Raw genomic sequence first — 137,071 nt, forward strand, 5'->3', positions numbered from 1 at the left:
TACTTGGTTTTGTCCACTGTTACTTGTTTTCTTCCAGTGTTGTAACTTTAAGATGTCAAATTTTAGTTTGAGGTTTGATCTTGCAGCATGACTGTCAAGCACACAGTTTTACAATAGAAGACTCACCACACATAGCAGAGACACCAAGCTTTATAACAGCCCCATGTTTTAGGTTTGACAGTCCAGGGTCCAGCTTGAATGCTGTGGTCCAAGTAACTCAGAAAAAGTAACATCTGCTGCTCCCAAGATTTTTCCACACCCTTCACTTGACAAATAAGGAAAAACCCATGATTTTTCTCACATCATCCAGCTCCAGCAACACCAAAGATATAACTAAACCATGACTTTAATGATTCCTTTGTACAATTACATTGCCCAACATGAGATACCTATACAGCCACTGAATTGTATCACAGTGTGTGAACAAGGGTTCTGTTTCGCAGCTGCTGCACGTATTCCTTTGCTTGGTCAAAGCCAGTCCTCGGTGGCTCTGGGGGAGGAGGAGGACCTTCCACCAGCTTCACAAAGTAGTGGCACCTGCTGATTTTCATCATGCCAAACATGCCCTTGCCGTGGTAGCGCAGCCGCTTCACGTAACGGCCCCTGCCCGTCTGCGACTCCGCTGCAGGAGAAAGGACAGGGGAGATTATTCAGGCAAGAACAAACTGCTACAGCTGCAATAAAACACCTGTCTTGTCAGGGTGTTTTTCATGGCTGCTTCTAGGAAGTTAATTCTACTTGGGGTTCTCCCCTCCATCTTTCTTCTGTTACATTTAGCAGGTCGCTGCTGCAGAGGAACCCGTGAGCTGCATTAACGCTCTTCAGGAGTGCCAAAAAGGGGAATTTAGAAAGCAGGCACATGAAGATAAATATGTGGTGAAGGACAAATCACACTGAGCACTTACTAGATTATACAGCTCTTCTGAAGGTGGTATTCGTTTCACTGCCTTTCAGTAGTTTGTCTCATGAATTCCTGCAAAGTCTTACAGACTTCATTTTCCCTCCTTTCTCCCTTTATTGCATTCATCACAGGTATTTTCATTATCTGCACATCCAGTCCTGCACTACAGCTGAGCCTTCTTGTGGCAGAGGCCTGGAAGGCTCCAAAGAATTCTAATCAAATCTCTCTACAGTCCAGGTGACTTTAAGCTTATGAGGTCAGTTGAGTAAAATTTATCCCCTATTAGACAAAATGGGATTTTTTATTTTGGTCCTCAAAACACCTAAGAGTAAACATTTCTCTAATATTTTCTAGGCTAAAAAGCACTTTAGTTATTACAAGCTAATCCTGAAAATCATCTACAGACAAGCCTTTTTATTAAGAAGTTTACTGTCATTACCCATTTACTTTTTATCCTGTGTCTGATGGAAGTTTAACTTTGATCCTGCAAATCAAATTGCACCAGCCACAGACAAAGCTTCCAGCATCTCTGACTGGCAACATTAATAACTAGAAACTCTTTGCTTCTTGTTGTCCAATCTTTCACATTTTTGTCAGGCATCTTCCTTTGTTAAACAGGGAGCAGAAATTCCATTCTCAGATGGATACATCCATCTTAAAAATGCTGCAAACATGTGCCTTTCATGTTTTTGTAAAGTTAAGCTTAGCAGAAACTGTCCTCTATTCACTTCTGGTGATTTTAAGCATCAAAACCTTATTAAATATAATGCATTTTCACAGGGTAGGAGTAGGATGACATTTTTCTAATGCACTAAATTAAAAAAATGTACCTATGTGTAAGTTTGATTTGAATTCCACATTGTGCTTTCTTACAGCCATTTCCTGTGCTTCTAACAGAACCTGTAACAAAAGGTAAAGAAATGGAAATACTGAGGAATTTAAGCAATGCTATTTCTTATCTCTAGATAACATGAAAGAAATTGCAAGTTTAAGTCAGTTATAGAAAAAGTATTTTATGAAGATAAAAACTGTTAAAAGACAAGCATCTTTTACATGAAGATGTTCCTTGCATAGAATGAAAAAGCCTCAGGACAATTTTATTACATTTTTGGGGAGGAAAGGGAGTGGAAAAGATGGTTTCCACCAGCATTTGTCAGCCTCCCCTCCACAGACCTTTGAGTAATCAGACATCTGACTAGAAATAAATTCCAAGGTGGGCAAAATGAACTTGGTCCATTCAGTCTTTTCAGCTGATACAGGGCATTTCTTTGCCATAATTATACCAGAAGTCAATGCTTCAGCCAAGAAAATGAGTAATTTGAGAATCCAAACTACCACAGTGTATTCAAAGCTTTTGTGCCTTTACAGAACTCAGTCCTCTCCTTAACAACGTCCCTCATCTCTTACAGTTTAAGAACCAAAGCACACAGATGTGGCAGCCATTAGTGACCAGGATTCTGCACCTTTTACCTGAACTTAGCACCAAGCACTGCTAGAGAGGACACCCACATGGAATTTATCACCACGTCAAGTTAGAACAGACAGCAAAAGTGACCCCAACATATTCATAAGTCACAACATTACATGACTGCAACAAAAATACATTGTTAGAATGTGCTCCCAACAGGATTACTTGAAACACAAAAACTCACAGAAGTAGAAACACCTCCAAACTTCTGGTGACAGCTATTGATTTTCAAGTTTTCTGGAAACCAGGAGTGTTAAAGAATACTGCTGTTTACCTCTTTGATCACCTTTGCTCCCTTTTTGTCACTGAATTCCAGCTGAGCGAGAGCCTGATCAATGGACATTCCTTTTATCTGCAATCAAAGTGTTAAAATTAACTTCTGCATTTACAAGTATTTCCTTTCTCTTATTCAGAAGACAACATTTAAATTATACTGGTATTATAAAAACAAAAATTCTGTCATTTCCTTAATTACCATTTCATCAATTTAATACCTTGCAGCTAAACCAAACTACAAGCAGCCATTCCCTGTCCAGATCCATGCTCATCCCCAGCACTCTGCTATAAAGGTGCTCATTAAACTGTGATTGAATGAGGCTCTTAAGACAAATACAGCAATGAAATTCTGCATTCTCTCAAGTACAGTACAAAGTACTCTTTGCTTACCAGTTTTGCCAGATACCACATCTTATCTTTGCTGTATTTTATTTCCCTCCGACAGTGATATATTTCCTAAGGGCAAAAAGGAGTTAAAGGATGAGAAATTTTGCTGTGAAAACAGGAATGGAGCATCCATGTCTGCTGCACAATCTATGTTCTTACTAGGAATAAAATAAAAATGGCTCTGCCTACTCTGAGAACAGCACATCAGGCATAGCTTTGACATTTGAAACTGAAAGCACTAAAAAAAAAGTGCTGGCACACAGGAAATTTTAACTTAATCTTATGAAACTTATTTATAAGCAGAAGTCCCTGAAAAAGATAATCAGAAGGTTTATCACCATCTTTTCCTCTCATTCTCCCCACTTTAGAAGGAAAGATTGACCTGCCCATTCAGCCTTAAGAATATTACCCTGCTTTCAACTCCACTCACTGGGAGAGCAAATAAACAATATTACCAGAACGAACTTAATTAGCCCTCGAGAAGTGAAGAGGGTTTCAGGTTTGATTGGCACAAGGAGCTGCCTCCACAGACCCATCTAACATTATTGCTAACAGGGACCAGCACCAGCTGCTAGAATCTAACATCAATACAGATTTGAAAGAGATGGAACTCTTGATAAACAGGGAAAACACTGATTTAATAAGCCCTTCTGTCAATAGCTGCATTTTCACACACACTGCACCAGTCAGCACAGTCCACAGCAGGGATTTCCATGTCCTAGGCCACAATGTTCACAAAAGCAATCAATAAATGCTCATGGCCCACAAAATACATGCCTAAAGAAGCCCATTTCTTTTCAATTTAATACTTTTACTTTGCTCAGCAGGGTGTCTAACAGAAGTCACAACACATCAATTCCTAATGAAGAAAAATGCTAACAATGGAATTCCAGAACATCAGTTCTTGACAGTACAGCTTCTACCTCCTTGTAGAAACTTCTACAAACAGAGGATGGGCCCTTACAGCTTGAACCAGACCCTGAGTGGGTGAGCAGCTCCCAGTAACTCTAGGCTCCAACATAATTTAGAGATGGAAATCATTCCAAGTGATATCAACTTCTACAATAAATCCAAACTGAACAAAATCCTAAATAATGAGCAAACAAGCTTTCAGACTAGAGCCTTGGGCAGTCACCCTGTGCAGACAGTGACAATCTGTCCAGAAATTGCTAAACATTCTCAGGTGAGGACATCCCAGGTGCATCCTTACAGCTGGTCTGCGAGGCTCTCCAGGCAGCTGGGGAGGGTAAACAATCCTGTTCTTCTTCTCCCACTTCCCAATTTTCTGCAGAGATGTGCTGGTGTGGATGCAGGACAGAGGAAAAAGGCTCCCAGATGGCAGAAACCTGCAAGGCAAGGCCACAGCCTCAGCTGCTGAACACAAGAGTTCTTTGTCCCTGCCCAGTTCATCTGGAAAATTGTGAACTTGCTGTCTTGAGAAAGAGAAGCAGCACATTTGTACACAAAAAAAACCCAAACTGATGAATCCTTTATAGTTATGCTGAAAGGGCTTTTTAACTCATCAAGACTCAAATTTCATAAATCAAGCCATGAAGTTGGTATGAGTGTCCACATTAAGTGTCCTCAGACTGTCACACAAAGCCACAGCCACTCTGTTTGATGCTCTTGTGGGGTTCAGGATTCACACAAACCATTTGTACCTTCCCCAAGCTACTTTCCATGCTTATTTAACTTTTACCAACACATTTAGCAGTGAAAATTTCTAGTTTTTCAAGGGGCTGAGTATCTCAGAGCATTGGAGGTTTATAAACATTGTGAAATTTGAGAAGAGAGGTGTTCTAAACCACTTCCAAAACACAATCAGGTCAATCCAAAACCCAGTCAGCTGAGAGCAATAAATCAATTTTCAGGCAGTTTGCTCACCTCAGATTCTGAAAAAACAGATTCTGCCTGGATAAAGCAGCAGTGGGCAGCCACTGGTGACTACAATGAACAGATGAGTTCAAGACCAAATATTGTGAGTTTTCCTGAGCCTTGAACACCTTTGTGTGTGTGGCCAACCCATGCAAAGCATCTTAAAAACAACAGGCAGAGAGAGCGTGCCAAAAGGGCATTGTTCACACTGTTCACAACAAAATGTGAGCAGAGATCAGCATGGCACACATGTTTCAATGTCATGGGACATTTTCTCAGGCATTTGCAGGGGCACAGCTGGCAGCTCCAGTGCTCCTACAGCACAGCTCTGGGATTCCTCCAGAAGGAGGGGAAACTTCAGCAAGTCAAGAAAGCAGTGACTGGGGACAGCACAGACACCACATTTGTGTGACCTGTCAGAGACAACATGGGTGTGCAACAGAAAGAAGTGAGGAGAGAGACACCTCCATGATGGCACGAGCTGTGAACACTCAGAAGGGGGCAGAGAGTGACCAGAGCTCCAGGGAGGGGCAGATGGCCAAGGCAGGGCAGCCAGAGCCCAGCCCCGGGTGGCCAAGAGGGCAGTGCCTGTGCCACCACCAGGGCAGGGGTGACAGGGACAGACTCACCTCTCTGGCCGTGCCCAGCTGAGGAGACCCCGAGCCCAGGCAGCACCTGAAGGGATGGAAAAGTGAGGGAGGCATGAACAGAATGGGAAAACCACAGCATGCTTTGGGATGGAAGGGGTTGGGACTGAAGACCACCCAGCCCCACCCTCAGCCATGGCCAGAACACCTCCCACCATCCCGGGCTGCTCCCAGCCCGTCCAGCCTGGCCTTGGACACTGCAGGGATCCAGGGGCAGCCACAGCTGCTCTGGGAAACCTGTGTCAGGGCCTGCCCACCCTCACAGGGAAGGATTTTGTCATAATATGTAACCTAAACCTACTGGCTGCCAGTTTGAAGCCATTCCCCTCATCCTGTCACTCCAGGCGCCTGTAAACACTCCCACCCCATCATTCCCGGCCGCTCCCTTCAGGCACTGGAAAGCGGCACCTTGGTCACCCTGACGCCTCTTCTCTCCAGGCTGAACAACCCCAATTCTCCCAGCCTTTCCTCGTAGGGGAGCTGTCCCACCCCTCCGGTCACCTCGGTGGCTCTCCCCTCCAGCCAGACCCTCCCGGAGCAGCGCCGCGTCCCCTCAGCCTCGCCCGGGTCCCCTCAGCCTCGCCCGGGCCCCCTCAGCCTCGCCCGGGTCCCCTCAGCCTCGCCCGGGCCCCCTCAGCCTCGCCCGGGTCCCCCCAGCCTCGCCCACGTCCCACTCAGCCTCGCCCGGGTCCCCTCAGCCTCGCCCGGGCCCCCTCAGCCTCACCCGCGCTCAGCGCCCAGCGCGCCGCCATCTTCCCGGCCTCGCTTTGCGGCGGTGCGCGGTTTGCGACAGTTTGCGGCGGCGTGCGCGGCGCTCGGCGGCAGCGCGTGGGGGGAGCCGGGGCGATGGCGGCGGGGCCGGGGATGGAGACGGGGACGGGAACGGGGATGGGAACGGGAATGGGGGTGCGGGCGCTGCCCGCCTCCCCCAACTGGTACAGCAGCCGCTGCAGCGATGCCAGCAGCGACGGCCGCCTCTTCGGCTTCGCGGCGAGGCACCGCGTCTGCCTGCTGGATGTCGCCGCCGGCGCGCCCACGTTCTACGGTACGGTCACAGCCTTCCCCGGCCCGGGCGGGGCCTGCGGGGCCACGGCGGGATGCGGGGGACGTGACGGTGTCTGTCTGTCTGGCTGCAGGGGAGCTCCTCGGGCACACGGACCGCATCTCCGCCTTCGCCTTCTGCCACTGCCCCGGGCACGGCGGGCGCTGCGCCAGCAGCTCGGACGATGGGAGCGTCAGAGTGTGGGACAGCGGGACCCTGTCCCCTGTGCTGGAGTACAGCCTGCACCAGGTGGGGCACGGGCACGGGCACGGGGGGTTTGGGCTCGCTCACGGGGCACGGCGAGGTGCTCTGCCCTGAGGCGAGTTCCAGGCCCGCTGTGGTGGGCGCTGCTCGTCCCGGCTGCTGGCAGCGAGCAGCACCGAGCCCGCGGCTTGGGCTCGCTGCTGCTCAGCCCAGCTCGCCTGAAATGACCTCAGCACATTGCTGTGGCCGCAGGGCAGGCTGAATGCGTGTTTAAGGAGTTGCTGCGGCTCAGGAGTGCGCATCAGCAGCTCCACCCGTCCTCTAAAGCCTGAAGGAGCAGAGGCACTCGGGGACAATCCACAGCGCTGCTGGGTGTTGCTGTAGGACACGAAATAACAGCGTGGACACGCTGCTCTCTTGGAGTAAAAAAAGGCGTTTTTAATTTCTGACTAACATTTATAGATTTCTAAAAGTGACAGTGGATTGGAGGGTGACGGTAGTACCTCTCCAATGACAGTGGACAAACCAGCAATTATCAAATTTCTCTTCTATAAAAGAATTCAAAACAATAATTTATTTACATAAAGTATTTGAGAAAATTCATTACAAAAATATAAACATCAAAAAGCTTTAAAAAATCAAAACAACAGCTGGGCACTGCTCAGAGATGATTTCCTGCCTGTTGCTCTGTGTTAGGTGGCAGTAAAACAGCTGAAACCTTTCCAATGCTCTCTCTTCAGAATGCCATCTCAGCACTGCACTGGTCCCCTCTTGTGAAAGATCTGATTGTGACTGGTGATGAGAAAGGTGTCATTGTTTGTTACTGGCACAACAGAAATGACAGCCAGCAGTTCTTCCCAGAGCCCAGGACAGTTTTCTGCCTCACCTGTTCTCCTCACCATGAAAACCTGGTGGCCATTGGGTAAATGCTCTTTACTTCATGTTTTGTTTTCCTTATGTTTTGTTTTCCACTCTTCATCTGCAAGAATTTAATTGTGAGGTTTTGCTACATGGTTGAAAAATAAATTTCAAGAGGTCTTGGTGGCTGTTCTTTTAGTTTTGGAGTAAAACAAAGTAGAAATAACATTTAGATTTGATAAACCTGCAAAGGCAAAGAAATCTGTTAAAGTGTAATGGTCCAGCCTGGCTTCTCTCTAATAGGGTGATAGTGACCCTGGAAAGAGCTTGTAAATCACCTTGGATATTATTCCACAAGCATCCAAGGGTGCCTTCATTAATTTAAATCTCTGCTTTCAGCTACAAGGATGGCATGGTGGTGATAATTGATATCAGCAGGAAGAGAGAAGTTGTGCACAGGCTGAGAGGCCACGAGGATGAAATCCATTGTCTGGCCTGGTGCCCTGTGCCTGGGGAAGAAAGGTTACCTGCTTGGCAGGATGAGCTCCAGGGTAGGTGAACACGATTAACAACTTGTGGAGTAACTTTTAGTTCGTGTAAATGTCCTTCCAGAGGACTGAATTTTTTACAGAAGGTAAGTAATTAGCTAAGCAACTGATCAGTTCAACAAAATATGTTCTGATACAAACCAGTATAATTTTCAGCTCATTTTTATGAAGCTTTGATTTTTAAAGCATAATAACATGACTTCAATGGTGTTCAGCAGCTCCTTCAGAAGAAGGCAGAGTTTCAAACGGGGAGCTGACCCAGGACACAGCCACAAGGAAGGGTTGTTACCTGGCCTCTGGAAGCAAGGATCAAACCATACGGATATGGAGCTGTACCAGAGGCAGGAGTAAGTAAGAGAGAAACAGTAACAAGGTGAAATAACTCCTGAATGGCAAATTGTCTTTGTGTGCTGAAAGCATGGGGAATGTAATTAAAGCTGCAGATTCACAGGACTCCTCTATCTGTTTGTGTGGGTTTGAAAAGAGAGGTGTCCTCTGAGAAAGGCAGGAGCCTCCCTTGAAATGGAAAATGCAAAGCCCCTCCCTCTGAATTGTTATAATTTTGAAATTAGGGGGCTCTCAGGAAAATATATGGGAGTAGGAATAACAGTTCTTTAATAGGAAAAAAGTTAAAATGCAGCAATGCAAAACACTGGCAGAGTCAGAGTAGGACCTGGCACCCTGTGGGTCAGGGTGGTGGCACAGTCCCATTCCATGGTGGCTCAGCCCTCCTGCAGTGCCAGCTGTGCTGCTGGAGCAGGGATCCTGGACAAGGGGGGAGTTTTCCTCTGAAGGTCCAGGGGTGCTGTAGATGGGCCTGGTCTTCTTCTGGGAATCCAGTCGGAAGAGGCTGCTGTGGTCTTCCAAGCCTCAGATTGTATCCAGGTAGGAATGCTTGGCTCCTCCCCCTGGGCGGAGCATCTCCCAGTGGGATGATGGAATTTTATCAGACGTGCAGGAACACTGTGCACGTGACTGTGCAGTGACACTGTGCATGAACAGAAGATATTTTCCAGAGGGAGGATGGGTTGTGGAGGGGATAAAGAAAAGTGCCCAGTTAACAGAGGATAACTGACAGATGGCAATAGAACACACACTCAGCCACATCTTGCATTTCCAACCTGAGACCCTGAGAGTTTCCATGTGTGAGGTGCAGTGATGCCTCCTGCTCCCTCAGGTGTGATGACTCTGAAGCTGCCGCCCACCAAGAGGCGAGGAGGGGCCGTGGACCCGGCGGTCAAGGAGCGCATCTGGCTGACTGTCCTGTGGCCTGCTGGCCACCCCTCAGACATCATCTCCAGTGCCTTCGGGTAAGTGGGACAGCCAGCAGCAGCTGCAGAGCCATTTGTTCATGCTGAAGGAAATGCTGAGTAGAAAAGACCCCCCCTTCTTCCTTTCTTTCCAGTGTTACAGGAGAAAACAAGCCTAGAGTTAGAGTTCAGACGTGGAAAAAATTACTGTTTGTCCAACAATCTGAGTATTGACTGCTGATAGCACTAATTGTGGTTTTGCCAATCTACTGGGAAAAAAAGGCAGTTTTCAGGTGGAGTTTGAGTGTGTAGCTTTTTACAGATGTCTATTACTATTGTCTATAACTAATCTATTACTCCTGTATGCTTGCTGTATATTTGTCATATGGTCGATATAGGGCCTGTGTTGTTCTTCTGAAGTGAAACATTTAAATTAATTTCAATTTTGCAGAGGAGAACTGCTCCTTTGGAATTTGACCCAGCCTGGCAAACGCAAGTGGACTCTTCTGGGATCTTCAGAAGGACAAAACCACTCCCGAATTGTGTTCAATCTCAGTTCTGTGAAGCACCAAGACAGAGAGCTCCTTTTTTCCATTTCAATGGACAGAGATGTAAGAACCATTTAAAAAATTAGCATAGGAATGCCTGTACAATGCAGTTTGACTGAGACTAATCCTTTTAGGCCACAGTTTTTCTCCAGAAGTGGGTTTATTTTAGCATTTTATGACATCACTTCCTACCATTTGTTCTGAGCACAGGTTGTGTATGTTTCTGTTAGTTTATAAGCTCAATCTCTTACCATGGTGGAGTGAATGCTTATGACATTCTGGAGTTGAATAGTAAGCATTTAATGAAAGGTGTTTTTCACTTCTTTTCCTCTATAGTTCACTTTTAAAAAGCCTGATTTTCCTTCTTAAAATAATGTACTTGTAGAAACTAAGGCATCTATTTTTTATAGGTCTTTTTTCAATCTTTGGTCTTTTACAGGCAGCGGAGTGTCTCCTGTTTTGAAATTGGGAGAAAAACTTAGTAAAATAAATTCATTATGTCCATTCCAGTCTTGCAGCTCTACTGCAGCCCTGTCTGTGACAGGGAATCCTCTGGGTGCAGATCTCATCCTGCCACGCCTTGCATTTGACCCTTTGATTCTTCACTTCACTTCTGCTTTGTTTTTTCTTGTCCTGTCAATCACTCTGTATTTAACCATTCCTTGTCCCTCAAATATTCTTCAGGTGAAATGCTGGGATCTGTCAACTCTGGAGTGCAGCTGGACCTTGCCCTCCCTTGGAGGGTTTGTCTACAGCCTTGCCTTCTCCCCCGTGGACACAGGCTGCCTCGCCATCGGGGTCGGGGACAGCATGATCCGAGTGTGGAACACTCTGTCCATCAACAACGTTTATGATGTTAAAACCTTCTGGCAAAGCATAAAGTCCAAGGTTACAGCAGTAAGTGTGCTTTGGATTCCTTTTGTTCCCCCCAATATATCTTCTTTTCACTCAATTTTTTTTAAGGATGTTCTTCTGTCTCTTGCATTCTGAAGGTTTGTCCCAACTAAAATGAGATAAAGCCTTGTTCATTTTATACTCAATTCTTTCTGTATACTGTAAATTTTAGAATCTGGCAACAAATTTTTAGACCTATTTATAATCTTAGAAGCTTGCATTTACATCTACTGGAAATAAGCTGAAGTCCTGCTGGCTGTTGTGTTACTTTTTCACTTTTATCCTCCTTCATGATTCTTCCTTGCTTCACCTGTGGTTGTCCTTGCTCTGCTAGGAAGCTTGAGAGATACAAAAAAAACAATACAGCCAACACAGGTGTCTTCAGTTGGGGTTTAACTGGTTGGTCAAAAGCTACTGCCTGGTTAAATAGCTGGCAGCTATTTCTGTTTTGCAATGTAGGTCTCAAATAACATTTTAATGACTTTAGTCCCTTGCATCTTATCCCATCATAACTGGAAGGGAGAAAGCCTTTGATACTCAGAGCAGAGTGATCAAATCAAGTGGCTGTGGTTGGAAGGGGGGATATAAGGTCCTTGCACATCAGTTTCAGCATTTTCCTTTTTTTATTATTTAGCAATAAAGTGTTTGTAACTTAGATAATTTTGTGTCTCTTTACATTTTTCTTGCAGTTATCCTGGCATCCAACTAAGGAAGGCTCCTTGGCTTTTGGAACAGATGATGGAAAAGTTGGGATATTTGACACCTTGTCCAGCAGGTAAAAAAGTAGCTTTCAAATTCATTAGTGTCACATCCTGCTGGTGTGCTACCAGTCAGGGCTGGTGTGGTCTTTCCTGAGGGATACCTTTGCTGTTAGATGAGTGAGATTAAATGCAAATTAGTGAAACAGGTGGATTTTCAGTACATTTTTCATTTGTATTACGTTTGCAAGCTTGTAAAGTGAACTTGCTTTAAGGTAAATTGAATGGCATGACCAGAGATCACCTGTGGGAGGGCATCACTTCAGGAAGACTTGACCCAGAAAGACATTTTCAGGGAAGGAGGAGCAGCAGGGAGGGGAAGGTCACCAGGACAATTGTGTTACAATTTAGTAGTGTCCTACAGGAGATGTTAAAGAAAGCTTGGTTGAGCCATGGCTTTAGAATGTTAGAGCACCTGGTGTCTCAAATATGTTGCTTTCATTTTACCTTCTTTTAATTTCCATTTGCTGAAATCTGACTGCCCCTGCTTCCTTATCTTCCTGCCCAGTGCTAAGAACAAGCCACCTCAGATCTCCAGCACTTACCACAAGAAGACAGTGTACACATTAGCCTGGGGTCCTCCAACTCCTCCTCTGGTTTCTGGTGAGTCTTCCAGCACCTTGTGACAAAGCAGAATGTCCATGCAGAGCACACAGATGCCAGGAAGCTGCCATTCCCTCCTTCCTTAGGAGAAGGAGCCCCATTTGCATGGTGGCAATCCTTTGGAGCAACTAAGAATGTGTTCTGTTTGAGGAACTTTGAACAGTTTTGCAAGGCTACAACTCTTGTCATTTGTGAATTCTGGTACCTTCAGGAAATAGGATTGAGTAGAGCCCCACACCTCTGGGCTTGCTTCAGGGTGTTACAGGCCAGGAACTTCACAGGCTTCCTGCAGCAATTGCCTCAAATCAAATACAGCTTCCAGAGTTTCTGCCATTTGAACTTTAGCCCTTCTTACACAATTTGGATTTTTTTCTTTTAGGGACCAAAATTTAAAGGGAATTTTACTGTTTCTGTGCTATGAGGGATCTGTTGTTAGAAATGAGAGCCCCTTCTAGAGGGTTGTACTGTGAGAATTTCCTGGTGCTGGACCACAGGCAATTGAAGGATGGGTATTGCTTTTGGAAAGAATGCTTTGATATATAGTGGCAGAGATTAGCTCTGTGAAGAGTGATGAAGAACAGAGTGTAATTAGCTCTTTTTCTCTGTTGGATAGGAGATGAAAATGAACAGCCCTCTGTAACTTTATATAGTTGTGCTGGAGAAGGAATTGTTTTTCAACACAATCCCTGGAAGCTTAACGGAGAAGCAAATGACATCAACAAAGTCATCAGAGACACCAATTCAATCAAAGTGAGTGTGAATTTGAGGGGTTTTATGGATTCATAGTAACCATGCCAGAGTTTCCATGGCCCTGTAGTTGTTTCTGATTTTGCCTTTTTGATGTATCTGTAACAAAAAACTTGAACCCCTCAGTCTCCACAGATGAACTTCTGTGACACTGACTCAAACTATTTAAAGAGTTTATATATTTGTGTCTGAAGAGGGTGGTTGGTATTTGTTTTATCCTGGTGTCAACATGGCACATCTTTTTCTGGCTTCAATTGCTTCATTTTCTACACTATGATTTACATGGGAAAGGTAAATGGGTGATAAAGTTTGAGTTTAAAACTGTGTGTGGCTGTTTAAAATACTAGATTTCCAGATTCAAAGCACTTGAAGTGATAATCCTGAATATATCTTGGCTTAGTGGTGGGCATGCATGAGTTATTCACACCAACTCCTTTAATTCCCTTGCTTCAACCATGAACTTTTTAAAACAAATTTTTCATTAAAAGCAATCATGATTTAGCAGGAGGCTGTTGCCATTTATGCTGCAGCCAGTGCAGAGTGGCTGGTGGTCACTGAGTATCTTCTGTGATCAGTCATTTCTAAATTGAAAGTATAAAATAAATGAAGTGGGCTGGATCTTCAGATCTTTCAAGTCAATTAGAGTCAGTCCAGGGGTATTGATTTGTATCAGGTGGGTTTTGGCTTCTTCCTTGAGTAAAGACTCAGGGGGTTAAGAGAGTAATGTCAGAGGCATTGGAATGATCATATTAAGTATCTGAGTTGTAAATTGTAAGTAGCTTTTTTTTCTGAATTCAGATGAATAGGGATAACTAAAAGTAAACTTGGTTTCTTTTGAAGTGTGAAAGAATTTGCTTGCAATGTCTGGTGCTTTCCAGGTAGTGTAAGGATATGAAACACCAATGTCCTACTGGAATCCAGACAAAACTTCAAAATATTTCTCAGAACTAAACAACAATAAACACCAATCATTGGTTCTTACATCAGTAATTTCAGTCTTAATTGCTCAGGTTTATGTCACTGCTACAAAAGCAGTGGACATTGTTATGACTTCTCATTCTGCAGACTAATTTCAGCTCTGTCCAGCTGCCAGCCTTGCTCTCTTGAATGTATGTGAGAGAGATTTAAGAGTTTTTGGCAATAATTGTATCTTCTTTCTGCAGCACAAGCTGCCTGCACGTACAGAGGTCAGCTGGAAACCAGATGGCAAACTCCTGGCTCTTGGCAATGAGGATGGGTATGTCCCACCTGGGGGTTAAGGTGATGTCAGTGCTGATCTTGACTGCAATCACTGTGGTGGAGCAAAAGTACTTTTTGTTGCCCTGGTTTGTCTTTGATCTTTGAATTATGATAATACAGCATTTTCTGCTGTTGTTTGTTGTAGCTGCTCTTGGCAGCTATGGAGGATCCTCATTATCACATTAAATTCTGTTTTAAGGATCCACTCATGGTAGAAATGCACTTTTGCTGATCAGTGAAACCAGCGTTTGAGTTGACTCCAGAAAGCACAAACTCAATTACTCTAATTCACATGCTGCAATTCTGCTCGTGCAATAGAACAAAAAAGTTCCCTTTTTCCCCAACTACTGAAATTCTTACACTGTTGCTCTTACATTTCAGCTCAATTGAAATATTTCAGGCACCCAACTTGAAGTTGCTCTGCACGATCCAGCAGCATCACAAGCTGATCAATGCCATTCGCTGGCACCACGAGCACGGCACCCAGCCCGAGCTGAGTTACTTGATTGCTTCAGGCTCCGTCAATGCCACCATTTATGTCCATAATCTGAAGAGTGTTGTAGGTAACAGTTTGCAGATTATATTCCAAATCTTGGCATCTTTTTTTTTTTTTTTTGCTTATTTCTGTTTTGTCTTTCTGGCCTTCCTTAATAGTTTTTCTTTTTTCTTTCAGAGAACTCTTCAGAAAATCCTTTGACAATAACAGAGCCTTTTCGCACTCTGGCTGGGCACACAGCTAAAATCACAAGTCTTTCTTGGAGTCCTCACCACGAGGGAAGATTGGTGTCTGCTTGCTATGATGGCACTGCACAGGTATGGTCCAAAGCACCTCAGAATTGTATTTTAAATCATCCATTCCACATCTATCAAAGAGCAAAACTTGTTTTTGTGAGATAAACTATTGAAATACTGCAAGTTTACCTTTGCTAACCATCTGCTGGTTCTGGATACGTGATATGCAGATTATGTTGTGATTTGTGAATTGATTTATAAGTCCAGTCATTAAGGTTTTCATATTAGCATTTTTGGATCCTTAGAAAAGAAAAATATTGTGCAGCTGTATCAGTGCAAACAAAGGAAGCCCTGCATTTTCTCTATGTGCATGTTGGTGTTTGAAAAATCCCAAAAGAGAAATTCCTACCTGTACAAATGATGAGAAAATGCAGAGTATTAGGTGCAGAAGTGACTTTGAATAATTGGATTTCTTTCTTGTTGCCAAGGTGTGGGATGTGATGAAGGAAGAGCCACTCTGCAACTACCGAGGGCACCAGGGCCGCCTGCTGAGTGTGCAGTGGTCACCAGTGGATGCAGATTGTGTTTACACAGGAGCAGATGATTTCTCTGTTCACAAATGGCACATCTCCAAGCAGGAGCACACACGGCCTCCTCAAGGTGAGTGTATTCAAACAGATCTTCCCTGAAGGTGATGTTGGAGCTGAGAATTGGGGAGGTGCCATGTTGAAATGATGCAAATTCTTGTGCTGAGTTCCAAATCTGCCTCTTCCTCTTCAGGAATAAACTGTGTCTAGGTTTGAATTGAGTGTCCTTTCTTGGAAAGTAAATGTTGATCCTGAGATGTGGGCTATACACTAAAATAAATACACTAAAATTTGCACCTTTTACAGGCAAAAAGAGTATAGAATTAGAGAAGAAAAGAAGTATACAGCCAAAAGTTAAAGCCAAGAAGAAGAAAAAGCCTGTAGGCAAGAGTCCAGGCAAGGAGGATGCAAATGATGCCATGAATGGAGATGACAGCATGAAGGAAATGCTGCTGGAGGAAAATGGAGTGTCAGACCATGAAGGAGAAAAAGAAGCTCAGGAGGCAGAGTTGGCTGATAAAGTCTCTGTGACTGGTAATAATCAAATCCTCTTACTTCAATGTTTCCTATCCCTCAGAGCATCACCAAGTGTAATTTTCATGCAGATTTTCTCATTGTTTTGTTTTATTGAAATTGTCTACTTGAAGGAAAAAGGCTCTGGAATGCCTTTTATAATTTTCTAAACTAGATTGGTACTTAACTGTCTTTAGATAACAAGATTCTGGCCTCATGGACAGAGTTACTGCATTGAAACAATGTCATTTTTGATCAGCATTGGTAATTCTTATAATACTGATGGATCTTCATTGTGTCTCTTGACATCTCATTTAGCCTTCTGACAGTTCTCTTATTTTCTTGGTATTTCCTTTCTCTCAAAAGCTGTTAAGTTCTATGGCAAAGCAAAGCTTGGTTTCTGTCTATTTCAAAATTAATGTAACAGAATGTGAATATGTGAATTATTTTGTGTGCATTTCCATTCATTGCTTTTCCTTTTTTTAAATCACTTGACTCCACAGTGTCCAGGGATACATCTTCACCTGCATGTGATTATTCTTCATTCAGCTTGCCAAAGCCTTCTGTGACCCAGAAAGCTGCTCCTGTGAAAAAGGATCCACCTAAAGAGAAACCAAGTTAGTATGTTTCAGGGATTTTTAACAGTCCTGTATCAAGGCAGAATTCCCTATTCTAGACTTGTTTGACTGCAGCTTCCCTTCCTAATGTGACACCAAATTAATGCCAGAGAAAGAAAAAGGTGCTTTTGAAATAAATTGAGGAGTTCTGCTGTAACTTCAGCAGCAGTGACTAAAATGTGTCTGATTTTTCAGCTCCTGATGCCTCTCTGAAGAAGAGGAAGCCTCGTTCTATTCTGCCCTTCAGCACATTAATGGATCACAGATCAAAGGAAGAATTGCATCAGGACTGCTTGAGGCTGGCTGCATGTCTGAAAACTAAAGGTACCAATATAAAATACTTGGAGGGTAGGTGCTCTCAGGTACTCAAAATCAAGTGTTCAGGGTCTTGACTTCAACCACAGCACATGTTTTTAAATCCTCACCTTTATCAAAGAGTGTGACTTGGTGTGATATCAAACTTAGATCTGAGTGTTGACCAGCAAATTATTAAATCTGCTGTTCAGAAAAGAAAGTAGAGGACAGAAGTATTTGCCAGCACTTGAGGGGTACTGTGGCTTGGCACATTGCTGTCCCCAGCTTTGTGTTAAATCCTAAATATTCATTCTTCTTACCTGGTTTAGATAATAATGAAGATGTGTCCCCTGACCTCAAGGATTCCATCCACTTGGGGCTGTTCACAGACAGGGATTCTCTGCACAAGATGATTGATATGGAAGGTAAGTGGCATAAAGAATGTGTCTACTGTAACTGTTATATTCAAGTAGAAAACAAATTGGGAAAAATGCTTGAGTTTTCTTTACTGTGGATTACAGTCTAGGATTAAAATGAAGCTATGTGTGAGAAGAATATACATCTTTTTCCCAGATAGTTTTTACATCTTTCAGATGTAAACCTGCCCTATCTTGAGGTTGAATGATTTCCCTTTTGCCAAGCTATTTTACTGTGACAAATGCTGCTGTTGCACTCGTGCTGATGGGAAGTGTGTTTGCTTCCAACAGGAAAGCACCACTTGGAGAATGGGCATGCAGAGCTCTTCCAGCAGCTCATGCTGTGGAAAGGAGACATGAAGGGTGTCCTCCAGGCAGCTGCTGAGAGGGGACAGCTGACAGACCAGCTCGTAGCCATGTCACCCATGGGTATGTTTGCTCTGGCACCACATGAACTGGTGGAATTGGCTGCCAAGGGTCCTCTCATTCTGGTGGTTCTGGACAGAAACTCAGGATTTAGTCCTTTGTGATATGATGAGCAGTCCTTACAGCTTGCTGCTGGTTTAAATATGCTTTTAAGTTACTTCACTGGCAGTGAAGTCCTGCAGTCATGTTGAAGCCTTAGTTTTGCCCTGCTTCATTGACTTGTGTTAGGGTGGCTAAGAAGTAGAGACTGACCTGGGGCAGAGAAGAGGTGGATATTGAAGAAACCAGTGATGGTGTCACCCAGGAATTCTTCCAGCCATAAAACTGCCACCAATGGTGTTGCCTTCTCTTTTGCAGTTGGGTACCAGGCCTGGGTTTGGACAGTGGAAGCCTTTGCCAAGCAGCTGTGTTTTCAGGAGCAATATGTGAAGGCTGCCTCCCATCTCCTGTCCATCCACAAAGTCTATGAGGCTATCGAGCTCCTGAAAGTGAACAATTTTTACAGGTTGCTGTCTGTTTATGTTTAGCACTTTATCTTGGGGGGTTTTTGTGGGGTAGATTGAGCGTTTTGGTTTTGCTCTTTGCACACAGATGAACTCTTCTGTCTGGTTTCCCTTGTGTGCATTAGGGAAGCAATTGTGATGGCCAAGGCCAGGCTGCGACCAGAAGATCCAGTGCTGAAGGACCTCTACACCAGCTGGGCAGCTCTGCTGGAGAAAGATGGTCATTATTCCATGGCTGCCAAATGGTGAGTGCTACTGGGGAGAAGGCAGAATTGGTTCCATGCCTCAAACAAAGAAGGTTCTTGGTTTTGTGTCAGCTGAAATCTGTTAATTTGTCTGGTCGTTGGTTGTCTGAGGTGCTTTCTGAGCCTGATCTCACTCAATTTCCTCTAATGTAGGTGGGAAGAGAAGCTCCAGAGAGCAGTTCAGAGCAGAAAGTCCAAATGCCACATTCAAGTAGAGCCATCTCTTTGCACAGACATTACTGGAAGTTTTTGAAAACTAATCTAGCAAGGCTAAGGTTAGGTTGTCTACAGAAAGACCATGTGAGATTTCCAAAGTTTCCATTGGAAACATTCAGTGCAGCAGTTCACCTTGAGTTTTTTGAAGCCTTAGCTAATATCCTGGTCATTGGGTTATCCTGCTCCAGCTGGAGTGTTTTAACTTTGTGACTACCAAAATTACTAATACCCCTTGGAATATTTTGGCTGAAGTCGTGTCCTCTGCTTGATGCTGATTTCAGTTCTGGCATTTTTGTGGGTATCACACTTGTGAAAGGATTTGTACAAAATGCAGTAGGGACAAAGAGCTGCATATAACCTTTATTTCCTGAATCTGTTTAGTTTTATTGCTCATCCAAGCCATGTGTGGCATGCAGACCACCAGAGATTTCAGTCTTGACTTTAAGGCTGTGTGACGTCCTTTTGTGGTTGTGCATCAGATTGTTCACCTTATGTCTGTAGTAAACTTTGTTGAGAACCTGTGGAAAATCCAGGGTCATCTTCATTTGTGTATTTGTGCTACTGTGTTGCAACACAACTTTAAAACTATTAGTACCAATCAACTTGTTTTGCTCTTATCTTTTTCAGTTATTTGGGAGCTTCCTCACCCTATGATGCAGTTAAAGTCTTGTCAAAAAAGGGGGACGTGGCATCTCTTAAAACTGCTGCTGAGCTTGCTCTGATATCTGGGGAGGAGGAGTTGTCAACAACTTTGTCTCTGAGATGTGCCCAAGACTTGCTGTTATCCAGGAACTGGGTGGGAGCTCAGGAAGTCCTTCAGCAGCATCAAACTTTATTTGTGAGTCTGGTCCTTTCCTTTCCACCTTCTTCAGAGTTGTCTCTCCAGATTGACATAACTTGGCACCAGTTCTCATTTTTCAATAGTCCACAGGTGGTCCTTTGGACTGGTTTTGCTTCAAAATATTCTAGGAGTATATTGGAATGACCCTATGCAATGGTCATGGTGGGGAAGTGTGTAGACCCTGTGCTTGTTGTTATATGAGAGGTTGTAGAGAAAAGTGGGATTCTTTTAAGTGTAATACTGATCATGAAAAGAAAGAAGTGAAGTATTTGCTGTTCACATTATAGGAACAAATGAGCCAACTGGAAGTCCAGCTGCTGGAGGCTTAGATTTGAAATGTTTTTGTGGACTGAGAAGCAGGTGGCTACCTTGGCTTGCTCTGAGGTTTCCTTCTGACTTCCCTTAGGCTCTGTCACCAAGACCAGGCATGATGTTCTGAAGTCACTCTGGCTGCTGTGGTCAGCAAGGGCTTGTTTTTATGGTTGCAACAGCTCAGTGGTTTTTTTTTCCCCTCCTTGCTAAAGGGACACAGACTGGTTTTCTGCCTGAACGAGCTGCTCTGCAGCTGCCTCAGTGAGAGGAATCCCTGTGAGCGGAAGAGCCTCGTGCCCCCCTGTTACCACAGCTGGGAGCTGAACAGAGAGGCCCCGTTTTTTGACATGGTGACACAAGTGTGGCAGAATGTGCTGGGCATGGACACCACTGAAAAAGCCACCTGTGCACAGGAGCAGCTTCGCAGGATTGAGCATCCTCCTTCAACCAGCAACACTCACCCAAAGCAGGTAAATGGATTTTGATCTGTGCAGGCACAAATCCTTGCTTGGGGATGGGCAGTAAACCCAGCCACTCTGTGGAGTTGCAGCAGCCATTCCCAGGGAGCTGATGTCTGCACCCTTCTGCAGGATGGGGTTTTAGTCTGGGGGAGAGATGATCAGCTGCTGGGACAGCTTTGTGTAGCCATCAGTTTGTTTCTGTGCAGGGTAGGAACTGACATGGGGTGTGGGGATCAGCAGTGAGGTCACTGAGATGTGCTGGGTGGGAGTCATTGACAGAGCTGAGTAGTCTCAGCACTGATTCAGGAGTTTGTATTGGACTGCTGGGGAGGTAGGGCTGCTTGTTGTCAAAACAGTTTGCAAGGTCTGTCCATAGACTGGTGCTCCTGCAGCTCTTCTCTGACCCCAGTGAATCACTGCTCCCCCTTCTCATCTGTTTACTAAGACACAGGCAAGCACAGTGGCTGATTTTACAGCTCCAGGTGAAGTAGAAATGCTCTATCTCCTGCATGAAGCAGACTGTGTAAATTGCATTGTCACTAAACTATTAACTGTGCTCTCTGGTCTTCCTTTAGGTGCTTTTCCATATCTCCCATGACCTGACCCTCGCAGCCCTGAGCTGTCACTTGGGTGTGTGGGATGAGGCAGTGAAGAGTATTCTTGGGGCTGTGACCCGCAGTTTTGATGCTGGGAATTTCACTCTGATGCAGGAGATTTGCAGTATCATCCTTCCTGAGGGTGAGTCTCTCCTTGTGTCTCTTCTGTCACTGACAGGGCTCCTTCCTGCCAGCACAACTGTGTCCAGTAATGTTCCTAGGCTAAATAATGTTTGTAAGCAGCAAGACATAGGCATGTCTGTGGAAACTTGTGGAGTTTGGCTAGTGCAAAGGCCACTGGGCAGTGAAAATTCCTGACTCTGGAAGGAAGCTCAGCTGTGTCACTTGGTGTGAGTGATGTAGGAAAATGAGTGAATTCTCTTCTGTGAGGGATACATTAGAATGCTGTGTTTAGTTCACAGCAATACATACTCCAAGTTTTCCTCCATTTTCTTTAGGTTATGCAGTGCATTTAGTTTGTGGCTTGTGATTATGTGACTCTTGTGTTTTGCAGCTTGAGACAAAGGAAATTTGCTGTAGCTGATAAGAACATTTTAGCTAGAACAGAGTATTGTGTTCACAAAGACGCCAGAGATGTTTTTGCTTTCATAGTTCGTGTACTGCTTGCCAGCATCTGAGTAAATCCCTGATTTGGGTTTCCAGGGTTTCCTGGTTCATTTACCAGATCTGCTTATTGTCTTTGGAAAGTTCCACGAACTATTTGTAATCCTTTTCTCATTATCATCTTTAGGCTGTGATGAGCTGAGAGACAAACTGGACAGCACAAATTCTCAGAGCATGGATGCCTGCAGGAGTCTGGAGGGCTTTGTGGCTTACAGACTGCTCTATGAGCTGTGGTGGAACCCACCCAAAGAGTCCCTTGGCTTGCAGAAGGCTGTGCTGGGTCCCAGTGAGCAAACAGCTCTTGAGAAGAGCTGTGTTTCAGGTGACCCATCCCCTGAGGAAGCAGTTCAAACTGCAGCTGAGATGGGTGAAAACCTCTGCAGTACAACTGAAGTTTCCAAGGGTGAGACACAGAGCGACTCAAGAACTGATTCAGCTGACGTGGCAGACAGACAGTCAAAACTGAAGGGTTGCCAAGTGCTCCTTTCAGAAGAGATGGCTGCCTTGCAGAACACCCAGAGGGACATAGCTGAGGTCCAGGAGACTTTAGCAGAAATGATCCGCCAGCATCAGCAGCAGAGGAACAATCTCCAGAACACAAATGGAAACACCCAGGGAGGCAACCTGGAACAGAGTGCAGAGACTGAATCAGACACGCCAAGCTCTGACAGCAACCAGATGAATGGGTAAGACTCAGCACAGGGATGGGTGTTGAAAAGTGTTGCTTTTTTGTGTGTTTGTGCAGGAAATTTCTTGTTTTGCCTAGACTGCCTCTAATCTCCAGCCCATCACCCAGGAACACTTGAATATACAGCTCAGAAATCCTGCATTTCCCCTGGGCTCAACCACCACATGCATAAGCTCAGTGCAGCTGAACAGTTTTGTGATGCATGAGGTGTTGTTACAGTGAATAAATGGGGCAGCTTGAAAAAGGGAGGATAATGAAAAGGCTAAGCATGATACAAGGGTTCTGTTTCTTTGTTGAATGTTGGTTTGGGACTTTGGCAGGAGTGAGCTAGAGCATAAAACACTTGGCCAGTTCTCTCCTGTGCTCCTTGTCCAGGAGGGAGGCTACACAGTCACCTAACAAAGGAGTTACTCATGACACCTGCTCTTCTCTTGACAGCAAAGATGAAGTAAAGGAACCAGTTACACTCCCTGAGCTCACAAAGCAGCTTCTGAAAGCAAAGCAGAAATTAGCTGAATTCCCAGACAATTTAAAGGTAAGTTTTCAGAAGAGCCATTGCAGTTTTGAAAAAAGTCATTCTGTAAGGGCAGCCTTATCACAGAATCTCTTTCATACAGAAAGGAGCAGTGCCATTCCTTGTGGTCCTGTGGCACTTTTGAGAGAACTGACACATGGCAGCAGGGTGGTGCTTTTCTTTCAAGAATAATTTTGCCCATGCAGTTGGAAAGCATAGCTAAAGCTACTGTGTGGGGGAACTCAATGAGATCTCCTGTATGGATCATGCCATGCATTTTGAGTAATCTGTTGCTGCTTATGTATGAAAGAAGTTTATAAACAACGAAATCAAAAATTTAAACTATAAAATGGCCTTTATGAATTAGGAACTATAGAAAGTACACAGCACACATTCAAAAACATGTAACCATGGTGATTGGGCAAGAAGGGGCAAACCTGGATAAATGTGAACAGAAAATGCATCTGTGACTGGCTGTTCTGAGAGTGCTACAAAGCAGTGTCTTTGGAGAGCTGCCTGATTATGTTGAACAACTGTAATATAAACTGTAGACATCACCTCGTGGTCCTTTTTCTGCAGGTCTTCCCCTTCCCTGACGTGCTGGAGTGCTGCCTGGTGCTCCTTCACCTTGGATCCCAGTGTCCTGCTGAGCTGCAGGAAGAGGCTCTGGCTCTCCTTAGGAAACACGGTGCTGCTGGTGTTTACCAAAAGGCTGGCAGGAGCTTCTTGACATGACAGGTGGGGACCAAACTGTCTCCCCTGAGCTGCCTCCAGCTGCTGAACACTAGGGCTGCTCTTTCTTCAAGTGAAGGCTTCTCTTGATGGCTGTGGCTGTTACTGATACAAAATGCCAGGTTTATACACATCCACTTGTGCTCATCCACTGCTACTTATTTAAGGAGACTGTTAGAAAACTGAAAAGCAGTAGAGTGAACTGTTATAACTGATTTTTGTATTTTTTTTATTTGTTGGACACTATGCTAATGAAAGCTCTTGCTATTTAAATGCAAGAGAAAGTTTTGTGCAGCTGTGTAGTCTTTCAGCAGAGGAGGAAGAGTAGCTGCCCTCAGGAAAATCAATGGTTTCTGTAAGCAAACTGACCCTTAGGCCAGTATTGTTCTTAAAAGCTTTGTGAGTTTATTTTCTCTCCTTTAAATAAAGTCTTCTATCACCATGAATTGGTATTTCATTTGATGTGTAGAAATAAATTCTCTAAAATGGTGCTATTCTAGAAAGTACCAAAACCAATTCTGGATTTTGCAGCCTTGAACATGCAGTATTTTAACCAGTCTTACAGCTTACTTAGAGGTTTTGTTAGAAAAAGTAATTTCTATGAAAAGCACAAGGCATAAGCCTTAGTGAACACAGCATCTGTCTTAGTCATTTTTAGAAGCAAGGTTTTAAATGCAGCAAAAAAAGTTGATGGGGGAAAGTGTGCATCATGAATTTAGAAAGTTTCAAGTACAGTAAAGAATTAAAAGGAATGATGAATTTTTAGATCAAAAGCTGTTCCAGATTTTTCCAGCCAAAATACAAACTTAATCTTGACAGATTTCCTGCTTCAAGCTGAGTAAAGCCTCAGAACAACTTCAAGAGCAGCAGGTAAAAGCCAGGGTTAGACTGAAACAAGATCACTGATTGAACACATTACAGAGGAAGTGTTGCCACCAATTGGAATTTGCTAAATTCTGCACAAAGCACCTGAAAACCAGGCGGGGGAGCCAGTGCTTAACCAAACTGCCTTCCTGCACTTAGAGCAGCAACCACTGGAGTTTAGATGGAGCAGAAAACTTCACACACAGCTTTGTCCCTTTCAGTGGCCACTCTGCAGTGCAGGAATGTTGCACCAGACTGAGCTGTGCTGAGAGCAGCAGGGGGAGAACACAGCTCTGCCAGAGCTCTTCAGCTCAGCTTTCCCCAGCTACTGTACAATAAACTCCAAAGACATTTCACTAAGAGCTACCCCAGGAGCACATCATAAATGGTAAAGGAAACAAACTTCAGCATCTTCAGGCATGTATGTCCCAAATTCAGATTCCAAAGCCTCAACTGTGGAAATTCTAGTGCTTGATGGAAAATCCAAAACAAAGCCTGGTTTAAAAAAATTTATTTTACAAAAAATAAAAACTAGTCTTTACAAACATTTCAAATACCAGCTCTAAACCTCAACTCTTTAATACTGGATTACGCTTGCTCAAAATGCCAGACAACGTCTTAAAAATTTTTAAGTTTCACATGTCCAAAAGGGTTTGTTCTTTTAAGAAATGTCATTACAGAGCTGTTAAAAAAAATACTTTCAAAGTCAGAATCCCAAGTTCTTCATCCTCTTAACTACTTTTCAGGTGTTTATAATGAAAAAGACCCAGAAACTCAGGAAAAAAAATCAGAAACACTGTTTTACCTGTTAAGCATATTGTAAAATTAGGGGCTGGAGAAGCAGGGGGGAGAAGAGGAACAAGTATTTGTCCATGCTGACCTAGTTGTGTTGCATGAGATGAATAAAATTTGTAGGTTTAACTTGAAGAAAACTGAAGTCATAGTATTGGTCCAATCCCCTGTCAAAGGTGAACTTTTGGGCCTCTGAATGTATTTCCAGAACAGTTCCTTAATACCCGTAAGAACAAAGCTGAGGCTTAGCATGGGTCAAAGCAGTAACAGAGAATTAGAAACTGAGTGCTGATCAAATCAGCTCCATTAATCTCCATTCCCTCTGTTGTTAAAGCAAATCTCTGAATATTTTTAGCTGCAAGGATCATTTTTAATGTCATCCGTTCCCAAACCTCTGCAGTGATCAAAGGGAGCAATTTCCACAGACAGAGATAAAATAAGCAACACATGAGGTGAAGCTGTCACCCTCACAACATGCAGAAGTTTTAAAATAAGCTTTATAAAACACAAATTGCAAATTTGCGTGCGTGTCTGTGTCCATTTTCACTGCATTTCCCAACCCTCAGCTCTACCCAGTATTCTACAGGTAAATCTTCCTTGCAGATTCTGTACAGTAAAAAGAGGAAAAAAACAGAGGTATACACAGTAGATTCTGTCCTTTGCCCTTGGTATTAAAAATATAGCAAACCACAAATGCTGGCATTAGGAAATCAGTCAACTCTTCGGGGTTTCAAAGGAAAATGCAGCTCTTCAGCAAAACTGCAAGGCTTGGTGCAGCCTGTGTACTGGAGATGCTTTTTGTTTGAGACACTGTTTAGGGAAAATGGTTGAGGACAGCAGCTGCCAAAATGGTAAACATGTTCTGCTGAGGGGCACCGCTCATCACGGCTGCATGTTGTTGATAATGGCCAAAATGCTCATTTTCTCTTGGGCTGAGTCCACATCTTCATTTTGTTTCTGAGCCACTCCTGTGCCAAGGCCATACAGTCGTCCGCAATACTTTGCATCATCAATTGTATCCTCAAAAAATAACTGCAGATTAAAAAAAAAAAAGAAGAGAAACAGGTATTGTTTAATTGTGCCTCTAAATTAGAAAACATCCAATGTTAATTAACAGCTCCTTTGAAATCAGCCACCTCCAAGATGGAGTGTACAAATTAAAATAAGCACATGAAAGGCAAGTAAACAGAGCAAGTCTGTGCCAATATCAGCAATTCCTATTCTTGATAGTTTGAAGTGTGATGGCCACAAGGCTCAAAAATCCCAAACCAAAACAAACAACACATTATACATGTTGACATTTATGGACAGGAAGGGGAGAAGGAAGAACACTGCAGTACCTCTTTCATTCTGAAAAATGCCATTCCTGTGAGGAGAGAGTCTGATCCTGCCTGGTGTTGTCGTCCAATTCGCTGCAAATCCAGCTGGTCTGCCACTTCCTGAAGGCCACCCTGCCAAGAGAACAGAAGAGATTTTATTTTGGAAGATTCTTCTCTTGCCAAAATTGCCACATTTCTCCAAAACGTGAGGACAAACAGGGTATGATGAACCAGTGCAGATCCCAGCAGTACACACCCTCCAGCTGTGAGTGAAACACAGTGGGAAATGGTGTTCAAGAGGGCACAAATAACTCTTCTCAAATTTAGGTGCCTTCTTTTCCTGTTGCAGATATTTCAGATAAGTGTGGGTACATTCATAGGTTACACATGCTGGGCCTTTCCCTCCCCTGACTCAAGGCTGTGATTCAGTAGATAAATTACTTTCAACCCCCTTACCAGTTCATCAAGTCATGGAGTATTTCATGTAAAAGAAATACCCTTGCACAGGAAACATAAATATGCTGAATTATAATTAACCTCTGATACACAAACCAGAAGGCTGTGGCAATGTCCCCTTTATGATAAACACATTGGGAAGTCTGAAACTGGGGAGGGCAGTACCCAATAGACACAAACTGTGTCTCAGGTGCTTCTCTGTCACTATTTTTATACACATTCCCATTTTAAGAGAACATATGCAGCAGTTCTGCCACTTGTATTCCTGTACATGTGCAGTGTTGATACTCATCACCTGCTTGCTGGGCAGATAAAAGTACCTTGAGGTTTTTGCAGCTCTTCATTAAGTACTTCACATCATAGATAGATGGGAAGAAAAGGTTTAAGATGTGGAAAAATTCATGTTCCTCTTCTGGTAACCTGGAATCTGTCAACAACTTCACCATGTAGCCAAAGTCATAACCACTGAAAACAAAACCACAGAGAAACCAGGTAAGCAGGCAGTACCTATAACCCAAGGTACTAACCAGTACCTCCTTTTTCAACAGAATTTTACTTGCTGTGCCTTTCAAGCCTCAACATTTTCTGACATTCATAAAACTCTAGATCTCAGCCAGAACTCATACTGATTTTCTATGTCAATGCAGGGCTTGGGGATGACCCCCAAAATGCCTTCTGTGGAACAGCTAAGCCATTGGGAAGAATACACATTTCTGCCCCACTGTGTAGATTTCTGTAGCTAAGGGCAATACAGAGAAGAAAGAAACCCTGCAAGTATATGTTGAGAGAGAAGGAGGTGGTGGCAAGTCCTTTCATTTGTGATACCATGTTGGACCAGAGGCTTCCTGATCAAGTTGGTTGAAATGCTACAAGATATCTTAACCACACAGGTGGAAGGAAATTCAGAGCACCACCAACATTTTAAGGAAGAAGAAACAAAATCCTTTACAATGCATTTACTAAGTGCAGAAATCATATTTCAACTTCTTCAAGAGAGGGAGACTGTAAAGCAAAAGGATTCACAAGCAGTCAGGAAGTCACACCATGAAGTGTCCTTACTTCTTAAACTTGGCCTTCATATCTTGAAGTTTCTTTTAAGAACTGCAGGACTGCTAATTTTTCTCCTTAAAATCTGTCAATCTCCATGAAAAATGCAGAGAATTAAGAAGAGATTTAACAGGGTCAGTGAGCATCCTGGACCCACCTGTGGAAGGACAGCCATTTCACACTGTCACTGAGGACGACGCCCGACGTCATCAGCAGCTCAGCAAAATGCAAGGTATCAATCCCTTCCTCCTCATGCTTCTGGAACTGCAGCCCAGAGCTGGCAAGGAGGTCTATGGAATCCTGAGAGTACATGTCTTCCCTGAAGGAAAAACAAAAAAGCAAGTTTGCACTCAGGGTGCTGCCAAGACAAGCTCATTTTAGAGAAATTCTCCCCACACCATGTCAAGAATTGGACAAACCAGTAGGATACTTCTGGGTCCAGTTTGTCTCTCTAGAAAACTCAAACTGGCTCAGTTTCAATACCACTACTGCAGCCTCCTACAGCCATAACAAGCTGTTCTGTGATCATAACTAGTTAACACTTCCACTGCTAGTGCAAATTCCAAAGATTCCAGCTCCATAACTGACTGTTCTGAACGATGTCCCTTCTGCAAGGTGAAGGGGAGCACCACAGATGAGGCCAGAGGAAAGGGGAGTTCTCCCAAACAGGAAGATGTGCATCTCTAAAGCACTGACCATCACTCCTGTCTACATTTTTCCTTTCCACTCCACAGCATGTACCACCTTATCAGCACCTCCACTTCCATCTCTGGGAGTGAACAGAATTGCGTCATCCTTGACTCAGGAAGCAGGACAAGAATGATGTGCTTGGTGGAGAGCTGAGCAGGAACCTGACTTCTTTACTGGTTTGTGTCATTTGAGGGGGAGGAAACACACAGAGCCAAGTTCTATCAATATGATAACTCATTTAAATGAAATGATCACACAGCAATAACAACTCCACTCTGATTCCAATACCTCTAAGAGGCTCACAAATTTGTGGAGTAAATAGTGCAACTTTTGGGGTCAAGAACTGGATGATCTGCACATAGTAGCTACAAATTTTTGTAATGCTTTTCATAAAAATAGATTTCCTCTACATATGTGGTTTTGCCAGATAAACCCTTTCTTTATTTCCAGACAGCTCTAGTGGTAATTATGCTGAGTTTATCTTTATAATTACAGGGGAAGGGATAATAAAACTTGTTTCAGCTGCAACCCAGGATATTACAGTATGCAGGAGACAAGAACTGCCACACTCCATTTAACAAGATTCATTCTCCTGAACAGATGTGATGATTACACCAACATGTTTTTAGATCCCAGCTTATACTTAAGCATGGATCTGTAAAGAGGTCTTTTTCTTTTTGATGAGACCAGCACATCCATTTATTTTTAGCAGAAAGAGATGGAGTTTTACATAGATATATATATGAAGTTTCAAACAGTGTTCCAGAAAAAAAAAAAAGGCATACAAAATTATCAAGAGTAAGGGTAATAAGGATAGAATTTTTACACTGTTAACTCCTGGCCCTCCAAAATAGGCTCCCACATAGTCAGTACTAGAATCTGAATCCTTATTGCTCAGAAGCAGCCAGCAGTGATGAACACATGGACCCCGGTATTTGCCAAAGGAAAGCATCACTCCAGCAGAAGGAACAGGAAATCAACGCCAAAGACTCACGTGAGGTTGAATTTGAAGTTGAACTGCCAGGTGTTAATGCCAGAAGGATATTCCCCCTTCTCATTTGTGAAAGTCAGGCCCAGCTGGATGATTTTGAGCAGGTCCACGTTACAGCGAAGCAGCTGGTACTGGTAATCGATGGAGCTGCGGAATTCACCGATCGGCCGGACCACCACGCCGGGGAACTCCGTGTCCTGGCACACAAGGGAAAACTGAGCTTCACCAGGGATTCTCTTAGGAGGCACTATTACCACTCTGTTAGGACAGCCCAGACACTGAAACCCTTCACTGCTTCTGAGGAACAGTCAGTGCCTACATCAACAAAAACCACTGTCAGTCAAACACACCTCAACAACAGCAGCCATCTGTTAAATGAAAAACCGCCTTTTAGATGAAAAAACACCTTTTAGATGTAAAACCACCTTTTAGATGTAAAACCTCCTTTTAGATGAAAAAGCTCTTCCTCAGCCAGTGACTGTGTGCTGTCTTTGCTGAACACCAAACTGCCATACTGTTTCTACCCCCAGACTGGGTCACTGAGCTTCTACTGACTGCACACAAAATCCTTCACAACAAACACAGTGCTGTGCACCTGACACAATCTGTCCCTTGCCCAAGAGGTTTGTCTGTCTGCTCTTACAGCACAGTCACTCAAATCCTAAGAACACTTTCAGTGAGACTGAAAAGAAGAAAAAAGTTCATTTCCCATTCACAAATGTTAAAAAATCATGTTCACTTCCACAGCTGAATTTGACACCAATTCCCCACACACTCTGCAAAGACACCTGTCTTTTGCCAGGCTTTTAATGAGGACTTTTCATATCTTGAGGTTCAGTGCTCCTAAGCAGAGCTGGCAGAACTTACAGCATCACAGCTAAAACCAGTTCTTTATCTAACACACTGGGGTGCTGCCAAGCAGATACAGACTTGTGAGGGCAGGAGGAGATTCCTCCCACCTGGGGGAGATTATGCTCTTCTTAAATAAAGCTTTCTGAACATATTGTCTTATCTACAGCCAGAATATTTTTCTTCCCTAAGAATCAACATCTGCCCTCATTAGAAAGGAGGCAGCCCAGCTGGCTAGCAGTCACTTGCAGGCCTTTTGACCTCCAGTCCCATGGCATCTTGTATAATCAAATGGAGAAAAACATCCAAAGGACAAACACACTGGTGGAAAAACAAGGATTTAAACCCAATAGTGACTTGTTTCATTTTCCTGTTGCACAAACTAATACACTATGAATAGCTGAATATCAAATAAATTCAGGTTTTTAAGTTTGTCTCTATCCTCCCCTTCTTTCAATCAACCCATACTCAACACTGCTTGTATTAAATTCTGGAAAGCTACCAAACAGCTTCTTATTTTTTCAGCTCTTCTAGTTCAGTTTGACTGAGGGTACAGAGAAATCATTTCTCACCCAAGAATCAACTTAGTCCACAACCCCAAAAAATCCCTTGACTGAGGCAATTAGGTCAAGTATAAAACATTTACCATGGCAATGTAGCTGTAACTCAGAACAATCTCCCGAATTTTCCTCATCTCTTCCTCCAGGTTGTTGGCCCATACTTCACAGATAACCTGGCTGTTCTCTGCAAGGGCTGCTGGCATCTTGCAGGGACCAGAAAAAAGGCAGCTGATGCTGAACTCAAATGACAGTGCAGGATCACAAGCTGTGCAATCTTATCAGTGTGCTGCATTAAAGAGACAAATAAATAATGCTTTAAGTGAAGGAAGAGTGACATGTGAATAAATGCTCTGTAGGAGCCAGTCACACTTCCTTTTCCACCTTCAAATAACCCATTTAAAGTTTACACCAAGTTTTCTTGCTTTCTCACTTTCTGTAAACATGCTGAATGAAATCAGGAGCATCTGTTCACAATGTAAGAGCAGATGCACAACCAACAGTCCAGTTATTTATGTAAAGAATCATGACCCCTATCTTCCTTTTCCTGGCATAAGCTTTGACACTTTGGGCACAGGATGTGCAGGCAATGAATCCTCATGTGCAGCCCTCAACTATTTCCCCATGCCTGGAAGTGTTCAGGGCCAGGCTGGATGGAGCTCTGAGCAACCTGCCCTAGTGGAAGGGTCCCTGCCCACAGCAGGGGGGTGGAATGAGATGATCTTGAAGGTCCTCTCCAGTCCAACCCCCTCTGTGATTCTGTGATGAAGACAACTGTTTAAACACAACAGAATGCATTCGAGAGAGAGCACTCATTGGCACGAGGTTCAATGGGTATGAATATCTAAAGGGGGGTGCCAAGAAAATGGAGCCAGGCTCATCTTGGTGAATGAAGTGACAGGACAAGAGACAATGGGCAGAAACTGACACACGGGAAGTGTCCCCTGAACGTGAGAAAGAACATGAGCAAAAACTGTGCACGGGAACAGGTTGCCCAGAGAGGTTTTGGAGTCTGCCTCAATGGAGACATTCCAGAACTGTCTGGACTCAGTCCTGTGCCACACGCTCTGGGATGACCCTGCTTGAGCAGGGAGGCTGGACACCACCCCTGTAACCCATTCCGGGGCTCTGTGCTCCTCGGATGTAGCCGGGGCCACACGGCAGCGGTGTTTCAGCTGAGCCCCGGCCCGCCCGAGCCGCCCCTTTCCCGCAAGAACACCGGCGAACCGCTCCCGGCCTGAGGCTCCGGCTCGCCCGGCCGGCCCTGCGCCACCAGTTAGGCGGAGGGACAAGCGCACCGCCACAGCCCGGCCCGGCCCGGGGCCACCTCAGGGCCCCCTCACAGCCCGGGGGCGGCCGGGCGCGGCTCCCCGCGGCCGGGCAGCGGCAGGGCCGCCGTCCGCGCCGCCGCCCGCCCTTCCCCGGCCGCAGGGGCGCGGCCGCGGTGCCGGTCCCGGTGCCGGTCCCGCCGGCGGAGCCGCCCGCCCCGCTGTCCCCGGTACCTCCCGGCAGCCGCGGCCGGGACGCGCCGCTCCAGCCCCGCGCAGCCGCGATGGCTCCGAGTGCCCCCGGCCGCGAGGGGCGGCGCTTCCGCCTCTCGCGCCGCTTTGCCTCTCGCGAGAGATGGCGGCGCGCGCGGCCGGGGGAGAGGGCGGGTGCGTTACTGCGCGCGGCCGCGGTGCCCGCACCGCGCATGCGCCCAGCCCATGCCGGCTGGTGTTTCACCTCCTCCTCCCTCCCCCCCCGCAGTGCAGCTAATGGGCTCGCCCGGGCTCCGCCGCGCTGCAAGCAGCGGGCGAGTCCAAACTCCGCGGGAGGGGGGGAGGGATGAGGGGTGCCCCCGCTCCCTGAGGGAAGCGTCGCCATAACGCGCACCGGGGCTGGGATGGGCTTCCAGCATGGGGAGCCCCCAGCACCCCGATCCCTTGGGACACGGGCTGCGCCGGGCCCTGGCTGAGCGTCCCCGAAAGAAGCAGCGGCCGCCCCTCCCTCACCACGGGGAGGTGAGGGGGTCCCCGGGTCGGGTCAGGCCCGAGCCCGCCCGGGCTCCCAGGGCAGGGGCGCGCAGGGTGGGAGCGGGATGAGGGTTCGGTCTCCCAGGGGGATTTCCGAAAGCCCAGAGAGCAAACGCTGCTGGCCTGGCACGCCTTGCTCCCACGGTGTAGTGCGTATCGAGCTCACTAGTGGGGCAAGTTCTGCTTCTTCCTGCAGGGGCTTAGAAGTCATTAAAGTTCCTACTGCACCTGCAGACTTTTCGTCTGGCTTCTCCTGTTCCAGGAATGGAATTTAAGTTACGTTAGCAACAGAAGGTTGCAGCTGGTAAAGCAGCTGCTGCTTGTGTAACACGGCTGCCAGCACTTGATTCGCTGGGTGACGCTGATGGCAGATAGGCAATTCATTTGAAGTTCGTCCACTAATTAAATTTAGATAGTATTTCCTTCCTTTTAGACTGCCTTCCTTCTGGACGAGGTTGCATCTATTGTAAAATATGTATATGCTACTATAAATATATATGTTCTGCTACTGGATTATCTGCCCACCATATGGGAGTCTCCCTGAGGCTCGGCTACTTGCCCAGCATTTTGATCAAAGTATCTGGAAAAGCAGATATTGGCATCTTTCACACGTCAGGCACCATTCCATGTGAATAATGTTCATTCCTCAGCACAAATGTTGCCTTTAGAAAAGAAGAGGATTTTTCAAGTGGTGCTGTGTTGAGTGACCTTGCTGCTGTCAGCATCTTGGTACATTCCCTTTATGGAGCATTATTTTGATTCCGAGTTTGTCTTCAGGGATGATACAGGGTTACTGTTTTGCCTTAGCTCTGCAGTCTCTGGTGTTGTGCAATTTATGCAACATGCAATATGCTACGCTGCCAGAAAGTAATCACCTTTCTTCCTGTGGCCACTTGAGTCTGGGGTTTTGTACAAGGAAATCTGTGGTGTTAGCAGGTAAATTCAGCAGGCTGGATTACAGCACCCTGTAAATATAAGGTGAAATTTTTATTTCCCAAAAGAGTTCAGAGTCATTTTTCTTGCTCGTAAACCCAGCGCTTGAAGGGATGTTGAATCCAGGGGAAAAAGGAGGATGCATCTCCTCAGGCCACTGCAAATATCTGTGCCTTGGTACTGTAATAAAAATGTGTTGCGGGCAATAATCACCTGTGATAAATTACATTTGTAGTGTGTAAAAATTTGTAAAAAAAAAAAGTGTAAAAATCTGTAAAAAAAAAAAGCCATTCAAGGATGTTTGCAAGCACTGGTGGGAGGAGCTGGAGACACATTTTGCTTGATGAGATCAGGATTTTTCCAAACGTGACATGGCTAATAAAGATTCAGAATAGCTGGAAGAGGCACCCTGCTCTTTAAAGAGTCCCATCATTTCTCTATTTGGAGGTTACCAAGGTTGCCTCCAGCTCCAGCACTCCAAGTCTTGAAGAGTCCTCACATCTGCACATGAGTGTGGAGCTGCATTCTAAGGTGGAATAAAGGTGTTAGCTCAAAGTTTTCACACTGGGCAGCTCGAGCTGCACGTCCTGTTGTGCCTTTTCTTTAGAGCTTACTCACAGCACCACAAGAAAACTTACCTGTGGGAATCCTGAAAGGTGAATTTCTGTTTTCCTCACCCTTCTGTTGTTCCACAGTGCTCCCAAAGCAGCCACTGCAGCGCTAGGTGGTGGCACACGTGCCCTGGCAGAGGGTGAGAAATCTGGTTCAGAATGCAGGGAATTAATGAGGCAGTGGGTGATGTGTGCCAAGTTCAGATTCCTCTTCAGCCTTAGAGGAGGGATCAGTGTGGGCTTGTCCAGTCCCCTGAAAGACACTTCATAGATTTTCCCCTGATGTTCCTCTCAAACACTGAGACAACCAGTGACTATTACAAAAACTGTGGGGAGTGAACCAAGTTGTATTATGAAGTGTTTGATCAAAAAGCTTTTTTTGCTCAGAAGAAATCAGACTTCTTGCATGGCTCAGCAAAGATTGCAGCAGCATTGGGGTGTCTGGTGGAGACATCAGCACAGGGCAGGCAGAGGCAGCAGTTTGATTAGTGACAACCCAGGCTAGACACAAAATTGCAGCAGAAGATAAACTGCATTTACAACCCTATGACTAACGTGCTGAGCTGTCCCTATGGGTATGAATATTTCAGAGATCACCCATGCTGGAATTGAGCAGTGATTCAAAAGGAACACTGAAATTCACTCTTATCACCTACTATTGGCTGTTGGATGAACAGCCCTCCCCCTGCAAGCTCAAATGCAAAGATCAGCTGAGGACATTATCCTTATGGCACCCCCTCTTGAGATGCTCATTTCCACTTCCTCCTCTGCACGTGAGTAAATAGTTTGAAGGAATCACATTCCTCTCCGTTGAGCCTGCTCTGTGTGATAAATACAAATCAGTAGCAACAGCTAAGAATTAAAACTTGTGTCCCTACCAGGGAATAGCTGGAATTAGGCAAGAGAAAGTGAGGATGGAAACACTAACAGTGTTAAACGCTGTTCACTCTTGCACAGCTCTCTGCAGTTGCAGCTCTGCTGGCATAAGGTGTTACTGAGAAAAGCATGTGTTGCTTCACCTGTGAAGGGCAAACAAGGCTAACTGTGAGGCAGAGGTGGTATTCCCTGTTTTTCCTCCTGTGGAAAAATAGATCTGGAAAGTTATGATAGTAACACCCTCAGTTCTCAGAGCTTAGTTCATAACAGGGCACAATTTATGGGCTAAGTAACAGATTGGGGCCACATTTGCATAAGAAAGATCAATGCTGCTGTAAATTACATCTTGCTCTCTGCAATACCATAATTACACACTTTATGGTCTGTAAACATCATATTTAAAGACAACTGAGCCCAAGCACATGCTAACCTATGTGTGTCTTCACTTTAGCCATGCAAGCAAATCCTCTTACTGGTTGAGGGCACTGTGTAGCAACAGAGCTGGAGTAATTTTTAGACTTAGTACAACAACATGAAAACTGGACTGCTGGTTTTTTGCCAAATTCCACAGTAACCCTTATTGCTTTTAACAAATACACCTTTGACCCATTCAGTTGCACTGGCAGTAGCTATTTTGTGTTCTAACCATGAGTTTGTGAATTATAAAAGCTACTTATCTTTGTCGTGTTGGTGGCTTTTTTGTTCTCAGGTACAACGATGAAAAACTTACAGGGATGCAGAGATTATTCCACGTGCTTAACTGAGTAACAGCATGCACATACACACTGCCAGCACTAACAGTGACATGGCACTGCTTCACATGACTTGTCTGGGAGGGGACAGGCAGCTCCTGCTTGGAAACACACCCCCACTGCCCTTGCCTAAACCCTCATAAAGTTTCGACAGCAGGAGTGAAAAGTGAGGAGTTGAACTCTGGGCTCTGAATAGACACAAGGAGCTCTCCTAGGCTACCATCAGCAGGTGGTGAGCAAAGAACAGGCAGCCAGAGTTCAAGGGTGCTTGAAAAGATATGATAGAGACTTTGAGGAAGTCATTAAAAGGCAATGTGTCTGTGTGAAGTCCATTGTCAGCTTTTCTAGGAACAGGGTTTCCCCTAAAACCGGGCAGTGCTTGGTAGGACATCAAACACCACGTCTGGTCCTGTGTCTGTCCACACAGAGTGGCTGGTATGCAGCTGTTCAGGTGACCAGGTAAGTGGTCCTGTGTTCTTTGTTCTCTGTGTTCTCTACTGTCATGGATAGTCACAGCCTTTGTTCTCCCAGGAGCAGTTTTCCACTCTCTGTGCCATATAAAGGTTGATTTCAGTGAAGTAAGACCTGCAGCAGAGGCTTCAGGAGGCAGCACGAGGAACCCCAAGGAGCTGGGTGGGCAGCCAGTGCATCACAGCATGTGCAGCTGTTCTGAGCTGCACCTGCCATGCAGGTCTGGCAGTGCAGGGAAAGGGCACCTGTGCTGCCTCAGCTTGAGGCTGTCTGGGCACCAGAACATCAGGCATGGGGCATAAATATTAATTCACATGTTTAAAAAAATGTAAAAAATACAGCAGGGTTTTTTTCAGATTATACTGAACATTTTAAGACATGACTTAGTCAAACTTGCTTTTTTTCAGTAGCAGAAGTGGAAAATTCAGTGAAAACAAGATCTGTGACTTAATTAACAGTTTTTGGGCAAATGAAGATAAATGGAAATAATAATATAAAAAATGTATTAGAATTCTTGTTTGACTAATGTGTTTCCCTTTTAATGTCAAGAGACTGATTGGAAAAGCAATTACTTTTACTCTAGGGTTGAGAATTTGCTTTGGATCAAATGTTGTGTTAACTAATTTGAAATAACTGGAAAGGAACTTTTTTTTTTAGGCAGTACTAGTCGTAGCTGATATTTGGAAATAGCTGCAGGCAGCTGAGAGCTTCAGTGGTTGATTTGGGGCTGTAAAATATGCCAACATGAGAGCAGTGCCAAGCAGCTGAATGGCTTTTTTGTTTGCTGAAACAGCCATGGTTACATGAATGGTTTTTTAATGTATTTGGTGTATTCTGAATCAGGAGAGACATTACACAATAAAAAAAGAGTAGGTAATGAGATGTTGGAGAAAACTTACTCTATCCAAGTTTTTCTGGGTTTAATGTAAATAATGTAGAATTTTATCCTGAAAAGTGGCTTAATAAAGGCAGTGTTCTGAAACAGAGGGTAAGCAGATGTGGCAGCTCTGCTTTGAACTGGAAATCTTTGCCCAAGCCAGCCTTCTATCATGAATTGATTATTTTTAAAAGAGTACTAGAAATGTGATTGTAATTTTAACTCTTTCCTAAATGCATAGGATACGTGACTCAGTCAAGTAATAGCTCCTTCTCCTAAAAACTCAAAGCAGAGTCACATTTTCTGCAGTGCTGTGCTCTGGAGCTCTTCACATGCAAAGGTGTCAGCACTGCTGGATGGAGGAACCTCAGGAGCATCAGCCTTCCAGCTCAGTGAGGTTCCCCTTTCACATCTGCCTCTCCTAATCTAATGTTGTCTGCTACCAAGTCATCAGAGCAGAATAATCTCTTTAACCACAGAAAACTATGGCCAGCACTATTTACTTTACTGTCCCAGCAGAATAATTGGATATTGCTCTTTTCAGCTCCCTGCTGGGTGGTTGTAAAGACAGGGATGTGCACAGCCTGAGAGCACATAATAGGAGTTATAACCAAAAAAAATCCAAGTGGAAAAAACTTACAGTGAAGGTTGTCAAATACTGGAACTGATTTCCCAGAGAAGCTGTGAAATCTCCCTCTGTGCAGACACTCAACTGTTCAAGGCTCTGAACAACCTGTTAAGAAAGCTGGAATGGAGTAAAGCCTCAAAGGAATGGATTATTCAAGCCTGATATATTTCAAGCTTTAGTAGTGTTTTCTTGAAGGCAGTGGGCACACCTGCCCTGAGAGAACCTGTGTGACAAGATGGGCATGTAGTGGATGTTAGATAACATATGTGATTAGAAGGTCTTTTAAAAATCAAGATAAGATTGATTTAAATTTGGCCTGTGGCATGTTATTTATGCTCTTCTCTTCAGGCTAGCAGGTTATTTTTGGTTGTTTCTTATGGGTATTCTTCATCAGATATATTAGAGTTCAACTGTATTTTATCAATAAAGATGTGGTTAGCAAACAAGATATGAGAGGAAAAGAAAATCCCACAGACTGGCTGTGGTAGCTCACAAAGTGCAGTGGTGAGGAGCTCTGTGTCTGGGGAAGGACAGGAAGCCCTGGGTCACTGCAGGTTCCCCCATACATTCTCATTTTAAGCAACAGCACTTTAGGGCACCTCTCATGCTACCATTTTTGGCCAAGGGAGACAAAGTGAACTTGGATTTGGTTTCTTTTTAAGACTGCTACCAAAACTTAACCATTTCCCATAGGAGTACGTCCAGCCCTAGTGTTGAAATACAGGGTTGGGAGTTGGCCTCAGGGTTTCAAGTTTCAAATCCCTTTTTGCCTTATTTTTCTTTTTTCCTTCTCAGAACTGTCTAACATCAGTTTCTCCCACTAAAGTGTGTGGTATGGTGGGCTGGCCTTGCTCTTTTGTGTCTGAGTAAGCAGGAAGGAGGTGTCTAATTTTACTGTCTCATGCCCTTTGACCTGCATACTAATACGTAATGTAACAGAGCTGGGAACACCTGTAAATAAACAGAGTTGTATTTGTAAGAACATACCCAGAAGGCTATAATTTCAAATCTATACCTTCTGACTAATATAGGATTTCTTTTTGACAGTTTATTCCTCCTTTCTGAAACGCTGCAAGAACAGTACTCCGAAGAGGCTTCCCTCCATCATCAAGGTAATAGAATATCATCTTCCTAATGAATAATTTTCCAACTCTTTGTACCCTGGACAAGAACTTTTGAACCTTCTCTGTGCTTACCTTTGTACTTTAGGTGACAGTTTGCCTGTGCTTGAATATTCTGCTGAGTAGGAAAAGCAAAATGGATTAAATTCTGCAATCCTCAGTAATCTGGCTGTCGTGTTGTTAGAAGTTGTGTGTTTCTTCTTAGAGACCATGTGAAACCAAGAAAATACTAAGGGATGTTTTGTTAACTTTTGCTAATTATATTTGATGATAAGACTGCAGAAATATAAAAACAGCTATGCAATAATCCCTAGCACAGCCAGAACATGGCCTGAGATACAGAACCCTTCATGGCTATGGCCAGCAGTGAAGTCCCAGCAGCTACTCAGACCTTGAGTTTGATTTATTTTTTAATTTCTTTTAACAAAGCCATCAACAAACAGTCAAGCCAGAGCCAAATGCAGGGAGATTCATTATGAGATGGCCACATGCCCATTTAGGACTTTACCTGTCTGAGTGACCATAGCAGGATTTGAAGCAAAGATTATTTTCTTACTTATCATGTTCTTAAACTGTAATTCAGAGTTTGAGTGAAGGCTGTGGGGCTCTGTTGTGTTAACTCTTTGTGGCTCAAACTCACTTTGTGTTCATCCCTGGTTGTTTAATTGCATGTTGTCATTATGGAAGAACATATGTCCCACATGATCATTTCCTTACAGCCTGGGAAGGGCTGGAGTAGCTGCTGGGTGCTGCAGTGTATTCCTGGGGCAGATCAAGGGTGGAAGTCCTGCCACAACACACCAGTGACACAAGCAAAACCTTTGGTTTTGGCTGTTCTCCCATTTTTCCTTATTATCCTTGCATCCCTGTTAATCTTCTGGAACACTACTAACTCCTCAAGAAGCAAGAGCATTTTTCTTCTTAAGAACTCAGCTTTGCTCCATGGCCAACACACAAAGGATAGAACAGGACAGGACATGGTACAGAGAATAAATATGTTACACTTTTAGCACTGAACTGCAAGTGGAGGTGATTTGCTGTGGTCTGCATCATATTCTGCCACTCTCCAGCTGGCCAAAGTTCACTTACTTAGATCACCTTTTATTTCAGATGGAAACAGACTCTGGATATTCCTCCACAGCTGAGCTGCAGAAGCAGGTAAAGGCTCAAGCTCATCGTTTTAAGGAAGCTCATGCAGGTGCCTTGGAATGCTGAATGTGTTGAATCACCTTCTAAGAGAAGTGACAGACACATCCTCATTCCGAACATTTTTGCATAATTAGGAGCTCATCTCTTATCACTAAAGCATTTTTCCCTTCCAATGGACTGCAGCTACAGCAGCAAATGGGGAAGGACCTGTTATTTGTGCTTGAGTGGCAAGCACCCACCACAGTCCCCCATAAGCAGAAGCTGTGCCACCTCACTGGGCCTGGTCCTGCTAAACTCTTATGGCCAGCTGATGTGCCACAGTCTCTTCACCTTGCCAGCAGCAACTCTGTTCTGCACTTAAGGAATTTGCCAACTTCTGCAAGCACTTTAAGAGCAAGAACTCAAGCAATCCATGAATTAGTTTGGAAACTACAGTGCTGTAGCTGTTGGCATGAGGAGAAACAGGGTATTAAGCACTTGGACTTGATGAACAAAATTTGTTTTCTGTGTAAACTTCTCTACTTCTACATCTCATGTAATTATAGTGTGTGGTATTCATGTAATCATTTCATCATGTGCAATAAAAACACAGCCTCAAAACAAGACAGTTTCTAGCCAAAGGGCTGTTAAAATAGTTGAAGTGCTGAGCTTTAGCTCCATTCTGTCCTGTCTCAAAGCAGGACATGCACAGTGTCTGTATTAGGAGTTACAAAGGTTTGAAACTCTTGAGCTGAGGGATGTTAAAGCAACTGAAACCTTATCTGGGCTAATTGGAAATTCTCACACTTGTAAGACAGAATTTTTGTTTGGTATGCTCTTCATCCCAGGAGAAAAATTATTTATAGGATATGAGTTTGTTAAAAAGCTCAAAGCTTTCTATAACTTCTGTAACCTCCTTTTTTTTTTTTTTTTCCCTAAAGAATATGTAAGTGATGGTCCTGGGTCTAAAGATTAAGAAAGTCTTACATCAGCATACATGGGGCATAACATGGATGCAGCTGGAATTATGAAACTGCTAAGAGAGCAAATCTCTGGCCCAGGATCCAGCAGGCACCATCTGATGCTGGAGGAGAGGCTTTTGCCAGCCTGGCATTTGCCCTTCAGTACCTCCAGTGATAACAGTGGCAGCTGATTGCACTGCTCTCATATCAACCCATAGGGTTCACAAATATCAGACTGTAGGGCAAGAGTCCTGCTGTCAGTTTATTCCTCCCTATCTGCTTTTTAAATTAAAAAAAAAAAGAGGTGATAGGAGAAAATGGTTGGTTGATTGTTTTAGTAGTGAATGTTTCAGTGCTAAAGCAAAGTTCTGTCCTGGGACAGATAAGTATTGCTTATAAGTCCTGGGCCACATTTAATGTTCTGTAGCTGTAACAGAATCTAAAAGCCACGTCAAGAGGATTCCTTTATATTGCATTACTCTAAACCACCTGCATTTGGCATTTCTCAGAGCTGCCTCTCTTGTTTGTCATCTCTGACAGGAGGTGAGCAGGACTGCAGCTATGAATCACACTGTTTCCACTCCAGTCTATTTGTGCAGCGCAACACCACAGTTAAAAAACAGGAAGGACAGAGGAATGAAGAAGACAATAGCTGGTTATTATACTATTTCATTGATTTTTTTAAAAAAACGTTTACATTGCAGATAGATATAATTCATATTCACTCATGACAACCAAATTAATTGCACTCCAGAACCAATTCCAACTTGGACTACTCTAAAAGACAGATTGTTAATTATAAATTTGTTGTATATAAACAACTTTGTTTCAAATATTTAAATATTCAAATATATTGAAGACTGCTTTTTGAATATACTTATTCCTGTTAACCAGGTCATCTGAGCACAGCAGTTCTTAACTGCTGTGGGGAGAAAACACTGCATCCTGAGAGGGAGAAAATACTGAGGGAGGGAGGTGCTGAGATGGAGCACCATTCCTTATTGTTGGTGTTCCTTTCCCACTGCTCTGAGTTATCCAGTAGCCCCTGGAGCTATAGCCCTCCAGGTACTGAGCAGTATGCCAAATAAAGAGGGAAAAAAATCAGTGGTTCTTTCTTTCTGGTTATTCCAAAGAAATTCCACATCAGTCATGCACCAGATCTCTGTAAGCATGACAGATGGATGATTACACACAATATCCCACAACAGCTTTGTTATTGTGTTCTTCAGAGTGTGTGTGTGTGAAGCAAAACAGGCCATCACAGGACTGCCTTCATCATTTCAAATACCAAAAATGCCAGGGCAGGACACAGCAGCACGTGCTTACTCTTGTTGCTTCTCACAGGGAAAGAAGCTCTCGGATGCCTTGAGGATCACTGCCTATGTCTTCAGTACAGGCCTGCTCATGTTCACTGCCTTAGTGAACACTGCTTCTTGGTAAGAATGTTCAAACAAAGCAGCTTGAGGAGAAACTTTTCTGTGGAAAGGGGGGAAAGTGGATGAATAGATGGGCAACCAACCACTGTTATTCCCACAGGTTGATGCAGAATACAACTTTAGGCAATTTCTGGCAAACAGCATGGTTGGAGTTCTATGACCATATGGAGGGAGATGAGTGGACAATCTTCCTCGTTGGTGAGTTTTAACAATGCTTCTCAGGAGAAATCATCCATGAATTACATATAAAAGAGAGACATGGACAAGCTTCCCAAACTCACTAATCCTCCCACTGACAAGCACTGGCTTGGAAGGTGCCCACAGGTGATGTGGTGCAGCTGTTCTGCTTTTGGATGGGGTCACCATCAGGACCCTGTACAGATTAAAAATCTGATCTTCTTGGTGCTGCTGAAGTGGCTTCTCTGTGAAGACACTTTGCTCCTGTGAGAACTGAATGACTCAGTAGAACTAATTACTAAAAATATAAGTAAATGTAGTGAATTCTACTCTTGCTGTAGTACTTACAAAACTCTTTTCTGTGATTAGCAGCTAGTGAACAGAACTGGTAGGGACCTTGCAAGATTCTAGAGATCAAGTCAACCTTATCCTACTTGGATTTAAAAGCAACAGAGGCCTCCCAGCCACCTAGAAAAGCCTTTTCTTAGCTTCAGTTATGTAAAGTTTCAACCTCTGAGACATTTGTCTGCTCTAACCTCCTTCCCATTCTTTGATCTTGCCTGGATGTCAGAGTGTACCAGTATTCCATTTCAAAGCATCCCGGGTCAGGGGACACACCCTTGCACATCTGGGCCCCAGCAAGGTCCTCTGGGTACTGTGCCAGTGTATTTTGTTTCTGATTTAGCCATAGCTCCCAATTCATTCACACATCTCTGCCCTTTCCTCATGCCACAGGGGCTGCAGTGGTGCCTGCACTTGCTTTCTGGGGCTTCAATGGAATCCTTCTGGTGGCTGATATAACAGGAAAGCCAACTTTCATTACTCGCTATCGCATTCAGCTGGGCAAGAATGATCCTGTAAGTACTTCTCCCTCTGCCTTCTCTGCTGGCTAAACACTTCCTGCAGTCTCTTAGGCCAGGAATGGGGAGAAGAACCTGTTATGCTTTTCTCTTGCAACCAGATAGGATTCCAGGAGGATCAAGTCAAGTCTTGTATACCCACTGTAGGGAGGAAGGCAGATCCTGTTATAATGCTACTGATCAGATCTGCATTGACTGCTTGTTAAAGAGCTGATCCCAAAACTAACTGCCTCCAAATCTTCAAGCTTTTCATCCTTCCAACTAAAACTGCATTGCTTCTTTCTTAGTCTTAAGTCCTGACTTCTCTTTTGCAGGTGGACAGAAAGAAAGTGTGGAAAGCCATCTACACAGCGCTGGGTAATCAGTTCTTTGTCTCCTATCCCATGCTTGTGCCCATGTTCTACATCATGCAATGGTGGGAAAACACCTTCAGCAAGGAATTACCAACCTTCCAATGGTTTCTTGTGGAGCTAAGCATTTTTACTGTAGTAGAGGAAATTCTCTTCTATTATACACACAGGTGAGCTGAGCACAGGAACAGGTGCTTGATTTTCCCCCGTGCCTTTAAGTTTGTACTCATACCCTACAACAGCAATAATCCTCGTCCCTCTGTTCCACTAGTTTTGTATTTATATGGGAAATCTTACAGGTCCTGAAACCCACCCTCACAACACCAGGCCTTGGTGCTGCCAGTAACTAGTAAACAAAAATGGGTAGAATTTTAAAGGTGGAACATCTTAAAAGCTAAGGAAGAAACAGAACAGGCAGCTTTTCAGAGAAATTGTAACCCAGCATTCTTTGAAAAGAACAAGACTGACTATCCTGAAAGACAAAAATCTCAAGGGTCAGTGACTGATCTCTGTTCCCTTGTACAGCACCTACAAATTAGGGCCTGACTTCCAATACTACAGGATTTCCAAACACTGACACCAACATTAGAAGACAGAACTGAAGCAAGGAAGACAAAAGAAGCAGAAGCAAGAACAGTACTCTCAGAAATCTGTAGGTTTCCCTTTAGGATGAATGCACCTGAAAAATGAAAATGGTGTTTGTTACAAAGGACCCATGGAACTGAAAATTCTGATTCTTTGACAGTTGCCAGTAGAAAAAGTCAAAACAGTGAAAGCATAAAGTGAGTCTTCCCCTAATAGTACTCCCAGGTTTGAGTAAATAAGTAATTCAGGGACTATGATTTATGGGATTTTTCTGGCCTGAGTTTATCATAAGCCAGCGGACACATTAATTGAATAAGGGCTCAATACAAAGAGAGCAAAGGAAGCAAGGAATCCTACACTCTTATTGCCAGCTGCTCTGAAATCTTTATGTTAGAGGAGGCACAAGCAAGTCCCCTGCAGAAATTCTGTGTTCTATTACTCCTTTTTTGCAGAGCTCAAAACCTGCCTTTCTGTTTCCTCTGCCTAGGCTTGCTCACCACCCAGTGCTCTATAAGCACATTCACAAGAAGCACCACGAGTGGACAGCCCCCATCGGTGTGGTCTCCATTTATGCTCACCCAATAGAGCACATAGTAAGTGGATTCTCCCATGGTCACCCTAGAGTTGCTCTGTGGAGTGTGATTTTCATGGCATGAGGTGGAGTGGTAAAGAAGAGAAGAAAATATGCCCTTAGAGGCTTATTCCTTAGGAAGAGGAAGCTGAGCTGCATTGCCAAGAAGCTTGGCTCTTGGAGGGTTCAGTAATTGTTTATACTGGACTCCAGTAGCTTTCAGAGCACAGATCCAAGGGCCTCCAGTAGATAAGGAACTGACTGGACAGGACTTCCCATGAGCCCCAAGAGGACTGGGAGCACAGACAGTGCTTTCAGCAAGAGGTATGACACACAGCCTGAGTGATTGTGTGGACTTGGAATTCTGTCAGGATTTTTGTGGTGGTTGCTGGCTTCAGTGTTTGCAAGGAGTGTATCCCAACACCCTTCCAGCTGAGACTTCTTAGGAAAACACATTCCACCTTCAAATATTCCACTTAAAAAATTCCATCTCCTGTTACCAATAGTCCTGGGCTGCTCTGAGGGTCTCCCCAGCTGACAGTCTTTGGACAGCATGATTGAGGAGCCCAGCTGAGCTGTGCTGGTGCATGCAGCTGGGTCCAGGCAGCCAGAGCCATTTGTGCCAAGGGCAGAACAAGTGAAGAGCTGCAGCAGGGTTTGTCACATTGCTGTGTGTGCCTGCAGGCCATGCCATACCACAGTGAGGTTTCCCCAAGGGCAGATTCAGCATTATTCCAAGGTGAAGCTGGAATTCACACCTCGGACTCCAGGGTGATTCACTGGAATCATGCTGTACTCACCCAGGGTTTGGAGTCATGTCTAACTTCTACTGCGGGCTTATGGAGTTTGGGCTTTGACAATGGTTTGCAGTAGTAGAACTCTCCTATCACTTTTTGGATGATTATGTAACTTTAGTAAGGTGTTTGCAGAGAGCTCTTTCCTTTACACCGTTTGCACAAAACAAACCAGTGTGATGGATCACCAGGTGACAATTCAGCTCCTAGTGGAGAGTCTGCCTGTAGTGGACCCATTAATGAGGTACTTTCTTCTCATTTCCAGGTCTCCAACACTCTGCCTGTGATGGCTGGCCCGATGATCATGGGCTCTCATATTGTTTCAGTCTCAGCATGGTTCTCCATTGCTCTTGTAACAACAAGCATTTCTCACTGCGGCTACCACCTGCCCCTCCTGCCATCTCCAGAGTTCCATGACTTCCACCACCTCAAGTATGTCTGGGCACTGCTCAGCTTTCCATTCTCCTGCCTCTCCACTGGCAGGGAAAGCTCCTTTCTGAGGGTCAAGAGGGTCTGCCGAACTCATGCACCAGCAGAGCAGCTCTCCAGTTCACCTGAGAGCAGGCTGAGTGCTGCCAGTTCTTAGAGCAGTTAAACTGGGATTTCAAGGCATTCCAGCCCTGTTAAGGACAGTTCTCTGCAAGGTTCTTCCTAGAAGTTCAGAATACACTTCATGTGATCTAAGGACAGAGCCAGGGCAAGTCACACAGGCAAAATAAGCAAGCCTGTCTGTCTGTCCCTCTCCCATACACCAGGATCAGTAACACTGATCAGATTACACTTTGCCCAGACAATCACCATTAACCCTCCCTGACAGAGATTCTCAGCTTCCTGTGCTGGAGAGAGAGCTGTTGCAGCAGACTGTTCAAGGATACATACCTGAACAGTGGAGAAACATTCCCATCTCCCAGTGTGCCCTACATTCAGACATGCTGCCCAGAAATGTCTGCTCTGCTGCAGAACCAGCCCAGGGGACAGCTCACTCACCACATGCCAGGACAGGGACACTCTGGGTGGAACAGCTGTGCCAGCTGGAAGCACATCTGCTCCTTATCCCAGGCCAGCCAGGTCTGGAGAGCACGTGGGGCTTGGTAACGTGGGTGTCCAGTGCTCCCACAGCTCTGAGCTGCTGCTCAGTGCCACCATTTCTGGGCAATGATGGCACCAGAGAGAAGCTGCACAAGGTTCACCCAGGCTTTGACAGAGCTGCCAGGGAGACTGGTGCAGGGGCAGAAATCCCATGGACAGATTATCAGGGCTCAGAAAGGAATGGAAAGAGAAAGGGCAAGGTAACCTCAGTAACTTCCAGTGATGTTTATCTGTGTTTGGTTCTCAGGTTCAACCAGTGCTACGGAGTGCTGGGAGTGCTGGATTTCCTGCATGGCACAGACAAAATGTTCAGACAGAGCAAAGCCTTCGAGAGACACAAGGTCCTGCTCAGCCTCACACCACTTTCTGAAAGCATCCCAGATCCACCCAAGAAAGAGGAGTGAACCAGCCCAGCAGCTCTTGCCCAGCCTGGTGATGAGCAGAGTCAGAGACAATGATTTATGCCAAATAGTATTTTAATCAGGAAACAAATTGTTGTCCACACATAACAGATCATGAAGCTGAAGTTAAATATGCTGCTTTGAAACCACTGCACTTTTGTTGCCATTGTTTTCTATATAAGACACTTATAAAAAAACCTGCTCTAGAAATCTGTTTTTAAAATGTAATGGTTTATCTGTTACTTGCACTGTCTCTTGGTTCCAGCTGCCTGTGTATGGCTCGGGCTTCTCATTATTAAGGTTTTAGCACCAGACTCCACAGGTGATGATTTGGCATCTCTTGTCAGCACTCACTCTACAGAAACATCAAAGTCACTCCATCTATGTGTGATACAATTAACACAAGCTTTTGTGACTCAGAGCACCTGGGACACAGGACACAACCCCGTGGAAAATCACTGGGGCCACAGCTTTAGAAACACTCCCCTGCACATGCAACAAGGGCCTGACTTCCTGTGAGCAGTTGTTACACACAGGAGGTGAGTACAGGGCTGAACTGGGGCTGCCACAGCCTCATCACTGCTCCAGACAGCTGCACACAAAGGGAGTTACCCCTGGTGGGACATAGAGGGAGAGCTGGGAGCTGATGTGCTTCATCACCTCCTGCTGAGCCTCCCCTCGCTCGAGACACAACCAAAATGCTCTTAAATTCCAGAGATTTTCCAAAGAAAGCAGAGTCTCTGCTGTCCTGAGCTGTGTGGAGATTAAGGAACCCCTCTAATAAAGGGGCCAAGAAAGCAGCCCCCAGAACAATATGCACATTCTCAAATACCCACAGACCATCCGAGACATACTGTGAATTCTCTCAAGGATCTTCCTAAGTCTCAGTCCTGCCTGTGAGGCCTACAACAAAAACATCACATTTCTCCCCAGTGCTAGAGCAGCCCCGGGAGGAACAGGCACACAGGGCTGACCTGTGCTGCACTGACCATTGGTCAGCCCAGCTCTACCTGTGCAACCAAAGCCACTTCCCCTGCTCCTCTCCAGTCCCCACAATGATGAACCCAGCCCAGTTACCTGGCACAGTTCCCTGGGGAGGGCAATTCAGCAGAACAGAAAACCCAGGCACCACTGTCTTTTGAACTTTTTATTTTTATACATTTTTTTGTATTAAAAAGGAAAAAGCATAATTACCACAAATTACAAAGGACTAAAGCATTACTAGAATAATGAATCACATCAGCCTAGAAAGCAGATACTCTGAATAATATTAATGTTATAATACAAGCTCTCATTCAAGTATTTTACATTTTTCTCTTTTCCTTTTATACGTGATGATGATCCTAGCACATGGGTCAAAGATTATGTACTATCGACAGAGATGGATCATGTACAGCAGGCCGTATTAACAAGATTTTCCTCCCAAGTGATACATGGTCTGTGATGAGTCATTTTAAGTTTGTCTCTACTATAAATGCAGCTGAAGAAGGTTGCACACACTCTCTAGTTTTGGGAAACAGAAGGCTGAGGTTGGACACACAGGGTTTGAGAAGGGCCAGCACATGGAACCATCACCCCTTTAGCTCCAGGCGAGCGAGCAGAAGGCTGCACTCGCTGGCACGCAGCTCAGTGGGTGTCTCTGAGCCACAGATCCAAAGGTTTCCAAGCCCAGTGGGACCAGGACAGGCTGAGGGGGAAGATGGGGAGCAGGGCTGCACCAGGGAGGCTTGAGGGACCAAGTGGTGCCAAGCACCCCCTCCCACGAGGGGCACCACTGGCACGAGCCACCCCAGTGCAGGGCTGCCAGCTGGGGAGAGCAGGAGGACAGCGTGGGGAGCTGGAGGGACCCCAGCACGCTCCCCAGGGGCCAGCTGGCACCCAGGGCACCCCCTGCTCCTCTGGAGCTTCCCACCAAGGGGATGTGCTTGTCACAGATACATCGGTCCTATGTTCAAGTGTCTGCAGAAAGTGAAACTGTAAACTACTCCTGGAAATGCTGCCCTCCAGCCAGCCGCTCCACAACACCGAGATGAACGTTTGCTTAGAAAAAGAAAAATGAAAGAAACTCTTATCTGTTACCTGTATTGGAATCTTTTAAAAAAGTCAGTGAGGCATTTAACATCAAGTGTAACAACCCTCTCAGGAAGAGCCCAGCATTCATTTCAAACAGTGACAAGTGACATAACCAGCCTCAGAGACAGGAGACTTATTAATAAGCATTGCAAACACAGCTTGCTACATTTACAGTTTTCCTTTTTTTTTTTCCTTTTGTTCCTTTTGATAAAATAACTGGGAAGGCATTAACAGCAAGAAGGCCCCCTCTGCACTGCCACGTGGAACGTGGCAGGACACTGAGGTTAAACACATCAGTTTGTTACAGTACAACAATCAGTCCCCAGCAGGTGCCAAAACTCAGGGACTCCATGGGCTACAGTGAGAAGGTGCCATCAGAGGTGCCAGGGGGGCAGAAGAGATGGACAGGCAAAATCAGAGCAGCAGCATCATTACTTTTTAATTTTTTTTTCCCAAATGAGCACAGCAAAGCAACAAAGCCTCCTCAAAAGCACACCTTCCACCTCCTCCACTCTGACCCCACACCACAGCTGTGGTGTGTACCTGTTTCAGCCACCTGCATCCTAAACAAGTTAACCTCGGCAAGGAGGACCTCCTGAGAAGAGGGGCAGGATGAGGAATGCTCCCCTGACTCAGCCTCCCTCAGCCTTTCCAGAAGCAGCTGGGGCTCCCCCCAGGCTCTGCCAGTGCTGGACACCAGCACCACGCAGTTCTCGTGGGCTGTGGGACAATCAGCACTCACAGGAGCACGTGTGCAACCACTCAGTCCTCTAAAATTCAAAAAAGCACAACACATGGTGGAGCTGAGGCATTCAAACTAAAAGCAAGGCCTAACTCCCTCCTCTGCAGAAGGGCAAGAGCTTCCTCAAACGCAAACCCCTCTGGAGAGCTGTCCCTTTACCCAGTGGGGACATGAGCCTTGCACCCGGGGAGCTCCCTGCCCTCTGCCAGCACCACCCTGGCATGGAGCAGGAGGGAATGGTTCTGTGCTCCCTTCCCTGCAGGAAGACAGGAGTGAGCCAGCAGCAGCTGCCTCGGGCTGTCACGTCCATCTCTGCTCTGTCCTGCCCACTGCTGTCCCATGGACGGCAAAACAAGGCACATGGTCCACAAACCTGAGGGACTGGGACCACTGGGATTGCTCTTCTGACCCACCTTCCCCTGGGTGCACACACCAGTGTGACAAACCACTGACTTGGCAGAGGGGGAAGGGAAAACACTTCCATGCCAAGACTAGAGCCTCAGGATCAGAAATTAAAAATTATTTAAAATCAAGTGTTTTGGGAAATTCTCTGGGAAATGTCCTACCTCTTCTACAACCCAAGCAATTTCACAGTCTGCTCTACAAGCAACAACTCCATAGCAGCAGCTCATCCCTCCCCATTTCCTATGAATTTGTTGCTGAAACGCAGACAATTGGCTTCAAGAGAGCCACGCACACACGCCAACAAAAGGAGCACAGACACAGCAGCAAGGATCACCTGTGGCACATCCAGACCTGCCTCTACTTGCCAACAGCCAGCAACACATCTACAATGTCCTTGATCGACTCTGCAGCCTCCTCCTCCCCAAATCTGGGACAAACCTGCCTATAAATATAACCTCAGAGATCTGACTCCAGCTCACAAGAGGGGAAATCCAGAGATAACAGTCACGGCCACAGCACTGTACAAGTGTTACTTTTGCCCATCTTGCCCAGTTCCCTCCCCACAACCCCAGAGCACTGCTGCCATAACGGAGATCCACAGCCTTGGATGCTGCAAGGTGGCATGGCAGGGGTGGATGCACCAGGGCAGGATCACACCACCAGGAAACAGCCAGGCAGCAGCTCCCCAGCCTCTCAGACCCAGCTGTGCTTTCAATTCTAGCAGCAGTTCGTGAAGCCACTCCACCTGGACCAGCCCACCTGCCCCCACAGGGCAGCATCCTGCAGGCAGTGTCACCCTGGGAAGTGATGGCCTCAGCCAGGGCCCCACGAGCACCCACAGCCACTGCTGATGGACAGCTTGGCTGTGCTTCCTCTCTTGCTCCTGCTCAGCTCCTGGCTGCTCTCACCACCCACTCTGCAGCCACACAGGGACAGCCATGGAGAGATGATGACTGCTCCCAGCTAAGAGACAGCTCTGGATCAACTGGATCCCTTGGGAAAACTGCTCAGTACCAGCTTGTGACTTTGCAGAAAGAGCAACACAACGAGCTGCACCCTTGGGGTGGTGCATCCACACTGCACACAGGAGCACAGCTCCAGTGCTCACAGGGATGGAGCCTGAGCCACAGCCAAGCCTGGTAGCCCAGGGACCCAGCAGAAGGAGCAGGGTGACAGCAAGGCAAGCGGGTCTGGCTGGAAATGAACACAACTTTCCAGTGCTACCTCTGGAGCATCTCCAGAAGTAGCACTGGACATCTCCCAGATCTCATGCCTGACACACACCCCTCACAAAGGATCCAGCTCACAGCCTGGGGAGGGTCTGGCAGCCAAAGTCCACCTGATGCTGGGTGTAAGGATGAATCAAGCAAATGCCACAGCAGCTCTGCAGTCACCCCCTGCCTCAGCTGAGTAAGGAGCTACACGGTGTCATCTCAGCCCTTGGAAATGCACAGGGGCTGTGCCCTGAGTGGGAGACTCCATGCAGGTGCCTGCCACAACACAACACACAAGGAAAGCCAGGCAGGGCTCCTGCTCACCCCTGCACAAGTCCCAGCAGCAGCCCTGAGCCAGGCACTGCTGTGGGGCAGCTTTCCCAGGGCTGCCTCACTCCCTGTCGGGCTACAGCAGAAGCAGCCCTCGCTCAGAGCCAGGAGCAGTGCCCCCAGCTGCTGTGACCATCTCCCTGCTCACTCCCCAACCACGCTGGAAGCACAGACAGGAGCAGAGGCACCTCCTGCCCCGGGAGGGCTGGGGTGGGAGCAAGGCCATGACAGAACAGTCGCTGTGGTGGGGACAAGGTTGCCACAGTACCAACACAGCTGAGCACGAGTCCTGGATGTGAGTGCCCTCAGCCCCTGCCCCAGGAGACTCGGGCCTGGCAGGGAGGCTCCGTGATGGGGGAGGCATCCGAGCGAGCTGCGGGGTCGGAGGAAAGGCCGCAGGAAGATCAGCTCGGCAGCAATGCCGTGAGGAGTCTCTGGGCCTGGGGGGGGCCAAGAGCCCAGTGCACCCCAGGGTGCAGGAAGCCAACGAGCCTCCCCAGTCCAGCTCCACCATAAGGCAACTTTTTTTTGTGTGTTTTTGGGGTTTTTTTGTTTGTTTTTTTTCTTTTTTTTTTCTTCAGTAATATTTCCAAGGAAGAAAGCAAAGGGAGATGTGTCTTTTTTTAAAGAGTTTTTCTGTTGTTGTTTTAGAGGGGTTTGTAGGTGGTTTTTTTTTTTTTGTTATGTCATTTTTTCCAAGGGAAAAGGAAGAAAAAAGCTCCTTCAGCAAAGTCCTGTCTTTGCAAGCGATGGGCATTCCTGGGGCAGCGGGTGCACCGTCCACACAGGCTCGAGTCCGGGTGCCTGCCAGCCTCCCAACCAGCCATCCTCGCAGGAAGGAGTCACAACACGCCTATCCTCGGCAAAGGTCCTTTGGTTGACTTCCAAATTGTCCGTGACAGAAGGGAGAGGTGCACAGAGGGAGAGCCAGACCCTCGGGAAGGTGAAGACGTTGGGGAGGAGGGAGCGGGAGGACGAGCAGGGCTGGAGAGGCAGCGCCGCGCGGGAGTGGGAGACGCCAGCCGGGTCATGGAGATCAGAGGCTCCGCAGCATCGTCACACGCTGTGGCTTCGGCCCCCCACTGGGGGACCTCGCTCCTCCGAGCTTCCTGAGCGGCTGCCCCGCGATCCGAGGGGGACACAGAGGGGACTCGTTGGGGCCACACAGAGCAGACTTGTTTTGGTAAATCCAGACGAACTTCTAGCAATAATTTAAAACTTGATATATATATATAATAATAAAAAAATCTCCCCTTTCCAACCCAGCCAGAACACATTTTTTTTTGAAGAGACATCAAGACATGAGTGTGTGCACAGGAGGAGAGAGAAGGGAAAAAGTTGGGTCTGGTGGGAGCGGGTCTGGCTCTGGTCAGGGTAGTAATAGCAAAATGGTGTTTTGGATGCAGATCGTCTTTGCTTTCCAGCCACAAGAGAAGAAAATCGTGTGCGTTGAAGTTTCTCCCAAGCAGCCTATTCCTGGGAACCCACCTTCCAGCTCCCTTCCTGTCCCACCCCCTCATGTCTGCCCTTCTCCGAGCCATTCCCCACCACCCCCCCACCCCCGGCAGGAAGCGGACACTGCAGCCTCTCTACTTCCCCACTGTCTGCGACTCTGCAGCTGATGGGGCAGGGGATTGCTGGCTCAGGTTTTTGGCATCCTCTTGTGCAGGCTGGCTGGGTGAGGCGTGGGCTTGGCTGGATGGGCACTGGCTGACCGTTTTGCTGGAAGACTGGGATGGGTAGCGCTTCCTGCCATCTCCCCCCGACGTCGTAGGGTATCTCTTGTGTCCACCTTCCTCCCCCATGGGTGGCTGGAAGAGAAGCACCCCAGTTATCAGCACAGCCTCCTCCAAATGCAGGTGCCCCACCCCCGGGATCAGGAAACAGCCCTTCCCTGCAAGCCTCCAACTGCAACTTCTCTCCTTGGTCCACAAGGAACACACACATTGACCCCAAGCACTCAGCTTCCCTGTCCAAATTTCCTGATGCCAGGTTTGACAGAAAAACTGACTTCCAAACTGACCACAACGGTGACAACTTGCTCTTAGTCACCTGCTTCCCACACAGAGGCACAGTCCAGAAGTTTGTGAGCCAAAGCTCCACACAATGCTGGCTCTACTCAAACCATCAAAGCTCCCTTTCCTCCTCCTTCCTCACCTCACCAGGGAGGACAGGCTCACCCAGCTCCCTTATCCCACACTTAGTGGGTTCTCCATATTCCAATCCCACAGTTTGCTCCCGGCCTGGCTGCAATGACTGGGAGTGACAGTAGGTGTCACTGCCCCCCCTCCTGCCACCACTTGGGCACCCCCAAACCCTCCATCCTCAGAGGACTGTCTGCAGGGGCCCTCAGTGTGGTGCAGGAACTGTGTCTACTCACATCTACTCGGAAGTCCTCGAGGCGCTTGAACTTGCTGAGGTATTCTTGCAGTTTGCTGTTAATGTCCAGATTTTTGGCTTTGGAATATTTTAAGAAGGCCCAGAACTTTTCCAGCCCATAGAGCTGCCCTGGAGGGAAGAAAAAAAACAATCCAGATGTCAGCAGGACAAAAAAACAAAACAAGACACCTTTACTCCAGGCTTCCCCACAAACCCTACTGTCCTGCTGGTGGGCACAGCCTAGGCAAGATGGAACACCTGGAGGGAAGCAAGTTACATCAGTCCTGGGCAGCCCCCAGCTTGGAATGTCCCCAGGCTCAGCTGACTTGGTGGTGACAAGGCTCAGCCACTGCAGGGCCTTGAGAAACCCCACAGGAAATGGTGCCTGTACAGGAATGCTCTGGCAGAGCTGCAGCCCCCCACTGCCCTCCTCCAACCCCAGCAATCTTCATGATGGTGATACTCAACCCTCTCCTGTGAAATGAGCAACAGGACACCCCAGTCCTCAACCTACAGCACTACATGGCTTCTCCAAAATGATGAGAAGAGGCTCAGAAGCACCAGGCAGCTGAGCTACATCACTGCCAATCCCAGGGAAGCCAGAGCAGGCACCTACCAGCTTCGTAATCCTTGATGGTCTCCTCTTGGAAGTCCTTAAATATGTCTGGCCGGAATTTCTTCTCCAGCCCATAGCTGTAGTATCTGAAAAGGCACTCCAGACCGTACCTGGGAAGGGAGCAGCACGTGCAGCTCAGACACTGCTGCACACAACACAGGGCAGCAGCAGGAGACTGAGAACAACCCCAGACCCACCTTCACAGAAGGCAGAGGCACTGCCTTAATTTGCTGTGAGCCCTGTAAAAGGCCAAACCCCTAGAAAAGGTCACTCTATCCCTCCTCTCTTACCTGTATCCCTCCTTCCCATCCTCCACAGCCAGTTGCTTGAACTCCTCATACATTTTCTTGTTGAAGTGATCTCGGAGGAAGAAGGACCAGAACCGGAAAAGCGTGTTCATCTCCTGGGACTGACCAATGCCCAGCCGTTTTCGCTCTGTTTGGGGAAGAGGGGATGATTACAAAGCCAATCCTTCCCAACGGAATCAGGGGCTCACGTGCAGGAGGGCCCTGTGGCACTGTGATGACAGCCAGCCCCAGCACTGGACACCATGAGCACAGCCCTTGCTCACCAGAATCCTTGGGGACACATCAGCTGCCAGCAGAGCTGTCCTGTAGGACCCTGCCTGTGCCCACCCCTGCCACATTCCCGTCCCCAGCACGGCACAGACACCCTGTCCCTCCCCAGTGCAGGGTCCAGGGTCCCTACCGTTAAGGCAGCGCCGCCGGTACTTGTGGTAGACGTGTTGTGTGAAGCCGTTCTCCTTGAGCAGCTCGTGTGAGGGATGCTGGAACTTGGGCAGGGACTGCGGGGTGCAGCCATAGCTCCCCACAGCCGGAGTCCCCTCCGAGGGGCTGGAGCTGAGGTGAGAGACTGCTGTCAGCACCCTTCCTTGGCATCACCCAGGGAGGGGGTCACACCACACCCATCTGTCTGTTGGTACCACCCACGCCCTGTCACTGTCCTGGGTTTGGGACATGAGCCATAGAGCAATGTACTAGGAATAGGACCAATGTTTCTAATCAAGTCTCATCTTGCTACTCTCCAAGGCCACAGATTTTCCCCAAGCCTTTCCAGGAAGGGCAGGATTGATCCCTAACAAGTCACCTAACAGGAGACCTCCCCTGCAAGATCAGAGGCTGCTTTCCCCTTCCTTCCCACACTTCCTCCCTTTCCCATTTCTGCCTCCTCCACGATCCTGCCTGTCCCTGGTACCTGATGGAGGCAGTCCGGGGCCTGTGCTCCCTGGAGTCCATGACCCAGCCCACGTGGCACTCCATCGGAGGGTTCGAACTGTGCCTCGTCTTCCTCTTCCGCGGAGTCTGCAAGACACGGCGCATCACAGATGTGCTCCCTTCCTCCTCAGGCCCCAGCTGGGAGCCCCAGCTCCTATCCCCCAGCCCAGCCTGGTCCCACCTTGGCATCTATCGTCCTGCCCTCTTTCACCACCGGGTAGAAGCGGGGCGTCTGCGTCGGGTCCTTGAGCTGCGGCGTGCGCGGCGTGCGGGGCGTCCTGGCGTTGCGGTAGTTGGGCGATTCTGGGACGGTCGTGGGCAAGGAGCGGGCGATGGTGGAAGGCTCGGGGACTCCAAAGAGTTTGTTGGCCAAAGCGTCTGTAGGTACTGCAGGGAGAAACCCCCGCCCTGTGTCAGCCTGGGCTCCGGGCACTGAGTCACTCCAGCCAGCAGATGGGAAGCAGCAGGGGCAGGAATGCGGGGACACATCCCAGCTCTACCACACAAGCAGCTTGAAATCCAGTTTGGCCAGAAAGCCCAAATCCTAGCAGCAGATGCAAAGAGCTCCCCACAAGGTATCTGCTTCCTAGTGGTTAACAGCAGCAACAAATCCCTGTCCCCAAGGATACAACCCTGGTGTCACACAAGCAAACAAGGTCCAGCAGGCAGCTGCCTTCCAAGTACTCAGAGAGAGACCAAGAGGAAAGGCAAATCCCAGAAACTACACCTGAGTCTGCCACTGTTTCCTCACTCCACTGGGACACCCCTGCTTTTGGCTCCTCTTCCAGAGCCCCACAGCATTCTGCTGGGAGCATTAATGTGGGAATGTTGCAACTCAGAATATTCTGTGAACTAGATAACCCACCACACACGTGTCCCCAGTTCCTTCTCCCCAACTGCTACCCAGCCTCCAAGAACCTCTCAGCATGAGAAGCCTGCACAAATTTGGTCCCATCCATTCATGCCCCATATCTTACCTTGCTGGAACCTGGGGGGACCAGGAGGGACTTCCTGGTTTGGATCCACGGGGGGCTCTGGGGTCAGGGTGTCAAACTGCTCCCTGCTGATCATATTCACCTTCTTGAAGTTCTCCACCTCTTGCTGCATTGGAGGAGGAAGATGGTGAAGAAATCATTCACCCCATCACAACCATGGCTCTGCCTGAGCAACAGCCACAACACTGAGCCCCAAGGGAAGTCACAGGGCCTGGGTGCCCAGAGGGCACTGGCTGCACAGGGCAGGAAGGGGAGATGCAGCAGACAGAGAGCTGGGCACTGCACAGGCCCATCTGAGCCACTGGTGCTGCCAAGCTCTCAGGGATCCCACAAGGCAGCTTCACTAACCAGCTTCTTTCAGGCTTTTACCAGGCAGGTCAGAGCCAGTGCAGTAAAGCTCAACATGAGCTCAGTCACCCATTTTTGGCCCCTGTGTCCCTAGAGCACCCCTCCCCACATCCTCACAGCCATGCTGGCAGGAGGGCACAGCACTCCCACGGATCTGAAGGACCCACATCCCAACACACACTGTCCCTGTCACCCCCAGCTTCTGTCACCCCAGAGAGCAGCACTGCTTCAGCAACAGGCCAGGTATCAAACTTGGAAGCACCGAGCCCAGCTGGCAGCTCCAATCATCCCATCTCACAGCCATGATTTCTGTCACTGAATGAGTCTAGGCAAGTCCCCAGAAGTGAGAGTCACCAAGTTGGGACCCCAACATTTCAAAACAGCAGGTGGGCTTTCTATAAAAAGCCCATGTCTATGCAAACTGACACCAAAATGGAGAGGAGCACAGGCCAAGTGCAGCCCAGCCACCTATGAATCCATCCCAACACACGTAGCCTCCAACAGGCTGTGCCCAAAGCACAGGGCACTAAGGGCAGTGCAGAGACACTCAGTTCCCCTCACAGATCTGGCACTGCCAGCTAAGATCCTGGCAGAGAGCAGAACAATGGGCCCCATGTTCCAGGTCACCTCACTACTGGCACTTTGCTTAGCTGGCTGTAGCCTCACGTCTGGTTACAGCGCTGTGTTTATCCCTGGTATGGCCAAACATGACGCTGGGAGCCAAGAATCCCAAACACTGCAAGAGGACTAATCCCAGTTTAGCTCTACCCCACGAGCAGGCTGTAGCCCACTGCACTGCCCTTTTCACAGTGCTGCACACAAGGCTCCCCAGAGGCCACACGGATCCCTCCCATCCTCGCATCAGCCACTCTCACCTTGATCTGCGAATACTCTGGCTCAAACTGCTCCGTCCACAGGTCCTGCTCGTAGTAGTACAGCCCATCGTTGATGACCTTGGCCAGCTCAGAGCTCATCTTAGCCCTGGAGGTGTGGTTGCCAGTCCGGTCCCCGCCGGGATGGCGGCGCAGGTACGGCGGGGTCTGTGTCACGATCAGGATCTTGTTCACGTCGCGGTCGTCGATCTCGTAATCCGAGTCCTCGTCTGACCAGTCGGTGAAGGTGTTCTTGCGGCCGTCCATCTGCTCCATCTCCTCATCAAAGAGGAAGTCGAGCTCCTCAGGTTCATCTTGGTCCTTTTGTTTCTGCTGCTGTGGTGTCTTTGACTCCTCTGGTTTTTGCTGGAAGGGGGGCAAGGGTGACACAGGGTAAAGACCACACGGTGACACAAGACCCAGCTCTGCCCCTTGTTTCTTTACCCCAGCCCATCTGGGGAGAACATTCATTTACACTGCTGAGGAGCAGCTCCAAAGGAGCTCAGATGGACACAGGAGAAACTGGAACCTAACTCCCAACAGACCCTACTTTTGACTGCAGCATGACCATGTATGATCCAAGTCACCCCAATCACTGGGAGACTCCCAACCAACTGCTCCTCCACCACTTACCTTGGGCCTGGCTGGGGAAGGTCGGGGTCTCTTCTTCACTTCAATCCATGTCTCTGAATCCAGGTCTGGCAGACTTGTGGACAGGCCCTTGGGCATTGTCTTCAGGTTACTGACCTCCTCTGTTTTGGTGGGGACTGGGCTGGCAGGACGTGGGGAGCCTGGAGCAGACTCTGGAGCCAACAAGAGCCACAAACTGCTTTAGAGGGAGGGAGGGAACCCAGGGAGTGTAGTTACAAATTACCCAACCATTCTGGAGCATGGCACAGCCTGCAGGGCTAACTGGCATACAGTGGCCACGGTTAACCAGCACAGTGCCCACAAGTGCTAGAATTGGAATCTCCAGTAAAGCTATGATGCCAGGGTGACCACAGAGCTTTGCAGGTGACAGGTTCCCTGACATACAAAGCCCTAAAGCAGGTGCTCTGCTGCTATCTGGGAAACCTTCCAGAGAGAGTGTGAAGCCAGATTTTCTGTCAACTCTTATGGCAGCACCAACATCCTTCATGTGGGCTCTCAGGACCAGCCCCGGGCTCCTGCCAGCCCCCGTGGGATGAGGTGACAAGAGCATGGGAAGACCATGAAGGACAGAAGACACTTCTGCAGCACTTGGTTGACAGCTTCACGTGTGCTGCCCAATTTGTGCCCAGCATCTCCTCAGCCAGTAAAGAAAGGCAGGATTCACAAGTGCCCCCTGCTCTGCCCAGCTGCTGTACACTACTTCCAGGTATGCCAAGAGACTTTCAGCAGGAATGACTCTCTCTGAATCCCTTCAGCCCTAACAGAGGACAAGCCAGTCAGTCTCTCACACTACCCCATGCCAGGAGGCAGCAGCACCCTGGGAGTCCAAGGACAGAGCCCACACCAGCTCCTACCACCAAGCAGAAAGGCAATGGCAGAGCCCTGCCCTGAGAACACTCCTGACTCTCAGGGTCTGAGTCATGCTGCTGTCCCAGCACTGCATCCCACACCTCCCTCCCCATTCCCCAGTGCTCACCAGTCTCCTTCTGGAAGCTCTGCCGGGGCACAAACTCAGGGCAATTGATGAACTGTGAGAAGTCTGTCTGTGTGTAGTCTGCCATAGGAGGGCCAGGCAGAGCCCATTTTTCTGGCTGCTCTTTTCTCCTGATCTTCTCATCCACGATTTCCACCACCTTGCTGTCCTTCAGAGCCTGGAACCAAGCAGCAATTGGTTAACTCAGGGCCTTGCTTTGGCATATTGAGCGGGTCAGCCCAAGCCATTCCTCCCTGGGAGGACTAACAGGAGGCAGGAGCAAGTCAAGAACAGGAGAAGGCTCCACGTGCACCTCACCCACAGTGAACAGGCATTACACAGGGTGACAAGAAGAGAACAAGGAGGACAGGTCATGGCTCCTTGCCCTCACCTTGATGATGAGGCCGATGTCGGTGGTCAGCGCCTGCACGCGGTGGAAGCTGGCGATCAGCGTGATGGGCAGGAAGCCGTCCGAGTCCATCTTGCGGCGCAGGAAGAAGTCCCGCTCCAGGTTGTCCACACTGAAGTAATATTCTCTGCATGGACAACGTGTCAGTGAGAGGAAGCCCCAAACCATTCTCTGGGCACCCCCACGGAAATAACACCCACACACACACTGAGGGGAGCAAGCCTGGAGAACCCAGACATGCCTGGGCTCTAACACCTCAGCTCTAACCCTTCCCATGGGATTGATTGCATAGTCCCCACCACCCAACAAGGACAGGAGGTGGTGCTCACATCTGCCTCTTGATGTAGTCCTTGAGCAGCTCCTGGTCCACGCTGTAGAGCTCAGCACTGCTGATGTTGTCAAAGTAGTAGGTGATGTTGCTGGCGTACTTCTGGGTGCGGGAGCCGTCCGAGCCCTCGAATTTCCGGTATCCATACTGGTAGTCAAAGTGCCCTGGGGGACACCAGGGTTAGCACAGAGCCCCTGGGGTCTGCCCTGCCAGACTGGGGTGGACTCCTGCACAAATACTTCCCTCTTCCTGAGGAGCCCCTGGAAGCCCGCAGTGGAGCACCCACATCCCTCATCCTCCTGTTCTCTGCCTTTGCCACAGAAGATCCAGGAACTCTCTTACCCACGGGTAACTGGTCAGCCCAGCTGACACACAAAGGCCCTACACTGAAGCTGCATCACTGTTAGCATACACACTGCCCAGTCCAATGTCAGGGCAGATGCTCTTTCTCACCCAAGCCATGACTCCTGCTTGGCTCTCAAATGGCATAAAGCCTTCACAGACTGTCAACATGCTTCAAAATTCCTGCCCACAGAGGTGTTGCAAGGGGCAGAAAACATGAAAAACAGCTTAGCCTGAGTAGCAGGAAGACACCTGCTTTTATAAAAATACTAGTATGAATTATTTGCTTTGCTAACAGCAGCTCAACTTACAGCTGCAATGACCTGCCACAATATTCCCCTGTATCCCTGCAGAGCTCTCTCTACCCACCCCAGCCCACTTTAGAGCCCCAGGTCTCTCAGCACACAGACACAGAGCTCTGCCCGCTGTGTCCCTCTCCCTGCATTCACAAGAGCACACACACAGTGCTCACCTCCTCTGCCACGGCCCCGGCCCCTGCCCCGGCCGCGTCCCCGGCCCCGGAAGGTTCCTCGCACGGCCCCTCCCTCGCTCTTCACGCTGGAGGTCTCATCGTGGTCCTGCCAGCTGCGCTCGTGCTTGTTGTCGGGGTGCCAGCCTGCAGCAGGGGAAGGAGAGGCAGGAGGGGTGTTAGGGCATGACAGCACCTCCCTTTGGAGCCCTGTGAATGCAGGACAGCTGTCCCTGGGCACCAGGGCTCGCTCTGCCCTGTGGCCAGGCCAGGAGAGGTGCCCAGCCCCAGCCCCACCTTTGAGCTCGCTGCGGTTGTTGGAGGGGTGCCTGTGCTGCTCGTTTTGCCGGTTGTTCCGAGAGGCCGTTTTGTCCCTAGGCACCTCTGACTTCATGTCTATCTGCAGAGGGACCCACTTGTGTTTGTTGCCTGCAAAAGGACAGGGTTTGGGTGTGACACAGGTTCAGAGTGCGTCTGCTTCCTCCCCCACAGCCCCCACACACAGAGGAGAGAGCACCGAGGCCTTTTGGACAGACCCTGTCCTCTGACATCCCTCCAGGTCTCACTGGATGCAGAAAAGCTCTGACCAGGACTCAGACATGGAGGGACATGAGTCAGAACTTGCCTGTGGCAGCTGTCACAGCACTTGTCCCTCCTCTGCCCCTTTCTGCCTGCCCAGGCTTAGGCCAGACTGAGCTCATATGTCAACCACAGTGAAAACCCACAGTGAGGGGCTGTTCTGTGCCACCATGGAGCACATGGGAAGGCAGGCTCCTGCTCTGCCCCTGGTTTGGTCCTGCTCCCACCAAAATGATGACTGAAGTCTGCAAACACCTTTTCCCATAGCTATCCCTGCACTGGGATCATGTCCTGCAGCAAGGCCCCCAGGGAAGGCAGAGGATGCTTCCAGCTGCCTGAGGGTTGGGAAGGGAAAGAGAAGCTGAGCCCGGGGGACTGTCCCCACCAGCTCCTGCCTTACCTTTCTTCTTCTGGGCTGACTTCTGGTTGTCATCATCACCATTCTTCTCCTCCCCAGACTCATCAGATTTGGTTTTCAGGCTTTCTTTGCCATCGCTCCCATCCCCCTTTTCCTGCTCTTTCATGTCTTTCTTGACAGGCAGCTTCCGAAGGGACGGTGCTTTGTGTGGCTGCTGGGGACACACCAGTGCAGGAAAATGTGAGAGGTGAGAGTAGTGAGGAGCTGGAGGCAGACCTCAGCTGTCCCAGCAGGAACAGGAAGACTTTGCCTTGGTGCATCCCTGTTCTGTACCTCCCAGAGCTGTCCTGCTCCTGGGGAAGGGCTCATGGCTGAGCAGGGCAAGGGCTCATTGAGACACCAAGATGGGCTGACAGGGAGATCTCATGCTCATATGTGGGTTTATCCTGTAAATGACCAGACTGCCCCAGTGACAAAAGGGTGAGTGACCACCTTGCCCTGACAGACAGCCAGGAGTAGCAGAGCAGCAACCAAAAATAGAAAGGTTTCAATGACACCCATGTCCTCAGCAGGGAGGAAGGGCTGAGCCCCTTCAGCACACCAAACTCTTCTCATGCATTTTCAGTTCCTCCTGTGGAGCTCCTGACCTTGGCCCAGTCCCTTCCTGCCCAGAGCAGCCCTGAGGAGAGCAGGTCTGGGAGCTGGCCTACCTGCTTCAGCCAGCCCAGGGCTTAGACTGGGCTCCAGGTTCCCAGAATAGCACAGAGGGAGGGAGGCAGCCCTAAAAGGAAATTCCCTGAGCACTATTCCTGGCTGCCTCCGCACTGACACTCAGCACCCCAAATGGCCTGGCTCAGCCAGTGCTTCCACAGGGACAGGGGGGTCTGCAAGGGCCTTATCCTGCCCATCACAATGGTTCTGTGTTCTCACCTGGACACTCTTGTGGGCTATTTCTCCAGGTGTTGGCCAATTTGTGGCATCACCGAAGTCACCAACCTGGTGAAAGAGAGAGAAAGGTCCCGTTAGTGCACAAAGCTGCAGGTGCTCCCTGCAGCAGGAAGAATGCTTTCCACCCACCACTGTCCCCAAACAGCTGTCCCCAGGAGGCTGGAGGGGGACACCCACACTGCACATACACAACCCCTCTCCCCACCAAAGCAGGAACCCTGAACTAATTCCACATAGCTGCAGACAAGTTTATGTCCATCAGGCATTGTAAGGAGGCTGCCACCACTCCTGCAAGCTCCCAGCCTCTCACCAAATATTCTGCCCCAGCAGCAGCAGCATCTGGCAGCAAGCTGCCCAGGGTAATTCACTCAATTACAGGCACCATCCCTTGGACAGGGAAAGCACTCAGCTTACAGCATTCTAACTACACCTGATGCAACTACATTCCACTGAAGAAGCTCTTCCAGCTAGAGGCAGCCACAGCCAGGCACAGCTCCAGACAAGTGCCCAACTACAACCACCACGTGCTGCCAACAAAGCAAGGGCACGGTCTCAGAGTGGGTGAGAAAATTCAAGCAGGTGAACGGGACTCCCTCATTCCAGTGGCCACACAGGGAAACATAACTACTTCTCTGCTGAATAAATGACCTGCTCACTACCATCATTTCTATCTCTTTCAGGTTTCAGAGGACCTGCAGGACAGAGGAAAGAAGTCAAACAGCTGCCCAGATACCAAAGGAATCATTTGGGCACAGAAACTCCTCCTTGCCCTTGTGGCATGGTTATTTCTGAATTAATTTGGAGTCAAAATAATTTTTTATCCCTCAGAAGATCACATCTTTACATGCAGGTGCCATGCTCCTCTACCCAGGAGGCAAGTTTCCTGGGAAAACCAATTCCAGTGCAGGGCCATGCCTGTTTCACAGAGGAGCACCATCCATCCCAGGGCCTTCCTTTCTCCAAAATGGAACAGAGAAGCAAAGTCCTATCAAGTTGCAAATACATCTCTACTGGCTGCTGGGAGCCAACACCAACAGCCCCTGTCCCCAGCTGTGCCCCAGAAGAAACTGTCTCTCCATCACCACTGATTCCCTGGAACAAATTGCCCTGGTTCCTCTAGAGGAGTGGCTTTGTCTGACATCAATTTCCCTGGCTCTCTGTGTGCCAGGGAGGAACAGACTGCACAGGAAGGACAGAGCTGCAGACACACCACTGTCACACCCTGCCTGCACTGCAGGGCTGGGCACGGGCTGAGCCCACAAGGAATTTGGGGTGTCCTCACAGCAGGGTGAGAGGTTTTCCACATCCAAAACTCCTCCAGGTGCCTCCCTGTTAAAGGGGAGGTGAGAAGGTCTCCCCTGGCCCAGCTGGGCAGAAAGCCAGTCTCAGCAGCATGCAAGACCCCTAAAATGCTGAGGAGAAGAGAACAAGGCCAGCACATCACCCTCTCCACAACCAAGCTTGTGAAGGGATAGCTCTGTCTCCAGACACTTGAGAGGCTCATGCAGCACTCACAACTGCACCAGAAACTGTGGCCAGCAAGGGGAGAGCAGGCACAGCCTTACCTTGCTTCCTTTCCTCTGTCTCGGGTTGGCAGCCCTCACCACTTTCGCTGGAGTTGAAAGTTCTGCAAGAGAAGGACAACAAAAGTGTTAAAACACAGCTGAGGACTGCGAGTGGGAGTGTTGGCTCTGGAGACAAGTGGGTAGGAAGCAAAGCAGCTCCCCCTTGAGCAAAGGAGGGCTAACAGGAAAAGGTAAGCAGAAAACACAGCCAGCTCCTGACTGGAGTCCCAGAACTGCCCCATTAAGATCAGAAAACTCCTGACCAATCCAGGTGGCCCAGAGATGGACTTTTAACCCCATCCTGCTGCAGGATTGCAGTTCCTGCCTTAGCTCTGCCCTCCGCAGCCAGGGAGGGGGGGTGGGGGGCAAGGAGCTCAGCTCATGCTGCAAAGCACCCACAGAACAGCAAACAAAACATGTCCTTGAAAAGCCAATTCCCATCACGGTGATGTGAGGCCAGTGCTCCCCAGGGAGCAGAGCAGGGCTCTGACTGAGAGATGCAAAAGTCTGTGGCTGCTGAATCCTGAAGTCAGGCATCCCAGCAGGGACAGCAAGTTCAAGAGAGGAAATGTACAGAGAGAATGAGCCAGACACATCAAGTGCCTAAATCCTGCTACAGCTGAAAGTATTTAGGCACTGAAGCACCTCTGGGGTGTTTTAACACATCAGACTGAGACTGTTGGGGTTCACACCTCCACAGACCTCACAGCAAGTCCAGATCTCAACCTCACCAGGGCCCATCTTGGCTCCAGCTCACACACCACCTCCTTTCAAGCAGAAACAGCAATCCAACTTGCTTTGTCCCTCAGGTCTGGCTGCAAGGTCTCTGATCAGGCTCACAGGGCACCAAGAGACCAAGCAACAGAGCAGCACAGCTCTGCCCACCCCTCAAGGATGAGGGTCTCCTCCAGGACCATGGTGCTCCACAGGGGGAGGAGAGCCCACTGGGCCCTGCCCCAAAGGGCAGCCTGTGCCAGGATCCTGCAGAGAGGATTTCTGCTGACTCACTGGCTTTGTTTAGAAGAAAAGCAGCCCGGACTGGGGTAGGGTGAGGGTGGGAGGATCAGCACGGGCTATCAAGGGATGCCCCAGGAAACACCCTGAGTAGCCTACTCAGCTCTGCTCAAAGCTGCCTTTGATCTCCTTCAGCAAGGCTGGGCAACTTTGCCTGGATGATCAAAACCGGTCCCCTTCTGAGCCTGGAAACCAGTGATTCATCCTGGCCTGGCTCAGAGCTGGAGGCTTTGAAGTGTCAATAAGGCAGAGTCAGACATGGCAGGACAGAGCCATGTGCACTCCCCTTCCCCACTTCCTTTCTCTATGGCACCTTCATGGCGATTTCAAGTCCAGAAGAGTCTAAGCTCTCAGCTGGATCACTGAACCCTCCCCTTTTCCCCCAGGACCTCCCCAGTCCACCTGCAGTGTCTCCCTTCATGAGCAGCAGCAGTCCCACGTGTCCCTCATTTATTCCATGTGCACTTCATTGAGAATCCTGGCTCCATGGCACAAAGCTTGCCACAGGGCTTTTCAACTTCCCCGCTAGTGTAGGAAGAGCCAGCACTTTCAAAACAGCCCCCAAAATCCTCCACTCAACACCCACAGATGTCACCAACTAAATATAGCTTCAAAAGCACAAGGAGATACAGCACAAACCCACAGCCAGCCTGGTTTTCCACAGACACAGAGCACCCCTGCCTGCTCCAGCTGCACTGATGGGACTGGCACAGCCTGATCAGGCTGATCTCTGGGGCTGGGGGACAGCAGGGACAGCTCTGTCTGCAAGGATCCCACCCAGCTGCCTGCTCCCACCACAGGCACAGTGTTTACAGCAATGGCATCGGGCCCTTTCCTCCAGCTGCTTCACCTCAGGAGCCCTCAAGGCCATAGATGTTCTTGTGCTTTTTTTTTGGGAACCAGTCAAAGAGAGGGGCCTCACAAGCAGCAGTGGAAGAGGACAAAGGGGCACAGGCTGCAGGGGCAGGTGCCACAGACTCCAACATCTCTGCGGGGGAGGGAGGAGATTGTTTGAAACAAGTTCTGCTGCTTTCCTTATCTGCAAGATATGAACAGGGATCCCTTATCTCGCTGAGGTGCTGAGGAGCCTAATTAGCATTTGCAGAGCACTATGGAAGACAAAATACAAAGCAAAGGGCTGCAGTCCAGTAGGAGGGAGGCTGTGGAGCATGGATGGAGCCGAGATTCAGCAATTCATGGTGGAGACCAAAGTAGCAGACTGAGAGGCTGTGGCTGTGCTGGTGGACACTTGGCCAGACACAGCATCTGCTGAGCCAAGACCACGGCAAGCAGAGGCCATGCATGCCTGGCACCCTCCAGGGCACAGCAACACATCTTGTGGTCTTCAGCTGAAAGACCCCCTGCATCAGCCTGGGAAGTGGAGAGCAAGTGAGTGCTGCTCATCCCATGCAGGAGCTCAGCACAAGCACTGAGGGGCTCTGCATGCTGCCCTGGTTCACAGCCGAGCCTCTAAAAGCTGCTGACAGATGTCTCAGACCTCTGGGTGTCTCACAAGCCTCCTTTTGCATCTGTTTGGTGGCAGTAAGTAATTTCAGTTGCACTAGCAGTGCCTGACCACCTCCTGAAAAACAGGGCCTCTCTGTGTGAGGGGACAGACAAAACAGCTGCAGCAGGAGGCAGCAGGGCTTTAGTGGTGTGAGGCTGGCACGGGGACAGCGGGCAGGGAAGCAAGGAGCAGCTTTGCCTGCGGCCACAGAGCAGATGCTGGCACAGCCAAGAACAGAAAAGCAGGTCTGGAGTTTTGATCTGCTGCCCGCAGCCAGAAGCTGATCATTTGTCCAGCCATGGGGTTGCCCAGCCACGAGGAGATTATTCCTTAGCAACGAGGGGGATGAGGCACAGGTGGGAGCACCCACAGCAGCCCCAGTGCTGCTATCACAGCCAAACTCTTCCTGTGGCTGTGCCACAGCCAGAGCCCTCGCTGGCTTTGGACACTCACTCCCAAATTCATCCCACAAACACCAAGGGCAAGGCTGTGCAGACACCTTGTGCTTTCCTGCAGCCCATACCTGGCTGGGAAGCTCACAGGGGCATCCAGGTGAGCAAATGCCACCTACCTGGAAGAAGAGCCCTTGCACAAGGACCAGACAGCCACAGTGACAGCAGATCCACAGCTAAATATCCCTCCACCTGAACAGGGACACTTGACATAGGACCATGGGACCCAGCCAAGGAGACATATCTACTACCTTATCTGTGAAAATTAAACCAAACACCCAGCAACTGGTTTTCTGCCTTTCCTTGCATCCAATGGAATTGATAATGGAATTTTAGAAACAGTACATGAAGAGAGGGACTAAATCTGCAGTGCTGGGCAGAGACCTGGCATTACTGAAGAAATACCTGTACCTATAGCAAAAATGCTGTAATGCCTGCTCCAGGTGTACCACGCATGTGCAATGCAGACAAGAGCTCCAGCAGCAGCTGGACAGCCTCAGAGGGCAGCCCAGGCTCCCAGCAGGAATGCAGAGTCCTCAGCTCTAGCACACTGTCCCTTACCCAGCAGCCAGGTCGACAGAAAGGAGCCATCCTGCTCCCTGCTCCACAGCCTGGCACCTACCAGAAACTGCTGATGAAGGAGGTTCCAAGCCAAGAGCCTGGACTTTGTGCTGAAGAGGCTGAGGCAGGGGCGCATGCTCTGTGATGCAGGTCCTGATGGGGCTGCAGGAGCCAAACCAGTATCCCCAGTTTCCCCAGAGCCCTGGCAGGAGCTTGAGGGTGCTGTATGAGACAGACAGCCACGTGCCCAGTGGTCCACTAGGATCCACTTCACTCTTGTATCTCCAAACAATCATCCCTTCTTCCCACATTCCACAGAACACTCTTGGCACATGTGAAGACTGTAAGTCCTAACCAACACAACGGGACACCCACTGTGGCATTGAGGTGGGTGAGAAAGAGCAAGTGCAGCTTGGGCAAAGGCGGGCTGAGAAAAACATTTAAAAATGTTTCTGCATGGGATTATCTGTTTTCCCAGGAAATAGCTTCTTCAGAGTCATTTTGTGAGGGCAGGGGAGTGCCTGCTGGGGTACTGACACACAGGAAAGATGTGGTGAAACAGCATCAACCCTCCAAAAAATTCCCATAAGACAGACCCAGCAGGCAACCTGACACAGCCAGGCAGCCAGGACCCCACTGTGGCTGCAAGAATCCCCTTCCTGGCCTAAAAGAATCCCTTGGGAGCCAACAGACAACAGCTCCAAAAGTGCATCCCCACCTTCCCAACATGGGAAACTCAGGCCACCAACCCTGTCCCTGTCCTTGCTCCAGGCCTCAAGGAATCTCTCTCCCAGGGTAGCCTGATCTGCACAGCAGCAGGGACACGACATGGATTCAGAGACTCTCTTGTGGCATTCATGCACTCAGCACAGGACTTGCAGTCTGAGCCTGCCCAAGCCATCAGAGGACACAGCTGGTGAGCTTCATGTCCACCAAGAGCACACAGGAACATTTGCAGGACCAGTCTTGCAGGTCAGATGTGCCTGCCTGCACCAGCAGCCCATCTCTTGGAGACGGTGACAAAGCTCTTTTCTTTTTGAGTCCATCCCGAAGAGGACCCCCTGAAGTTATAGGCAGGGAAGCCTTGGGGGATGGACAAACACTTTACACCTCTTTTGTGGGTGCTGCACCCATTTCTGGATCAACAATAGGCTGTGGAGAGTAACACACCCTTACTGTAAAGGGACTGGGAAGCACCAGCAGATGGGAGGGGACCTCGGCCTCCCCAGGGAGACACTGGCAGCACCCCTGTGCAGAGAGAGGTGCAGTTGTCCCCAGAGACCAATGAGCAGATCCACCCCTGCCCTGCCTCCCAAGGAGCTGCTCCCAGCACTGCCTCAGCCCTGTGCCAGAGCTGAGATGGGAAACACTTGTCCCTGCAGCTCCACACACGAGCGGAAAAGCCTGGGATTTATAGCACTGACTGCTTGGCATGCTCACATTTTGCTGAAGGCATCACAAGGCACACAAAGCCAGGAAGGTCCAGGACAGACTGCACCTCCTCTAGGTTTGCCAAGTTTTACAGCTCCATCTCCCACCAAATCGCAGTTGCAGCCAGAGGCACATGAGTGCACAGAGGGGGAAAGAAACAAGGGAGCACTGGATGGAGCTCTCAGACAGCTTTAAATGAGATGTTAGCACCAGGACATCCTCCAGCACAAATGGGCTGGTGCCTCCACAACAGGGGCTCCACCTGCTCCTGGGGACTGCAGAGAACCACAGTCAGCCCCACCACTAGCAGCACATGGTCTCCCAGTTCCCAGCGTTTGGCCTTGCTTACAAAGGCAAGAGGAATATCTGCAACACCTCAGCAATATCAGAAGTTTCCCGTACATGCAAGAAAAATTGCAGAAGAATGGCCAAGGTCAGGACCAAGCAGAAGACTGGATCCTTAAGGTGGATGGCTGAGGATTCAGGCTTGTAAAGCACATGGGAAGCCTGCTCAGCTGCAGCAGGAGATAAGCTGCAGGTACCATGGCTCAAAGCCTTCCAAGCAATTTTCCACAGCTCCTCAGCAGAAGCTCCACTGTACAAGCCCTACTGTAACAGCAAAGGAAGCAAGGAGCTGCCTACACCTCTCTGCAATGCAAGCTCTGTAACTGCTGCAAATATCACTCTCTAAAAATAACTTCAAAAAGGGCATCTGACAGCTCCATGGAGAGCATGAGAACACTCCCACCTGGGTGTCCTAGGCAGCTCCAGGAGCTCAGGAGTTTGCCCTGGAAAAGTGCAGGGAGGGAAGCTGGGGCACAGGCAGGTAGAGCCAGGACAGCACTGTCACAGGCTGAGTGTAGGCATCTGAGTTATAATCCCAGCTCTCCAAGCCCTCACATCCCTCAGCTGATAGTCCTGAAAGCCCCGGAAGAGGAGGAGCAGCTCAAGACGTGCAGAGCCCATCTCTGCTGACAGCACAAATGGGCAGCACAGCTCCTCACAGCGAGCAGGGGCTTCAGTCAGACCCCAGCCCTCCTCAGGGAGCTGAGGAACAGCACTGCTCCTTTAAACACACAAAGCTGCTACAAGCCCAACACACAGGCATTATCTGCAGGGTCTGACATTTATTTCCAGAGCAAATGAGGGGCAGGAAGGGTCTGGACTTACCAAAAATGCATGATCATCTTCACTGCAGCCTCTCAGTCCAAGACAGAAACACTTCAGCTACGTTCCAGGAGGAGTGGGTTAGGAAAGCATTTCTAACATTAACACTGTCAGTGAGGGCAGCCTGGACTCTTCCTGGCACAGACAGCTGCTATTAAAGGTAGCGAATGAACTCCCTCTTAAGGGCGAGTGACATCTTTCCACGGCCTTTTCAAGCAAACCTCTTCCCTGAAGAGGATTTCTAGGAAACTCCTGACACACAATCCATGCTCACAGCCCTGCACACGATCCCCGAAACGCCAGGCACACACGGAGTGAGACAGCACATGAAACGCCTCCCACCCTGTTTTCTACAAAAAAAAAAAAAAATAATCCTAAACGAAGGATTCTCTCCAGGGGAAACCAATGGTTCCCAGAAACCAAGAAGCACGGCACTGGGGACACAGCCAAGGTCACCCAGCTGACCAGACTTCAGAAACTGTCAAAATGAGGAAGATGGGCTGGCTCAGGCCCCCACAGCTGCCGAGCCACCCTGATCTCTGAGCAGGGAAAAGGTTCCCACCACCCCTGCAGGAGAGGCTGCTCCAGCACCAGCGCCTGACCCAGTACAGCTGGTGCAGACATCTCCAGCTGGAAGAGCACGACACCAGCAATTCCTCTGCCAGCATGGAAGGCAGAGAAGCCTTCAAGGACAGCTGTGAACATTCAGGTTAAATGGTTCAGGGACAGGGGCTGGAGAAGCCGGCAGCACTGCAGGGAAAACACCGTGTCAGTGTGGGCCCCTGAGAAAAGGCACGAGTTAATCCAGCTGCCACTCTGGGCACAAGGCACAGCAAGGACACCCCAGTGCTAGGACAGGAGGCCACCTGAGGCAAGGCTGCAGTGGCCCAGGGTATGCAAGTGAGCCAAATCATGGAGGAGATGGAGGGTCAGGCCCTCCTCCAGCCAGCTCAGAGACCAGCTGCTAGTTCATGATCTTTTTACTAAAATCAGTGGTGGGGGAGAGGAAAGGTTGACATGAACAGGAACTACAGGACAGCAAGGGAAGACACCAGGCAGGACTCACAACTTACAAAAAAATAAAGAAAAAAAACAACTCAGCCCACTCACCTTTGGGGACAACTGATTTGCAAATTAAAAGGGGGTGTCCACCCTCCAGGAAGGATCAGGAGCAGTTTCCTCCACTCCCGTTTAACTCTGCTGCACCATTCTGCCTGTTCTGCCAGGCTCTAATGAAAAGCTAGTTAACAGTTAATTATTACCCATTCAGACACACGATCCCCTACTCTGACTGCCGGCTGGGAGGGATAAGACAATCACGTGATGCAAAAATCCCGACCTTATGAAAGCACGGGCAACTATATTTAGTTGGAAAAACGATGACCTAGCGAGCCTGCTCCTCCCTGGCCCCCCCTCAGAGGAGCCGACCTGCCACCTCCCAGGATCCCACCTCCTGGCACCCGGGAAGATCCTCATCCAGCAGGAGTTGTAACACTTAAAACAGGGACACTGGCACCCTGTGTGCACATCCAGGCTACGCCGGGTGGAGGGGCCAGACCAGCACACAGCCCAGGCTGAGGGACCCTCCCTCCCCATCCTCTGCAGCAGGTCACCTTGTCAGCAGCAAAAGCTGATAAGCACCAAGAGCAACAAACAGGGGCCTAGCCCAAGGCCCTGGACCTTATCTTGAAAGCAGGAGGCACACTGGGAACCTGACCAGTGTGACCAGCATAGGAGACCCATTCAGCAGCAATGCTCCAGCTGCTGGCTCCTCCATGCCTAGGGCTGGTGACAGAGTGGCCCTCCTGGATCAGTCTAGCCCTCTCTCCTCAGGGCTGGGTGACCAAGACAGACACGGTGTGCTGAGAACAGAATGGGAGCCAAGGCAGCACCACTGCTGCGGAGACATGGCCCTAGAAAAAAGGTGCAACAACAAAATCCAAGAGCATCACCTGCTCCCTCTTCAGTGAAAGAGCTTCAAAGCAGAAGAAAAACAAAAAGCCTGAGGAGCAGACATCATTAATCTCTTGACATCAGCAGAAGGGTGCTCTCTGCCTGGATCCTGCTGTGGCTGACGAGACAGCCAGCGGCACCCGTGGCACGAGTGAGAGGAGGTCACTGCATCCCTGCCGAAGCCGTGCTGACACCATCCCTTTAATGGCCCTCAGCCTCTTCTGCAGCTGCATCTGGGGACTTGGAAGCTGACAAAACCCTTCCTAGGAAGCATCTGGTACGTCTCACTGTAAATATTTAACAACAAAAAGACAGGAATTGAGAGCCAAGCGCCTGCAGAGAGACCCTCCAGCTCCAAGCACTCACACTGTCTAGGAGGAGACTGTGCAGCTTCTACTGTGCCAGTGGAGGGGGAGAGGGGTTGTACAAGGCAAAAGTGAACTCTGCACAAAATATGCCTCTGGAAAACCTGTCATCTCAAAGAACAGAATGGGTTTCCAGAAAGGAGACTATGATGTAATTCAAATAGCATCATTCGAAGTTCCTCTCGCTGTGATTCCTGGACTTTCCTGGCTGCTTTGGCAGAGGCATCCCTGCAGGACCAGAGTGTCCCCTGAGCAGTGGCCACTTGCTAAGTGACCACTTAACCTTGCCCTCAGCCTGCACAGCTGCAAACCTGCCTCCCTGACTGCACAGAACAAGAAGAGACTGAGCAGCAGCTCAGCGTGTGAGGTCAAGGAACACAAAGGCAGCACGGTGCAGAAATCCAGCCCCATCTCCTGGGGCAGGGGACAGTAAGAGTGATTTGGTGGTAGGAGCAGGTGCAGCAAACTTTCCCAGGAATTTAGGGAGGTCATACCTAGGTCTCCCATTAAGCAAGATAAATGTGCTGAAGAAATCTTACAGTCTCATAACCACCTAAATTAAACTGAGCACACGTATGGGGGCTTCCTCCTGTTAGTGAATCCAGAGCATTAAGATCATGACAAGGCACTCAAATATCCCTGTGATCTTTGAGAGCAAGCAGAAGGGCTTCTTTTTGTGCTGCTTCAGGATTACTGCACCTCAGCTGAGCTGATTTTGAGGCATGCTTTTCCAAGCAGAAGATACATCATCCTCACTTATGTCCCCCACCTTAAGCAAAATGCAGAGACATTCCAGGTTTTTCTAAATAACTCTGATATAGCAACTCCGAACTTGCTGGGTTCACAATCACATGAATCCTGCTGTATAAACCGCTCTCTCTAATAAAGCTAATTCCAGTGCTACAGGTGGCTGCCTCCCATGTCAATACAGAGCATAAAAGAGTACAACACCCTAATCAGACTAAGTCTTCCCAAAGGAGTCAGGAATACCCAATTACAAAAGAGTGCAACATAGCAGTTTCCTAATTTAAAAATCCATCTCCCCTCCTTTTATTTCTAAAGGATTAAAACCCACTTCCTTGCAGTGGTAGTATCACCCTCATCTCTTTATGGAAAACTTCACAGCGTTTAATTCAAAGAGGCATTTATAAACTCAAGAAAGATATCTCAGACACTGCTGACAGTTGTACAAAATGATCAGGTCAGGGTGCAGCAGATGAAAAAAAGTCATCAGGAGTGGTGAAACCAAGACAGAGCATCACTTGCTGCTCTGCTGAACACCAGCGCATCCACAGCTGCACCCTGCAGTCAGCTCTGGTCTCTGGAATTCAACAAGGGCACAGGGGTGTTACAGCTGCTCAAAGAAAAGCAATTAAACCACCCAGAGGCAGCTTCTCCAGAGGTGAGACTAAAAAGGCTGGGATGCTCCACCATGGAGAGGAGGAGGGCTGGCTGCAGCATGTAGGAGGCCAGGAGGGCACAGGCACAGCACACTAAGCTAGCAGGAGATCCACTTCAAGTGGCAGAAGTATTCCCTGTCAGAGCAGGCAGCAAATTTCACACAGTAGCAAGTTCTGGGAGCTGAACAGCATCAGCTGCCTGGCAGAAGTTTGGTGTTCAGAGTGAAGTCCTCCACAGACATCCAGCTGCAGATGTGCCCTCCCATAATGTGTGCCATCACACATTATGTGTGATGAGCAAGTCCTCCTCAGCAGCAGAAGCGGGAATGTGAGAGTGTGTCCCTTAGCCCACCAAGCCCAACCCTGCACCTCTCAGGGGCGTTGAAGTCTCTCAGATTTCCATCTGAACTCCAGATCACATGGTTTGAAATGGCTCCTTCTGAAATGCACCCTACAGCTGCCAAATCCTGGTTGTGGGATGTGGGAGAGGAAAGCACTGAGGCACTGCTGTGCCAGACAGAAGGAAAGTGAAGCCTTTCTTCAACAGCTGCTTTATTTGCAAACACTGTTGGGTAACTGGGATGCCAACACTGCTGTGCTTCCACCTCCATAGTGCTTCCACGTGACACAGGATGATCCAGGCTGAGGATCCAGGCTGAGGGCACGCCGCCACATCCGTATACTAACAAGCAGGAACATGCTCTGGGGCACACTACAGCTACTGTGTCTACAAAATGGCTGAATTTTGGCTCAGGCATCCCACCTATGCAATTCCCAACCCTGATACTGCAACTCAGCATCTTCCATCACTCTGCTAACCATCTCCTTGGGAGAGGACCAACGGACTTCTCACCCAGAGGGGAAACCAGCCATAGACACACCTGACTTCACAAGATTAAGCTTAAAAAACAGATCCCTGATACACGTGTGGGAGTTCTGGTGACCAGAGTAAATTAACTCATTCAATAACCTCAGCAATGAAAGAGGTGAGGGAGTCAAAGCCAACAGCCTCAGGAATGCACAACAGCTCTGGTGGCAGGAGCAGTGGCACTCTGCCTTTGCCTGCTGCCTTCACACTTCACTGTGTTTTGAGATACCACAGCTTCCAGATAAGCTTAGCACATGGGAAGAAAAAGCATGGCACCAACTTTAAGGCTCTTCTGGAGAAAGGTATGAGAAAAACTGCATAATGTCTGTGCAACTACCATTTAGAGGAATCCTGTTCAAGCTTTAACTTATCTCCTAAAAACCAGACAGAATTGTAAAAAAAGCCCCAAGCTTCGTAGGTAATGTTTTCTGCAACACTGCTGCCATGTAACAAACACTTTCTGAAGCGCTATCATCTGCTGCAGACACACACTCCTGCCCCACCCTGCAGGCAGCTGTGCAAGGTCCCCAACCAGCTGGAGAACAGAGGATGGAGTAGTGCCAAGCAAAGGACATCTCTGAGTTCACAGCACAGGCAGACAAAACCCAATATCCAAAGAAGACAATTCTCCAGCAAGGTGGAGAAAAGCATCCTACAAGCTCAACAGATTGGAATGAGATCATCTTCAAACCCCTAGTATTTCACTATTACACATTAAGAGAACAAGAAAATCATGAGGGACTTAAAAATGTGGAATCAAAGCCTTAATCCAGTGATCTAGTTCTACACCACAGCCTTGGTAGCTGGCTAGAGCTCTGGAAACACACTCACATCTTCCATCCCTCTGTTCAGCTCAGCAAGTTGAATTACTTCAGTGTTACACCAGATCACTCCAAACCAGTGAGTTATTTTCCCTGAAATCAGCTTTAAGACACCAGAGCTGATTTCCATACTTCCAATGCCTCCATCAACAGCGATTTATCCTCACACCAGCCATGAACTGGTGGAATGGGATCCCAGGCAAAGCCAAAGATGGACATCAGAGGTGGACACAGTGACATGCCTGGGCTGACACAAGGCACTGACTGCCATTCCCAGTGCCTCTGCTACGGCACATCCCCACATGGCACTACAGCTCTGAAACAAAGGATCTCACTGACTGATCCTGGTATCACTGGTTAAAACACAAACCTTTCCTTCAGTCTTGGCACTTCCACAAGGTCAGCCTGGATGAGGAGCTTCTGGCAATTTGGGAAAGGCAGGAATTGAGATCATCAATATTTGCTTCTGAAAACTACATTTCTTTCCTGATTTGAAACCTCCATCCAGAACAACCTCGCTCTCCCAGCAAGGCTGCACACACCACTAGGGCCAGGAAGTTTTTCTTTGCACTGATGGCAACCCAGTGAGTAACTTGGTTGTCCTTAACAGCAATACTCAACAGCAACACACAGACTACAAGCCATGGGGGAGGTCTGTGCCTTCCCAAAGTACTGCAAATTCAAATATGTATCCTCAGGTTCATAGACACATCCATCTGTATCCAGGTTACATATAAACAACAACAATAATCTGAGTTACATTTGCATATTGACACATCAGTGTTTTCAATTATATGTGATGAGCAAGACCTACAAGTTCCCAAACTCCTTCACCTTGGACATCCAAATTTGCTATGCTACAATGTATGGGAGGAAAGAACCTTCCAGCTGTTTAGTCATCACTACATGAAAGCATAGAAGAGGTCACTGCTACACAGGAATGACCAAATATTAGAGGTTTGTTTAGGAAGTTCTTTTGCTTCGGTTTTTGGGTGGAGTTTTTTTGGGGTTTTGTTTGTGGTTTGGTTTTGGGTTTTTTTACATTAATGTCCATTGCATATTTCAGACTGTACATGGCATGTACCAGTCTTCTACGTCTGGTTAGTGCTGACTCTGAAGGAAGAGAAGAGCAGGGAAGGCAAGGGAGAAGGAAGTTTGAAGAGTTCCATTTTTATTTAATACATACCAGACTGGCCATCAGCTGGAAATATATCTGTAAAAGAAAAAAAAAAATCATCAGTATTAGTTGCAGCTGGAGTGCAAATTATATTTAAAAGGTCTCCTCTCTCCATTTGTTTGCTTTAGCTAAACAGAGGAAGTATTTTCTTAGTATCTCAAGTTAAACATCAATCCAGTTTGGAACCCACCTCAATTCAACCACTTGTTGTGAGAAAGATTTTGAAGGAGCCTGTGTTTACCTGAATGTGCTGCTCTCATAAATAACCTTCTGCATTAACTTCTAGCAGACAACAGTGAGCAATAAAAAAGGTTGTTGAGAGGTACAAAGATCCACACAATGAGCTGCTTGGTGGCAGCCCACACTCCTCCTGAGCAGCAACATCAGATGGAAATCTACAGAGAACATCTAACAGGGAGCACACGTGGAAGCCAAGGCAAAAGCCAAGGGAACATTCTTCTGATTGTCCTTGGTTTTGCAGCCACAAGGGACATGAGCAGCTGTGCCTGGCTCTAACGCAGCACCTACATACACCAGACACACACCTCCTTCAGCAAATGGACACCCAGAGCCTTGGCACATCACCCATCACACCAGGAGAACCCCTTCCTTTTCCCAGCTCAGGAGTCTGTCAGCAGGCACAGGCCACTGCACAGGACAGATGGGAGTCTGGGGGGGGTTCAGACCCCAAAAAAGAGTAATCAACCTCCCCAGTCCCCCTGGCTCTTTCCAGTTAGAGGTACAGGCCCTTCTCTTGGAGGGTCTTCTGTAGCTGGGAATATGTTTATTTAAGTAGCTGGAAGGACCAGACTTAAATTAAGGAGCACACAGGACAGTGTGTGTGGAAAACCCCTGTTGATAAGGCTTCCCCAGCAGATATGAAAACAGTACTTTTGAGAGAGCAATACATCATGTTTTCTTCAAGGATCCTGGAAGAGGAGGGAGAAGGAAGGCTGCCAGCAAGGCAAGGTCCTCCTGGGACAGGGGCAGGCCCCTGGCTTCTGCTTATCAGCTACCCAAAACACACATTCAGCTGGAAAGTCACAAGAGTTGCAGCAAGGACTACCCCTCAGGCAGGGCAATGCTCTCTGGCCTGGACTCAGCTCATGCAGAAGCAGCAAAAACACCCCTCTGCCAAAATAACTTCTATTTCTCTTCCTTTGACTTGCACCACATTCAAAGCATTCTCATGGTCTGTGGCCATTTGAAGGCACGGTATCAAGGACTGCCCGGCACATCCGGAACAGTCTCCAAGCACCAGTTTCAATCCTTTGCAAGCTGAATGTTCTACTGCAATCCTCCACCAGCCCATGTACCAAATGCATTTAAATATTTTGTATATCTGTATGGTCACTGAGGAGTTCAGGCTTCTACATCAGCAAGCTGAAACACCCTGTACTTTATAGAATCACAAAATTGTTAAGGTTTGAAAGGAGCTTTAAGATCTCAAACAAGATAGAATTTATTTCCCTACCTGGGTTTCTCTGCAAAGGAACAAGGTGGTAACACTGGTATCCCACCTGTTTCAATCAGCTGTACCAGATGCTACCAAAAACCAAAATAAATAACAGCGCCACAATGGTTGATAAAACAAATTCCTTTGTGCCAGCCAGGAATTTAGCAAACCCAGGCTTTGGCAAATGTTCCCCTTGCTCTACCCTCAGGGGTGCAGTTCTCCAGTGCATTCCTGCTAGGCTGTCCCACCAACTCTTCATCAGACACACCACAGCAGAACCAGCCATTCACAACAGGTCCAGGCTCTAGACACCACCAATGCCACCAAATGAGGCACAGCTGCAGGTGACCCCTCAGCACATCTCCTATCAGACATGTCACCTGCAACTCCAAACTCACATTCCCTCAAGGTCTCCTCTCAGCTCACTGCTGTATTCCCCACTGCCCTGTCCTGCTCTAGATGTGCAGCAAAGCTCTCCTGGCTCCTCCTGAGCTCAGACACAGCTCTAGAGCAGCTTTGTCACTACATTTACTAGAAGAGCAGTGACTCTACTCAGTGGCTGAGGTCAGCAGACCATGTGTGATGGCCAAGGGCAGATACAGCTCACATTCACCCCAAGAGGTTTGCCTGGGCAACTCCTGTCAAGGAAAGACACTTGGATCCAGAGCTCAGCCCCTCTGTCTGGGAGAGGCTGACCTTGTCCAACTCATCACACCTATGATTAACACAGGTTTGACTCCAAGCTCTCCAGAGCACACTGAGAACACTGTGCTTGCAGGCAGCTTTCCCCAGAGCTGAGAGCAAGCACAGAGCAGTCTGTGAAAAATGGGGCTGCTAGGAGGACACATCTGAGGCAGGGCTGGTCAGGGACCAGCAGGCACAACGACCCTTTGGGACACCTTTTTCCCCTGCAAGCACAAGTGACTTAAATTAAAAATTAGCCTGCCAATTAAGGACAACACCTCAGGTGCCCAAGAGAAGTCTAAATCAGGCTTTTCCCAAGAAAGCCATTGTAGGGAAGCAGGCAGAAGCATATGTGGCCAGCAGGTAAACCCCTGGGCTGCTCTCCGAGGAGCCCATCTCACACTCAGCAGGGCTGAGGCTGCCTGCCCAGGTCAGCTCCCTTCCCAGCCCTCCCAAGGCTAAAACTCAAACACAATGAGCAAAAAACCTGTCCCCGTGCCTTGGTTCTAAGTTCCAACATAGAAAGGTGAAGCCAGCAAACCAGCTCTTACCAATTCCTCCCACCACACACACCTATCTCCCAAGGCACCCTGATGCCAGGTATCCCAAAACTGGCCAGATGCTGCAGGACAATGCTTCACAGCAGCTCTCCACCATCCTGTCAGCCACCTGCTCAGCAGGAGCCAATCCCTCCATGGGACCCAGGCAGTGCTGCCCCTGCCCACACAACACCCTCCCAGCCATGCCCAGCCCACCCTCCAGGCAGCCCAGTGGGAAGGAGCAAGAAGCAACAGTATCTCAATGCAAATGAGCAGGCCCATGAGATTTGGACCCTACAGTCTCACACATCCTCCTGCTTCTCGCATGGAGACACTTTTGTTTCCCAGCATGCACCCAAAATCAGAAAGATGTGGTGCCTGAACAAAGGGACCCAGTGACCCACAGTCATGACAGAAACCAGTGATCTCTTCAGGTACTCCCCAAGCCCCATACCATTTTCCTCAGCCCTGTACCGAATCCATACAGCCTACAATATCTCAACAGAAAAACACATTCTGTGCATCTTCCTGTTCTCAGCAAAGCAGGGTAGAGGATGGAGTGAGGAGGAGAAGGTCAGGGTGTGCATAGCAGCCGTCAGGATGTTGGGACAGGCACAGAGCATCCCTTTCAGGACCACCAAGTGAGGGTGCAGGTGTGGTACAGGGGTGCTTGCTCTGAGCACCAATACCTAGAGTTGCTGCACACAGCCCAGGAGATATAACTAAATTGAGGGCAGTCGTCCTTATTTTAGGTGGTGCTGGGGGTGGATCTCAATTTCAATTTTTGCCTGACGGTACTTTTACACAAAGGAGAAGACCGTATGCTAAAATGGGGCATTTAGAGAGAAAAGCTGATGCATCCACACACATTCCCCCCTTCCCCAGGGGCTACCTGGCTACTGCTGCTATTCAGGTATCTGGGACAGGTCCAAAGAAGTCACCCCATTTATGAGCCCCCATCTCCCCTCCGCTGCTCCCTGAGGAAACACGTGCCAACCACGCTCCTCCGCCAGCCACACTCACAGTGCTGAGCCCAAACACCCGCATAGGAAGGCTGCCTTCTCCCAGCTCAGGAGCTACAGCTGGGAAGGAACCTCCACCATGCAGTGCCTGTCCCCAGCCCCCTGCTCCAGCAGGGACACTGCTTCCTCCCTGCAGGGCCCGGCTGAAGAGCAGCTCATTATCCCTGACGCAAGAGGAGCGCTGACTCGTTATTACAGCAACCTGCAGCCATAACTGCCGAGGGGCCGCGGCCGCAGGCCGAGTGCCAGCAGGAACCAGCTCCCTGCTGGCCCCCCACCTCCCATTATCACCCTTCTGCTATCCCAACGGGGAAAAACGACCTCAGAGTGCTTTATGCCACCTGCCAGACACCAAAGGGCACTGGCTGGTGGAGCACAGTGGCCAGCGTGCTCTGGGTGAGGGCTGTGCACACACAGGTACGAGCACAGGGGTGACAGCCAGCTCCTCGGCTGCTCCCAGTGGGACATGGGGCTCATCCACACTGCCACAGGAACACACCAGCTGATTTGTTCCGGCTTTCGACCCGTGAAGCTGTAACCAAATCATCCTCCACGTTTTGCAGACAAAAGACTCGGACGTCAGCAAAAAAAATGACCTCTCCAAGGTCACAGGGGGACTCGCAGCAGGGACGTGACCAGAACTCGATCACAAGGGCTCGAAAGCTGCAGGGCTGCACTGCCTGCCCAGGAGAGGGACTGGGGAGGGAAGTGCTGGTGGATGGCAGGATCGATCAGTATCTCTTCTCCTAACCTGACCTGCTGCCTGGCAGGGCCAATCCTGGCAGGAAAAAGGTCCCAATTACACAGTCCAGCATATACTGCAAAGAGACCAGAGCTGCTTGAATCTCTTCTCTGCCCCTATGCAACATTTCAGTTCAAATCTGTGACCTGGCTCCCCCTCGGAGGCCAAGGCAGTGTCTGCACAGGCTCCTGAGACAGTTACAGGCCTCTTCAAAGCAACACTCAGCAGAGAAGGGGGTGAGGTCTGCTAGGGAAAAGCAGCAAAGCAAGAAACCCTAAACCAGAAGATTAGCATGGCCAATTTTATCCCTCCCAAGATCTTGTTTGCTTCCTGTTCTCTTCCTTTGTTACCTGCTGAGCAGGATCAGGGAGGGTCCACCTCTCAGTCACCCAGATTGTCCCAGCTCTCTCCAGCTGCCAGGTCCACACTAACACCTCCCATGCCTCTCAACTTACTGTAAGGTATTTACCCCCTCAAAGAGAAGCTGAAGCATGAGACAGATGGGTCAATCCTAACATGAAGCTGGCTAGGTCCCAAGACACCGCTAAGGCGTGTGCAAAAGAAACAAAAAAAAAAGCTACCAAAGAGTTTAACCCAAATCATTTCCTCTGCAAAGGTATCCAGACCACCAGTATCTGCTAGGTGGTTTTCTGTTCCCTGCCCAGAGGGAACATTCGTTCTCAGGCACCCCCATCACCTACACTGGCTCAAGAGCTGCAGCCACTGTGAGCCCTGACATCAATTTCCCACAAACCACACAGAAACAAATGCTTGAAATAGGTTTTCAGTGTATAAACAGCTGTGAGTTTGGTGAAGTTCAGCTGTGGTGCCTCCGCTATCTTCACATACTTGAAAAGTAATCACAGAGTTTCAAGAGGAACAACCCTGGGGAAAAAAAAAAATCACCTATTCCAAAATCAGAGTGTTACCTGGGATGACTCCCTAACTCACTCCACATCACACACTAATTGAGTACCTCAGTGCTGATGTTCAGTGTCCTCCAGACCGAAGGGAGCAGGGCAGATCCAGCAGGGCTGTGACACCAGCTGGACACACAGTCACCAGCAGGACCAGCACTGTGCCTGGCAAAAACACCTCTCAGAGATCCACAGGGATGGATCCACAGGGTCCAGGTCTCTTCGAGCACCAGAGATGCCAGTGGGGTTCTGGGGAACCTGACCAGAAGAATGAGAGCTCTCCAAACAGACAGTCCTGCAAATCCAACACTCACCCATGCACCAGCACACAAGGAATAACTGGAAGGTCACAGGCTGTTGTTTCTCCCATCCACTTATCAGTGCTTGCACTGGAGAGAACAAACACTGGGTGTTCTCTCCCGTTAACCCCTTCCCCTCATCTCCAAAGTGGAGAACCAGCAAAGTGCTGCTGCTCCATAGCATGAGTCTCAACATTCCCGATCATGAACTCAACAAGGAGCTTCAGAGAAAGTCCAAGGCAACGTAAAAGTTGCTTGATTACTCTTCCCATGGAGCAGCTGGTGAGCCATCTCTCTGCCTCACATCCTTTAACCACCAGTAAGTCTGGAGTGATAACACTGGACGCTTTAGGCCTTCCAACCCTATGTGATTCTGGTCCAAATGACCACAGTCACCCTCCCCAAACTGCTCTTTGAGCCACTGGATACTGAAGAGACACTAAAATTTCTGGCACAACCAAGCAAAATACACATCTCAAAGACTCTTATTTACATACAGGAGCCATTTTGGTACAGCCCAGAAGCCAGCTGGATCCCACACCGTGGAAACTGATACAGGATAGTGTCTCCCTCTGACAGGGCTGTCACTCTCAGAGCTGCAACACTTGCACATCAAGGACAGACCCAAACTCCAGGGAAGCTTTGCCCAAGGACACATCCATCTCCACACAAAGGAGAATCCATTACCCAGAAATCCAGCATCTCCATGAAAAAGGGTCCCACCTTACCTCCCCAAACGCACCAGTATCATGGTAAAGCCCCACAACATCAGACAAGGATGCCATAAATCCCTATGAACACCCCAGAAACTGAAAATTGCATGGCTCTCTCCACCTATGGGCTGCAGGCAGAGGGCTGAAGGATACACAAGGCAGCACAGTGAAGACAACATAATTAAATCTCTTAACTGAATTACAAATCATCAGACACAGTCTGAAGTGTTCCCTCCCTCTGGCCCAGACTATCTGCTTGGTTTTAATCAAGCACAGCCATTCCAATCACCCTCCAAACTCCATGCTTGCTTGGCTACACTCACTGCTGACAATTACATCAACTCAGATTTCACCTCCAATTGAAGCTAAGAGGGTTATCTTACTGCAACCTGCCATGTCTCCTCCAAACCATCTTCACCACTGTCCTCACAGGTTTAATTTTAAAATTTAAAACTGGGGCTCATTTACCGCAAATTCGTCACTGAAGAGTATGCAAATGTTACATTCATCATTCCACAGTTAAAAAACCCCCAAAAAACAACAAAACAGAAACCCCCCCAAAAACCAGCAACAGTGAACTTGTAGAGTTCACCTGAGACTGGAAAACCAAAAGTCCCCTTTTTGTTCAGCTCAATGCAAGACCCTCTGCAGTGGCAGAGGATTTCTAAGCACTCAGAGGATGCATGAGATCATAGTCGGTATTCCCCAGAGCTCTCAAGGTTCAGCTGGGAGCTGGGAAGTGAAATTCAATACGATTACAGTGACGCCTCATGCTTTGTCACCTGAGCACATGGTGGAGACACCTCCGTGATTCGCTCTTCTCTATTGCTGGGTAGAACGTCGTGCACAAATCCTAACACTCTTCTGTTCTCTTCTGTTCTAGTCACAGCAAAAACCTGATCACATTTTTGGGATGTGCTTCTCCACATTTCAGTATCTGCTGCTACAGACACATCATTTCTCAGCATCACACATACTGGTGTCACTCCTTACACTTAATTCTTCATTCTGTTTTTCTCTCTACTTTTCCCTTCACACAGCCTTGCAGCTGCCCTGCCAACATGAGCCCACCTGGAGGTACCAGAGCTAAGGTAAAGTGCTTCAGTCACTCCTTTAGGTGTCTCTTTTTGTGCTGAAGGAGGCCAAGAGAATTGCTTTTTGTTATTATGGCTGTCTTTATTTCCAGTAGGCTCGCTCTGTGAGGTCAGGAGAGCTGACACAGACTTTTTACTACTTGGAAGTATAACCTTTCCAGTTACAGCAAAGGCATAAAAATTGCAGAGAATCCTAAGGGTCTTGCAGGAATAAACTCAGTGCTTCTTTAGCAACATATAATAAAAAATAAGGGAAGATGTGACCTTGGAGAATCCAAAGAAATTAATTTCCTGTAGTTTAAGTGAAAGCTGGCTTATCAGACATTTGAGTGTTGCTTATTAGCTGTGAGTTCTCACTGTTTTATTCTGCCACTAGCTTCATCATCTGCAAACGTGCAAACCAGACAGTTTGGTAGCCCAGACTTGGGAAAATAATCACTCATTTACATCACTGACCAGAAGCTTTCTAAAGCACAGTCATAAAGGAAAACAAAATAAAAAAGGCTGTGTGACTTAGTGCAGAAGCTGAATGCCTATCACAAATAATCTGCTTTATTTAAAGTGCTCAGTATTTAGCAGCATACCCACCTCTGAGTTACCAGGCAGGTAAAACACTAATCTCCCCACGCACCTTTTCTCTTACTTTCCCATCCACAAAACTCTACCCTTTCCTCATTTTTGTGGTTTTTCCAATTTCATACTTGTTTCCCTACATATTTAGCCAGGAAAAAACTCACCTCTTCTCTCAGTTTTTTTCAGACTCCTTAAAAGCTACTTTACCCAGCCCTGAAACCCCCGTGCTCTCTCCATGCATTGAGTCAAAGAAGTCAAATGCTCCCAGCAAAGGAGAAGCGATCAGAGCCCCCTGCGCCCGGCTCCCTCCGGCGCAGCCGTGCCCTGCAGACTGCAGAGTCACTCTGCAGGAGCTGCACACGCCTGCTGCTGCTCAGCTGGAAAAACGTGCTCAGCACTGTGCCCAGGACAGGCGCCACTGCCTCCCCGAGCTGTGCCCCCGTACCTGCACCAGGGAGAGCGGAGCACCCCCGTGTCCCACCTGCCAGACCCCACCTCGGGTACATACAGCCCTCCCGGCCAGCAGGAAGGACACACAGCACGTTTCTGTCCCCTGTCCAGCTTCCCAATGATGCTTTAACTCTGCTTCGTGTGCCAAGGAGTTTTAACTCTGCCTCGTGTGTCAAGGACGTGTGTGGTTCTCGAGCCCCAGACAAGCCCCCATCTCTCCCAGTTGCCCCCGGCTGCCACGGTCCCCAAGGGATCACTGACAGATCAAGTGACACTGAGGACCACCAGAGATGCTTCTCCTCCAACATCTTCCTCATGAGCCAGGGCTGCTTTTGGGAGCGAGTTGGGAGCAGAGAGCAGCACCTGCTGCAGCAGCAGGTCACAGACCTGCTCCCAGCCACTTCAAGGGTGTCCAGCAGGAAGCAAACGCGCTTCCCCAGGAGCACAGGTCAGGGCACGCTGTGCCCACCCGCACACTGCGAGTGCCACATGTACTCTGGAGGAACCAGAGAAACATTTTCTAGACCAAGAGAACAAAGGGCATTTGTGTCACCTCTGAGTGTCACCACAATCAGACTGAGCGGCATCACACCAACAACCATCCCCGTTGACCACTTCTAAAGGAAATTAAGGTTTCTACCTGGCTTGCTGTGACAGAGCACCCAACGCAGCCAGGGCCACCATGGTCACCTCCAGCACACCATCAGTCTGCAGCAGAGAACTCTACCAAACCTTATGGTTCGTCACCACACAAAGGAACAAAGGACTCAAACCCACAAAATAAAAATAAAATCACAACCACTGCAGAGCGCCAAACCCTGCTGCGTGTCCCCATACAACCCTGAAACAAATGGAAATGCCCTGGGAAGCTCCTGCTCCTAAGTCAGCTTTGCTCCAGAAGGACAGAGAAGGTAATTCACTGATAAAGCAGGCATTAGATGAGCCAGTTCCCAGCCCTTCCTCCCTTCTCCTTGCATGTCTCAGCAGAACATCCCCCAGCACACACAGGTTTAATGCTGCAGGAAGAGCTCTTGATCCTGGCAATATCCACAGCGAGTGTCAGACCAAAGCTGGGCCAAATGACCTGCTAAGGATGGCTCCAGCAGCTCAACCAGCACCACCAGCCTGGGGCAACACTGAAACCAGCAGAGCCACAACACATCACACACCAGTTTGCTCAGGAAAGGCAACCCACCCACGAAGCCCCCCAAACTTCAGTACAAATGTATACCCTGATAGAGGAAAGTTCAATTAAGAGGATCTTCTGGGAACCTCCAATTACAGGATGAGCCTCCCTTTAGAAACATGTTGACACTTGACCACAGTTTCCACAACCTTTCCCAAAAACAAAAGTTTATCTTGCAAAGCATTAGAATTGCTATCAGCAAACCCATTTCCACCAAACGCCTCGTGCCAGTTTTTGCTCCACAGCTGTGTGACATTTACGTGCACACCCACTTCTCTGTTTGCCAAGCAATCCAGACCGACCCTGACCCAAAATTTTCCCCACACAGAAATCTGGTAATTGATTTATTCAAGGCCAAATTCAGTTGCCATTTGTTCTGATCACCCATTAGCATTACCTAAATACACAAGTAGCTCTTAAGTTCTCCCAGCACTGCACTAACTTCTTTGAAGCCCTTCTTTTCCCTTTCCTCTGACCTCAAGTCATGCAGCTGCATCATTTGATACAAGATATTCAGATAAACGAGTTATTTCAATGCAAGGAGATAAGTCTCCCAGCTCCATTCAGACCTCACGAACAAGGACCTGGACCTGCAGAACAAGTGGAACCAAAGCCCACTTTCAAGTGAGAAAAGGAACAAATGCAGAGCCGGCCATGCCAGAGACCACAGAGTGGATCCAGAGATCCACCCAGAGCTTTAGCCAACCCCAGGAGACAACTTCTTGGCCATGAAAAGCTCCACCTAGACAGCACTATCACCACGGGAGAGCTTAGCAGCTATCACCAAGGTTGCATCATCTCTTTCCCTAAGCTCCCTGTGCACACAGCAAGTCAGGGATTTGTCAGAGCCAGCAGTGTGGAGACTCAGGCCCTTGGTAGGAAGTCAGTAAAGGCTTCAATGCTAAGATGACCAAAGGATAAGTAACACATTAAAGACTATAATGTAAATGCACATTGCGGTTGGGAATGAACAAAGCTCCTCTGACCCAACTGGACCCAGGGTAAGAGCACCTGTAATAACTGTAGGGGTTAAAACATTCAGCCTGGTCTGAACAGCAAGCACAGCTTTCCGCTAAAATGTCCTTTCCTTATTTTGCCAAACAAGCACAACCACAGACATGGTGCTGGAGATTCATTACAGTCTCAAGTATGTAAAGAGCAACCTAACTCTATCCAAGTCTGCATTTGGCATTGCTCTGAAGACAATTTCACACTGTTCAAGCACAGGAAAAAGATTTGGTGTCATAATTTGGAAGAGAGAGCAGAGCACTACAGCCCCAGTGCCCCCATTTCCAGCCCTGCTTTCTGGACTCAATTTTTCTTCACATAAGAATGAAGTCCTTCTGCTGCCCCAGTCCTGGTGGAAATCTCCGCGGCACGATGAGCAATATAAAGTTTAAAAGAAGACCTGTGAGGGTAAGGAGATGGCTGGAGAGAATCCTTCAGCAATGCCTTGGACCTGGCAATCTGGAAGTGGAGATCGCAGCAGAAGCAGGCACTGAAGCCCAGCAACCAAACCAGGGCCAGTGAGTCAGCTCCCAGGAGCTGCTCTGCATTCCCCAGCCTTCTCTGCCCGAAACAAACAGTGCAGAACAGGGCAAAGGTCCAGCACAAAGCTGAAGGGCAAAGGTATGTGGGGGAGGGAAAACGCTAAGCCTCACAGTTTTTTTAGAGCAACAAGTTCCAGTTACCCTCATCCTCCCCAACAAGATGGGAAGAGTTACTCAAATGTGAGTTGTGGGATTGGACCAGAACAGGAGTTTGGAGAGGAAACTTGGGGTGGTGGATGGGAGGCCTCCTGCTGCGATAGCAGCTCTGTTGCAACAGTCAGAAGAGCTCCAAAACTACATGCCACGACAGAGTGAGAATTGCCCAACACTTTGGAAAGAGGTGTGTGCAGGACTACCAAGCTGGATACCTGAGCAAGCAGATGTGTGCGTCTACTCCGAACACGAAGAAATGCCAATGGTAAAACAAGCTTCCCATCCACCTTATCTCCTGCACTGGAGGCTGATTTCAAGGAAAGCCCTATGGGGAGTTAGTCAGCAAGGGCTGAGATGCTAATGAATCTTCCCCTGCCTCCTCAGTACCGGTAGCCAAGTCAGACTCTGCTCGGGCACAAAGCAACACGCACTCTCAACAACAGTCAGCTCACCCCTGGTGCTTGCTGCTAGCAACTAAGGTGTGCCTTCTGGAAAGTACTGCTTATCCACCCAGCACGTTTGCCAAACAGCATGCAGGAAACTCTACTCAAGAAATCAAAGTACCTCCTGCATCTCCACTAGGAAATACACCGCTTTCCCTTGCCAAGCACTTACAAGGAGAATTTTAAAAGTTAGCCCAGGAAAAGCTGAGCAATTGCCGCGCCAGTCATTAAAACCTGCATGTTCTTACTTCCAAGATGTAAATGGCTTTAAAAATAAAGAAGTGCCAAGTGCCTTGATGCAACATTTCTTGAAATACATCCAGCAGGTTTTCAAAACGGGGTGCTGTTAACACCTGTCCGCACCAAGGCTTGCATCAGCATCAGCCCTGGTGCAGGGCACAGCGGAGGAGTACAACATGTTCCAGAAGGTCGAGCTGTTTTAACTGCAAGCCACACTTCTCATCTACAGAAGAACTGAAGAAAACACTTTGAATTTGATTTGTAGCCAGTAGTGCAAAGCTGGTTTTGCCAGAAAACGTTTCCTTCACTAGCACAGACACACATACACTACCATCATGTGTCAGTCAGGCTGCCGGCTGCATTTATTTACATGATAAGAAGAGAACATGTAATAACGAGGGCATGGTCACACAGACCTTGCTACTAGATCATTAGAGAGTAAAAACGAGGCATCATTACAGCTCTGCAGCGTCCCTCACAAGCAGTCGGCAGTGTCAAGTACAAGCACTGCCACATGGGACAGGACCATGTGTACCTCAGGATTCAAAAGGATCCTCTCTTCCCTCTGACTGAAACACACACAAATAAAAAGGTAAAGGGCATCTTGTCAAGAGACCGTGAAAATTTTCTGGTGTGCCACTCCAGAAGAGCCTCAGCCTCCTCCACTCACAGCATCAGCAGTATCACTGGCGTCTAACTCGACCTAATGGTTGCCCCACTTACTGCCAAGCCATTGTGCTTTTGGGAGGTTAAGAAGCAAGGAGAGGCTTCACTTCAAGAGCCCTCCTTCCTGAAAAAGCAGTAAGGTTTGCTGAACATCCTATTATATTACAGGCTTCACTGACAACTTTGAGCGTAAAAATACTGCAGCAGGCAGGCAAGGCACAAGCTTCTAAAGGTAAATCCCAATCTATGAAAATACGACCCTGTTCTTCAGTGCCTGTGTCACGCCCCAAATGCACTCAACTAGCCCAGCTGTGGCAAGTCAAACAGATCAAAACAAGCTGGCGTTTTGACCACCTGGAGGTGGATTTGTTAAGCTCTTCCCTATCCATACTCCAACACAGACAGCAGAAACTCACCAAGATCTTGCAGGTGGCTGTTTTCCCTGAGCACAATGCTTTTACTTTTATAAGCACCAATTCCAATGCAGGCCATTACAGAATGGTGGACACCTAAGGAGAAGGTCTTGTCCATTAAATCTGCTCTATGGCTCTATAATTAATATAACCATCACAAAAAAATTAAGGCTTTCAAAGCCTGTAAAACAAGTCATAGAGGATCCCTTTATCTTTCCAGAGCTGTCTGCACTACGCTCTCTGGTCTCCTCACTACCTCTGGTGGATCAGGGCTGGAAACATTCAGTATCTCCAGCACACAAGCACTGCACTGGGAACACTGCTGGATTATGAGCAAAGGCCGTGTAAACTCTGCTGAGAAACCAAAGACATCCAGTAGTGACTTTCCAGAGTTCAGAAGCTCTCAATCCACTTCAAGCATAGAAAGAGTCGCTTTCCTTGGGTGATCCTCCTGGAGGTCACTGCAACACCACAACACGACAACTCACCTCACCAGCTGATTCTTTCACACAAATTCACGCTCCAGATCTTTTTTTGGTAAGTGCCTGCCAAAACAAATCCTCCACCCAATGAAATGGAGACACAACATGAGCCTGCAAACTCTACAAGAAGGTACCCGAGTGCAGGGCTGCCAGGCAAGGTCAGCTGCCAGCCTGCCTCTCGTGGGAGCTCACCAGCCGTGTTTGTTTTACACGTTTTCTCTTCTGCTAATGAACACGCAGCAAAAGAAACAATGGCCCAAGAGAAGAGAGCCAGGCACTGGGGCACTGTCGCTGCTGCCAAGAGTCCCAAAACACACCACAAACAAATTCCATTTTTTAAACACCTTTGGGAATACACAGACAACTGCGCTGGGCACAAGGACAATTCTGAGTGTTGCAGCATTAGTCCCTTACCCTACAACTGCGTGGACACGCTAATGACACACCCTCACTCTCTCCCTCAAATAATCATCCCAGGAGTTGCAAGGGCCCCCTGTTTGTGTTGGGCAGCTGCCTCGTCGCTGCTGACTCTGACAAATCACACACCTTTGCAACCGATGAGGCTGGCAGTGAATCTGGACACTCCTCACACAGGAACACTCAATCTTGCAGTTTTGCATTTTTGGGTTTTTTTCCTCGGGATCGTTATCTCAGAAGGCATCACAATAGAGTGCAACCTTCACACAAAGGAGCAATGTGACCGGTTTTGTGTCATAACGCACGAGGTGAATGCAGACAGCAACGCTGTCCTGGATTTCCTTAAGCTTTGCTTATGTCCATGACTACAATGACAAACCACCAAACAATCCAAACAGAGAGTTCTACCTGGCACGATTAACTTGTCCTCTATACTTCTCATTAAGATGACAGCTTTCCAGGTGGAAATTGCAGAGCTGTCCATCTCCCAAGATCAATAACTCTGATGAATCACCATGCTAGCTAGTAACAGTTCTTACAAAACACTGGCACGTACAGTAATTGGGAATCATCTGGCAGCGTGATCTCAGAGCTAACAGAGAGGTAGAAAAAGATTAAGTCTTTCCCAAACAAGACGCCTAGTGAAAACTTCTGTGCTTTTCTCCTACTCCCGATTCACTTGAAGCAGGTACGAGAGGAGCTCAACACCCATCCCGACAGGCGAGGAAATGGAGCTCTGCAGCTCCAGCCTTTGCTGACGACAGCAGCGGGTTACAAGCGCGGTTTGGACAGCGCAGCCCCTCCACTTCCCTTTTCGGGGACCCCCGTCCCCCAGCCGTGCCCCCAGCCCGGGGCAGCGACCGCGCCGGGCAGAGCCGCGCTCGGCCGCGGCCCCCGGCCCCGCCGCCGCCATGAGTCGGCAGAGAAAGGCGGCGCGGCCTGCGCGGGGGAGCCGCGGCCGCGCACACGTGGGCAGCGCAGGCCGCGGCCCGGGGAAGGGCCTCCGCGGGGGCGGCGGGGCCGCGCTCCCGGGGGAGCCGCACGCCGGGAACCGACCACGTTGCCGGCGCTGCTGCGGCGGAATGCCGGGAGCGGGAGGGGAACGGGGTGGGGGGGGCCGCGTGTCCGCCGCCGGGCCCGCCCGCCGCCACCGCCGCCGGGCCCCCGGCACCCTCCGCTCGCCGCCGCATGGCCGGGCCGCGCTGCCCTCCGCGCCTCGTGGCCGCGGCCGGCGCCGCCGCTCCCCCGGCTCCCGGCGCGCCCCCAGCCCCGGCGCGGCCCCGCAGGCCGCGGGCGCGGCCCCACGCCGCGTGTGCCGCATGGCGCGGCCGCCCGGGGCGCGGTCGGCGGCGCACCCGAGCCCCCCCCGCCCCGCTCCCAGAGACCCCCGAGCACCCACCGGGAGGCGACTGCCCGTTCACGGCCGGCGCGTTCTTCGTCCAGGGGTTCACCTTGGGCGGCGGGGCCTCGATGAACTCCCGGCGCCCCGCGCCGCCCGCCTCGCCGCCGTCCTCCGCCTCGCCGCCGGCCCTCAGCAGGCTCTCCTTCTCCTGGTTGTTGCTCTCCTCCTTCTGCTGCTTAGCGCTCGGCGGCCTCGGCGCCGCCGGCCCGCCGTCGGGGCCCATGGGCGGCTCGCCCTTCTCCCGGCCGCCGTCCTGCGGCGGCTTCAGCACCAGGGCGCGCTCCTCGGCGGGCAGCAGCGGGGCCGTGCCGGGCAGCAGCGCCTCCACCTGCGTCGCCATCTGCGCGCCCCCGAGCCCCGCCGGGAACCCCCCGACCCCGGTGCCGCCGCAATATGGAGCCGCGCGGGGACCACGCGACTGCCGCGGGGGCGCGCACCGCCCGCCCGTGCGCGCCGCCGGCGAGGGGAGGGGCGGCGCGGGGCGCGCCCCCGCGGGGCGGCCGGCGGCGCGCACGGGCCTGATGCAACGCCCGGCCGAGCCGGGGGGCGGGAACGGGGGGGGTTTAAAGGGCTCCGGACCCTGCCGACAGCCCGGCCTCGCTGCCCGGCTGGGAGAGGCTGGGAGAGGCCGGGCTCGGGCCAGGGTGCTGCTCCCGGCTCGGGGAGTCCGGAACGAGCGCGCCGCTGGAGCCCCGGAGTCCCCGAGCCGGCTTCCACAACCTCCCCGGCCGGAGTCAGGCAGGAGCCGAGGGGTGATAGCGATGTGCTCGGTCACCCACGCCTGGGGATAACGTGGCTGGAAAGTGCAGGAAGGGACTGGGTGCGTGTCCCGGGGAATCAGGGAGCCACAGGAGCGGCCGGGCTGGGCCAGCTGGTCCCACCTCTGTGTAAACAGCATCGTCCCGGAGCACATGGCACAGACCGCAGCCAGACCGCTCTTGGATGCCTCCAGTGAGGCAGACCCCCAGCCTCTCTACTCTCTGTCCCAGTGTGGGTCACTGCACAGTAAAGAAGTTCTTCCTTATATTCAGGTGGAACTTCCTGTGCATTAATTTTTGCCCATTCCCCGTGCCCTGTTGCTCAACACCCTGCTCCATGTGCTCGGCTCCCCCCTTTAGATATTTATACACATTGGTGAGGGAGAGACCGCCTCTCATCTCCTGCGCCCAGCAAAACCTTTGTTTGAGTAGGCTAAAATATTTAATTGATCTCTAGCTGATAGAATGTCACTTGCTCATCACCGTCATTAATATTCCTGGTATTTGTCCTCAATTCTTGCAGCCAGCAAGACGGCGACTGCAGACAGTGTGTGTATGTGCACGTGAATTATCCACTTTAAAAGGCAACTTGCATTGCTGATACTATTTAGCACAACCTGCCTAATTCACAGGAGCCCTTAGCTGATGCTTTTTTTATTCAGTGCAAGCCTCTCCCAGCCTCTTCCCTCATCACAGTGAGCACACCACTCTGCTTCTGCCCGGAAAGGTTCATCTGGAAGTCCCAGCATGTCCTGCAGCCCCAGGGACACATCCATGCAATCCCTGCAGGACACCCATCAGCATGACAAGGCACTGAAGATGTAGCTGCCAGCTGCTGATGCATGGAGGATGAAAAGCTGATTTCACTGTTGGAAGGAAAGAAGAATGTGAGAAACAAACATGAGCTCAGCACAACATTTGGAAAGGCAACAGCATCAGGGCTCTGCTGGATCCATAGAGGGAGTGCCAGGCTGTCAGGGATGCTCCACTGAGACCATCTCAGCTCTCTGTGTGCCCTGGTACCCAACCTCTTGGCTCAGAGAATACCCTAATGTGCCACAGCCTCAGGGATCAGCAACAGTTATCCCAAATCATTCAAGAATTTGGCCAGTAAAATTCCATAAGGAAGTTTAAATATAACTCCAAAAGAGAGGTCTGCTGGCCTGGCTGGCTCAATACCCGAGCTGCAGTAACCCAAGCCACATCCTGTGCTCCTGTGCCCAGTCCCTGACGTGCTGGGGGGTCCCTTTGCTCCTCATGAGTGTGACTTGGGAGCTGCACAGCTCCCAGCCAGTCTCCCACCTACACCATCTCTAGGAGCAGCTCCTGGCATGGCGAGCACAGCTGGGTGAGGAAGGTGGCTGCAGCCAGGGGACCTGCAGGCCAGTGGTGTCCCTCACCTGTCCCCCAGCCAGGGTGCAGCGTTCCAGCTCGCTCCCTTTGGGCTCTGCTGCCACGTGAGCAGGAGCGAGCCCGCGGTGGCCAAGAGCCAAAGTGGCTCCAGAGCTGCCAGGCAGGAGCTGGGTGAGTCTCACCCTCATGCAGTGCCCGGCCAGGCCAAACCCCAGCAGGTTTCCAGAGTTAGAGAATAAGTGCACGAGCAAGGGGGGAGAGAGGGAAGTGTCCTTGCAAGCTTCTTGCATCAGCTGTAGGGAACATCACCGTGGCAGGTCAGCTCTCACACCCATCCTTCATGGGAAGGGAAGCTGGCTGGGCACCACCTCCACGCTGGCCATGTCCAGCAAGCTCCATGTGCTTCTCACCTCTGCTGGACTCATCTTCCCCCGCTCTGCCCGGCGTCCACAGCACTTGGATATTCTGCTCCTCCCTCCAGCGGCTTGCTGAGAAGCAGCCGAGGAGTCTCCACATTTCTGCAGCACAATCCACTGGCAAATAATCCATCTCTGCTTTCCCCAAATTCAACAAAAGCACCTGACTGACACCCCCAGTCCTGCTTGCCTCATCCTTCACGCCAGCTGTGTCCCTGTGCCTGCCCAGACCACACGGAGCACTCCCTGTGCTGGCCCTGCGCAGGCTCTGAGGAAGCAGTCTCCAGGGAAACCCCTCTGCTGAGCAGTGATTTGGGCAGGAGCTCCCCACCTCCCTTGCTCCCTGTACAACAGCTTATTTATTTCTCCCCGACTGAAGCGTGGCTTGCATATTTATCACAGACAGCCGGCTGCTTTGGTGCTGGCCTGGAGGTTTAAAGATGCTTTGATGGTGGCCATTAATGTCTCTGAGCATCTCTGGGTCTTGCTTGGCTGGAATATCCCCAGCTTCATTTCTGCTGGTCTGGCAAGCTCACCAGGGGCCCAGCCTTCCCTTTGGGAACAGCTTTAGTTCAGTGGCCTGGAGCAAGGCCTGTGCATGGCGAGGAGCACAAAGCAGCCAATGTGACTGATATGCTCCTTAACTTCACCATTCTGTTTGGCTGGTAGCTCAGCCCCTTTCTCAGGTTCCACTTGCCTAATTTTGTCCAGCGCTGTGGCCACGAGGGCACCGTTAAAAGTGTTTCCTGCAGTTTCACCTTTGCTCCAGTCTAGTCCTGAATGCAGATCAGTGTCTGCAGCACTCCTGGTCACACCTCCTCTCCCTGCATCCAGGGGCTGTGCACACCTCGCAGTCAGCTCAGATCTGAAGTGTGCTTCCCAAGGGAATTTTCTTTCCCCAGCACTTCCAGACCAGTTTGCTTGCTGCCAGTGCTGGTCACGCTGTTCCCTGGTGAGATGCCCAAACTTTACACGTGGATGGCAGAATATTAAGGCTCAGGCATCTTTAACGCTGTGCAAAAGAGGATTTTTCCAGGAAAGTCCAAGCTTCCTATCCTGAGTCATATGCTTTGACTTATTTATGTGGTTGTTATTGCTCCGTGAACCCTGCCAGGCAGAAACATTGTCAGGGACAAGGCACACAAGGTTGGGCTGACTTTCCTGCAGCAGCCCTGCAATGTTGCCCTCCAGCAAACCCAACTGCCCCTGAGGGGTGTCCTGCTCCCAATGCACTTGCAAATGAAGCCTGACCATCCAACTGCTGGTGCCCACAGGCAAAAGCATTTCAAAGGACACCCAGAGCTCATTCCTGGAAGAGAAAGATCTTCACTCTGAGAAGAGGGTGGTGTGCTGGTGCAGAACCATTCTCAGGACTCTAGGCCAACAGTTACAACCCTCAAATTGAAATGGGAATTTTTAATTCCAGAAAACCTGACCATTTCCCATTGAAAAATACTCAGCTTGCCCTGAAGTTCTTCATCAGGATAATCTGACCCAGCCTTTTCAGTCTGGGTGAGATTCTTTCCCACAAAACAGTGGAAGCCCAAATTCCAGTCCCAATTTGCTGTGCCACTGGTGAGTGGGGCTGAGGGCAGGCTGCCAGCAAATCCCTGTGACCCTGCCATGGCAAGTGCCTCCAGCCAGCAGACACCTCTCAGTGGCACATAGAAGCCATCACAAAGAACTCGAGTACTTTTAAAATTAAACACCCAAACCTCTTATTCTACTACTCAAAATATCCACATTTCAACCTGCTTTAGCTCAGAACCAGAAGAAAGTGCCCATTCCTGCAGGTTTCTGCCAGAGACAACTCCAACATCCCCTTATTTAACCCAGATTTTAGCCTCTCCTTGCCCCATGTTTTTAACCCCAGAGCTCCCAGCCCTGCTCTGGAGAGAGGGACCATGCACTAAAGCACAATGCATGGCCAGAGCAGCTATCTCAGCTTCTCCACTTCTTCTGCCAGGCCACAGGGATGAGAACACACTGAGTGCTCCCAGATAGTCCCATAGGCTTTTCCTATCTGCAGCCAGAGAGATGGAAGACACTCCCTGGCTCTGAGATTAATTCCAGCAGAGCACATGAAGGATCAGCGTGAGGAGTGAGCGCATTCCCACCAATAAGTAATTTCCAACCTGAGTAATAAAACTGCAGACACTAACGAGTTCCATTACATCCCCATTAAAAAGTGCTTTCACTTAGCAGGGCTCCCCAGCCCAGGGGCTGGGGCTCAGTGGTTTGGTGCTGCAGCCCAGCCAAAGGCACTGTGCTCTCAGGGCACTTGTGCCATGCATGGGGTAGGAAGCAGCTCCCAAAGCTGCCAGCCCCTTGCTGCTCTCGCCCATGGCAAATGGTGCTGCAGATGTGTTCATGCCTGAGAGTGCACCCCATGGATTTTCCTGGTGCTAGGAAGTTAGATTGAAATGTGAGCAAATATCCTGTAATTAAAGTCTGAAGCCTGTAATGCAGCTTTTGAGTGTTTTTAATAAGTTGGGTTGGAGGGAGGGGTATCTAATGATACATAACTGCTTTTATCAGCACAACTTTTCCCTCCAAAAGCCACAGTTCTTGTAGGACTCTCCCAAAGCCAGTAAATAATCTTGACTGCTTGAGAAAAATTCCCCCATTTCCTAGTTATTGATGGCATGGGCTTTGGAAAGCAATACCTCCTCTAGAACACAATTTCTCACCTTGTATATTTTGCTGGAGATATATTAACCCAGGGTTTCTTATGTCCCCTAAACCATTTCCATTTCCAGGAGCTTGTGAAAACATGACATAAGTTGACCACTGAACCTGATATTTTCTCTGAAGGATATTTACCCTCTATGCCACCCCTCTGCCATCAGAAATTCCAGCAGAAATATTTCAGACACTTCTACAAAGAGAAATGAGATATAAGAGCTCTACTATCCTTATTCAAGACTCCTTAAGCTCCACATGCTTCAGATGAGATGTCCAGCATCCTTCCCAGGTCCCACAGCAGTGCCAGAGGTCCCTGACTCAGCCCACACAAGGATGTGACATTCCCAGGGGGAAACAGAGCACGCTGGCAAGGTGCTGTGATTCCCAGGAATTTGAGTTTCCCTGCCATCAGCTCCTTGCACCAGCACTGGCCAGGATCATACATCTTTCTGCCTTGTGCCTGATGTGCAGGGAGGCACAGCCAGAGGCTGCTCCACAGAGCTCAATTGATTCAAGCACTGGCAGCTTGTGCAGGTGCCCTAAAAGCTCCCAAAGATTCAAGGTGAGAATCAATAAGATTGATGGGTGGAATTGCTGGGATGTTTTCCTCTAAGCACCTAAGGATAATTAACAGCCAAAATGCTTGGAGTCAACCACCAAAGTTATGAAATACTAAATCAGAGGCAGCTCCCAGCAGCTTGGCTGGCTCCCTTTGCAGGCTGTACATTCCTGATGAAGCTGTCAGCCATGCACTGCCACAAATTCTCTCTTTTCCCCTGGGACTTCTGCTCCTTCCAGTGGCTGGCAGTTATTTAAATATTGTTTTACCCCTCTGCAGGCAAAGCAAAGCCCTGGGCTTTGCCATTCAAATCCTAGCCTGACCCACAGCACAAGGACATCGCTGCTGGGTGTTTCCCTGGCAGGCAGCACGCTGGGATCTGTGTGTTGCACCAGGAGGTACAGATCCTGCAGGTGCTGTTCTCCTCCTTGGACAGCCAGGGAACTGACAAATAGTGAGAAGTTAAAATAATTTTGCTCTTTTGTGTGTAAGATTTCTGCCTCCCAATTTTTGAGGGCACTGGGCATCCTACCCCAGTGCTTTCCTTCCCACTTTTGCAGCCACATTGACTCTGGTGCCAGGCACAAGCAGCCAGCATCCTGGTCTCCAGCAGGCCTCAGGGGGGTACCAGAGGAGGTGGAACCAGGCAGGAACCCCTTCCAGAGCCAGTCTGGAATGGTGGGGCTGAGCTCCTGGCCAGCTGTCCCACACAGAGTTCCTGTGACCAGGAGGGTCAGCAGAGGGTCAGCACACAGCCACTCCCTGTCCAGCCAGTCCTGGCTGCCTGCCCCGAGCACCAGCCATCACACCAGGAGTGACAAAGGACCCAGGAGGGTACAGCACATCTCTGTGTGCAAGAGCTGCACTGTGCACTTCAGCAAAGGGGCTGGAGCAGGGGCAGCTCCATGCCTGACTCTGCTTGACCCCTAGGCACGACTGAATGATCCTCCTTTAACCTTGGGATGTGCTGTGTGTGCCTGTTTTGCTCCTGATTCTTCCTCCACTGCATGTTTCTGCTCCCATCCCTGCTTCCACTGCAGGGAAGTTTCAGTGCTGGACAGGTTTTCCTGCCTTTTCTCCCCATGCTGTGACCTGGGAAGGCTCCATCCTGCACAGCTGTCCCGTGCAGCCCCAGCACCCAGGGTGCATGGGGGGGACATGGGGAGCATCTCTTCCCCTCCCCTGTGCTCTGCCTCGAGCCAGGCCCTCTGGCTGTGACTCCCACTCAGCCTCGCCAGCTTTGTGTTTGCTTTCCCAAATATTTTGCTGGTGCAAAGGAAACATCAGCCTGCTGAGTTGTGAGCTGAGCCACCTCCACCTCCGAGGTGAAGCCCATGAAGTGAGAGAGGTGATAACTTGGAAGCAAAGCAATGCCAAAGCCTAGAGCATCACACCCCAGTCCTCCTCACCCCCTGGCAGTCTGCCCCGGTGCCACCAAGTCAAGCTGGGGACAGTCCCCATAGGCAGGATGCTGGCACTGCCACTGCAGCCACCACAGCCTCCTGATAACAGCCTGTCAGCAGCTGATCAGCGAGTCAGAGGTAAAAGGGCTTCAGCAAAGTGCAGTGCCAGCACCCAGCCGTGGCCACCGCTGTGCCAGCACAGCCCAGGGGACACAGGCAGGGGGATTAAGAGATCTGTGTCAGCAGTGGGCTTGTGTACACAAACACGGCAGCTCAAAGGGCTCACGTTCATGCTTTGTCCCCAGGGAGGTCACTGGGGATGGGAAAGGGTCGTGGAGGGCTGGACATGGGGTGTCTGTGTCAGTGCTCTCAGCCAGGGGAGGAAGGCAGCGGTGGCAGGGTGAGATTGGCCTCAGGCAAGGGGACTGTCCCCCAGCTCCCCTCCCTGCAGAGAGCCGGGCTGGGGATGGCAGATAATGCTGCAGTGCCTGCAAGGTTGCAGGGAACTCCCTGGCTCTGTAGTGGCCCTCAGGAGGGCTGGAGAACCTCACCTGGTCCTGGAGATGGGAGCAAAGGAAAGGAAAGGAATTGTTCCACCGGTGGTTTTAAAAAGTCAGCCCAGAGCTGTTGATCTAGGAAAGAGTCACTGAAGTCAGCAGCTGCAATGGCATTCACCAGAGGGTCTCTAAGTAACCCCAGGATATAGCTTGTCTGCTTTCCCAGCTCCAGGGGGCAAGCAAGACTATGGGATGCTCATGGACATGCTCCTGTAAAGCTTCCAGGAGGATCCTGAGTGCACAGACCACAGAGAAGCCCAGGCTTCAAGATACTGTACTTTATGACTTTATATATTTGCCCTTGCCTCTTCTGCCCCTGTACTTCCCAATGAGCTCCTGAGGTTCTTGACAGCTGAACAAGCAACAAGGGGAAAAGAGACCCACCTCAAGGACCCAAAACATCCTCTATCTCCAACGCTGTCAGGGGAAATCAAGGTGGGATGAGAAGTTCAATTGCAAATCTGGGGATGCAGTGGCCATGTTCTGCATTGATGCATTCATTTTTACAATTATATGAAGCCATATCAATTATATCCAGTGATTGAAGACATCCTGAGGATGTTAGGTGAGGGAGATTGATGGAGGAGTGACAATGACTGACCAGCTCCAGCCAGGCTGGGTGAAAGAATCTCAGGCCAGAAGTGCAGAATCTGCAGGTGGATTTTGTTGTATTTTGGCTGCCCAATTTGGCAGTGATACAGGAGCTTTCCCTTGTCTGGTGAGAGGAGCAGTGCTGACCTGTAAGGGAGTCTGTCCTCCTGCCAGGCTTGTTGTTAGACTTTGAAGTTCAATTATGAGCAAATAAATGCAAAGTGAAGCCATGTGCAGTCAGAGCCAGGATTAGTCGCCTGTGTTTCAGTCTGTTCCATTTTCATGCTTTTCAGCTAACACTGTTTGTTCCTAAACATGTTTTCATCTGACAGCAAGCAAGGCCAGGACTTCAGAGTGAAAACAACAGGAGCCAGAGAGTTTATCCTCTTCAGGGAGAGACATCTTTCAGGTCCTCTCCATCCTCAGAAAAAGGACAAGGAGAAAAGCACATATTGCCCCTCTCCACTCCAGCAAGTTATTTAAGCTCCTGTTCTCACAGTGAAGTCTTGCCTTTGTTCCAGTAGAGCCAGCACAGGGTCAGCACAAGACCACCCCAAGGTGGGCTTTGCTGCTCTCCAGAAACCCTTGACAGCAATTTATGTCCTAAAGTAAGATCACCCCCTAAGTCTGCCCAGCAGAAGAGACAGCTTTACTCCTGAAACGGGATTTTTTTTTGAGCTTGTTTCCAGTCTACAGCCTTATCTTATTATTTTGTAATTCCTCTCCTAAAGATGCAAACCAAGGCTCGTGCCAAACCAAAACATCCCTGCAGTTTATCTGAGCAGGGAGGAGCATGTGATGGTGGCCCAGAGCCTGGAGAGGACAGCAGCTGGAGCCTGGAGAGCAGCCAGGAGGGGTTAATGCTGGTGGGCCAGGAGACCCCCCCAGGACAACACGACACAAAAGCCACCTCGGTGGCTGCTTTGGACTTTTTCTCCTGCCTGGTGGGACAGGGACACCAGAGAGGGGAAAATCCAGGGCAGTGTCCCTGCACACACATCTCTCCCTCCCTGCACCTGCCAAATCCAGCCCCATTCCTCCTCCCAGCAGGTCCTGGGGGGTTTTTCCCAGCCTCCCCTCCAGCAGGCACGAGCCATCCTGCTCCGCGTGGCGCTGCAGTTCCTGTGCCAGCCCTGGCCGTCTCTGCAGCTGTACTGTCTGAACTGTTAATTTAATAATTAACTTTAGTGAGCCTCATTAGGGCACCTCCTGCCTTTCTGCACATGGCCACGCCGTGTTACAGCCACTGATAATCCCAGCCAGGGCCGGGGCACGGAGCTGCTGCTGGGCACGCCGTCTGCTCGGGCCTCAAGCACTGCCCTGTCCTCCCAGGGCTCTCCAGCCTCTCTCTGGGGGCCAAACACTTCCATCTTGTCCCCTTTCCAAGCAGAGAGTCCAGTGACAGATGCAGTGCAATTGCTCTTTGGGGACTACTTGGGATGGCACCATCTTTGCACAGGGGAGTGGAAGATGATTCCATGGGGAAGTTTGGGATGTTTTGCCTACTGGAGCTGTTCTCCTTGCAACAACTCCAGTGTCCTGTTCAGTTGTGTCACAGCCCAAACACCAGGAAAACCCCCTGGAAATTGCAGTGAGGTTGGCTGCTTACATTTAAACTTTTTCTAATGTTCACACTTACATTTAAACTTTTTCTAACGCACTGCATAACCACTTTTGAACCATGCTGAAGGTCTGCTGGCTGCTGGAGGGCAGTCCTGCCCATCCATCCCACTTCCATGGGACAGGACAGGGTCTGGAGGCAGCTCCTGGGCTGCACCTGCCCCAGGAGCAGCTGCTGGTGTTCAGGGTTTGCAATGCCAGCACCAGAGCAATCAGGATCCGTCCTTCCCTGGAAGAACCAGTTCCCCAGGCAGCAGCAAATGGCACTTTCCCTTGGGCAGAGGCCAGGGAGCCTGTCCTGCTCAGCAGGGCTTTGCAGATAGGCAGGCTGCAAGGCGTGCAGTTCACATGAGGAGGGGAGATAGCACAGCCAGGCTCCCAGCACGGGGCCCTCGGGGAGGCCACGGGGATGGAGTGAGCCAGCAGGGCTTTGCCCACGATAAAAGCTTCAGCACCCCTGTGTGTAATCAGGAGAGGGCAGCCCCAGCCCTTAACTGCATCTCTGGAGAGCCAGGCTGGGTGGGGTGACACAGGATGACAGTGCTGGAGATAACTGGGAGCCCCAGGAGACAGAGCTGGCAGGGGAGAGAGGGGCAGCCCTGGCAGGGGGCATTTCCCACCATGGCAGGTGCTGGTGCAGCCCAAGGAGCTGTGCAGCTGTGCTGGGCTTCCCTGCATGGTCAGTCCTTGGGAACTGGCAGAGCCATTCTCGTGCCCCCTCCCTCAGCCTGGGCCTCTGCAGTGCAACTCCCCCATCCCTGCTTCCAGGGACAGGAGACCCAGGGAGATATTTGGGGCTGGCTCTGCCCCAGAAGTTGCAGATTCTCCACCACCAGCATCCCCAGCTGGTCCCAAACACCTCCTTCTGTCCTGCTCAGAAGCTCTTACAGGCTCAGAGACTCTCTTCTTGCTTGCAGCAGCTTTCATGTTCCCCTGTGGTCAGACTTGGGCTTCCTAAAATCATATGGCTCCAAACCAGGACCTGGTTCCAGCTTTGCAGCTCACACCATGTCTGTCAGGGCAGCTTGACCCCATTCCTGTGCCCACCCTCCTGGCAGGAGCTGCTCCACCAGTCAGGGCTCTGTGCTCTCAAAGCAGACTATTTTTTTCTCTCCATATTTTTAATTTATTTCTTTTTCTTTTTTTTTTTTTTTTTGACAAGCAGGGTGTTAGGGGAGCATGGCAGTCTGGTGAGGATGCTCCCAGCTCCCTGACAGGGTTACAGCTTTTTCCCCCACTATTTCTTTGAGGATGGCACAGGCCCAAGCCTCCATCCAGCTGATGGTGCAGCTCTGGGCTCTTGCCAGCCCTGCCCTGTGACTCAACAAAACCAGCTGAGCCTGTAAACAGGCACCCCAGAGCACCCCAGGAATGGAGGGGGGTGTCCTTGGCCCCCTCCCAGCATTGCCCTGGTGCCAGGAGCCAGGGGAGAGCTTTGGTGGTGCCTTGGCTCTGCCGTGGGCTCTGGCTGAGCTCCCAGCAGATGGGAGGTGCCATGGAAAACCCACTGAAAACCTGTTTGTGGCTCCCACAGCCTCGTGCTGTGCTTTTTTCCCCCCGTTGTTTTCCTAGAGAGTATTTGGAGGTAAGAGGAGGTTCCCCCTGTCCCTGGGGCTCTCTCTTGGGAGGCATTAGAAAATCCATGCAGTGGGAATTGCTTATCCTCTCCGGGAGGGGTGAGACCCCGGGGTGGTGCAGGCAGAGGAATGTTTGAACTGTCGCTGTGCCCAGCAGGGCCCTAAAAGGTGGCAGTGGAAGCTTTGGGGTGGTTGAGGACGGGGAGCAGCGCAGATCCAGCTTGGATTTCCCTGCCTGCTTCCCCTTTCCTGCTGGGAACGGAGCCAGAGCACCGCACGGTCAGGCGAGAAGAATCAGAAAGGACGGAATTTGGAGTGAAATGCTTCTGCTGGCTCGTTCCAGGACGAACCTGGGAGCGGGGGTGTCCGGGACGAGGGGAGCCCCGGGAGCGCGTCCCCGGCTCGGCTCTGCTGCCACCTGCCGCCGCTCCGCCGCTCCCTGCCTCCGCAGCCCGCGGCGAACCCGCTCTCCGTCCTCCCGAAGGGAAGCGCTTGTCCTGCGGGAACACGGGATTTGCTTGAAAAGCAGCTGCCCGCGGCAAGGAAAGCGGAAAGCCTCCTCCTGCCTGGCTCCATCCCAGAAATACATCCCGGGAGCACGCTGGGGTGTTTGTTTCCGAGGTGTCCTCGGCAGAGTAGCGGCTGATACGCCCTGGCTCCGGCTGGGGCATCCCCGAGATAAGATCTGAGCTCGCAGAGCCGGTGCCAGGGCGAGCAGCGGCGCTTCTGCAGGAGCCCGTGTGCGCAGAGACATCAAATAAATGTACCTGAAATCCCATTTCCCAAGGGTTCCCAAAAGAGGGGATTTTTTGTTTCTGTCTCGGGATGAGTAAAAGACAACTCCTTCCCCTCATTTCCCCAAATTTCAGCTCCATACACAACACAGCTGCTTCCCACCCCAGCTGCACCTGGAGGGCTGGGCTGGCAGAAACCGGGGGTGAAAAAGCCCGGAGGCCCTTTGCAAGGGTGGAGATGGTTTAAGTGAACAGTTCCTAAAGCCTGCTCTCCCTGCGGTGCTGCTCCCATCCAGGGATGGGATGGGATGGGATGGGATGGGATGGGATGGGATGGGATGGGATGGGATGGGATGGGATGGGATGGGATGGGATGGGATGGGATGGGATGGGATGGGATGGGATGGGATGGGATGGGAGAACCAATCCCCCCAAACAGCGAGAGCCCAGCTGGGAGGATGCGCTCAGGGCTGTGTTTCCACGGCACCCTTCATCCAGAGCTCTGTCTCTGAGCCCCTTTGGGTCCCGCTGAGCCGGGAGGAGTCCCAGGTGCACCAAACAGCTCCCATGCGGTTCCTGCGGCGGGCTCGGAGCTTTGCAGTCGGTTACGCCGAGTGTCCAGGCGGTGGCACATGCGGACTGTGCTCCTGCACTGGGGGCTTGGCCCGTCCCGCCCTCCTGGGTCCCGCCCTGGGGATGCTGCCGGCCAGGTGACGGCCACCGAGGGAGGGAAATCCCTACCTTACGGTGAACACTGGCATCCTGCATTGCTCCTTTGAGCTTTCCCCGCTGCGGGTGCGCAGGGAGCTGCAGGCGGGCTGGGATAACCCTCCTGGCCATCAGCCCGGTCAGCAGCGGGTCTGGCACTGCCTGTGCTGCTCGGCACACCCTCCCCGCCCATCCTGCCTCCCACCCATCCCCGAGCGGGGATGCTCCGCGGGATGCAGCTGCCTGCTCGTGCTCCCTGTGCCGTGGGAGCTGTCCCCATCCTGCCCAGCACAGCGCTCTGGCACTGCTCCCTTCCATGGCCAGCAAGGGTGAGCGGGCAGGATCCTGTTCCAAGTGAGGCAGGGCATTCACAGGTCTCCAGCACTGAGCAGCTGCCTGAAAACATGCCCAGGTGGCAGTGCCAGAGTGGCAGCACACATCCCCCGTGCTGGGCTGGGTGCTCCCCTCCTGCCTGCTGTGAGGGTTCTGGGGGGCTCCCTGCCAAACTGAAGGTTTAGGACAGGAACATGGATCACAACTGTTCAGCCTGAGCACCCATACCTGGCTGCCTGCCACGGGTCATTTCCTCTTCTAAGGAAACTGTTACAGCTGCAAAAAGAGGATCTTTTCCCTTAAAAAGTCTCTTGATGTTTCCTCCTAATATCAAACTTCTCTGCTTGCTCAGGGACCACTCACAGCCAGAAGGATGTTACAGCTGCTCTTGGATATGTTCAGCAAAGCATCACAGCATTAGCTGTGTGCTCTAGCTGAAACATTCATCCAGCTCCCAGGGCGACCATCCCTCTTCTCTGAAGCCCTGGTGGTGATCAATCATGCGGGGAAAGTGTGTGGATGTTGGCACTGCCCAGGTGGAACCTCTCACTGCTGCCAGCCTGCAGCGGGTGTGATCCAGCGCTGGCACTGGAGGGAAAGGGCTGGGCTGGGGGCAGGACACGCAGAAAGGAACGGGGGCGGCACAGGTAGGAAGTTTATGACCCCCTTGGATTGTGGAGTTTGAGCCAGCTACTGCCTCTGGTGGTAAGTGCAAAAAGCTTCCAAGGATCATCAGCAATGAGCATTAGCCCATGGGATGGGAACCGTGTGGGGGAAGCCCTGTGATGCCAGGGACATGCCCCGGCCCCAGGGAAGCCCTGTAATGCCAGGGACATGCCCCGATCCTGGGATGCCCTGCAATGCCAGGGACATGCCCCGGTCCTGGGGAAGCCCTGCAATGCCAGGGACATGCCCCGGTCCCTGGGATGCCCTGCAATGCCAGGGACATGCCCCGGTCCTGGGGAAGCCCTGCAATGCCAGGGACATGCCCCGGTCCTGGGGAAGCCCTGCAATGCCAGGGACATGCCCCGGTCCTGGGGAAGCCCTGCAATGCCAGGGACATGCCCCGGTCCCTGGGATGCCCTGCAATGCCAGGGACATGCCCCGGTCCTGGGGAAGCCCTGCAATGCCAGGGACATGCCCCGGTCCTGGGGAAGCCCTGCAATGCCAGGGACATGCCCCGGTCCTGGGGAAGCCTGCCCCCTTGCATCCCTGCACAGCAGGGAGTGTCCTGTCCCTCCTGGGCAGGGTGAGAGGTTGGCAGCCAGACTGGCACAGCTGATACCCGATTCCCGACCTGTGCCATGACCATGGGATGAATCATCCCGTCTTTTTTTTGCACATCCAGTGCTGTGCAGTGGACACCAGCCCCACGGGCTCCGGGTGTGGGGGAACTCGGGAGAGCAGCCCGGGGGAGGGAGATGGGCACGAGTGGGAGCCCCGAGGCTGGGACGGGCTGAGGAGTGTCCCGTGCCAATCCCGAGATGCAGATCTCAGTCTCGTCCGACTCCAGGGGTCTCCAAGGGCTGCCCTGATTGAGGCTGGGCTGCGCTCACATGAGCAGCGGCCGCTGCGTTTGATGTCCGGAGCAGGAGGCGGCGAGGGATTTTCCTCCCCTTCTGGGGTTAATCCTCCCCTGCCTATCGCAGCCCTTTGATTGCAAAGCCCTGCAGATAAACCTCCTCAGTCACCAGCAGACTGCAGGCACCGAAAGGATGCGGGCAGGAGCGGGAGCTGGGGAGATGCAGAGTTTGGAAGCTGTCCTGCTGCAGACGGTGACTGTGTGCTCCCCGCAGCCTGCGAAAGGGGAGGAAAGTGCTTTTCTTTTGGTTAATCTTGATTAATTCTGCTTATTTAACCAGAGATCTAAAGTAGCATGAAAAGAGCCACAAAACCCCAAACGAGCACCGCTCCCCACCCCTCTCTGTTTGAAGGAAACATTTCCAAAGCCGGAGCGCTTCAACAAATCAGGAGCACACCCGCGAACATGCGGTTTGGGACAGGCAATAGCCACACCACCCTGCCGCTAGCCCCAGCCAGCTTTCATCACGCACAGGCAGCCATAAAAGCCAGCCTAGAACAAGCAGGGTTGTTTTTGCAGGAGTGGCCGAGTTTTGGATTTTAATAAGCCTCAGCTTCCACATAATTTTTCTCTTTAAAAATGCTAAAAGGCACCAGCCCAAAACAAGGCTTAGAAAATAGCTTGAAAATTCCTGTAAAATAGCTTGTAAGTGTCTAAATGCCACCGAGCTTTGCTCTTCTGGGCTTAGAAAAGCCACCTCCAGAGCAGAGCTGCAGGGGGAGGGAGGGCTTGGGGAGATCCCACTGCAGAGCAGGAGCTGCTGAGGGGACACTGAGTGGTCCAGGCTGTGCTGTGACAGAGGGATGAATGGTTTGGGTCAAACCTGTCCAGCCACTTAGGAGACACAGCTGCTGGAGAGGGGACAGCCAGGCTTGCAGGACAAGGATGTCCTTGGTGCATGGTGCCACAGTGTGTCCCCTGCCTGAGCACCAGGCTCAGGGAATAAAAGCCCTTCTAAGCCCCACACCTGCACCTGACTGCCCTGCCACAGCCTTGTCCAGCTTGGTTTTAAAACACCCATGGCATAACCTGGTGCAGGCTTGACTGTCCTGCAGTGACTGAATAATTTTCCTAATATCTGACCTCTGAGCTTTCTCATTGCAAATTAAGTTGATTCCATTTTGTCCCAACTTCAGCAGACCCTGAGATCAACTGATCACTGTTGTCTGAGGGGTCCTGTAAGATTTTACATGTCCCTCTCCATTTCCAGCTTTCTAGAGAAAACCAAGCCCATCTCTGTGGTCAGGTTGGGCTATCCTGTGTCATTCCTGCTGCTGCACTGACTCCTCTGAGCATCTGCATCCCTTCCTGAGCTGGCACCTCAGAGCTCTTGGGGTTCACTTTGATCTGTGTTCAAAGCAGGGACCCCAAAGCCCTGAGGGCCACCCTAGGTCACTTGCTTTGCCTGCATACACGAGTGCACACCTGAGTTGAAGCCAAATGAGGCTCCTCAGCCCCTTGAACCTTGAAGTTGAGCCAGGATGTCCCCCTGCATCACCTATGGAACTGGAGGAACCTCAGACCCTCCCACCAAATGCACACTCACATCTGCATGAACATCTGTATGCCCAGATCCATGTGCTGCCTGTCCATCTTTTCAGACAAGGATTCTCCAGCCCAAAGCTGCAGTGAGCCATCCCAGCCTGGAGGATGCTGTGCTTCTTGACATTACTGCTCCCAGTGAACAACACCCCAAATCCTTCTCAGTTGAGGTCAGCAGCTTTCCAGCTGCCCAGACTTTAATGCTGGGAACATAACATTTTTCACCCACTCCCCTGCCAATCATCCTCCCCTTCCCCCTGCTGCAGGGTTTAAAGAAAGATCCACTGGACAAACAGCTCAGAGCCAGCATCTGAGCAATTAGAAAAGTGCTTTCTGCCAGCTGCTAGACTGCTCGTCACCAATCTGATGGGTAGACTAAACAGCAAGGACCTGGGCTGATCCCCCCGTGCTGCTGCAGCCTGGAAACGGGGGCAGCTGGGAGACAGCAATGGTTTGCATCAAAACTGGCAGCGGCGTCCTAGAGGAGAAGGCCAAGGGAATCCTGGGGCTGCTTAATGGAGGCGGGTGGGAGGAGGTGGAGAGAAGGCTGAGATGCTCTGGAGGATGGAGCCCAGGCTGTGGAAAGTGGGGAGCCCCTGGATTTGAATCACTTTCCTCCCTTGTGGCAGTCCAACTTTGCATCACCCCTATTCTGTTGCCAAACTTGTGTCCAAGCCCAGCGTGCCAAGCCTGGAGCTTCAAAGGTGATTTTTAATTTTTTTTTCCTTTTCAGTTGCCCAAAATCTCCTCTTCCTCTTGCTCTACAGACAGACAACACAGACAATTTCCCCCAGGGGCAAGGGGGCTCATCTGGAGTATCTGGCACCATTATCTGGGAGTCATTCCCTTATCAGGCAGCTGATTTTGGCTGCGGGGAGTCAGCCCCTCTCAGGTGAGGAGGGCTGGGACAGCAGCTGCCCGTGCTGGGCAGCCAGGAGGGGTTATCAGCCTGGCCACCCCCTCACCTGGCCAAGCCCCCTCAGATAGCAGCTCTCAGACACCCCGGGGTGATGGGGTGGAAATGGGACATTGCATCTGGGAAATGCCTGCTGCTTCCTTAAAATAAGGAGAGGAAAAAGCATCATTTGGGCTCGGGTGCCTCTTGCCAGCAATGTGTGACTGTGCCACAGCAAATGCAGTGGTGCTGGAGAGAGCTGTGGCTTTTATTGCTCTTATCTCCCAGCTTCTGGAAGATCCCTCTGCCTGCGTGGGGGTCTGGGCAGGGACACGGTGCACACGCCACAGGGAGAGCAGCTCCCCCCTAAATCACAGCTTGTGATTTACACACGGGCTCACAGGTTAGGTAACTGCAGTAAACAGAATAAACAGACCTCCCTCTGGATTTATGGACTGGCAAAAGGACCTTTAACCACAAAAGAAATGTGCTTTCCAGCCCTCTTCTATCACCAGATCCCGACCAAAGGCTTAAATGCTTATGTCAAGCCCACAGAGCCCAGGATTTGGGCTGGATTCAAGCTATTCCTGCATCTTCCCTGCTACCCGGAGAAGTCATCTCACAGTTCACCTCCCGTTCAGCTCCCAGCTGACACACACACGTGTGATGCCAGAGGGAGCAGGGACAGGATTTTTCTGTTTGGGGCTCAAAATAAGGGACTCTTAAATGCACGAGCAGGCAAAGGTGTGCAAGTGCTCTGCCAAGGGGTAACTTTCTTCTGGAGCTTCCCATTCCTCCCCAGTAGCTACCCCTGGTCAAGTGGGGAGCTTTGGCTGCTATCACTGAGCTAAACCTTCCCAGCACAAGAGCTGCTGTCTAAAGAGACATTAAGGATGTTTTTTATATTTTCTTGGAGTAAAAGAGGTGTTAGATTTTGATGTGTTCTCAAATATCTCGTGAGTTTCCCCCTGTAGATGTGGAAACTTGTATAATGATGCTATTACTGACGTTTTGTGCCAAAACAAAGAGTGAAAAATGCCTCAGGAGTCCTTTGCTAGCAACCTTGGGACCATTATTTTTAAAGTGGCACCTCCCCATAAAGAAAAAGCAGCTGGAGAAGAGGAGCCTGTCCATCCCCAGACAGCCACAGCTCCTGCCTGGGGAGCTGGTCCCACCAGTGGCAGGAGAATGTCAGGGAGTGCCAGTGGTAAGAGTAAAACCAGGAACCAGGCCGAAAAACTTTGGAAAATTTGGCATTATCAGGACTTTTTGCTTTCCTGTACTCCTCAGCTGAGTCAGCCAATGCATCAGCCACACAGAGCAGCCCCCATGGCTAGCAAGGAAGTTCTCAGAGCCCAGAGTTACCCCTTCCCTTCATAGCCAGAGAGGGAAAAGCATCAAGGAAAAGTACTGCTTTCCCCCCATCTTGCACATCTTTATTTAATTCCATTGAAAGCAAGCACACATTTTTGAAATGGAACAATTTAAATCCATGAATTGTTCTGAATCCAGGAGAATTGCCAAACTTTCTGTTTTAATACATTTTCAAATTGCCTTTTCCTCCTGTCTTGGGGAGCCAAGATATGGCTATTTAATTACAAGCACAACCTCCATTTAAGAAACCCTGGTAATGAGGCTGGCGTGGAAAGGCATCCAATTTTTCCATTGTCTGACTGAGGGGCTGGAAGGAGTGTGTTTTATCCCAGGTTTGCATTTGGCAGGGCTCGGGGAGTGATGCTGTGGGGAATGGGCTAGAGGCAATCTCTGTGCTCTGGGCTCTTTGTAATCCTGCCTGTTAGAGGGAACCAAACCCAGGCTTTTCCAGGGGAAGAGGATTTGGGCTGGCTGCTTTCTGCAGCTCACACCTGGGAGCAGAAGCATTGGATCCTCCATGGCACAGGTTGGGAGAAAGGGACAGAAAAGAAATGCAAAAAGGAGGGAGGTTTGGGTCAAAGGTAGGCCAAGAAAACTTGGTAAGGGAGAGAGGCAAGAACAGCATTGCAAAAAACCTACAACATGGGCCTTATGGTGGCTGCACAAAAATGTTTCCTTTGGCTTGCTTGGAGTGAGGAACAAGAGCTGGCCCATGGAGAGAGTAGCTCCAGGTGTGTCTGCAGCAGCTCAGCTCTGACAACCACTGCAAAAGCCTCCCCATGGCATCAGGCTGCTGCTAGCAGATGTGGTGTCACCCTGGCAGCATGGTGACAGTCCCCCCTTCACCTGCCAAAGCCACCCACTGCCCTCATCCCATGGAGGGGACCAGGGTGGGCTGCAGGGCCACCCTGGAGGTGATGGAGCAGGGTGGGAACACCTCCCCACTGCCCCTGGAGCAGGCTGTGGGGCTGGATGTGCCCTGCCCACCCTGCTCTGTGGGCAGGACCCTGGCTGATGTGGGGGTGCACTCATGGGGTACCAGCACCCACCTTCAGGGCTGTGGAGGGCTCAGCATCCCCTGCTGGCTCTCCATCCCCCGAATGCACATTCCTGCAGGCTCAGGGAGCGCTGGGCCGGCTCTGGCTCCCAGTAAGCAGCCGGCCGTGGTGGAGCCATCCTCATCCCCATCCATCACCCTTATCAGGCGGCGCTGGCAGCCCGGCGGTCCCTGGCAGCGGGGCTGCACGGGCGGCAGGCCGGAGCCATCGCCGAGAGACAGGCGGGAGCATCGCGGCGATAAGAGCCCACAAACAAAAACAACAACTCCCCTGCTCGGCACTTCAAAGCGCCCGGCCGAAATTTCTGCGGACACAGAGCCTGCAGGGACACGGGCAGGGCGTGCGGAGGGACCGCGCTGAGCTCCGAGCCCGTGTGAAATGGCATGGAAATAGCATGTAAATGGCATGGAAATGGCATGTAAATGGGATGCGGGCAAGGAGAGAAGCCCTGTGCTGCCATGGGCACAAAAAAGGGGAAAGCAGCAGCTCGGCCCCAGACAGGGCGCTGCTCCCCATCCTCTGTGTGCTTCCAGGCTCCTAAACATTCCCACAGAAATGTTCTCCAAGGGATTTGCCAGCAGCGATGAGGGATAATTGCTGTTCACAGGTAACAGTCTCACAGGGCATAAAGGAGCTTTGGGGAACGGCTTTTGGGATGTCAGGAGGGAGGTTTAGGGCTGTTCCTGGGGAAAGCAAGGTCCCAGACACAACCGCGCTCCACCTGTACCCGAGCAGCCCACGCGTCACATTATTACATCCCGCTTGCATTAACCGGGTTTTTTATTCCTCCCATGGTCGCGATGAAATCCGTGAGACCTCTTGTGGCACGAGCCGAAATTCCAGGCGCATCCATAGGGATGGGAGCGGGGCACGGCCGCGCCCTGCGGCACGGCACCCGGCAGCGCCGGGGAAGAAGCTGTTTCCATTGTTTTTCCTGGCTGGAAGAAGGATCGTGTTGTGCTTAGTGCAGGACTGAAAGCATCTCACCCCTGAGGTGGTGTCAGGGTGATGCAGTGCTGCAAGTTCCGAGGAAAGACACCCCGACAGGAGATCCAAGGGGTGTTAAAGCCAGGCTGTGGTTTTGGGGAGGCAGGAGTGTGGATTGGAGGGATGATGCCCAGCATGATGATGTCCACGCACAAACATGTCTGCACACACATATGTTCATACACTTATTAAATTCCAACTGTACATACAGCTATCTCAATTTTCAAGTGTCATCATGCTATTAAAACAAAATGACACACAGTTTAGCTAGCTGGTAGTTGCCTCTTTTTATAGGATTAACTTTCATTGATCTTTGTCTGTATCCCAAGTAGTGGTGAAAAATTAATGATCTTTAAGTTTTTAAAAAGTCTCCTAAATTTATATAATCATTATTGATCAAGGATTCTTTATTTGTCAACAAAATTATTCAGAATTAGAATTTCTATCACAATTTTATTTACTTTCCTTCCCCCCAAATTTCAGAGCTTGTTCTTTGTATTTCCTTTTCCTCCTCCTTCCTCATTTTCAATAAATGAGAGGAGACTTAAGGAGCAAAGGAATCCCCATCTATTTCACTTGAGTTGCATTTAACTGAAGTGGAACAATTGCTTATCATTTGATCTAGCTCATCACAAATCAGACCTATTCCAGATGAAGGAAGAAGTGTTTATTTCTCTCTGTATTTTGTGGAGTAAAAGCCCTGTTCCTCAGCTGTCTCCATGGGAGGTTTGGAGGACAGTTCCCATCAGATACACTTTGACAAAAGGCATCCTGATGCTGGAATGACATCCCCTTACCTGCCTCATCTCCTCCATCAGGGCAGCCCTTCTGCCATTCCCTTCCTGCCAGGACCATGGTCTGGGCCTCCCTTGTCACACTGCCACCTCTCCAGAGCCCTCCACTTTGCTTCCAGCAATGACATCTCACACCACGTATGGGCATCAACCATGACGTATCAGGATCATGGGCATGACCAGGATCATGGCACTGCACAGCAGGATCATGGATGTGACCAACCACCATGAATTGGGATCATGGATGTGACCAACCACCATGAATTGGGATCATGGATGTGACCAACCACCATGAACTGGGGTCATGGATACAACCAACCACCATGGACTGGGATCATGGATGTGACCAACCACCATGAACTGGGATCATGGATGTGACCAACCACCATGAACCAGGATCATGGATACAACCAAACACCATGAACTGGGGTCATGGATACAACCAACCACCATGAACCAGGATCATGGATACAACCAACCATCATGAACCAGGATCATGGATGTGACCAACCACCATGGACTGGGATCGTGGATGTGACCAACCACCATGGACTGGGGTCATGGATACAACCAACCACCATGAACCAGGATCAAGGATGTCACCAACCACCATGAACCAGGATCATGGATGTGACCAACCACCATGAACTGGGGTCATGGATACAACCAACCACCATGGACTGGGATCATGGATGTGACCAACCACCATGGACTGGGATCATGGATGTGACCAACCACCATGAACCAGGATCAAGGATGTCACCAACCACCATGAACTGGGATCATGGATGTGACCAACCACCATGGACTGGGGTCATGGATACAACCAACCACCATGAACCAGGATCATGGATACAACCAACCATCATGAACCAGGATCATGGATGTGACCAACCACCATGGACTGGGATCGTGGATGTGACCAACCACCGTGAACTGGGATCATGGATGTGACCAACCACCATGGACCGGGATCATGGATACAACCAATCACCATGAACCAGGATCATGGAATATGGCCATGACCAACCACAATGTCCAATCACCACCCAGCAAAGCTCAGCGCCTTACCTTTTATAGCATCTGCAGTGATGTCACAGGTATCTGTCACAGCCTGATTGGCTGTCAGGTGTTGGAGGCGTGGTCTCCCTGCTCAACCACCCCTTAAAGGGACAGAACCCCCCCCAGCCCAGCAGGGATGGTCCAGTCTCTGCTGGGGATAGCCTGGCAGCATCCTGCTCCTGCCATGCCAGGAGAGCCTGCCTGCACATATACATACTTACATACATTATGATATCTTGTTTTAATTACATTAGAGCAAATGACTGATTCCCCTATGGTTTATATCAGTGCTTTAGGTTTGTAATTTATCTTGGCACAGTCTAGACTGGAGCCACTTTGAAGCTGTTTCAAACAGGATGAGAACAAACAATTTTTCCAAAGTGGCTGGATTAAGAAAACTGGCAGCCATTCATCTTTGGGGGAAAGCTTGAGCCCTGCCAGCCTCCTGCTCCCTGCCCTGCTGGGACAGAGAGGTCCTAACCCTGCAGAGGGTGGGAAATGGCACCGTCAGCTACTGTGTGCAGGGGTGGTGACAGAGGGCACCACCAGGGAGGTCTGTGTGAGGAAGATCTGATTTATTGCTAATTATTTACACTGAGTTTATGCCCAAGTGTTAGAGGGGAGGATGGCTGAGCAGATGGCACTGCAGCAAGAGATGCAGCATCAGGAGCATCAGCTGCAGGTGGGGGCCAGGGTCCCCCCATCCCAATCCCAGAGCACGGCTCCTTCACACATTCATCAACACCTACACAGAGCTTTTCCTATAAACCTCACTGATGTCTTTACTACAGGAAATCTCTCCTTATTTTCTTCAGATAAAAGCAATCCTGAAAATGTCTTGCTTAACTTCTGTAGTTTCCCCAAGATATATTTTTCTTTAAAAAAACAAACCAGTAACTAACTCCTTCATTGACTGGGAATCTTGATTTTCTTCTAGACCATTGTCTTCCGGCACCCCAAAGCTGAAGAGCTCATTTTAGGACATGCACTATAAAAGGAATATATCTCCCTGAGCCTTGCAGTGGGATTATATAGATGCCCCTCCATGGGCAGGGTGAGGGTCCCAGGGTGTCCCCAGGGTCACCCAGACCTGGCAGTGTCCTCAAGCCCTGCCAGAGATGTCTCTTCATCACCTGGCCCTGCAGCTGCCCTGCAGTGCCACAAAGGCAGCTCTGCACAGCAGCAGAGCTCGCCTGGAAACACACGTGTTTTCTATATTTTTCCACCCAAATGCCGGGGGTTTAACTATTCTAGCAGCACTGTTTGCTCAGCGAAAGCTGCCAGGGTTTATGACAGATCCTTCCTCCTTAAGGCTTTGAAATAAGACTGTAAACATGCTCGCCAGGCTAAAGTGTTACCTGTAAAGGGGGTTGCTCTCCTCGTGATGTGCCTATTGGCTCCAATTAGCACTGGCAGGAGTCAACCACAAAAAGAAGGCAGAGCTTATTCTGGGAATGAACTGATTTATTTACAGCATTTTCAAAGCAAGATGAATGTGGCCGTTTTTTTTTACTTTTTCTTTTTCTGTTCTTTATGAAGCAACAGGGAAAAACCTCCCTTCAGCTATCCCCTAAATAGCTGGAAGCAGGAGGATGCTGTCTGCTTTCCCGAAGATGGAAATTCAGCTTTGTTTAATAAGGGTGGGATAAAATCACCTGGCTTTTTACTGGCCATCACCAGAGGAGGACAGGGAATGCCCAGCCATGCTCAGAGCAAGGAAGCAGCACCTTGGCACCATGGGGTCAGGGGCCACTGCAAAGGAGCTGGGTTTCCTCAGGATGCCACCAAGGTACTGTGAAAGTTCACTTGTGTAGGTGCTGGAGGAGCTCAGCCCAGATAGATTGTGGGTGCATCTCATCCCACCATCATGTCACAGATTTACTGCGTGGAAAATCTCTGGTAACCCCATGAGGAGACAAACCTTGTGCAGGGAAGCCAGGGAGTGGGATAGATGAGGGAAAAACTGAGGGGAAAACTGAGGAAAACCTGGGGGAAAAAAGGGAAAAACTGAGCCTGTGGGCTCAGCCATCCTCCCACCCCACAGCACCACATCCCACCACTGCTTCAGGTTTGCTTGGCTCCATCACCCCATCAGCACACCCGGGCACTCGCCTTCATCCTCCAGGCTCCTTTCACCTCCACTGCTCTGCAGCCCAAAATTCCCTTTTCTGTCAAAAGCAGCTGCTTCCTGTCTCAGTGCTGTGAGAGAAGGAGCCAGGCAAGGAGGTGTTTGAACGTGTGGGAGCTGCAGCCACCACCTGCTACTGATGGCACCTCTGCTCCCTGTCAGAGCCGAGTGCCACGGCCTGAGCCCCGTGCTGAACCTGCCTGCGTGGGGGGACAGGGGAAAATGGGATAATGGGCTTTGGAGGGGACTTCATTAGTGGCAACCTCAGGGATGGCAGGAAATGCTGGGAGCTTGTTGAGATCATTAAAGGAGAGCAATGAGGTCGGAAAGGTGGGTGTGCTACCAGACTCTGCCCCTGTGGCACGTTCCTGCAAGTCCTTGTGTCACCGTGGTGGGGCTCAGGATCCTCCAAGAGGACCAAGCCCTTGACACCCCTTCTTACACTCACCAGTGAAGGGAAGGAATGGAGCACTGCTGGAAGATGAAAGAGGATAAAATCACCACTATGGGTCTGCCCAGGGATAAGCTGTGCCTGAATTTCCCTGCAAAACCTGCTTCTGACACACTGCTGCTCTCAAGATACAAGGACAGCTGGAGCTCAGCTCTTGGGACAAAACAGGCAGCGCTGAGCCCCAGCACCCCAAAACTGACAGCAGGCAAGGGCCAAGGCCCTGCTTTGGAGCTGGGCTCTGCTCGGCAGCTGAATCAGCAAATAATTAGCAGACCCAGAGCTGAAGGATTAACATCCCTCTCCTCTGCAGCCGTCCAGTCCAGCTTAACCCTTTCATCCGAGTTTCTCCAAAGCCCTGAATCTTCGGGGTCTCCCAGGGGGAGATGCTGCCATGGGGATGGCGCCCCTGGGGGGGTTCCCAGGGTGTCACAGGCGGAGTGTCCTGCCTGGCTGGTGTCCCTGTGGCAGCAGCAGCAGCCGGGGAGCTGGCGCAGGGTCGGGGCGAGCCGTCAGTCCCGCGGCTGGCGGCTCGTTTGTTCACCTCGGGGCAGCCGATGACAGCGCTTCCCTTTCCTACCAGCTGCAAAAACCTGGCAGCTGATTTAGGAGAGCTCCCGGGGCCCAAAATGTAAACCGTTTTTCACCAGGAATGTATAAGCAAGCCATAAAATAGGGGATTTGAGTCTGGTCACATGGGACAGGCCTCCCATAAAATTGAAGCATTGATCTGTATTTTAGTGAGCAGCTCCGAAACTGCCCGGGTGATTGAAGACCTGAGCTTTAACAAACTCTGTAATCTCCCACCATACATCTGAAGTGGCATGTTTGAAGTCCGAGGAGGAGTTATTTATATTATTTGTATAATACACGGTGAAAGGACATTAGCCACAGCTCGAGCACCACTGGTGGGTATTGCTGCTGGGCAGAGGAGAGCAGCTCCTTGTTGGGCTGCTCCACATGTGTGTGACAGCTGAGGTGGCCTGTCACTGCAGGGTCTGGCCATGCTGCTGCACACCAATGCCATCCAATGCCCTGTGCCCCCTGTCTTGGGGTCCATGGCCCTGCCCTGCTCTCCTGATGGGCATCATGTCTTTTCTGGCATGTGTCACTCCCTTCTCAATGTCTGTCACTCCCTTCTTGGTGTCCATCACCTCCTTCCCAGCAAGTGTCACCTGTTCTTGGCAAGTGTCACACCCTCCACTGCATCTGTGTCACCACCACCCTGGCTCGTGTCACTCCCCAGTGAATAACATCCCATCCTGGAGTGTGTCATCCCATTTGAAGTGTGTCACATCTTCCTGGCATGCATCACACCTTTCCCAGCATATGTCACCCATTTCCAGCCTGTCACCCCCTTTCCAGGATGGAACACCCTGCTCCCAGTGCATGTCCCCACTGTGGGTGCTGTCCAGGCTCCACTGCTCAGGAAGTCTTCTCTTCTTGACCAAGCCATGCAAGGAAAAAACCCATTGCCACCCTTTCCTTTTCATAGCCCAAACTGCCCTTGCCCATCAGAAAAAAAAAAAAAAAGATTGGAGAAGTATATATTCACTATAAAAAGCTCAAATGTGGAGGCAAGCAGAATTATTTGTAAATTCTAATCAAACTCTAATCAGCTTAGGCAAAGCTGGATGCCTGGAATATGGGCTGAGAAAGTCCAAGTGACATTTAAAAACATGACTTCGTTTCCCTTGTCTAGGAGATGTTTCCTCCGTGCCCAATGTTCACATTCCATGATTTGGAGGGACTCAGCAAAAAATTGTTAAATCTGGGAACTGTCTCCTCCAAAACCAAACCAAACCAGTATAATTTGGATCACATAAGCACATTACAACCTTTAAATGAGGCTTCTTGGTAGTTTTCCTGCACCAAAATCTCCCTCTTTCCCCACTAGGTATTTTTGGGGAGAGCTGTGAAACCCAAACCTGTCAGTAAGTGTGTGGGAGAGGGATGGTCTCAGTTTTGATGGCAGCTCCCAAAATGCTGAGCTCAGTGCAACTCTGTCTGCTTCCCCACTGTGCTGGAAGGACTCCCTGAGGCTGATGCAGAGATACCCAAAAATCCAATTTTTTTTCTTTCCTGCACTATCACTAACCACAACAATTAGTGATGTTATCATCCAAGTAACCAACAACCCCTGGAAACCCCACGAGCCCCCTACCATGTGAGCCAGAGCTGGGGACAGTGCACAGCTCGAGCTCAGCCCCAGTTTCCCACTGTGGGCTTCGGGGATAGGAGGAAAACTGTGCAACATTCAGCCTCTGGAGAGTATTTTGTGGCAGGCAAAGCTGTGCTCCTGTGCCCTTGGCAGGACGATGGGAGGCTGTGATTACTGAATCCCTTGCCCACTTAAGGCAGGCTCGGTGCTCCAGCCCACAGCGAGGCATATTTGAAATGCTTCTGGCTCCTGTGCTGTTCAAGCTTCCAAACGTTTGCCCAGGACAAAATCCTCCCCAAAACAGCCCCATCTGTGGCACTGAACCCATACTGTGAGCATGCCCACCTTGGGGTGGGCACTGCTGTGCCCATGGGAGCTCTGGGGTGGGAAGGACAGTGGGGACAGGGGTGACAGGGGGACAGGGGGGACAGGGAGTGCTTGGCTCGTGGAGGCAGCCCCAAAGAGAAAGAGCCAGGTGAGACAGCCAGGGCTGGCTGCCCCCAGGGCTTTGGCACCCTCGCAGTGGGATCCAGCACAGAGGGGCCAGGGGGTCTCCAGAACCCTCGTGGGGAGAATTTCTTCTCCCCTGAGCAATGCCCCAGGAAAGGGAGCCAGTTAACTCCGTGCCACTTAAAAGAGGGATTAAGCACACAAGCCTGATAAGGGGCTGGGAGGGTTATTCCTCACTCCCTCCCAGTCTCCAGGACGGGCTGGGGCTGCTGGTGCTGGGCTGAGCTGTGGGGTGGGCAGGGTCTGCAGCCCCCTGTGCTCTCTCTTTGGGGAGAAGGTGGCAGAGCAAAGCCACAATAAATGCCCGGTGTTTCACCACATGGGGAAATTATTGGGACAGGATTTTGGCAGGGTCAGAGAGCCACTTTTACAGCCACGACTTTAACAAGCATGTGTGTGTTTGCAAGAAGCCCATTAAGTTCCCTCATCCCAGGCAAAATGCTGCAGTTACCTGCTTGGCTTTAATGGACTGGGAAAAACTGGAAAGGACCAAGCCCATTGCTTCATCCCTCCCAATGAGCAAAATTCCTCACAGTCACTTGCTGCTTGGCCAGAGTTAAACCTCAAACTGCATCTTGGAGGGAAAAAAGACAAATCAGCTCTGGGTATGAACCCTTCTGCAGGAAGGCACAGCCCAATCTTGTCCAGCCTCTGTGTCCTGCCCTCCCTGCACCCCTGCAGCTGGCTGAGAGGCAGCTTTTACACCAAAACTGCTGGAGTCCTCAAGTTCTGCTTTCTGCATGAAAAACCAGCTTTTCTTAGAACAAAAAAAAAAAAAAAATTGAAAATATTTAAGTGTGATCACTTAAAAAGGGGTGTGTGTGCATGTAAATAATTTTAAGTCAGTCTCAAGAGCTTTGCTTGCCTGACTCATGATCAGGGGGTTTTTTATATATCACATCAGAAAGTACTGTAAAACATACTTTCAAAGCCTCCAAGGACCTTGGCCTCCTTGGAGTATTCAAAAGCATCAATTACATGAGCATTATGGGCAGGATAGTTTGTACGAACCCTGTTAAAAAGTCACCCCGAGACTTGTGCCTCTAAATCCCCTCACTGCCCCCAGGGCTGGAACTGATTTTTGCCCAGGTTTCGGCTCTAGGAAATGTTTCAGTTTAAAAAAACGTTGAAAAACATTAAAACCAGGCCGTATGCACTTATTATTGAGAAAATCCCACACAGATGGACTGCATTGAACCACAAGCAATTATTTTCTGCCGTTCTCGTGGTTAATGAGATGATCAGAAGTCCCGGGCGGCCTTCCTCAGCCTGCAGCCCTGTGCATCAACCTCCTCTTCTGCAGCCTGGGCTGCTCAGCTCTGGCACCAGCCCTGCCAGCCTGGGGCTCCCTGCCAGCGGGCTGAGAGGGCAGCAAAGGCACATCCTTGGTTTTCAGCAGCTGTAAAACTCAGATTTTTGGTTCTGAGCGTGTTTGGGTGTGCCTGTGTATCAGGGAGGAGCTGGCAGGAGTTGGTGCCCTATGGCAGACCCACAGCCAAGCACGAGCTGCAGGGGTTTGGCACAGCTCGGGTGGCCGAGACGAGAAAAAAAATCACTTTTTTCCCCCTGTACTAAATCAGGTTTGGTGTTGTGCTGCCAGTGGGACGTGTTTGCCAGGGCTGCTGGGCACATCCCGCTGCTGCTGAGCGGTGGCAGTGAGGGATGGAGAGCCCTGGCCCTGGCTGGCTGTTCACACCCTGTGCCTCTGCCGGGCTGTGATGCACACTCACTGCTCTGGCATGAGCAGAGCCCGAGGTGGCTGAGCTCTGCACCCTTATCAGCCAGAGCCCTAATTACTGGCCGAACCTCTAATTCCTGGGGCTCGGCCGGTACCTCGTGGCTGGAATTCCCTGAGACAGAAGCTGTTATTGTCCAGATGAGGGGTTTGAAGTCTTGCAAACACAAACCTACCCTCAAAGGGAATTTCTTTCGCTGACACTTTCCAAGACAAAGAAATGTTTCTGCCTGGGTTTTTGCAGATGGATCTGGCTTTTTTTTTTTTTTTCCTTTCTCCCCCCAGCCTGCCCCTCTGGATATTTGCTGAGCTGCCTGTGTCTGCTTTCAGTAGGGAAGGGATATGGGCAGGGGTCAGGACCACCACCCCAGTGTGGGGCAGGAGGGCAAACCTCACTGCCAGAGGGGCTGCAGCCTGTTTTACTGGAGTGCTGGGCTCCATCTTACTGGGACTCTGGGGTGGGATCCATCCCAGGGCTCTGGGGCTGTGAGCCCTGCCGCTGTGGGGATGCTGTGGGCTTGGGGTGGCAGGCACAGGAGCAGGGCCAGCTGCAGGCTAACCAGTCAGGACAGCTAGGACTGCTCCAGGCTGCTTTTCACAAGGTGTGGAGCTGAAAGTGCTGCTTCCCCTGGTGCCATCACACAGGCACAGGCTGGATGTGACCCGAGAGAGCCATGTGCCAGCCCTGTCCCAAAGTTCATTTAATAACTGGGAAATGTTGGGATCCTTTCTTTGCACCATCCACCTGCTTCCAACAGGATGGGACACTGCCTGCTCTGACTAGGGCTGGCTGAGCAAAACAGTGAAGGGAAATCCTGTGGCCTTTCTGCAACACGAGTTAATCAAATTGTGCCTTGTTGGCAGCACAGGAGGTGAGAGCCCGGAGCAAAGCTCCTGCTGCCTGTGCTGGGCTAAGGGCAGGCTCTCATATACCAGTGGAATCAGCGATTTAAAGGAGTAATGTGATCAGATGTAGCCACTTATTATAACGGCCTTGGTGACTTTAATGAGGTCCTGCCCAGACTGGATTACCATGGTCACTCATCCATAGTTCATTAGAGCCTGCGAAAGGGGATCCACAAGAAGTCATGAAATACGATCTCCTAATCTCCTCTAAGTAGGAGAAGCCCAGCTATAAAAAAAAAAAGCCTTTTAAAAATACCCGTGAAGTGAATAAATCTCCCTTGTGCTAAAAGGCAACGACAGCGGGCCCGTGAGAAGGGGATCTGCTCATGGGATGTCTTTTCCATGCATGCACTTAGAGAGACTTCACACAAGCGTGGTGTGCCTGGGTGGAGGAGCAGGAGACTTTCTAATGGTTTTCTTGGGATTCCTGGGGAAAACAAATAAATAAATAATGGCTGGGAGGAGGAGTAAGACAGGCAGACCTGGTGTCCCCATGGGCAGCAGCGGGCAGAGACCCTAGAGGAGGAAGGTCTGCCCATCTTGGAGGGATGCCCAGTTCCTGCTGTCCCCCTCTGTTCCAGATGCCTCACCCAGTGTGGGCCTGGATCTATCATTTATGGGCAGTGAGTGGCAGCCAGCTGGCACCCGCCCCTCTCAGGCTGTTCCCAACCAATCCCTTTCCCAGGAAAGGTGGGCTTGGCATTACCCCAGATATCCTGCCCACCAGGATGGCTTTTTGGGGTGATGATGCTTCTCTGAGCATGACACAGCACCTGGTGCCATCAGGTCATGTCTGCAAGTTCCCGAGTCTGAGGACATCAATCCCCTCAGCTGGATTCTGTGTGGAGCAAGGTGGTGGCCCAGGGCCATTTTGGGGTTTGGAGAGCAAGGTATCCCCTGGGACCTGGAGGAAGTGGGATGGGGCAGCTGGGACAGAGCTGTTCCAACAGCTGGCAGTGATTTCCACAGCTGGCTCTGTTGAGATGAGCCGTGTCCAGTCCCACTCCATGGGCAATAGGAAGTGGAACATCCCAATGAATAGAACAGAAAGCAGAGCTCCAGAAAATATGGGATGAGATCCACAATCCTTGTATTATAGTGCAGGCAGCTCTCTTAACTGGGAAACCCACACTGCTCCATGGACAAAGGAGTTGGCGTGGCAGCAGGGATGCCAGCGTGGAGGGATGCCCATACAGGACTGCCCAAGCAGCACATGCAAAGAGAAACCCTGAGAAGATTCCCTGTCCACTATAAACTACCCCGGTCTTTATCAGGGAGAGCATTCAGTAAGTGATTAAGTGAAGACTTTATTAATTCTGCTGCAGCTGGGACTGCTCAGGGGCTTAACCTGAAGCATGTGCTCCTCTGGCTGAGGGTCTTAATGTACTTAGTGAACATCTGGATATGGCCCTCCCCTTCCAGACCTTTCTTCTCTCCACGGGCAGTGGGGTTATCTGGAGGGGAAGGAAGCCTGAAAGCCGGCTCTGTCCTCCAGGGCCGCTCTCATTCCTCAGCAGGCCCCAGGGACAATTTGGCAGAGAGGAGCGTCGCGTGAAGGAATGTCCCGTGATGGACGGCGCTTAACGGGACGCCTCCACGTGCACCCCTGGCCACGGGGCAAATGCAGCTGTTCCCAGCAGCCTTCTGGGGTGGAGAGGTGATGGCGAGGCTGAAGGATGCCCACACTCACCCTCACAGCGTGGTGGATGCTTTCCCTGCAGACACCTCTGCGCAGGCACTGGTACCTCTGGACGCGCAGGCTCTGCAGACTCCAAACGCCGAGAAATGTTTGACAGAGCAGCATACATATTCCAAACATTGTTTGATTCATGTTTTAAAGTCTCACTTGCAAGCATACTTCCCCAGCTCAGACATCAATCACTGCAAATATGTTCTTATAAACAAAGCAACACAGACTGACTGTCTCTTCCACCCTTACCATACGCAGGTCACCGGGCAGCACCCTGGGGAGAGGAGCTTCCCAGCACATCCGAGCCCCCCTTGGAGGACACCAGCACAGGTAGCTGAGGAAAAGCAAAGGGAAACCTGCTACCAGTGGCACAGTACCATCCAAGGGTATGTGTCCCAAAGCTGAGTCCATCACTGTGCCAGGAATTACTCGCTCCTGCTGTGCAGCCGCTGCACAAGGGCGCCTGTCCTTGAGGTTACAGCTGTCCCTTCATCTCCTCATCTCACTCCATGGCCCACCCAAACACACACCTCTGCCATTACAGGGATGAGATTTCCCCAGGCAGGGACAGGGGATGAAGTTCCTGATGGTCAGGATGAAGTATTTCCCAGCATGTGGGGTTCCTGCATGCGGCTGCACACTTAAATCAATAATGAGAGCAGAAGCATAATTTCATTTTATGTTTTAACTCTGAATGCCTGGTTATCACATCTAATATCTCAAGAGACCCCCCCCCTCACCGTTAGGGACCTGGTGTGGGCATGGTGCTGTCATAGCTGGCTGCTCCCCATGGTCACTGCACTGTCACCACCAGAGTCTCCCCGTCCCACTGCCTGCAGGGACATGGTGAGATGCTGGGCCATGGTTGTACCTGCTTCCTCCACTACTGTGGGCATCCCAGACCCCACAAGCCCCAGCCCTTGCTATCACACAGCAGGGACCCCAAAGTACATGCAGCTCTGGGGCCACCCCTGCCACCAGCTGGGCACCCCAAGAATCTGGACAAAAGTGGTAAGACATGGCAGGGACAGTGGAAAAAAATCTCTGCTCCAAATTCATGGGGTTTGGAGGCTTTTTAAAGCAAACTCCCTTTCTTTAGGATGCTCCAGCAAAGTTCAGGATCCTGTGGGTAGGTGACTCTCACACTTCTCAGCCCTCTGTTTAGGAAAAATAAATAGGAAAGAATCCAGAGGCGGTGCTTTCCTCCGGCTCCGCGAGATGGATCAGCGCTTGCCACTGCAGCAAAACTGTCCCACCGTGATCTAACCCAGTGCTTTGTCCTGAAATGCTCTGCCACGGCTGAATACATGACTCCTCTGGAGCAGGGTGACACATTCCAGCCCCAGACAGTGACACTGACAGATGCAATCAGCCTGCAAGGTTTAATGGGAACACGGCGCTGGTGGAGCCGGCAGCGGGAAATTTATGAGGAATTCACCAGAGGAAGAGGGGAATGAGCAGTGTTTGCTGATGCACGAGGGAGGAAAATCCCAGCAGGGCAGCAGCTGAGCCATGGCGTGGTGGCATTTACTGGGGGCAAATTGGTGGCAGGGTGCTGGCCATGGGGAGGGAACAGCAGCGTGGTGGGACCAGAAAGGGGTCCCAGCCCTCAGCCACAAAAAAGGCAGCTGGGAGGAAGCTCTGTGGCCATCTCCTGCATGGGAAACGCTGGCCCTATGTCCCACCACAACTCCTAAATTGAGTTAACCCCATCCTGCTGCCCAGCATATCCAGAGCTGCTTTTTCAGAACAGCAATGCTCTTTCTGCCAGGTTTTGGGCAGGCTCAAACTCTCCCAGGTCAGGAGCTACATCTAACAGATCTCTGGGGCTCATCCAGCCCAGGACTGAGCACCAAACTGCTGATGGGAACCTGCTCACTGCCTAAGCTCCCTATTTCAGCCAGGGCACTAAGGCCAGGGAGATTTTGGACACGTACATCCCAGGTTTTATTCTCCACTCTTGCCCTGCACCCCTGTCAGTCGGACAGAGGGCCAGTATCAGTCTCCATCTCTCCTGACTCAGCCCAGCACCAGCTGCGATGGCCTGAGATAGCAGCAAGTGGCTCAGCCATAGGGCTCCGGGGGCAATTAGAGAGGAGACAGCTCCTGCCTGCACCCAGCTCCTTCCCACACCCCAGGGCAGGGCTTGAAACCTCTGGAACCTGCTGGGGGGCTCGGGGGGCTGCGTGCTTTGGGATACTTCCCCACAGAGGGGTGAGCAGGGCGGTCCCACCCCAGCTCCCACAGCCAGCACGGTCTGACAAGGCTGTGAGGAGGGAAGGAGAGGGGAAAAAAATGTCTCATTGCTGTAAGGAGATTTACTGGGCTTGTTATCAGCACAGGAAGAGCCAGAGCTTAGGGGCAAACGGGAGATGCTTTGCCTATTGCGGTGTTTTTTCCTACCGCGCTCTGAGCCGGCTCAAGCAGCACAGGCAGGCGGCACACTCGGCTCCAGTGCTCCCTTTCCACCACCTCCATGTGAGCCCTGTCGCCTCCAGCTTTCTGCTTGCAAAGGCAGGGGCTGCTCAGGCCCCAGAGCATCCTTTAAAAAGTGCTTTGTGTTTAGGTGCTGGTGTCCATAAGCCCAGCTGAGCCCCTGGCGTGGCCGAATGCTGAGCCCAGCTCACCTGGCTGCTCTCCTCATCCACCACATTTGGGTCTCAGCAGCTGCTTTTAGCCTGGATTGGGGTTTGGCAGCACAGCCAGGACCAAGAGATGGGTGGTTTTGGGGCTTTTGTGAGGCTTCCCAATTCTGCTGCCTGTTTGCACCTCACACCGTTGTCACCACACCACTCCTGGGTTGGACCTTGGGGCTTATTTCCATGAGATCTCAAGGCTGTGGGAGGTTGGGAATGAGGGGTTTCTTTTTCCTGGTGAGAAGGAGGGTTATATTTTGTGCTTATTTGAAGCTCCTGCAAGCACCTGGGGGAGTGTGTGTGTGCTGGAGAGCCAGTGCATTTTAGGGGGCACATGAGGGAGCGGGGGAGAAACAACTTCCTCATCCCATAGACAGCAAAATAGCATCCATGGAATTAAAACAAGGTCTGAGCAAGAGAAATGCACCCACAAAGGCCTTTATCTGGCAGAATCAGAGCTCAGCAGCAGCACGGGAAGCAGCGTGCAGCTCACAGGAGACCCAGCCCATCTAGAGTTTCGGCTCTGGTTAATGACACAGCAAATCGAGCCTGTCATCTTTAGACAAGATGTTTCTTGTCCTTTTGGCCCAAGAAAATAATCACCACCCTCGAAAACTGCAGTTTCACAGTGGTGTAGCCCTTTCTCCCCCCATCCCCTCCAGAAGAAAGGTGGGGGCAGCAGCTCTTGGGGTGGGAGGACACGGCACTGGAGGCTCCCCACCCTCCACCCACGATTTCAGCATCACACCGAGCAGATGAGGCTGGGCCAGCTTCCTCCTGGAGAGCCACAGGGAGGTGGAGCGCCCGTCCAGAGGATCTCAGCTCCCCAATAAATTGGCAGGTTCAGGCAAATCCGTGAGGAACAAATTCTCCCTAACTCCATGGGTGTTGGGCTCCTGGCAGGGTTCACCAGGCTGGGCTTGCTGCACAGGAGGGGCAGCTGCATGGCAAAACTTCACTGCCAAAGGCCCTGGCATAGAAATATTTGTGATTTCCTAAATCACAGACTGATGCCACTAGCAGAAAAAGCAGCACCATATATATACACAGATACACACACACGTGCTATATATACTTCTTTATATTTACATCTACAATCGTAATTATATTTGTACTTACATTTATTTTATTTTTTATAAATAAAATAAAATATTGATTTATATAAAATACAGAAAATATTGATATGTATATACAAGTTTAATCTTATATATATATGTATAAATACTGTATCAGGATTGCTGGTGTGCATATTGCTGGCTTAGGAATTACTGTGGGGGGTTTTTTGTGCTCTAGATATAACATGGAGTATGTTAAAAACAAACAAACAAACAAAAAAACCCCAAAAAAACAAAAAAAAAACCCAACCAAAACCCAAAACAAACCTAAGAAGGGCTTAAACACCTTGTTGGAAAATGGTTTTTGTTTGTCCCAGGGTGAGTGTTCTCAGCTCCTGCATATGATGGGCTCTGCAGAGAGGCCACAGGAGCTCTGGAGCAAGATCAGAGTGGGGCTGAACACTGGTACAAAATCCCTCCCTGGCAGAAGTCACCCCTGCAAGCCTTCACCCTGGTGGAAAATGCACTGTGCTGAAGCCAGGGATACTCCAGCAGCTGGGACAATCAGCGGGGAAGTGCTGGTGGTGGCCATCACCGTGCCAGCACCCACCAGCTTTGTCCATGTCCCACAAAACATCCCTGGAGCCGCTGCACCGCCAGCGCGGCGGATTTCACAACATTTCCCCAGGAGTGTTTGGATTCAGGGTGTAAAACAAACCACTTTTGTCCAAACAAGATGCTTCTTGCAGGGATGGCTATTTTGGGTTGGGTGTTTTTTATTTTAATGGCCTTTCAAAGAGCAGAACTGCTTTGCACGAAGCTGCTCCAAATGTTTCCAAGCAAAGTTTAAGAGAAAACTGGAGTTTCACTTAAGAGGGTTTTAATGGGCAAGGCTTGTTTTTCCTTCATGTTCCCTGCTCTTCTTGGAAAACCAGGAGCCAGGAGAAGAAAGGTCTTCAGCTCACAGCAAACGATTTTGTTTCAGTTTTGAGAAGTAGGGAGGGATCAGCATTTTTATGGGAGCAATTTATTTCCTTCCAATATGCTCCATTTCAGAGAGGTTTTTTTTTTCTCCAGAGCATGTTAGGAGGAGTCACATATTTACTGTGTATATTGATATACAATAAAAGCCTTATTCTTTGGAGGTCTGGATTCACTTTTTACAGCATGTCCCATCCTGTGACTGCCTGGATGCAAGGAGGTACAATATCCATGGTGACACCATGGACCAAGCTGACAAAAGGACACTCAGTGCCTCTGTGCCTTTTTGCCCCAAAATCCCCCCACTTCCCCCCATGTCTATGAAGGCAGCAGCACAGCCATGCTGGGTGCTGGATCCCAGTTTGAGATGGGGAATAATGAGCTCTGGGGAGGCTTCTGCCACCTCCCATTTATAAAACGGGGGAAAAGGGTGGGAAAAAGCACTAAAATTATTTATGACCCCCAACTCCCAAATAATTTTCTGTTACCAAAAAAAAAAAAAAAAGTATTAACAGATGCTTGTTAATTCTTAAAACCATCTCAATCTAACCTTGGAAAACCCATCTTGAGAGTCTTGCTGTAATGGCTGGCCCAGCAGCTGCACAGACATCTCAGGATGCAGTGGGGAGAACCAAGGGAAAATCAGTCCCTCTGCTCCCATGGAAGTGAGCAGTAACTCCTGCACCTGAGCAGAGAGAAAAACTGGAATTTTGAGACAGCTGAGTATAACCAGGATACTAAGACACCACTAATAGTCCTCATCCTCCTACCCTGGCACAGTTGGGATGGCATAGCCAGACCTGGCATGAGACACTGTGTGATGAGAACTGGAGCTGCCTGAAAATCTTAGAGACAAAATGAATTAAAAACCCCATGTGGATCCACACAGAGAGGAAGGAGGGAAGTAGGGATCCCAGGACATGGTCCCACCACAGGGAAACATGGACAGGATGCTGTTCCCTGGCTCTGGCTGCTCTGCAGTGCCAGCTCATCACACTGAGCCTGTGACACAGCAGAGCCCTGTTAAAAGCATCCCAACATTTTTTGGTGGTCAGGACCACTGTCAGCAGCCTTTTCTCACCACAAAGGCATTTACCTGCAATGTCACACAGCCAGGGTGCAGAGCAGGAGCTCACCCACTGAGCCAGGCCACTCCATGTGCCAGGGACAGTAGCAATGGGACAGGAGGGAAGCCCCTCTTTCAAGGAATGTGGGATGCTGGTGTAACAGGGACCAGGGAAATCCCTCAGGCACACGTGGTGTTGTGGTACCTGGGCTCGGAAGGTCCCTGAGCTCCTGGAGTTGGAAGGAGTGGGAAGAGAAGTCCCCACAGTGGCACTACCAGGATTAATGGAGAGCAGGGGGAGAGGGAGAAGGACACGTCTCATGTCATGACCCACCTCCCTTTCCCCACCAGCACATAGGGGATGACACAAACCTGCACTAAGGGAAGGGTTGGAAGCAGCAAGTCCAGCTCTGCCCATCCAAACCCAGAAATTTGTCTCCAGCTATGCCCCAAACCAGATGCTTTTGTTGAAGACGCCAGGAGCTGCCTTAATAAGCGCTTATGCAATCCTTCTGAGCAGAGGAAATGTCTTTCCCAATCCCCAGCCATTAGCAGTTGGCTGATGCCCTGGAGCAGGACATTTTAGAGCCCTTGTAAATTTGCTTCAGGAGTGGAAAGTGGTTGGAGAAGGGAAAGGCACTGGTTTTTGTCAGGAACCTGAATCATCTGGGAGCTCTTCTCCACTATTCCCCATGAGTGGAGAGTTACCACCAGGAGCCAGCAGCCAAACCCTGCCCTGGGCCAGGTGATCAAGGATGGGAGAATGACAGTGGCAGCTTGTACCCCTGGGTCAGCAGCCAGCCTCAAGGTTTTGGGGATCAGTGTTTGTCTAAGCAAGGAATCTGAGTGGGAAAGAAGAGGGTTTAGGGTAGGAGCATCACTCCTGATTCCATGCAAAACTTCTTTCAAGAAGAGACATCTACCAGGGAACAACTGGACCCACTCTCCATGCACGTGGCTGTCCTGGGCTGCCAGACAGAGCTCATGGACTGGGTTTTTCTGTCATCTCCAATTAGGTCTATGACAGGTAATTTGATATAAATAGAAATTCCCCTTATGGCAGGTGGAGCCTCCTTCCACTGACTTCCATGGCAATCAGATGAGGGAACAGCTCTGCTTTAAGTGAGACTCAGGGCACCCATGCCAGCCTAGAGCAATGATTTTGGGGCTGGTTCCAGTGGTGAGGCTGCTGTTACCTTCCCTTTACCTGTTGTTTGCATCCAAACCTAATCGCCAATTGACATGAGCCATCTTTGAGGAGCTGCTGCTCCATCAGCACAATGAGCCATTGTTGAAATGGCTGCAGCAATTTTCCAGGTTAATTTATGGCCGCCACACCCCATTAGCAGCAATAAATGTGGAACCCGGTTTTGCCAAAATTGTGAGTTACGATTTTTCAAATAAATACATTTTCCTATAAACCAGCTTTCTGTTTAGTTTGAATGTTCCTCACAGACACATCCATCTACATAAAATACACAGGAGAGGAAGCTGAGCTGTGACTTTGCTCTGATGACATAAAAACTTTTGTAAACACAATGTCACTTACAGTACTAGCAAAGAGAGAGCCCAAAAAATAAACAGTGAGCGCCTGGCCCGTCCCTTCAGGAGCACACGGAAAATTTAATACTTTTTTCCGTAAAGCTTTGTTTTCCTTTTGATTTATCCACGCAAGACAGTGGCTGTTTGGCCATAAATAGATGGTATTTCTTGAGGGGCAATGGTTGCAGTCATCCTGTGTGTCGCCACAGGGGCGGCACAGGAGGGGTGTGGGCAGAGGAGATGCTGTGGTTTGCTGCTGGGAACAGGAACATCCAGGCACAGCCCTGTGTTCACCCCCAATTCCTCCTGCTCCTTCCACGGGGCTCTGACAGATGTACCTCACTGGGAGTTGCTCCTGTGGTGCTGGTGCAGAATTAAGCAGCCCAGCAGTGCAGCCTGGGGGACTCAGGCAGTGTGTGGGCACAGGAGAGCGTGGGCACAGCAAGTGTGAACTGTGCAGCACCCCTCACCCCTGTGAAACCCTTCCTGGCACAGCAGGACGTGTGGCAAACCCTGCTGGGGATGAGGGATGCCCTGAGTGGGCTTTTGCAGCCCAGCCTTGGCTGTGACCCCAGAGTTCATTGCTGATCAAACTTACTTGATTCCGTTCACTTCTGCAGGTTCTCTCGCTCCTCACATTGCCAGGAGGAAAAGAATCCCCCAGACAGAGAGCTCTCTGCAGCTCTCCTTGAAGCAGACTCTGCCTCAGTTTCCCAAGGGTTTTTGCCACCGTCCCCCGAGGCCTCTGAGAGCAGAACTGTTAGGAAGGTGCTGAGTGATTATTATTGCATTATTCCAGGCAAGTGCTATAAATACCCGGGGGCACCTTTAGACACAACCCAGCTGCCCAGGGGAGCTGGCTCAGCCCTGCTCTGCGCCTGCCCTGCCTGAGGAGGGATCAGTGGAGGAGTGAGGAGGTACCCTGGGCACCACCTGATGGGGGACACGGTGTGGGAATGTGGGGTGGCAGGGCTGGGACCCTCCTGGCTGCACCCTGGGCCTTCAGAGGAGCTCGGGCTGGGGGGGATGTGGGTGCAGCAGGGTGCTGGGATGCTGCAGGGAGACGCTAACAAGGAAGACAAGGGGAATATTTTACGGGGCTGCAATGTAAACAGAGCTGGAGCAGAGCCCCTTTTTATGGAGTCCCTGTCCTGCCAGGGCATCTGCCAAGGCCCTGATTTACGCTCCTATTTAGATAAGGGAGCCGGAGGGGGGAGCAGAGCTGGCGTCAAAGTCACAGGACAGCGGGGCTGCCGCTGGCTGCACTCTGATAAGGAGGTGTCTGAGGGGCCAGGGCCAAAACCTCAGCTCCTGGCCCAGAAATGGGGATGGATGCAGGGCTTGGTGGCCCCTGCCGGGTTTGGGGTGCTGGGGTTCACAGAGACCTGGGATAACCTCACTCCCAGCATGAAGCATTGGCCCCCTCACCATCACCTGGCCATGAGGGCAGGAAATCTTTCTCTGATTTGAAGGAAAACAGGTGGAGAGAAACGTGGTTCCTCCTGCCATGCCAGCCATAAATCTCCTAATCCAAACTGCTCGGCGTTTTCTCCCCCATGCGAGTGGGGAGATGTGAAATTAAGGAAACTCACCAAAAGTTTGAGAAGTGCTAAATTTGGACGCCATGACAAAGGCAGTCTGGTTTGATTTAGAAGGTGTCGGCATGAAAAGGGCTCTGGTTTTATTATTTTATTAAAACGCGAAAGATTAGAATGATTTTCCAAAGGAAAAATCAACCCTTTGGTCCCACTATTTGCTCAGCTGAGCACTTCCAAACTCTACAGGGTCCAGGGACTTCCATCAGGGAGTGGATTAAGCAAAATAATGCCCAGGTTTGGGCTGGACTTACCTGGCTTGGCAGCTGGAGGTGACTCTGGTGCGGGGCTCGAGGTGACAGCTCCCAGCTGGATGTGGCTGTAAGTGGCCTGTGCCGTGCAGGGCTGTGGGGATGAAAAGGGTATTTTTGGGAGGTATTTCTAGAGCTGGGGCTGGGTGCCACAGACTCTCACCTGTCAGGGCTGGGGAGAAGCTCAGTGAGGAGCCTGGGTGGTTTGTAAGAGGATCAGAGCTCCACAGGTGATGCTCTGCCAGCACGGAGAGGTGAGGCATGAAGTGGGACCCCTGAACTTCTCCCAGGTGGAGAGAAGAGCTGGCTCCCATCAGGTCCGAGCCGGGCTCGGGGATCCCACCCACCCACGGCTGCTTGGAAGGAAATCGGGGACACGACGCCCTACCCTACCCAAGCCTGGCTCTAACAGCGGAGTAATCACTAGCAAATGTTTGCAGGGCGCTCGTTTAAAGGGGGTGGGGAAGCGGGGGCTTTGCAGCAGCTGAGAACAAAGCAGGGGGGGAACAAAGCTGGGCAGATCCGGCACGGCCGCTCCCCCCCAGCCGCCGGGAGAACCGGAGACCCGCGTGCACCCTGCCCGGCCCCCCAGCCTCCTGCCCCCGCAACTCGCCTTGTAACAGCTAACGATGGAAAATCCGAGGCATTTAAGTGGCTCCCGAATCCGCCCGGGAACCGTGATTGAGAGAAGTCAAATAAAATTTGTCATCTTTAAAATGCAGGAGGACGTTAATGGTGTGTTAGCCCGGATGATTAATACAAGCGCCTGCAAACAACCCTCCAACGTTTCCACCCTCCGCTGCAAGATGAATCGCTGGAAAGCGCCGTTAATCGCTAACATACCTTGGGCCCAAAGCCCCTTCCTGCCCCGCCGTGCTGGGATCCCGCTGCCGTGCCCAGCCTGTCCCCTCTGCAGCCGCTGCAGCCAGGGCAGGGGTCAGCCCCAGCTGTGGCCCGGCTCTGGGACATCGTCCTGGGGATCTGTCACCCATGGGTGCAGAGGCGAGCAGGATGTGCTGTCCACTTCAGGGCCCCTCCCTGGGCTTGGGTTTGGGAGGTGAAGTACAAGATCCCAACCTCAGCGTGTCCCCCCAGCCCTTTTGTGGCCAGGCTGGGACAGGGAAACACAGGGCAGGTCCTCCCTTCCCTGCTGTAAATACATTCATGTGCATGGCCAGTATAGTTTTTATATATTTATGTAGCTATGTGGTGTCTGTGCACGGGTGAGCAGCACACACACGTGTGTTTATAAGCCACGTGTGTGATGGGTGTGCGTGTGCCACACGTGTGTGTCATGTACTTAAAATGACATTGTGGATGTGGCACATGTGTGTGTGTTATGTACTTATAACGACACTGCGTGTGCCACACGTGTGTGTCATGTACTTAAAATGACATTGTGCATGTGCCACATGTGTGTGTGTCATGTACTTATAATGACATTGTGCATGTCCTACATGTGTGTGCATTATGTACTTATAACGACACTGTGTGTGTGCCACACGTGTGTGTCATGTACTTATAATGACATTGTGCATGTGCCACATGTGTGTGTGTCATGTACTTATAATGACACCGTGCATGTGGCACATCCGTGCTGCTGGTGTATGTAACATATATGGGTGCACGAGTGTGACGTGTTTGTGGAGTGTGTGCACAGCACAGGGTTGTGTGGTGCATGCGGCATCTTTGTGGTGCATGTGGGCAACGTGTGCAGTTCAGCGGTGTGAGCAGCAGTGCGTGGTGCAACCAGCACCAGTGCAGTGTGGAATTGTGCAGTGTGCACTGCACAGCGTGGCTGCGTGCAGTGCACATCTCTGTGCAGCTGTGCAATGCAGGCGAGGGCCAGGAGCCCCATGTGCAGGCAGGGAGCCCCATCCCTGCCGCCCCAGCCTCAAGGGTGCCTCTCCTGCCTCACTCCGATACCTTCGCCCCACTTTCCTCCCCATCCCCTGGCATCCTCCCAGCCCCGCTGCTCTCCTCTCCCTCGGCCCGGCCGTCGGAGGTCCGGACATCCACCAGCGGCT

General features: G+C 50.1%; 5 protein-coding genes and 4 long non-coding RNA genes across 17 annotated transcripts; 3 read left to right on the forward strand and 6 right to left on the reverse strand.

The window, feature by feature from the left end:
• Positions 1-328: 328 nt before the first annotated feature.
• MRPL22 (mitochondrial ribosomal protein L22) lies at positions 329-6,387 on the reverse strand. Its single transcript, XM_064387469.1, has 7 exons — positions 6,279-6,387; positions 5,537-5,582; positions 4,243-4,378; positions 3,036-3,101; positions 2,644-2,721; positions 1,732-1,801; positions 329-622 (listed from the first exon to the last, which is right to left on the reverse strand). Exons 1-7 carry the CDS (start codon positions 6,304-6,306, stop codon positions 411-413), a joined length of 636 nt encoding a protein of 211 aa, XP_064243539.1. The 5' UTR covers positions 6,307-6,387; the 3' UTR covers positions 329-410.
• GEMIN5 (gem nuclear organelle associated protein 5) lies at positions 6,386-24,008 on the forward strand. Of its 2 annotated transcripts, none has more exons than XM_064387457.1 (28): positions 6,386-6,599; positions 6,691-6,845; positions 7,541-7,722; positions 8,058-8,209; positions 8,422-8,553; positions 9,384-9,516; positions 9,908-10,067; positions 10,689-10,901; positions 11,588-11,673; positions 12,165-12,259; positions 12,873-13,009; positions 14,170-14,243; positions 14,627-14,808; positions 14,919-15,058; positions 15,466-15,637; positions 15,871-16,098; positions 16,581-16,694; positions 16,890-17,018; positions 17,318-17,413; positions 17,696-17,833; positions 18,188-18,335; positions 18,459-18,578; positions 19,422-19,632; positions 20,160-20,417; positions 20,984-21,146; positions 21,756-22,314; positions 22,755-22,851; positions 23,410-24,008. In XM_064387457.1, the coding sequence occupies exons 1-28, from the start codon at positions 6,401-6,403 to the stop codon at positions 23,563-23,565; spliced, it is 4,629 nt and encodes a 1,542-aa protein (XP_064243527.1). In that variant the 5' UTR covers positions 6,386-6,400; the 3' UTR covers positions 23,566-24,008. The 2 variants fall into 2 exon arrangements, with proteins under 2 accessions (XP_064243527.1, XP_064243528.1); XM_064387458.1 differs by having other exon boundaries at positions 8,425-8,553.
• Positions 24,009-24,921: 913 nt separating this feature from the next.
• On the reverse strand, positions 24,922-33,497 carry CNOT8 (CCR4-NOT transcription complex subunit 8). Of its 4 annotated transcripts, none has more exons than XM_064387466.1 (7): positions 33,371-33,497; positions 31,217-31,416; positions 29,725-29,918; positions 28,198-28,359; positions 27,314-27,458; positions 26,559-26,669; positions 24,922-26,250 (listed from the first exon to the last, which is right to left on the reverse strand). In XM_064387466.1, the coding sequence occupies exons 2-7, from the start codon at positions 31,331-31,333 to the stop codon at positions 26,101-26,103; spliced, it is 879 nt and encodes a 292-aa protein (XP_064243536.1). In that variant the 5' UTR covers positions 31,334-31,416; positions 33,371-33,497; the 3' UTR covers positions 24,922-26,100. The 4 variants fall into 4 exon arrangements, with proteins under 4 accessions (XP_064243536.1, XP_064243537.1, XP_064243538.1 ...); XM_064387467.1 differs by having other exon boundaries at positions 33,309-33,398; XM_064387468.1 differs by lacking the exon at positions 33,371-33,497 and adding an exon at positions 33,266-33,287.
• Positions 27,365-30,999, forward strand: LOC135279902 (uncharacterized). Its single transcript, XR_010347048.1, has 2 exons — positions 27,365-27,485; positions 27,641-30,999. It is a non-coding gene; the product is annotated as an uncharacterized LOC135279902 (long non-coding RNA).
• On the forward strand, positions 32,980-50,330 carry FAXDC2 (fatty acid hydroxylase domain containing 2). 3 transcript variants are annotated; one of them, XM_064387462.1, is made up of 11 exons: positions 32,987-33,130; positions 36,654-36,773; positions 39,338-39,402; positions 40,522-40,569; positions 42,846-42,937; positions 43,038-43,135; positions 43,850-43,971; positions 44,289-44,494; positions 45,397-45,502; positions 46,540-46,706; positions 47,611-50,330. In XM_064387462.1, exons 4-11 carry the CDS (start codon positions 40,522-40,524, stop codon positions 47,765-47,767), a joined length of 996 nt encoding a protein of 331 aa, XP_064243532.1. In that variant the 5' UTR covers positions 32,987-33,130; positions 36,654-36,773; positions 39,338-39,402; the 3' UTR covers positions 47,768-50,330. The 3 variants fall into 3 exon arrangements, with proteins under 3 accessions (XP_064243534.1, XP_064243532.1, XP_064243533.1); XM_064387463.1 differs by having other exon boundaries at positions 36,663-36,773; XM_064387464.1 differs by lacking the exon at positions 36,654-36,773 and having other exon boundaries at positions 32,980-33,130.
• Positions 48,897-94,190, reverse strand: LARP1 (La ribonucleoprotein 1, translational regulator). Of its 3 annotated transcripts, none has more exons than XM_064387460.1 (20): positions 93,750-94,190; positions 78,321-78,347; positions 65,596-65,657; positions 64,013-64,078; positions 63,125-63,293; positions 62,443-62,574; positions 62,149-62,292; positions 61,336-61,498; positions 60,989-61,133; positions 60,601-60,775; positions 59,607-59,776; positions 58,977-59,339; positions 57,736-57,859; positions 56,940-57,145; positions 56,739-56,845; positions 56,232-56,383; positions 55,814-55,958; positions 55,524-55,633; positions 54,909-55,036; positions 48,897-54,339 (listed from the first exon to the last, which is right to left on the reverse strand). In XM_064387460.1, exons 1-20 carry the CDS (start codon positions 94,090-94,092, stop codon positions 54,118-54,120), a joined length of 3,153 nt encoding a protein of 1,050 aa, XP_064243530.1. In that variant the 5' UTR covers positions 94,093-94,190; the 3' UTR covers positions 48,897-54,117. The 3 variants fall into 3 exon arrangements, with proteins under 3 accessions (XP_064243530.1, XP_064243529.1, XP_064243531.1); XM_064387459.1 differs by having other exon boundaries at positions 63,125-63,296; XM_064387461.1 differs by lacking the exons at positions 78,321-78,347; positions 93,750-94,190 and adding an exon at positions 71,731-72,008 and having other exon boundaries at positions 63,125-63,296.
• A 957-nt stretch (positions 94,191-95,147) lies between these two features.
• LOC135279900 (uncharacterized) lies at positions 95,148-96,514 on the reverse strand. Its single transcript, XR_010347047.1, has 2 exons — positions 96,274-96,514; positions 95,148-95,376 (listed from the first exon to the last, which is right to left on the reverse strand). It is a non-coding gene; the product is annotated as an uncharacterized LOC135279900 (long non-coding RNA).
• A 4,979-nt stretch (positions 96,515-101,493) lies between these two features.
• On the reverse strand, positions 101,494-102,218 carry LOC135280307 (uncharacterized). Its single transcript, XR_010347316.1, has 3 exons — positions 102,085-102,218; positions 101,868-101,966; positions 101,494-101,558 (listed from the first exon to the last, which is right to left on the reverse strand). It is a non-coding gene; the product is annotated as an uncharacterized LOC135280307 (long non-coding RNA).
• Positions 102,219-132,720: 30,502 nt separating this feature from the next.
• LOC135280158 (uncharacterized) lies at positions 132,721-135,854 on the reverse strand. Its single transcript, XR_010347207.1, has 4 exons — positions 135,658-135,854; positions 135,048-135,138; positions 133,797-133,955; positions 132,721-133,594 (listed from the first exon to the last, which is right to left on the reverse strand). It is a non-coding gene; the product is annotated as an uncharacterized LOC135280158 (long non-coding RNA).
• Positions 135,855-137,071: the final 1,217 nt, after the last annotated feature.

The sequence above is a fragment of the Passer domesticus genome, chromosome 13 (assembly GCF_036417665.1).
Source record: "Passer domesticus isolate bPasDom1 chromosome 13, bPasDom1.hap1, whole genome shotgun sequence".
NCBI classification, from domain to species: Eukaryota; Metazoa; Chordata; class Aves; order Passeriformes; family Passeridae; genus Passer; species Passer domesticus.

Coding starts and splice junctions, on each gene's coding strand:
- MRPL22 (XM_064387469.1), bottom strand. CDS start 6,306: ATGGCGGCGCGCTGGGCGCTGAGCGCGG. Junction 2,722..3,035: donor TGTGGTATCTGGCAAAACTG/GTAAGCAAAGAG, acceptor CTTTGATTGCAG/ATAAAAGGAATGTCCATTGA. Junction 1,802..2,643: donor GAGCAAAGGTGATCAAAGAG/GTAAACAGCAGT, acceptor CTTTTGTTACAG/GTTCTGTTAGAAGCACAGGA.
- GEMIN5 (XM_064387457.1), top strand. CDS start 6,401: ATGGCGGCGGGGCCGGGGATGGAGACGGGGACGGGAACGGGGATGGGA. Junction 18,336..18,458: donor AAAGTGAACAATTTTTACAG/GTTGCTGTCTGT, acceptor TGTGTGCATTAG/GGAAGCAATTGTGATGGCCA. Junction 19,633..20,159: donor AGCAGCATCAAACTTTATTT/GTGAGTCTGGTC, acceptor TCCTTGCTAAAG/GGACACAGACTGGTTTTCTG.
- CNOT8 (XM_064387466.1), bottom strand. CDS start 31,333: ATGCCAGCAGCCCTTGCAGAGAACAGCCAGGTTATCTGTGAAGTATGG. Junction 28,360..29,724: donor AACTTCAAATTCAACCTCAC/GTGAGTCTTTGG, acceptor TTTTTCCTTCAG/GGAAGACATGTACTCTCAGG. Junction 27,459..28,197: donor AAATGGCTGTCCTTCCACAG/GTGGGTCCAGGA, acceptor TTTTGTTTTCAG/TGGTTATGACTTTGGCTACA.
- FAXDC2 (XM_064387464.1), top strand. CDS start 40,522: ATGGAAACAGACTCTGGATATTCCTCCACAGCTGAGCTGCAGAAGCAG. Junction 43,136..43,849: donor GTGGACAATCTTCCTCGTTG/GTGAGTTTTAAC, acceptor CTCATGCCACAG/GGGCTGCAGTGGTGCCTGCA. Junction 46,707..47,610: donor CATGACTTCCACCACCTCAA/GTATGTCTGGGC, acceptor TTTGGTTCTCAG/GTTCAACCAGTGCTACGGAG.
- LARP1 (XM_064387459.1), bottom strand. CDS start 94,092: ATGGCGACGCAGGTGGAGGCGCTGCTGCCCGGCACGGCCCCGCTGCTG. Junction 63,297..64,012: donor TAGCCCACAAGAGTGTCCAG/GTGAGAACACAG, acceptor GTGTGTCCCCAG/CAGCCACACAAAGCACCGTC. Junction 61,134..61,335: donor GACTACATCAAGAGGCAGAT/GTGAGCACCACC, acceptor TTGTCCATGCAG/AGAATATTACTTCAGTGTGG.